We start from the raw sequence: 144,179 nt of genomic DNA on the forward strand, positions 1-144,179 counted from the left end.
ATAGAAGAAACTGATACTACTATTGATTCCTTATCTAATGGAAAATCTCCTGAAATAGATGGCCTTTTGGCAAAATTTTATAAAAAGAACAAAAATTGGGTAAGTGCTGAGCTTTTAAGAGTATATGAAGAGCCATTTGCTAAAGGATCTCTGGAAAAGATATTAATAAAGGAGTCATTAAGCTTCTTCCAAAAATTGGAGATAAAACATTGGTTAAAAATTAGAGGCCGATTACTTTATTAAACCTTTCATATAAAATATTAGCCAAAGCCCTAGTCTGGAGAATTGTTCCATTGGTTAGTCGATTCATTTCACAAACTCAAACTGGGTTCATAAAAGGCAGATACATACTGGAAAATCTCTTTACAAGTTGGGAAGCAATGCACTGGGCAAAAAAGAATGGGCAAGAGGTGGCTATGATCTTGTTAGATTTTGAAGGCATATGATAGAATAGAATGGTGTTTTGTTATTGGTATGCTAAAAGCTTTTGGTTTTCCAAAGAAGTACCATGATTGGATCAGCATTCTATTTAAAGAGGCTTCTACTATTATAGATGTTAATGACAATCTTTTAGTCAGGTTGCAAAGGTCTATTAGACAGGGTTGCTTGATTGCTCCTTTACTATTTTTTATTGTTGTAGATGCTATGTTCTATGTTTTAAGAGCTTTAGAATTAGGACCTCCTGTAAAAGGGATCTCTCTTCCAAATATGAATGAGTTGATCAATGTTCAGTTGGTTGATGATACATCTCTATTCTTAGGTCTGACTAAGGAAAATTTTGACAATGCCATTAGGAGGTTGGATTTCTTTTGTAAGGCTTCTAGATTCAAAATAGATCCATCTAAATCCATAATTTTGGGATGGCAACCGCACTCACCAGACTGGTTAGTATGCAAGGGCTAGAACTGGGCAAGGCCTAATGAAGTAGTAAGGTATTTGGGGATTCCATTTTCAGTTGAGCCTGATTTAACTAGCATGTAGGAATGGATCTACAGTAAGATTAGTAGAAAACATGTTAAATGGAAAACACATTCACTTTCTATAGACGATAGATTCCAGGTGGTGCAAAAGGTTATGGCAGCTCATCACTTATATTATGCTTCAGCTTGGTTGTTTTTAAGTGCTCAAGTAAATATGATTGACAAGATCCTTAGAGATTTTTTATGGTCAGGTGGGAAAGGGAACAGGAAAATGCATTGTGTCAAATGGGGTTGGTGTTGCCAAGAGAAGAATCAAGGTGGATTGGGATTAAAAGACATTAAAACTCAGGGGTATGCTCTTGCATCTAAGTGGATGGTAAAAGCCTTATGGGGGAATGAGCCATGGAAGATTCTTATTAGGAATAACATTCTCAGGTCTGTCATTAGGAAAGGGAAACTATGGAAAGATATTCCACTTATGGACATTAAATTTGGTGTTTTTAATATGAAGATATTTGGATCCAAGATTTTTTTAGGTTTTTTGGAAGGCTTGGATTCAAGTGAGGCAGTATATTCCAATGAGGGGAGCAGCAGGAGGTCCCCCACACTATCTAGTCAAAGAGAGATCTATTCTGTGGGGGCTTTCCTATAATGGTAAACCTTTGGTTTTAACACAAAGTTGTTTGGCCAAGGCTTGGAACTTAAAGGGGATCTCTTTGATATAGGACATTATGGATGGTGGGCAGCTAAGGGAGTGGGAGGATATCAAATATAGATTTAACATTCTTGACTCGCAGAAAAAGACATATACCCTTATTAAGAAAGCAATGCTTAGTTGTAATCCAAAAGAATTGTTAGATGCTAATGGATTCTTAAAGAAGATTAAATGGATTGATGGTAATCTGTTGTCAGAAAGTAATACCAAAAATGTTTATCTCTATATGAAAAATGACTCCTCTCTCATAGCCAAGGTGTCTTAGTGTTGGGGGAAAATTAACCCTTTTTCTAATTGGTCTTTTTTCTTTGAATACATGTGGAAAAGTAAAGAAAAGCCAAAAAAAAAATTGTTTCAAGTGGTTTCTCTTATTTAAAAAGTTAGCTATTGGGAAAGTCCTTTCATCAATTGGTCTTGCTCCTGTGTGTTGTAATATTTGAAATGTTCATGAGTCTTTTAAGTATCTTCTTTTTGAATGTTTATATGCACATAAGATATGGTCTATTTTTTTGGGGTCTCCATGTCTGTGGAACTGTATTAATAGTTTTTCCTAGTTAGAGATCCTTACTGGATATGTGGATAGATGTGATTCTAAATTCAATAGTTTTTGGTTTGTTCTAACTATTGAGGTGTTATGGACTCTATGGAAGGATAGGAATAAAGAAATATTTCAAGACGAGAGGAGGAAGCTTACTGAGTTTAATATTAAACTCATCCATTTTAATATTATATCATAGGTATCATTGGTTCTTCAAATCACAAGATCAGACTTTATGAAGCTAGTCTGTGAAGGGTGCTTAATGATAAAGAAAGATCAAGTTCAAGCTATAAACTATGTTTCAAGATTCCAATCCTTCTTGGCTCCAATAGAAATGGATGAATTGAACAAATATATTAGTGAATGGCAGTTGCAAGATGTCCCTCAAACTGAGCTTCCTTAGATAGGTTAGGAAAATATGTATAATCAAGAGTGGGATCAGGTTGGTGTTGTTCAATCTGATTGGGGAGCTGATCACCAATCTAGTGGAGGTTCAATCCATAATCATGAAGAGCAAGGACTAGTGCAACATGATGGTTGGAATATAGTGCCTAGTCAAGATAATAGACAAAGTGAAGCTGATCAAGTGGCCCATGCGAAGGTGTTTAGACTCAAGGATGAATGAGGTTAATTTCAATAGTGAATTATCATATTATAAAATTTTTGATACTTGTAATGTAATTAGTAGTTGAAAATGGATTGTTAGTCTAATTATAGCTACTTAAAAAGAATCAATACCATCACCCCCCTAATTTTGTAATTGTATATATTCAAGGGGGTGTGAAAAGTCTTTTTTTTTGTTGTTTTTGGAAACTCTAAACTTGTGATGTAAATATTTATTAAACTATCTTAATAGAAAAAAAATTACTTTAACCTTCTTAGGATCCATTCTCAAACCATCAGCTAAAATTACAAAACCCAAGTACACAATTTCTTCTTACATAAAGGAACACTTTTTAAAATTAATCGACAACTTCTCATCTTTCAATCTCTGCAATACTTTCCTAAGATGCTAAAGATGTTCTTCCTTAGTCTTACTGAATATCATAATATCATCCAGATAAACAATCACAAACTTACCCAAAAATCTCTTCAAAAATTCATTCACCAACCTTATGAAAGTACTAGGTGCATTAGTCAAACCAAAAGGCTTAACCAACCATTCATACAAACCATCTTTTATCTTGAAAATAGTCTTCTATTCATATCCTTCTCTAATTTTGGTATGATGATAACCATTCTTTAAAAAAATCTTGGTAAAATAATTTTCTCCACTCAAATAATTTATTATGTCATCCATCCTTGACATAGGAAACCTATATTTCACTATTTTTTTGTTAATAGCTTTGGAATCAATACACGTTCTCTATTCTCTATTCTTCTTAGGTACCAATATAATAGGTACATTCCATGGACTCAAGCTTTCTCTAATCAAACCTCTATAAAATAATTCTTGCACTTGTCTATTAAACTATTCATTTTCTATAGATGTCAATCTATATGATACTTTATTCGGCAAAATAGCCCCAGGAATCAGATCCATATAATGGATTATGCTTCTTACTTGTGGTAAACCATCAGATATATCTTCAACAACAATCTATTTATACTCATCAACCAAAATTTCAATTTCCATTGGCACTCAGCTTACATTATCTTTCTATGTTGTCACTCAGCCTCTACCATCTTTTGTTACTTAGTCTCTATCTATCACTCAGTCATTACTATACTCATTTGCTCGACCATTACTACCACAACTCGACCCTTTAGGAATTATAGAAAAATAGACTTGGCTCCTTTTCATTTCCTTTTTGAATTTCTTTCCACTAACCATGCAAACTCTAATAGTAGTATAATTTACTTCATTAGGAGCTTCAATCAAAGACACAAATATTTTATTTTCTCCAGTCACCCAAAGTGTTTATTGATTTAATCTACCATCATGCACAACATGTCTATCATACTACCAAGGTCTACCCAATAGAATATGGCAATAATCCATAGGCATAACATCACACATAACTTCATCAAAATAGTTTGCAATCTTGAATTTCATAACACATTTCTCACTTACCAATAATTTATGCTCATCCTTGAACCATGAAACATCATAGGGTTTAAGGTTTCTCAACCTCTGCAACTGTAACTTTGCAACCAACTCCTTAGATGCCAAACTGGCTGAAATTCCACTGTCAATGATCACTTTACAATATTTTCTTACCATCCTGCATCTAGTATTGAAAAGACTTCTCCTCAGGATGGGTTCCTCATCAACTACTTTATTACACAAAGTTCTCCTTGCCATCAAGTTTTCTCCAACCTTAGGTCCACAAGGTGAACCCTCAAAATCTCCTTGAATCACACCATTTCTATTACCTTTTTCATTTTCACTAGAGCACCTACACTGAAATGATTTATGCCCTTATTTGACACATCTCAAATAATTACCACAAAATCTCCACTAGAATAAGAATTACCTCTTCCTTGATAAGAACTAGTACCTCCTTCGTAAGAACTACCACCTTTCCACTTGATCTTGCCTTTATCCTCATTTTTCCATTTAGATTTACCCTTATCCTATGTAGAATTGTCATATCTATTACTTTCTCCATAAGATCTACCTCTATCTCTCTAGAATCTACCACCTCTACCTTTCTATCATTATTCATGCTTCTCTATCAAGATCTCTTTAGCTTTCAAGGTATATTGGTATGCTTCTTCCACACTTTCCAATTTCACAAAACTTATTTAATCTTGAATTCCAAATCCCAATCCATTTAGATACCTTGCAAATTTCTCAACCTCATCATCCACATGTCCAAATTTGATGTCCAATCTATAGAATTTCTCAGTATAATCCTTCACAGTCATGTCTTTTTGTCTCAAATTTTGCATCTTTCTCAACAAGCTAACTAGCTAATCAGTAGGAAGGAACTTCTTCTTCACTTTGTTCACCATTTTCAATCAAGTCCTAATCTTCTCCTTTCCTCTTCTTTCTCTATCAGTTTGTGAATGCTCCCACCATAGTGAGGCATGACCTTTCAACCTAGTGACTACAATTTTCCCCTTGCTATTATCAGGAATGTCTTCAAATTAAAATAATTTTTCCATATTAGAGATCCAATCCAATACAACATTGATGTCAAATTTTCCATCATAAGGAACAACTTCCACAATAGGCTTTGAATATTCCCTAGAAAACACTCTCAATAATCTTTCCTCATCTTGATCTTCCTCAAGTTTCAGATTAGGCTTTGGTGTCATTGCTTCATCATCACTCACATCATCAAGATGTGCTCCTCTTCTTTGGATTGTCTCCATGACATCTAGTCTGTCGATTTTTTGTCTCAACATATCCATAATAGCAGTATTGATACTTCCTTTATCTTGAACTATCTTGACGAATATGTTCCAACAAGATCATAACCATCTTCAAGTTATAGGTCAAATTTGCAGATCTAGCACCCTACAACCAAATCCAACTTAGGGTTCTACATATCCAATCTCCTCAAGGATGAACCTCAAGCTCTAATACCACTTGACTTAAGGAGAGAATTGAAAAGCTAGGGCTAGAGGCATGCATAACTATCCAATCACCTTGTTGAGTAAACACAATGGAAGTAAACAACATAAAGAACAACACCAAGGATAGAAGGAACTTCTATACTTTATTGATTCATCAAATTATCCACATATATTCTTGACTATGAGGCCTTCTAGGTTATGAACAACAAAATTTAAAAAATTCTAGAATTAAAAATTTCACAGGTCCTTAATTCAGACTTCTAGTTTTTCTACTTTGTACTCTCCTTTAGACACATTACCTAACCTAACCTAAAATCTCTATTTATACTTGCAAAAATGGCTTATATAAGATTCTATATTATTACATAATAGAAGGTTGACCTTAAAATGGTTTGCACACATCCTAAGACAAGATCCTTGCATTAAATTCATGATCCAAATTAAATAGATAAGTTAGCTCGCACTAGGAACCAATCATAGAAAAACTTGGTCAAAAAAGAAATTGAACATTAGAAAATATTAGGTTCACTCAGCACATAAAGGAACACTTGGCCACTAAAGAACTTGGTCAATACTAAACAATGTGGTGAACACTGAACAACATGATCAACACTAAATAATTCAACAACAACTGAAGCTTGACAATAACCGCAACTCATCAATGACTGCAACTTGGTAATGACTACAACTCAAGAATTACTGCAACTCAAAAAAATAGGTAGAATGAACAAAATGAGAAGGATTACAAGGCAACCTAGGATGCTCCTGCATCAGATTGCTTTTGATGATCTATCTTATAAGGGTTGTGCCCTGCTAAGAGCTTACAAGGTTGTTAATTCTACCTTGATTAAAGGATTTTTTACATCACAATAAAGTAAGCACTATGTTAGGAGATTTACAATAGGCCTATTAGGACCACTCTATTAAGAGATTCACCTAATACCATGGTCAGAATGTAATCATTACCATGATCTTTTTGTTTGCACTTGATTGCTGGTGACATATCCTCTCTTTCCAATATTCAATCACCTATATGTGATATATATACTTGATCTCCTTTGTACACTACTCAATCACCTTAGTCCTTTAAGCTCTAATTCACCTTCAACTGTGTAATCCTCTCTCTACCAACTTTAACTTTATGAAATCTTGGCTTAAACCCTTCTTTTATAACCATATGATCAAGCTTCTAGATCTTGATCAACAATCTAGATTCATTATTTTTTCCACTTGACCTTTCCATTTATCTTATTGGTTGATCACACAACATAGGGATTAATGATTCATAATTATAAGTATACTTGTCTCAATCATGTTGATTCATCAATCATAAAAACACGCATCCAACTCAGCAAAATGGTTTATTTATGATTTTGTGTCATTCCAAACACAATAAAAAAATTGTGTTACTCGGCTCATATAGCTTCTAGCACTCAACTTTGCTTGTTCCGTCATGTTGTCCGTTAGCATGAACTTGACTAATCCATAACTAAATCTTCCTTCTGATTTTCTTAGTGCATGTTGCTGCATGAATCACTCGACAACCATGAAAATGATTTGTGATTCTTATGTGCATTCACCAACTATAACTTCCTTGGAACATTATAGACTTATTCACTTCATTACTTGATACCTCAATGTATGTGATGGTTTGGTCATACTGATGACTAACCAACATTTTGTAGTAAACGACTGGGTGTTTGCACTGATAGACAAGTGTCTTTAGGGTCAACAATGTCCCTGAATAAGGCTTGATGATAATAACAAGGAACTACTTAAAATGACCCTTGCAAACTACATTTTGCATTTTCATCCTAGCTTACATTTTGCATTAGGTTAGGAGAGATTCTTATTCATCATTATTAGACACATTTTGGTCATTTTGTAGTCAGCTAGGCTCGATCATCTCAGCATTATTATTCTTCTCTTGATCATGTCTTCATTATTCCTTTGCTCTTTCACTCAACCTCAGTCTTGTATATCATTTATGAAAATGCTAAGATTTCAAGTCATTTTCAAGTATTTTGGATTTCTAGAAAAAAAAATCACCCTAACCTAATTTCAACTTCCTGGATCTATTTTTGGGATCAAGATTGAAATATGGTTTCATCTTGATAGTTAGAATACTATTTAATTTTTTTCCTCTCTGTGAAGTTTACTAGCCTTTCAAGGAAAAAAATATTCACATTTTTTAGAAATCTTCATTTCATCATTCTTTATCATTTCAACCTCTTCATCTTATCTTATTCATCATTTGATCTTATTTCTTCTTTGTTTGACCTAATTCTCACACTATATATGTCTAGTCAAACTAGGCCACATTCGCATTGTATGGTGGTCAAATTATGATATGTGAATTAATTATATTTCATAATGGACATTATCTTATGTCGATTTAATCAAAGATATATTGTTTCTATATCTCCTCTATATCATTTTGATTTTGATCCCAGGAGAGCAGGAATGCCCTATCTTTCAAAGCTACAAATTAATTATGATATCATTGCTAGTGGCATCTCAACTTCATTGCTTCATATCAAATTGATATCTTACAAATCTTATCTAATTACTCTTTAGATATATTAGTTCTCATTGCATGACATCAGTTTTGGTAGTGTCCTCTCAACCTTTCCCTTCTAACCAATTTCATCACTTCACATCAAACTTTGCATTTAAAATGATCTATCTCACTATACTTTGTTCAATTAGGTTAAAAGTCGGATCTCTTATCAGCTTAACATCATCATTCTTTGACTCAATGTGCTTACTCAGATCACTCACACATTGAATCAAGAGGACCAAATGTAAACACCCAAAAATGGTCTAGTAAACTATAAGCTCCCTTTATGAGCATTTTAAATCTATATGCTAAACCATGTAATGTGCTTAATCAATTTTTCATAATTATTTAATATGTATTCCTTGATTAAATAAATTTTGCATAATTATTTAATATGTATTCCTTGATTAAATCATTACTTGAAAATTTATTCAATCTTATAATATGGTTTGACCACCTTATCCTAAGTTCCATTAAATTATGAGAACATGCTCCCTTTTAATTAAGTAAAAATCCCCTTTATTCTATGTGTGCACATGGAAAAGTATTTTATTAATTTAAAAATAAAATAAAAAAGCAAGTTGTCTACAACTTGAATGTACACTTTTCAAGGTAAGCAAAATCTATTTTGCCTCTTAATCTCCTCCACTCATCTTTTGCCTATGAATCTCATCCATCCCTTTTGCCTCTTCAAAATTTCTTGCACATGGACCAACTAAAGAACAAATTTCCATAATTGATTTTACCTCTTAATCTCTAACTGTCTACTTCTATTTAAAAAGGAGGCTCTCTCCTCACTCTTTCATATATTATGTCTTCATGCTAACGTTATGTTGTTTCTTTGATTCTTAATTTCTTGGGAAATTGAGCACTCACTTCCACTCTTGCACTTGAATTCTAGTTCATTATCTATTTTATTGCATGTAGCATAGCTCACATAGCTTAACTAGGAGGATTATAATCTTCACTTTGTTAGCCTAGTTTCATTTTCTTGTAATTGCATTGTCATATTAGCTTAATATTGCACTCTCATTCTAGTTAGCTTGTATTACATTCTCATTTGAAGTTATTAGATACTAGATTTCTTTCTCTTACTCCTTGAATCTTCCATTCTAATGTGCACCCGGCAAGGGTCTCCATCTTTGGGTTTATTTGAGAGCCACCATCATATCACTTTGATTCTTGTGCATCATAGATAGGAAATTATAAGTGACCACTTGAGTCTCTTAATCCATGGGATTACTTCAGAATAATGGTTTATAAAAGTGTTCTCACATTTTAGCATACACTACCCACATCATTTTTGTAAAATTATCAAAAAAAATAAAAAATTACATTTCACCACTAATTCCTCATTATTTTTTCCAAACATAGATAAAACATCTAATCATGTTCCTCAATATAGTTTAAGCCTGCATAACATGACTCTCTGATATCTAACATTGCTAATCAAATGTGTCTCTATGATGGTCTACAACATTGTCTAACATATACTAGAATTTATATATGTTGACTTCAATGAAAAACTAAGTCATGAATGCAACACATAAGTAATCAATCCTAGTTCCAACCACTTAATCATCTCCAAAAATATCCCCCTTTGTTACATACTTGATATTCATGCTAACAAGTTTTGCATGCCTTGCTGGAAAGCCAAAGGAAGAAATGATTATTAATGTTGAAATTGAAGTTGGGACTTCAACTAGTTTAAGTGCTAGATTAAGAAATTGAAGAAAAGGTAGCTTGACAAAGAAGAAGATGGAGATTTAGGAGAATTCTGAGGAAAAATTAGATCTCACAAATTCTTTTCAAAGACATGAGGAGCTAGACAAGGAAATTGAAATTATTCTAATGCAATTGATTTAAGTTGATCTTGTTCAATCCTATTTTGAGTTTGTGTGTTGGTTTGTATCAATTTTTGTTGTGGTTTTAGGTGCTACTTGTTAGTTGTTTTCTTTAGTTATTTTTTGGTGTGTTACCTTTCCTTTAGGTAACTAATGTATTTGTAGTAATATTTAAATAATCTACCTTTCCAAAGATTATAAAGGGTTTTGGAGCCCCTTCAAAACCATTTTTTACCATTAATAAAAAATATTTGAACATCATAAGTCATCTAAACTGAACAAACATAGTACAATATCTACAACAATAATAGTATGTTCGACATCAATGATAAAACACTAATGTCAACACACCTCAACAATCTTTGACACATTCAACCAAATATCAAACAAGGAGGTTCTAATTAGTTAAAGGGTGGTTATGGCTGATCCCAAGGTTTTGTATCAATATTTAAATGAGTCAATATCAATCCAAGCTAGAATGAATAAAAAATAGTACAATTTGATTGAGTTTGGTGGTTCAAAAACCATTATTCTATAGTTCTAAATAGATTTTCCTATGCTTCCAGGCCTTGTAGGATCTTGTATAGAATGGTAATAATGTATTATTGATCCCAAAAGTTATATTAGTGAATAAGATTTCATTTGGTGTATCTGTATGTAATATTAAAGATATATGAGCATTTCAATGATTGCAGGCTTAGATTTTTCCTATGATAGTCCTATTGCAACACTTGGTACAAATTTGTACAAGAAGATTAACGTGGAATTTTTGTTGTTCTAGATAGCTCTATGAGTCTACTTTAATTAACATTTTTCAGTAATTTTTATAAAGATACGAAGAAGTTATGTTAAATTTGGTGAAAATTACCTGAATGTTGTCTTAGGGCAGACAAGTGACTTTGAAATCATGTCCCTCAATCTTGACAAAACAATTTTTTTATAAATTGGAAAAATGATGTTTCTCAATAATGTGTTGCAACATATTACAAAGTTTCAAATCCTTTGACCATGTTTTAATAAACTAATAGCAATTGCCTAGTTGTATCACAATGACATTTTACTAGTAAATAATGTAATCAAAAAATGTGAATATTATAGTCCTTTTTGGAGCTATCAAATTGAGGTTCTTCAAATCATTTGTGGAATGATTTAGAACATGTTATTTTTTAAAGGCCTTGATATTGTGAAACAATAGAAGATGATTAAATGACCTAATAATTGTCTCTTGAATTTGTGATTGAAGTTCGTTCTATTGTGACTAATAGTTAAGATTTGTAGACAACACATTTCCTACCTTAGAAAAAGCCTAATTTTTTTTTTTAAAGATATGATGAAGTGATTCTAATATGTAATAAATTACCCTTTTAATTTGGAAGGCTGTGATCAACTAGTGATAAAGGTGGTCTAATTGTTTTCATTCCAACTTGTGTTATCATTGAGAGTGAAGGAATCTTTGATTCATGAAGAAGTAATGATTAAAATTGGTGTTGATACCAAGCTAAGATACTTTTGGGATTAACATGTACTTGTGAGAATATTTTCTTGATTTTAAATAATGATAAGTTGTACTTGAAATATCATTATCTAAAAACCAAGTTGTGAGTCTCTGTGGATTTAATCTTGTTAGATTCCTCATTCAGGAGTTTAAAGAGTTGAATTGAGTTTGTATAAGAAGTATCCTTAATGTTTTTTTTTTCTTATTGTATGCTCCACATTAAGAAAACATAGCTACCTAGTTAACATGAATGCTAATGATATTCCTATGGGGAGTATCCTAGCATTGTTGAAGCATTTGGGAGGTTATTACTATGATTATATGTTGCATTCATGAAAGTGTTTATCATTGATGTCAACATATTGGTTATTCTTTTTAGACTAATAGAGAAGCAAACAGAGATTGAGATTGTGAGGTTTAAGGATTGAAGATGAGAATGAGCATAGTTAAGGAAGTGTTCTACATAGTTTTATGATGACATGGTTAAATGCACATGCAAAAAGTCAAAGACTGGTGACAATTATTTTAGATTTATTGAATATAGCATACAAACATGGTTCCTAAGAAGCAATTTTTGGTACTTGGATTATATCTCTTAACAAAGATAGAATCTGGTGAAGTGCAGTTAGATAGTGGTAGAAGACATGATGATGATGGCATGGTTGATTGCACTACGTCTGAGATTATATGTGTGAAGATTTGTGAAGATTGTGAACTGACATTATTATGTAATTATGAAAAGATGTATTGTAACATGTATTATATTATCTTAATGAGGTACTAGTTAATTGTTAATTGAGAAAGCCTTAAGGCTGATTCAATAATTAGTTTGAGGACTTCGTTATAAAGGAAATTTATTTTCCTTGTGGTTAAGTGTGAATGTATGACAAGTAATTGTAGATTATAAGTGTGGATTGCGAATTCTAAGTGATTAAGAAATATAAGGGATTTAATCTAATGCAAGTATGCATATTTGGTATTGAGATCAAAGAAGTATTTTGTGTAGCAAAGGCATAGTGAGAGAGCCAAGTCATTATATTTGACAAAGTGTTAGTGGATAATGATCATTTGGTATTGTTCTTAAAGGAATACTACTAAGGCCAATTGAACAGTGTGTTAGGTGGTCTTGCCCATAAAGTTGTTCGGATAGTGGGTCCTACTGCCTTCTATAAATCCTAACAAGGTTGGAGTCTCCTCACAAGAATTCAAAGTTTTCTAACATGGACTAATATGTATTGAATGTATTTCATTGACTCCTAAATAACATGGTCCATAATGTTGCAAGGAACTTATATATACAAGTACATCAGTTTGTGGGTACCATCCCCACTAGGGTTTTCCCTCTAATCAAGGGTTTCCCTAATTAAAAAAATTCATATTATTGTGTATGGTTATCTTCTTATGGTTATTACACTTACTAATTACATGTCTTGGATTTAATAAGGTTGATAAGATTTGTTTTAATTGGATAACTCATTCACCCCCCCGTCTCAATTATCTTGGTGGAATTTAATTTCTAACAATTTGTATCAGAGCATCAGGTCCTTGAAGAAAAAGTTTAATAGATCAAGGAGATCTATGGTGAGTCATTTTAGAAAGGATAGTATAAAGTTTTATGGAACCAACTATGATAACTGGAAAGAAAAGATGAAGACACGTTTTTTATGTATGTGTCCATGATATTGGTTGATTACAAAGAACTCAAAACCAATAATTGAAGAAGATAAAATTGAAGGATGTTATGAATCACAAAGAGATCTACTCATGTGTAATATGCTTGCAAGGAAAACACTTTTGACAACTCTTCTTGAAAATGAGTACAGTCAAGTAAAAGCTTTAGTTTTGGCAACAAAAACTTAGAAAGCTTTGGAATCTACTTATGAAGGTGATAAGCATGCCAATAAGGTTAGATTGTAGAATTGGATATGTTTATTTGAATAGATAAAATAATGGAAGATGAATTTTCAAGAAGTTGTTTTGGTAGAATATCAGATATTGTTGTAGGAATTAAGGCTTGTGATGGGAAGAAAGATGAAGATGAAATTGTATGAAAGACGTTGAAAACTTTGACACCTGTGTATAAGAAGATGACACATAAAATTGGATAAGTTATACCTTGCATAGAGAAGTTCACCAGAGAGACACTTCTTGGAAGATTGTAATCAACTGAGATAAGTTTGAGACAAAGTGGAGATTTACCTAGAGTTGAAACTACATTCAACACATCGAGTGTTCCACCTACATTGTCAAGGAGTGTGAGTACTATTAAAGATTATGCTAGCAACAACATAGGAAGACATAAATATTGAAGAAGGAATTTCCCTACTTGTGAGAAGAGAACTTGAAGGTAAGAAAATCTTTAAATGTTGGACTTCTAATGAATATGGTCATTATGCTTCTAAGTGTCCTAAGAGAGTAAATAAGTATAAGAGAAATGTCAAGCCTAGGAAGCCTAACGAATGTCTTTATGAAAATGATGAAGATTTAGAGGTTAGTGTGGAAATATTCTTGAGTGAAAGATACAATGAGAGTGATGAAATAAGAGTTGTTGCAATTAAGGAAGAAAGTCATGAACAAGAAGAAAGTAGAGAAGAAAAGGCATTAGTGTCTCAAGTTGAAAAGAAGAAATATGATTGGATAATTGAAAATGGTTGTCCACATCATATGACTGGTGATATGAATAAATTTTTTGAGTTCAACAATTATGACAGAGGAATTTTCAGAGTTGGAAATAATGCAACTTGTCATATAAAGGGAATAGGATGTATTACTCTTGATGGTAAAACTAACATTGATGATGTTTATTTTGTTGATGGTATAAAACATAATCTTTTGAGTGTTATTTAGTTAGTTGCCAAGGGATATCATCTATAGTTCAAGGAGAGGACATGTATTATCAAGGATACAGATAGTAAGATGATTGGTATTGGTATAAGATCAAGAGTCAATGTTTTTTAGTTGAATCCTACTGACATGACATGCTTGATTGCTAAAGTTGACAATAGTTGGTTATGGTTCAAGAGTTTTCTCATATAAATTTTGATAACATTGTAAAAGTGAGCGCTACACTTGTTGTTAGGGATTTTACTAAAATTATAAATCCTACTAACATGGTATGCAAGGAATGAGTTATGGAAAAGTAGAAGAAAATTTCTTTGTAAGAACACGAAACACAATCAATCCTATAAACTACATTGATCTAGAAAAGTTATTTCTAAGCAAGAATTTTACTACATCAATGAAGTTGGAGATAGTGCACACAAATTTGGGTGGTCCTACAAAGACAAGAGTTTTCTACAGTGAAAGGTACTTCATAATTCTTGTTGATGATTTTACTAGGATGATGTGGGCAACATTTCTTAAAGAGAAATCTGAAGCATTTGAAAAATTTAAGGTGTTTAAGAACAGAGTTGAAAATGAATCTGGATTAAAGAATAAGTGTTTAAGATTTGATAGAGGTGGAGAATTTACTTCAAATGAGTTCAACAATTTTTGTGAAGTGAATGGATTAAAAGATAGATTTCAGCCCCTAAGACACTTGAGCAGAATGGTATAGTAAAAAGGAGAAACAAATCAGTAGCAGAGGTGGCAAGAGCTATAATGTTTGAGAATAATATCTCAAAGACATTTTGGAGAGAAGCAGTTAACACAATAGTATATACAATGAACTCAGTAAAAATTATACAAGGTAGTGGTAAAAACCCCTATGAGCTTTGGTTTGGGCATGCACCCTTTCCCCCTCCTCTAATTTCTTCTATGTCCTTCCATGTGGCTTCCTCTAATAAGATGACTACTTAACTGCTCTTACTTTCAATCTTCTCCCAAATTACATATGACCCTAATTTTTTATCACACTTTTTGTCTCTTAATTTTCCTGTGACACCCCTATCCACCCACCCTCACTATCAACCTTCCTAGTCACCTATGCCACTCCCCTAATCTGTTGACTTCTTCACCCTTCCCATTTTTTTCATTTCTGTCTCACCCATCGTCACATAATCCTTTTTTCCCTTCTTATGGAAAACATCTCCCTCCCCTTCCTCCCCTCCATTCTCATCCATGTGCTTCCCCATCAATTCTTAATGTGAAATAAAGTTAGTTTCTAGCCTCTCCAAATTGTATTTAGACAAAAATATGTTTAACATACTTGTAAGAATTTTCCTTAGGGAAAATTAACACCAAGATCAAGAAGCTCAAGCACTAGCACAACATGGACCAATAATGCATGATCAGAATAACAATAATGAGAATATCATATGTGCATATACACTAGAAGTACCTATATATAAAGGCCTCCAGAATGACTAGGATTTATCAAAATGATAAGCCTCACAACTAAGCATAAGTCCATCAAGAGTGGATTATCCTCCATTGAGTACATAAGTTAGTGCAATGATGAGAAGATAAGAATACCGAGGTGTATCTCATAAAGAGATGTTGTAGACACCATGTTGTCTACATGACAACTCAAATGAATATGCAAACTCCTATGTTGTCAACAAGACAACTCATCTGACTACGCATACTTCTAGGTCTCTATATGATAAATAATAAAATAATGCATTTAACCTAAGTAAATTTAAGTAAAGTGTGGGTAAGTGCACCAAGCTGTGGTTCCAAAAGGGGGGTATAAGTGGACACCATTTTTTTAAAATCAGCAATTTCTAAACTTCAACAAGAATTTGAAGATAGTTACACTCAAAATTTTAAGATATGACAAAAACAAAAGTCATAGTCCCTTGAATCTAGCTTCTAAACTACTATTTTTTTTCAAAATGGTTTAGCTTTAGGTCCTCAAAAAAGGGGGCCACAAAAAGTGGTACTATTTATTCCAAAAAAACATAACACAGTACAAAGTGTGGCCCCCCTAAAATTTTAACTTTTTTTTTGAAATTCTTTAATTGCTATGGTCAAAAGTTACTTAACACTATGTAGTTTATCCCAGATTTTTTGAGTAATTTTATAATGTGTTTTTTTTTTAATGAATTTTTTAACTAGACACATCCCAAAAATGTAGAATATCTATGTACCCCCCCTAGAAATAATTGAAAACTAATCTAAAATCTTTTTTTTTTTTTTTTTAAAGTGTGTAGAATGGAGTCTAGTTTCTAAAAAACTAAATTGTTGCAAAATTTGATGAACGAGCTAAAATATATAGCCCAATTAGTACATGGTGGTTTTTGACAAAAAAATGAACATACATTTAAAAGAAATTATAGATGAAAGGCCTAGAATAGTTCAAATTAAAAATGAATTATATGGTTAGATAGCTAACACAGAGACCTATAATTCCATGTAACTTGATCTTATTGATACCCAACCACAAGGAATCTTGAAGGAGAGCACACAAGAAAAATCAATCATTTTTTATATGTTTGCTAGAAAACACATCTCAGACCTATTTATAAACTCCAAACCTTTGGGTTGGATCTCCAAGGCAAAACCAAGCCTTAGGATTGGTTTTAATGCAAAGCTTTCAATAGCGCATGTGCCCTATAGCATGCATGCGCTATTAGAACCTTTTGAATTCTTAATAGCATGTGCGCACTATAGGGTCATGCACTATTGAGGCCTCAATTGCAATGCAAGTGCAAGAGAGAGCTAGGGGGGTGGGGGAATGGATATGTGTGTGTGTGAGAGAGAGAAAGAGATAGAGAGAAAGTAGGGGATGCAAGAGGGGAGAGAGTATGAGATAGGAGAGAGGGAGTGAGAAAGAGTAGGGATGGCAAAGAGAGTACAAAATGGGAGAGAGAGGAAGTGTCAGAGAGTAGGGATGGTAGAGAGAGTACAGGATGGGAGAGAGAGGACGTGTGAGAGAGTTTAGAGGTGGCAAAGAGAGATTACGAGATGGGGGAGAGAGATTGAAAGTAGGGGATGGGAGAGAGAGGAAGTGTGTGCGAGAGTACAGGTTGGGAGAGAGAGATTGAGAGTAGGGGATGGGAGAGATAGAGTAGGTGGTGGGAGACAGAGTGGGAGAGGGAGAGTGAGAGAGAGGAGTATGGGAGTGCATGTGTGTGAAAGAGAGAGAGTAGGGAATGGGAGAGGGGGGAGACAGAGTAGCTCGAGAGAGAGTAGGGGATGGGAGAGAGACTAGGTGATGGGAGAGGGAGTGGGAGAGGGGGAAAGAGGGGGGATAGAAATGTGTGTAAGAGAGAAAGAGAGAGAGAGTAGGGGGTAGTAGAGAGAGAGTAGAGAGGGAGAGAGTGAGAGTGAGAGTGAGAGTGAGAGTGAGAGAGAGTGTGAGAGTGAGAGTGAGAGTGAGAGAGAGTGAGAGTGAGTGAGAGAGAGAGAGAGAGTAGGTGGTGGAGAGAGAGTGGGAGAGGGAGAGGAAGTGAGAGACAAAGTAAGGGATGGGAGAGGAGAGAGGGGGGATGGGTGTGTGTGTGTGAAGAGAGAGTAAGGAATGAGAGAGGGGAGAGAGAGATAGAGAGAGTAGGGGATGGAAGAGAAAGAGAGTAGGCAATGGCAGAGGGAGTGGGAGAGGGAGAGAGGGGGGGATGGGATGTGTGTAAGAGAGAAAGTAAGGGATGGGAGAGAGTGTGAGAGAGAGTAGGGGTGGCAAAGAGAGAGTGAGAGTAGGGGATGGGAGAGAAAGGGAGAGAGTGTGAGAGAGAGAGAGAGAGATAGTAGGTGGTGGGAGAGGGAGTGGGAGGGAGAGAGAGGGGGAATGTAAGTGTGTAAGAGAGATAGAGTAGGGGATGGGAGAGAGTAGGCAATGGGAGAGGGAGTGCAAGAGAGAGAGAGGGGGGAATGCAAATGTGTATAAGAGAGATAGAGTAGGGGATGGGAGAGAGTGTGAGAGTTTGAGAGAGAGTAGGGGGTGGAAAAGAGAGTTGATACAGGATGGGGGCGAGAGAGAGAGAGAGAGAGAGAGAGAGAGAGAGAGAGAGAGAGTAGGGCATGGGAGAGAGTGTGAGAGAGAGTAGGGGATAGAAGAGAGAGAGTGAGAGAGAGAAAATAGAGAGGGAGAGAGAGTACTTGAGAGAGAGATAGTAGCGGTGCAAGGGAGAGTGGGAGAGGGAGAGAGAGGGGGGATGGGAGTGTGTGACAAATCTAAAGAGTAGGGGATGGGAGAGGAGAGAGAGAGGGGGGATGGGAGTGTGTGTTTTTGTGAAAGAGAAAGAGTAGGGGATGGGAGAGGGGAGAGAGAGTAGGGGATGGGGGAGAGAGAGTAGGCAATGGGAGAGGGAGCAGGATAGGGAGAGGGAGAGGGGGAATGGGAATGTGTGTAAGAGAGATAAAGTAGGGGATGGGAGAGAGTGTGAGAGTGAGAGAGAGAGTAGGTGGTGGCAAAGAGAGCTCGTACAGGATGGGAGAGTGTGAGAGAGAGTAGGGGATGGGAGAGCAAGAGAGTGAGAGTAAGGGATGGGAGAAAGAGAGAGTAGAGAGGGAGAGAGAGAACTTGAGAGAGAGAGATAGTAGGCTGTCAGAGAGGGAGTGGGAGAGGGAGAGGGAGAGAGATAGGGGGATGGGAGTGTGTGTGATAGATCTAGAGAGTAGGGGATGGGAGAGAAGAGAGTGGGGGGATAAGAGTGTGTGTCTGTGAAAGAGAGAGAGTAGGTCATGGGAGAGGGGAGAGAGAGAGTAGGGGATAGAGGATAGAGAGTAGGTAGTGGGAGAGGGAGAGAGTGAGAGTAAAGGATGGGAGAGAGTGTGAGAGAGTAGGGGATGGGAGAGAGTGAGAGAGAGTAGGGAGAGGGAGATAGAGAGAGGGGGATGGGAGTGTGTGTGATAGATCTAGAGAGTAGGGGATGGGAGAGGAGAGAGAGAGGGGGATGGGAGTGTGTATCTATAAAAGAGAGAGTTTAGGGGATGGGAGAGGGAAGAGAGAGAGAGTAGCAGATGTAAGAGAGTGTGAGAGAGAGTAGGGGATGGGAGAGAGTAGGGGGATGGGGGAGAGAGAGAGAGAGAGAGAGAGAGAGATAGTAGGAAGTGGGAGAGTGAGGATGGGAGTGTGTGTGAGATATCTAAAGAGTAGGGGATGGGAGAGGAGAGAGGGTGAGAGAGGGAGAGAGGAGGCGGTGCGAGAGGGAGAGAAAGAGAGAGAGTAGGGAATGGGAGAGGGGAGAGAGAGTAGGGGAGAGAGAGAGTAGGGAGGATAGAGACTGATATGTTTTCACATAGTGCATATGCACTATAGTGCGTATGTGCTTTATAGTGTGTACGCACTGTAGTGCATACGCACTATGTGAAATCACCTAAAAATGGTCAAAAAGAAACTTTTGGGCCCATTTCATCCATTCTATGCTTTTGGTCTATTGTGCACTCTGTTATTCCTATAGAAATCACAGGTTTCAACATAGTAAACACTATTTCAACACTTTTTGAAGCTAGCAAATACCAAATTCAATCATTGGATACGTGATTTGAAGACTTTTTGAAAATTCCTTGTATAGAAAAGGTTAGTGCAATCCATTTTAAATATTGTTTTTTGATATATAGATACAAATTTGATTATAATTTGACATGTTGTTTAATATATAGTGAATTCATTGAAAATTGTATGTTTGAATGAAATGTTATTTCGAAATGGTTAGAAATTTGACAAGTCGTTTGATATTGTGTATTCATTCAAATAATTATAAATTTTATATGTATTTAAATAATTTGTAATTTACACATTTTAAGTAATTCAAATTTTTGAATAATTTGACATGTAGAAATCATCATCATGCCAAGGAAGAAACCAAAAACTCAAACAAATGAAGATAGGGAGAGAGATTTGGCAATTAAGAGAGATAAAATGAAATTACTACGTGAACAAAGAAAATTACAAAGCAATAATGAAGAATTGGCTTTCGAAGAGGATCAAGAACCACTGGTACAAAGAAACAAAGAGGAAGAATTGGAAAGACAAAGAGAACAAATGAGACTGTTATGCTTAAGAAGATAATTGAATTGCGAAGCTACACCATCTTCCAATGTTGGAGTCATATCATCTGCTACACCATCTTCCAATGTTGAAGTCATATCATCCTCTCATGTTGAAGAGACACTGATTTGTAGATCTGACGATACACACACTCCATCATGTCATGTTGAAGGCACAACATCAACACATCAAGTAGGTGATATTCTATCTTTTGCATCTTATTGCCAAGGCACATCATCTTCGGTTCAAAGTATGCAATACACTTAACCTTATGTTGATGTTTAAAATGTTGAGGGAATTGAAGATATTATAACACCTTCTATAATTCATTTTAGAAGACCAAAATATTTGATTGATATTGATACTAACATTTTGAAATCAATGCCTGACAAGATTAGCAAGCGTACTTATCAAAGAAAAGTTAATCATATGTGGAGATTATTTTTTGAAGAATTAAATATTAAATATTACAGGTCAATGCCAATTATTTTTTGAAATGATGAGGAATTTGAAATTTAGGCCTATCATGAAGATTCTTGGGCTAAGAACGATGGACGATTCAAATGAAAAAACACTGTAAAGAATCTAGTGAGTGCTTATGAAAAAGTGGGTTCTAAATCACACACCAAAGATAGTAATATCACAAGACGAGTACTTACATCGAAAATAGTAAGTAGCCAAATGAAAAAAGCTTGACTCATAAGAAAGACAAGCAAAACATTAAAAATTGGTAGAGGTACTCTAAGGAAAGCCATGCTAAGGCGTGAGAGATTGGAAGATCCAATAAAAAATGAGTTACGGACATTTAGCGGTAGACTACCACGAAAAGATAAAGAAATTAGTGAAGTTTTGAAATCATTGATCGAAGATTTTTAGAAAAATAGTACATGTGTTTCCCCTAATCAAAGAGATGTTGTAAGAAGGAGGATTGATAGCCAAAATCGCGACCCACATGCAAAACATTTTTTGGACTCAACTTAGACACAGTTTTTTGCAAAATTTATTGATATGTATCCTCAAATTTGAATAAGTCAAAGATCTTTTGAGATGGGTGAACCTTTTTATGTCAAGATAAATCACACACGCACAACTTCTTGTTGTAGGATACATATTGAATTTTCTAACCATTTTGATGTTTTTAGGCATATATGTGTGTTTTTGCATTCTAAGTTTGTTTTGCAGGATTGTGACATGAATGAGCCACCAAGATCTTCAAAGGAATTCATATCCAACATTTTATGTGAAATAGGGGATGGCCAACAATTTTACAAGACTTCATGCTTGGATGGTACATGCCTATTTTGTGGTTCTTTACAACTTTTATCAACTTGTCAACATATAGATAGTACACATGCAATTGGAAATGAAATAGTAGATTATGAAAAATTTAAGACAGTAACATATGCTCTAAAAGATGGGAAACATGGCAGAAGATGTGATTTAGTCATTGAAAATATTCCAGTGTATGAGTTCATGAACATTTTTTTTGAAAAGATTATTTACGAGTATGCAAGGCATACAGATAGAGCTCGATGGTTGGATTTTCCATTCAAGTTGTGCAAGGATATGTTTCCACTGGATACCATTGTTTCGGTTGTAGACTTCGCAGAGAACTACACACTACAACCATAAAATGAGGTGCAATAAAAGTATTATACTTCTCAATAGGTTTCCATATTTGTTCATATAACATTCATTCATTCACCTACGAGTACAGAGAGGATGATAGGAAGATTTTGAGGGAGTACCATTTTTACATCAGCAATGATTGATCACATTCTACGGAGCTTGTATAGGGTTGTTTTCAACTATTTTATAGAGATTTGGCTAATAGGGGCATCACATATCGTCAACACATTATTTGGTCAGACAATTGTGCATCTCAATTCAAGAATGCACGGATGTTCTATTGGTTAAGCAGGATGCACAAGTTGTGTAGAATTCAATATATGTGGAATTTCACAAAGGCTGGTCATGGAAAGGGAGAGCACAATGGTGTAGGTGCATGCATCAAAAGAGCCTTAGCTTGTGAAGAACTAAAGTAAAAAGATGGAACAATACTTATAGATGCAAAATCCATCATCCAGTGGTGTAATGCTACAACGGGTCCAGGTAAGGAAGGTGAGTCTATAGTTCATAGATTTTTTTGGTTGATAGATAATACTAACATTGCACCATATTAGGATTGTTGCACACTAACAGGATCCAATGAGTTGCATTCTTTTAAAAGCTTTGATGCAAGTTCATGGAGTATCCACAAACAAAAAATGGCATGCTATTGTCCATCATGTGCAGAGAAAAATTGGGATGACTGTGAGTCAACTGAATGGGTGGACAAATGGGATATACAGGTTTTGGACCCAATTGACACCTATCATCCCCCACAAGCACTAGAAATGGTAGAGATGGATTCATCTATTGACTTTGACCATTTGTCAGATCTAGTGTAACCTAGTAATATATATATTTTTTATATATCTTTGTAATTTCAATTTGTAACTTTATAACTTTTACCTAAGTATTTTTTGAATTAATGATCGTATTTTTTAATTTGTCATTGCAAGCCATGTTTTTGTTGTTATTGCACCCGAAGACAATGAAGAAGGGACAAATTATTATTTGTGTCATTATGTCCAAGCCAAACAAAAATTGGATCACTCGATTATAGATGGTGAAGGTTTAGAGTACCATGTCAATGTGGTGGTTGTAACTGACACATGGCTTAGACAATATTCTATGAACAACCCTAACTTGTGGTTATTCAAGGATTGGCAAATAAAGATGAAGATTCTTCATTATTTAAACCTTGTTGTCCCATCAAATGTCCACTTGATAAAATATGGTGGAAAACAAAATAATAAGATTCTTTGGAAAGTTCACGAGTTGAACCATGAGGCAATACTTGAGACATTAAAATGTCGAGCAGATCCAATTAGCTCATTAGATTGAATAGGGAGAGAGGGAGAGAGAGAAAGAGTGATCAATTGGATCTATGTACAATGTTGCAACCTCTTCCCCAAGACTGTCCACATGACTAAGGTGGACCATATTTTTATGATGTGTAAGTGATGAGATTTAGTTTAAATCATAGATTTTATGTTTTGATTTGTTTAGAATATAGATACATTATTTGAATTTATATTAGATTCTTTAATAGGACCCATTTTTAGATTAGTCGTTTGAATAAGTGAAAGTTTAGAATATGTTCTTTAGATCAAAATGTAATGAAAGAACATGAAAATTGTTAGAATGTGAATGCTTTGTGATGTAAAGTCATGATTGTGTGCATGTAACCAATAACTTCAAAATAGTGAAAGCAAGGATACAATGGGAGAAGTTTTCAGTACTGATCAAGCAAGGGTTATCATACAAATTAAAAAGCAAGGATTTGTACAAATGGATAATTCTTAATCACAAGCCAAATTCAAATTTTTTCATCCTCTAATTTTAGTGGATTAATCTTATCATAGATTTTTTACAGTGCTAATTCTTCATTTGCAGGTCACCAAAGAAGAGGGCTAATAAAGTCAAAGCACCAGTGATAAAGGGTGAGACACCAAAATCATTTGCAAAATGGTATTATCAATTCACCTCCTCAATATTTATTGGTGCTTTTTGTTCAAGTACCATTGTGTATCAATCATCTTATGCTTGCAATTGTAGAGGATTTAGGTATAAAAAGAAGATGTGTTGAATTGGCTATTGTTATATATTCTTAGGCTCAACTTTGTTCACCTATTCATCATTTCCTATAGGAGCTCCCCCATTTACTTGTATAAACTATGTGCTTGAAGAATCACATGTTTAAGATTTTATTTTTTGAAGAGATGATCTTAGAAAAATGACTAATAAAGTCATGTGCTCTTGTTTTGAATGGCCCTCCATAAGATTTACATTCATGATGGTTGCATAACTATCTCCCATCATACAAACCACACCCTTCTAATACCTTAATTTTTTTGGTATGAATAAAATATCTAATGAATAGCCAACACGGTGAAATAGAGGTTAGTTACATATTCTAGAGATACAAATATGATGATTTTGACACTGAAGAATATATGTCACAATATAGATCTAATTGCTTTTATGTATACTTGTCTTAAGAATCTGTTACTATCATGGAAAAAATTGTCATAAGAGAAGAAAATGGATAGTGTAGGTAGAGGAATGAACAAGTGAAGGGAACATTTTTAGAATATTTAGACATAAATCCAAAACTGTAGGAAGTAAATTAGGGCATACTTGAGCTATTAGATGGAGACTCCCCTAACTAAAGCTTGGAACTATAAGCAAATAAATTTGAGGGGAAAAGCCACTTGTTATATGCCAAAGCTACATCATTTGTTTTAAATATAGTTTGAATAAATAAAACATTGTAACTCCTCATTAAGTAGAAGACAAAAGATAAATTAAAAATGACCTAATATGGTCAATCTAGTCATGAACAAAATTTCTAAAACATTCTTTAAGAATGCTATTTACAATATTAAAACAATGATCAAGCTGAAGAAAAATTGACTAAAATTATATACAACTTGATCAAAAGATCTTGTGCCAAATCAATGATGGCAATAAACAATTCCACAAATTTTTTCTTCTACACAACCTAATGATGGGAGGGATACATTATGAAGTGAAAATATATTTTCTGAAACAAGTCATTCCAAGATTTTGTATAGTGAATATTAAATCTAGTTATTATGAAGATTTTAAACATGTCATTCCAAGGTTTGAGTAAAGCAAATTGTATCTCATCAGAAAAACCATAAACTTAACATTATGATTTGAAAATTGACTATGCTTTTTGCATATATCTAATAAACCATATTAGATATTGCTGGCATATGTTTTCTATGTAACCCATGTTATTTTATATCGAAGAACAATATAAGATTTCTATGGTTATTGTAATTATTATAGATCATTCTTTAGATTGATCTATTACTATTGCTACATTAAATATTTTCCACCACTGTTATTTGTCCTTGGACAATCTATCAAATAACACTTTCTTCAAATTTTCTTGCATTTTGCAATGTTTTTTTTTCTATATTTCAAACTGCATATATGAAGATACATGGAAAATTGATTAACAATTTCCAAAATGTGGTGCAGGTGAAGGGTCTAGATAAGTTCATCATTATTGGTGTTGGTTTGAAGAAAGAACCTTTAACATTGGATAGGTAGTCTTATAAATTTCATCAATAGAATCCTTTCTAAATTCATTTTTATATCTGAATCTTATGATAGGTTTGTTCAAGTGACATATGATGAGGTTTTCTATACAACATAATGATTGAGTTGAAGTGATTTATGAAGTAAAGGGCTATTTAATGTAGCTATTTAAATCATGCATATTTGATGGCCATTTCCCTCTATTTTGTAGTCCTTTTTCACAACACTATTTCTAACATGGTGTTAGTTGTTCGAGTATATGAATGATCACAATATATGTGACTATACCCAAGGAATCAAACTCTACTAGGGTTCAAGAGGAGTTCTCTGACTTGGTAACATCTTCCTACAACCATGTCTAAGAGGTTATAACCCAAATCTTCAGTTTGTCTTCTAAACACTCACATTGTTCACCATGCACCTAGTGTACCCTGGTGCCTCCAACATACCAAAACTTGTCCTTGGCTTCATACCATGACCCAAAAACCTTGGATAATCTAAAAAAATCCCATCTAACATGTTCCAACTCCTTGCACACTCTCAGCAACTCATCTCTTACACTTTCTCAATTTTGCCTCTTCTAGGCTTGTTCTAACTAGCCCTTGCCAATCACTAATTTGTTGTTTTCTCCAAAATTTCCCATAGAAATTCCTAAACTATTGGGTGATTAAAATACCATTTTTCTCACTAAAAAATATACTCCAAAACCAACTACACTTTTTTTGTAAAATATCTCTCAAAACTAGTTATTTCAGTCTACAAACTAGGCCTAGTTTGAGGCCATTTACAAAGCAAATCACAATACCTTGACTCTTGGAACTCCCATGACCCAAAAAAGTCTTAATAAATGACTCAAATGCAAGGATTCTTCTATTTTTTTGGTCTCATGATCAACTTTACAATGGTTTTTACAAAACCCTCCTTTCTAGCCCCTTTACCCTAGGGCTTTCTAGAAATCTTACTTCACAATATCTCTAGAACCCCAAAATGGTTCAAAAACCTTCAATTTGGTTATATTATATGACTTCCAACATAAAATGTAACTCTTTTTTGGAGAAAACACTAACTCCACCTTTCGAGCAGTCACATACCTCTTTTTATGCACTCTTTCTCACTCAACCCCATACCCTTGGGCATCAAAAACTCAAATCCAGGTTCTTCCCTACACATGAATGATTAAAGAACATATTTTAGAATATTATTGACCCATTCCATAAGCCCTATTAATCACATAAAGTAGAATGGGTCAGATTCACAAAATGACTCTCAAACCCCTCTTAAACTGTCACCTACAGCAAATTTTAGGACAGTCAATATGAAAAATAAAAAATGATTGATTAAATCTTCATACCAATACTAAATGAAAGTTAAAACATTTCCCTATCACCTCCAAAAAGAATCAGATCAAAAGGTACTATGAAAATGAAATTACAACATTTACAAGTTTAGATTTTTTATCAAAATTTCAGGGAAAACTATGCATTCATTACTCAAACTTCAAAACTCTTACATTAACAATCAATTTGGACCATCTGAACTTGTCTCCCACACATGGGAATGAGGTTTTAAACTCATTTAGACTCTCAAAACCAAATGAAACCTCTCTAACTACCCCTTTAACCACCTTTGTGCATTAATCACCTTATTTTGTTGTCAAATTGACACTTTTAGTTGTCAAATTGACACTTTTAGTTGTCAATTGACAAGTTTTTGATCTTCCTTGCCATATGACTATCCCATTACATTAATATGGTCATTTTAGACCTTATTAAACACAAAACATTAGACAAAACTCATAGCTACCCTTTGAACGCCTTACATGACTCCATTAAGCCCATTTTGGCTTATATTGTATTATTCAAGACCTTTATAGGTCTTTTCTATCCACCCCTAACCTAGGATCAATCCAAATCCATTCCTAGTGACCCCTAGGTACCTTGTAGGCTCAATAATGCCATTAAGGCTTACATTAAAGCTTTCATTACAATATGATCAAAACAAGATCACATGTCCATGATTAAACTCATTACAATTTTTAATGACCTTAGAAGGCCATTTGTCTTCCAATCCACCTAAGGATCCATCAATTTCCCAACTCCTCATCTTGCCTCCTGCTTGTGACCTTGGTGCTCCTGCACCAGTGTTGGCCAACAATTGGAAAATTTGTGTTATCGATTGAGCTACTAGATCTTGTCATTTTCATTTTTTGCCTTGAGAAAATTCTTACACTTAGCATAGCCACTATCTTTCAAAAGTTCTTCCTTATCCTTATAAATATTTGATTTGAGTGTAGTTTCAATATTTGGTAGCTTATTACCAAGAGTAGTCATCTCATAGAAAAAATGTCTTCCAGCCTAAGCTTCTCTTGAAACTTGTTTTATAGTTCTTAATTTCAAAATAGATATGACTTTTTCATTGTAACATGTAGGCAAAGATCTCATAATTTTACTCATGTTCATCATCATCGCTTAATGGTGTAGGGGCACCAAGTTCATTCTATGAAGATAGATTCATTGAAGACACCAAGGACTAAGGAGGAGATCTTGACAACAAAGCCAATAAATTGGAATATTTTGAACACTATTTCTTTGAATGATTTCACTATATCTTCATTGACTACAGCATTCAACTCTTGTAGGGATGAATTAAGACTTTCATATAGTCATTTCATGGTTGTTTAAGGTGATCTTGAAGCATTAAAAGTCTCATTGTCTTATTATTTACACTAACAGTGCTGTAACAATCCCAAAAAATTAACTGTTTCAAGGGGTTTTATGATGATTTGATTCATTCTTTGGGTATTTTATTGTTGTTTCCTAGGTTATGGATCTATTATAACATGTTTCAAATGCTACTAACCGATTTGAGTGCAGGGAGAAACATTTAAGGGGTGATCACCGTGACTAATAGTGGAAAAAAGAGAGGAAAATGTTGCTACAAGTACACTAGTAGAACATTTACCTTAATGAGGGTATGATTTTATGTTTGGATGAGTTAGGGAATGTACTAAATATGGTGTTTAGTCTTTGAACAAGTCTTAGAAGTGATTGGAAGTGGGAGAACCATAAAACCCTTGTTTTGTACCATTTAATGAGAGGGTTTGTTGGAAAGCATGTCTAGAAGATTCAATTTGGAAAAAGGAATGTGGAATCTTTAGTTTGGCATCAAAATACCATACTATAGAAAGTTTGGAAGTCTGGAGCTAAGTTTAAAGCACACTTGCTTTGTAAAAGTGGCCTAATTAGGCCTAATTCTAAGACAAACTACCCTATTCTGTACAATCTTTACAAAGGAGTGATATCTTGTTTTTAGATATGTTATATAAATTTGAAAAGGGTATCTGAAACAAGTGTTTATTTTCTTGGTGTTTTGGAAAGTTTGTGAGATAAGTCCAAAAAATAGTGTTTGTTGACCTAATAGAGAGAGCAGCCTAGTCAATGGGGGGTAACTTGGTTTGTGCATGAACTTGAGTTTTGGGGTTATAAAAACTATTGAAACATGTCCATTTAATTCTATATCTTCTTGATGCATTTCATGTTGCACTAGCTTGTCCATATTTTGTGAATCCTCACCACATGATCCTACTTTGTACTAGTAACTATACTTAAGATTTGATGCCTTTGACTTGGTCAATTTATCCTTGTAGCTTTTATCAGCTACTCACTTTGATCATCTAGTAGAAAATATTTATACCTTCTAAATGCCTTTTCCTCCATGAGCTTAACATCACATCTGAGTATAACTCTTCTAGTGTTTGGAAGAAAATTCCTATATTCCTTTGAGGTTTTACTATACCAAACAAAGTACCCCACATATATAGTTAGATCTTACTTAGTACATGTGTATCACTTAGAATATGAAAATATATCAAACTTCTAAATATATTTAAGCAACTAACATCTAGCTTCTTCCCTATGAAAGCTTCCTCTGGTGTCATCTTCCCTAGCATCTTGTGTGGATATTTTTTGTATGTGTATACTATTGTTCCGCATGTCTCTTCCCATAGGTAACAAGGCATGTCTTGGTGATGTAGCATATAACACTTTCTACCTTATATATAGAATGATTCTTTCTCTCAACAACTCCATTCTACTATATATTATAAGGAATATTTCAATTTCTTTTGATTCCTTTCCTGGTATTCCCTTTGTATTAGATCAAGAACAACCTCAAATCTAGTGTCACTCATTTGAAAATATGCTTTTGTAAACTTCCACAAAAAAATCATTTACATGCATCATAATGATCTGTGCTTATCTCTAGAATACATGTCATTATGTCTTGAAGAAATTTAAGTTATCCATGACAAATAAGGCCCATGCTCCTATTCCATATGTCTCTAAGACAATGCTAATGGATCAGCATTAATTCATACAACTAGACACTTAGCAAAGGACCACACTATCTTTTCACCTCTTTAGACACCCTTTAACCACTTCTTAGAGATTCCAAAAGATAAAACTCTGACTTTGTTCTAGCACCAACTAACACCCACTTTGAGTCACAGACTTAATTGGCCAGATTAGGTTGGGTTACAAAGGAAGTATGAGTACTACCAATCCACACATACCGACCATACCAAAATTTCACTACTACCAATCTGTACAAGCTGTACAAAATTGAAACAACAGAGAAAAAGGCAAAAATTCTAAGTTTTATTCAATGTTTGCTACTCATTGGTCAAGTTGATCATATATAAGTATGGATATCTTGTATGGTCGGATAGCTTTGTGAATCTTCTTTCTATTGAACTTGGAATGAGGTTCTAATTCACTCTACAACTCAAGATATTCCCATTTTACTAACTATTGTCCCCATTTTGTGCCATTACCTAGGGTTTCATCTATTTTCCCTCATATCTTGAGATCCCACCATGGGAAATTAATGACCCTTGGTGGAATATGATTTAGGAAAAAAAAAAGTATGTTCCTTTTGGTTTTAGGTCAAAAGAATGAGGTTGGAGAGAAAAACTTGATGCCCTAGGCATGCAAGATACATGTGCATGCTAGAAATTCATAGCAACATCTTCCATAACACACTATAGAGAAGGTTTTGAGGCTTGAAAATTAGTATGTGATCATCTTACATGATCCCCCTCATGTTCCAATTTCTTGTTTGAATTTTTTCTCAAGGGGTAGGGTGTTTCCTTTGTTAATGGATATTTAATTACCTGCATTCCTAAGTGAGCCTTAAAAAACTTAGTTGCTACATACTTCTCTTGAGATCCCAAGGCTTTAGTATGTTGTATAAAACCTAAAAGGGTATCCAAATCTATGATTCTTTTCTTTGGGTTGTGAGGAGATGTTTGCGATTTTCCATGTTCAAGGCTAGAAGCCCAATCTTGAGTTTGTGAAGCAACTAGCCAATGAAAGTTGCATAGTTTGAATCTAATGTTGGATTCATCTTAGTTTTGACCTAAATAGACCCTTTCCATGCTTGGAAGTTACCCCTGGTCATTATTTGTATTTGTGGGGTTTTGTGTCAAATATGCCTATGGGCCACTTTTTAGGCTTAAAAATGAGTAACATAGGTGATCTTTCAAGGAAAAAAAGAATTTTATGTTTCTTAGAAGGTTATATATTTCCTTAGGGTCATTAGGTTAAGTTTTAGGCATCTAGGAGTTAACATGTAAAAAATTGCAAAAGTTGTCAAAGTAAAATTGCAAAAATGCTAACAACTTTGCAGGATTTTGGGAATTAGTAAAGGGATGACCATTTGGAAATAAGTTATTTTACTATTTCCAAACCTTTTCTAAGTCATAGAATTTTAATCAAGTGAAAAATGTAAAAATTGCACTTTTTGTGCAAAGTTGCATTGTTGAAAGTTGTAAAAGTTGCTCAAATTTGCAACTTAGTGGAAAAAGGGTCGTGGGATCGAACTGTCTATTCCATTAGCTCCGAGTGGCTAGGTAAACCATATCCCCAACCTTCTCCTATCCCCTTCAATGCTTGAATGTTCTCGGGCACGCCAAATCGAAATGTCCCTAAGGGTCACTAAATGCCATAGGGTTGCGATCTTTGACAGGGCATATCTCGGAGCTCATGCGAGGTATGGATACGATTCTAGTTCCTATAGGACCATGTTGCAGAGACCTACAATAAAATCTCTCAATTTTTGGAGATCACACTCCATTTTCATTTAACAACGCCATCTTGAGTGATGTTGAAACTTGTAGTATTGGCCAGTACAAAGTTGCTAACTGCCAAATCTCTCTCACCTTTTGTCGTGGGATCAAACTGTCTACTTTTTTAACTTCGGGTGGCCAAGTAAACTGTATCCCCAACCTCGTCCTGTCCCCTTTAGTGCTCAAAAATTCTTGGGCACTCCAAACCAGAACGTCTCTAAGGGTCACTAAATACCATAGGGCTGCATTCTTTCATGGGGCATATGTCAGAGCTCGTGCGAGGTATGGATACGATTCTAGTTCCTAGAAGACCATGTTGCAAAGATCTACAATAACCTCTCTCACTTTTTGGAGATCACACTCCATTTTCATTTTACGATGCCATCTCCGGTGATGCTAAAACTTGTAGTGTTGGCCAGTACAATGTTGCCAACTATCAAATCTCTCTCACCTTTCATCGTGGGATTGAATTGTCTGCTATATTAGCTCCAGGTGGTGGGTAAACCTTACCCCCAACCTTTTCCTATCCTCTTCAGCACTCAAACATTCTCGGGCATGTTGAACTGGAACGTCCCTAAGGGTCACTAAATGCCATAGGGTTGTAACCTTTGATGGGGCATATCTTAGAGCTCATGCAAGGTATGGATGTGATTCTAGTTCCTACAGGACCATCTTGTGGAGACCTACAATAACCTCTCTCAATTTTTAGAGATCACACTCCATTTTCATTTTACGATGCCATCTCAGGTGATGCTAAAACTTGTAGTGTTGGCCAGTACAAAGTTGCCAACTACCAAATCTTTCTCACCTTTCATCGTGGGATTGAATTGTCTGCAATGTTAGCTCTGGGTGGTTGAGTAAACCCTATCCCCAACCTCATCCTATCTCCTTTAGCGCTCAAACGATCTTGGGCATGCCGAACCAGAACGTCCCTAAGGGTCACTAAATGCCATAGGGCTGCGATCTTTGATGGGGCATATCTTGAAGCTCGTGCAAAGTATGGATACCATTCTAATTCCTACATGACCATGTTGTGGAGACCTACAATAACCTCTCTCACTTTTTGGAGATCACACTCCATTTTCATTTTATGATGCTATCTCAGGTGATGCTGAAACTTGCAATGTTGGCCAGTACAAAGTTGTCAACTACCAAATCTCTCTCACCTTTTGTTGTGGGATCAAACTGTCTACTCTATTAGCTCTAGGTGGCTAAGTAAACCCTATCCCCAACCTCATCCTATCCCTTTCAGTGCTTGAATGATGTTAGGCATGCTGAACCGAAACGTCCCTAAGGGTCACTAAATGCCATAGGGTTGCAATCATTGATGGGGCATATCTCAGAGCTCGTGCGAGGTATGTATGCGATTCTAGTTCCTACAAGACTGTGTTGTAGAGACCTACAATAACCTCTCTCACATTTTGGAGATCACTCTCTATTTTTATTTTACGATGCCATCTCGGGTGATGCTGAAATTTGTAGTGTTGGCTAGTACAAAGTTGCCAATTGCAAAATCTCTCTCATCTTTCGTTGTGGGATTGAACTATTTGCTCATTAGCTCCAAGTGATTGGGTAAACCCTATCCCCACCCTCATCCTATCCCCTTCAGTCCTTGAACATTCTCAGGCATGCTGAACTGGAATGTCCTTAAGGGTCACTAAATGCCATAGGGCTGCAATCTTTGACAGGGCATATCTCAGAGCTTGTGCGAGGTATGGATATGATTCTAGTTCCTACATGACCGTGTTGTAAAGACCTACAATAACCTCTCTCTCTATTTGGAGATCGCACTCTATTTTCATTTTATGACGCTATCTCAGTTGATGCTGAAACTTGTAGTGTTTGCCAGTACAAAGATGCCAACTACCAAATCTCTCTCACCTTTTGTCGTGGGATTGAACAGTTTGCACTATTAACTCTGGGTGGTCAGGTAAACCCTATCCCCAACCTTGTCTTTTCCCCTTTAGTACTTGAATGATCTTGGGCATGTCGAACTGGAACGTCCCTAAGGGTCACTAAATGCCATAGGGTTGTGATCTTTGATGGGGCATATCTCAGAGCTCGTGCAAGGTATGGATGTGATTCTAGTTCCTACAAGACCATGTTACAAAGACTTACAATAACCTCTCTCACTTTTTGGAGATCACACTTCATTTTCATTTTAAAATGCCATCTCGGGTGATGCTGAAACTTGCAGTGTTGGCCAGTACAAAGTTGCCAACTACCAAATCTCTCTCACCTTTCATTGTGGGCTCAAACTGTCTACTCTGTTAGCTCTAGGTGGCCAGGTAAACCCTATCCCCAATCTCATCTTGTCTCCTTTAGTGCTTGAATGTTTTCAGGCATGTCGAACCAGAACATCTGTAAGGGTCACTAAATGCCATAGGGCTGTGATCTTTGACAAGGCATATCTAGGAGCTCATGTGAGGTATGGATGTGATTCTAGTTCCTACAAGACCATATTGCAAAGACCTACAATAACCTCTCTCACTTTTTGGAAATCACACTCTATTTTCATTTTATGACACCATCTCAGGTGATGTTGAAACTTGTAGTGTTGGCCAGTACAAAGTTGACATCTGTCAAATCTCTCTGACCTTTCGTCATGGGATCGAATTGTCTACACTGTTAGCTCTAGGTGGCTAGGTAAACCCTATCCCCAACCTTTTCCTATCCCCTTCAGTGCTCAAACAATATTGAGCATGTTGAATCGAAATGTCCCTATGGGTTACTAAATGCCATAGGGCTGCAATCTTTGACGGGGCATATCTCAGAGCTCATGAAAGGTATGGATGAGATTCTAGTTCCTGCAGGACCAAGTTACAAAGACCTACAATAACCTATCTCATTTTTTTGAGATCACACTCTGTTTTCATTTTACGATGCCATCTCGAGTGATGTTGAAACTTGCAGTGTTGGCCAATACAAAGTTGCCAACTGCCAAATCTCTCTCACCTTTCATTGTGGGATTGAACTGTCTACTCTATTAGCTCTAGGTGACTGGGTAAACCCTATCCCCAACCTTTTCCTATCTCCTTTGGTGCTCGAACATTCTCGAGCATGTCGAACCGAAATGTCTCTATGGGTCACTAAATGCCATAGGGCTGTGATCTTTGACAGGGCATATCTCAGAGCTCATGTGAGGTATGGATGCAATTCTAGTTCCTACAGGACCGTGTTGTGGAGACCTACAATAACCTCTCTCACTTTTTGGAGATCACACTCTATTTTCATTTTACGAAACCATCTCGGGTGATGCTAAAACTTGTAGTGTTGGCTAGTACAAAGTTGCCAACTGCCAAATCTCCCTCACCTTTCATTGTGGGATCAAACTATTTGCTCCATTAGCTCTGAGTGACCGGGTAAATCTGGCTAAATAAATTTGGTCAGGAAAACGTGCCAAATCTCTCTCACCTTTCGTATGTCTTTCTTGATGTGTTCCTAGATTCTAAATATTAATTTGAACTCAGTTGATGTGGTTGTAATGATATGTAGGCAATACTTTGCAAAGTGTTTAATGGTTATCTAATTTCAACTTATTATATGATATAGCTGACCTATGTGCATATAAAGGTCCTATTACTGGTATCGCCATTGTAGGTAATGAAGATCTACCATAAGACAAGGAGCTACAAGACCACCCTCAATCACCGGTACAAGAAATTGAATGCATTCTAGAAAAGAGGATAGCCAAACAAACCAAGAGGTCTAGTTACTATGAATACCTAGTAAAATAGAAACACCATTTATTTGAGGATGCTACTTGGTTGACACTTTAAAACATTAAGAAGACAACTTTCAATTTAGAAGAACTCCTAACTAAAGGGACTTAAGTTATTTGGTCTTAGGGAGTATGGTTTTAGTTGTGTGATTGTATCTATGGTGATTCTTACAAACTAAGTTGATTTTTTGAAGATCCTTTGTGTTATTGTGATATTTTAAATTGGTTTGAGATAGTTTAGTTTTGATTTAAAGTGTTTGAGGAAAGTTTTCTAAAAACAATCTAGGAAAAGGCTTATTAAGAGCTCATTCCACAAATGAAGCCCTAACTTGTATTTGAACCAATGGAATTCTCTAAGATTCTAGAAAATTCAAGTAAGGAGGGTATAATTATAGATTCCTAGAGCTCAAGAAGTGTCTCGATCGAAAAACCATGTTTGCATTAGTCCCTAAGTTGAATAGCTTAGTGTATTCAGGTAGGATTGAGACCAAAAAAATATAAAAATGTTGAATTGAATTGATGGGTGTAGTTTAGTGGTGGATTTGAGTTATTTTTGGTTAGTAGAAAAGTTCTGAGGCCATGCACCAATTATCTAGTAATTACTTTGAAAACCAAACCTAGTGTGACCTTATTAAGTCTATGTACTTTGCATGGGTTAGGTGCTACAGGAATGTAATTGGGAATCTGGGCTTTCGAGTCTTAAATGAATTCCAAAAGGGTGTCTAAATCTACCCCATAGAATAGTTAGAATTTAAGTCCATAAAATTAGAGTAGGAGACCTACAAATAATTCTATGATAGTCAAGATTTTGTACCGTATGACAATTGGAGGGTTAAACCAAGAGTTGATTCTCAACCAATTCAACATAAGGAAGGTGTCCCAATAGAAACTTGTGGTTGGTGAAGCCATTGGTAAAGAGTTAAAGTTATTGGCTTGCAATAGGGCTAGTGTCCCTAAAACAAAAAGGTGCAAGATCTTGATTAGAGAAGTACTCACCTTGGAGGAGTTCACAGATGACCCTATCACTTTGCATAGGCCACAAAAATGATATCCTAAAGGAGTAAGATATTAGGAAGGCCACAAGTTTAGTTTGGTAGATTACGAAGAAGAAAGTGTAGGGAAATATAATTATAAAGGAAGAAGGAGAGAGGGAGAGAAGGAAAGATGCATGGAGATAGAGGGGAACAAAAGAAGGTGTAGGTAGACATGAAGATTAAAGGAAATAAAAAGATAGTGATAAATGAATACAGATATAAGAAGAGGATGAATGTGAGATAAAATAGAGAGTTAGGGAGACGCAAAGAGACATCTAGATGGTGATGTAGATTCATAGAGATCATCATATTAATACTTAGTTTTCTCTAATTCAAAAAATATTGAAGATATCATGTTAGAACTCTCTTATTGATTTTGTATCGACTTCATACTTAATTTGTCTTCTTTAGGTCATCCTTTTTAAGTGTATGTGCATACATTAATGATTATTAGCAATTGTAAAACTTGATCTTCTTCTTATGTAACAATATTTAAGATTAACCTGAATAATTAAATTTACAAATATTTTACATAGAAAGAATGATTTATAACCATTGCATTGTACTAAAATGAATCTAATCTACACAATAATCTAGGACACCTGCATGGTTAATTATTGTTTGTATGAATACAACGTTGGCGTAGTTGAAGAATTTGACCTTGGATAACACAAGATAACACAACTCTTGTGATCTAGTGATCCCTCCCAAGGTATTTTCCATACAACTAATCTTGACAAAAAACTTAAGACATAAAATATATGGGTGAAATAGAGTGTAGGAGCATAGTTATAGTATCACTTTGTGCAATTGGTTAATACTATAAAGGGTAGGATTGGTGCAATGTTGATTTGTAGGTAATACCATTATAGATCTTGCATTGTTACTATGTTTATTGGGGCTTGTATTATATTATCAGTTGTTTTATCGAATGCTTAGTGTATTTTGAATTTGATTGCTTTGATTTGGAATAAATTGGTACCAGATATTATTTTTGTTAAGGGAAGTGTCAGGTATATTATAGTAATGGATTTCTTTCCAGGGCATTTGATCCTTTTGTGACTACCTCGAAAACAAGTCAAGCTATCAAGCAACGCCTCTTAAAATTTGTGAGATCGATCTTGACTGATAAAGTTTATTGCCAATCAATATTGTATCAAAAATTTAAACTAATTAGGTATTGAATTAAACTTGATAAAAAAATGACAAAGAAGGAAAAATTTAAACATGAACAAGATCATAAATCATATGATGATGACATATTGGAAATGATTAACTTATGCTTAAATAGTGATAAAGTTTATTGTTAATAAATATTCTATCAAAGTTTTGAATAGATTAGGTAATGAATTTAATGTCATACATGAACATATCTAATTTAATGTCATACATGCACATATCTAATTTAATGTCATACACGAACATATCTAATTTAATGTCATACATGAACAAACATATAATATAAAATGACAACCAATAATGTCATATACATTAACAAACACATAATTTTTAATGATAACCAATAATGTTGTATATGAACAAACATATCATATATAAACCAATAATGTCATAAGTTGAATAATGTCATACATCAAATATAGAATGTCATATACATCAAATGTGTATCGAATATGTCCATTGATGCCTATATATATACATGTCTAGATCAACTATATATTTTCCTTCCCATGAGGGGAAGGAAACAAGTCTCTTGAGGTCTTCTGTCATTGTGTGGAGGGAGATGGTGGAGATGATGGGATCCTCCTAACACGCTCACTCATCCTCTTGTTGAGGCTCTTCTCTAACTCGAGCTGATACAAACAAAGTAGATATGAATCAATATTTATTATATGTTGAAATCAAATATATGTACACACAAAATTAATTATTTTCTTACTGCCATCAAATAGTCGCTCTGTAAGTCTACCTCGAAGGCTCGTGGATGATCAAGCGTAACAAAACCCTACAACAATTTAATCAATATAATCAATTATAAATAACATTAGAAATTTTGATACTAACTATTATAAACAGCAACTAAAACCAAGAAAATTCTTTCATACCTCAATCAATGGTTATGAGCTAGCCATAGCTACGGCCACTCCATGATCGACGGACTATCAGGGATAAGGAGGAGTGTCTAACGTCATAAGCTGCATGTCATACAATACACGTTACATGTAACATGAAACAAATATAATCAAATGAATTAAATTAACATGAAACAAATCTACTTGTACATAGCTCGTATGATGTCTATGCTCCAAGTTTGCAGTAAAGGTTGACGATCCTGTAGAGAACTGATGCACATGCATAATTTTTTTTGTCAATCCTTAATATGATTACTTAATGAATATATGTATTAATTTAAATGATTACATTGATACATACCTTTAGACTTGTGGATAGGGCAAAAAATGGGGCCGGAGGATCGCTGCTAGGTTCGTCAACACTCTGACCCTGAATTTTGAACAATGTTAATAGATGCTAATTAATTATTCATTCACTATACATATGAAATGTGATCAAATTAGTAAATTATAATTGTAATTTACCTATGTGTCAATGCCAAATGTCTCATTTAGGAACGGATCAATGACGAGCCCATCATCTGCACCATCTCCAGCATGAGTGTCAAATGTGCATAAGGATTTGCATGAACTGCACATGTGACCGCAACGCGTGGAAGGCTCCCCCTCAACTAATGGGCTCATGCAATGGATGAGGGTCTATGTCAAAGCATTAATAGTCCCTAGAGTGTTGGCCTCTGCATGTTCCTTCACAACTAAAGGAATAGTCACATGCTCGCATTGTGGCTTGACCACAGGTGCCCTAACTACATTAGGGTCATGATGTGCTCTCAGCCTCTCAAATGATGACCCACCACCTTTACCCTGGGAGTCTAATATATCAAAATAATTGGGGATCTCCCCAAGGACAAACTCATAATACAATTTCTTCAAAAAATACATAGGGACCTCGTGATTGTTGCAAGGAGGGGCATCAAAAATCATCAACCACCTATCCCAAAAATTATTTCTAATAGCATCATGTATGCACCAATGGATGGGGAACCGTTTAGTACCCTCTCTAATAGTATCTTGCTCACCAGGTTTTCTAAATAATGCACATATTCTACCTTTTGGTATTTCTTTTTTTTAGCATCTTCATATGACAATTTATTTGCATAAAATATTTTTTGTTCATCCTTCTTAACCCACCAAATATCTAATTGACCACTAACTGAGGCTATTTGGGTCTTAATGGATTCGAGGGATGATGCCAATTGAGCCCTCATTGGATTGGTTTGTCTAGATTATTTCAACCAACCATTGAGTCCTTCTAATTCAGGTTTGCCTTTTTCTATATCATTTATTATATTTTCTTGTGTGCTAGGTGGAGGTTTTGCAATTGGTTTAGGTTGCAAAATTTGTTGTTCTTCTTGGGGAGGGTTTTGGTTTTGAGGTTCTTGAGGGTTTTGAGGTTCTTGTGGATTTACCGGTTGATTATTGACATTTCTTGATAAAAAATCAATTGAAATCTAAATAAAAATTGTAAAAACCCTACAAAACAGTATAAAAAACCTACAAAACAATATGAAAAATGTATCAAACAATGAAAAATGAAGTTTAGATCACATACGGTGTGGGCGTGGGCATGCTTGTGATCTTGAATATTGTCGACGAGGAGGCATATTGGCAAGGTGGGTGGTGAAAAGTTTTGTTTTATCCAACTCGGGTATGTGCTGTTGTTGGAAGAAGCTAAAAAACTGAGATAAAATAAATGGGTTGTGGGTATTCAGCCCATTTATATAATTTCACTTTTTAAAAAGTACATACGCACTATTCAAAAAATAAAATAAAAAGTTGTCACCTTTTTGGCACCACAACTCGGTGCATATACCCATGTAATAATAATTAATTATTTACACTAACATCCCCCCTTAAGTGAAACCTAGGGAAATGCACTTAAACTCACAAAAGATAGGATGAAAATGCATAATGGTTCCTAGTTACGAGGCCATGTTAGGTACCCATGTACAAATGCAATGCTCTATAATGTGATGCAATGCAATGCAATCTCTCTCAAAATGGAGAACAATGGAAAACCTCATGGGAAAAACCCTCCCCCAAAAAGAGAGATAAGTACAATAAAGAAGATGCGAGAGAAGAAGACCTTATGTAAGGAAAAGATCTGTCCCATAAGAAAGAAGAGAAGTCAAGGGACCCCCCTTTTTGAAATATCCCACATCCCCAAGAGATCTCACAAATGGATATACTTGACCTTAGTGAAGGATTTGGTGAAGATATCTACAACTTGTTCTACTATATGTCAATACTGCAATGCAATGACCTACTCATGTATCAACTCTCTGATACAGTGTATATGAACCTCAATGTGTTTAGTCCACTAATGCTAAACTGGATGTTTCAAGATCTCAATAGCACTCTGATTATCACAGTGAATGATTGTAGGTTTAGGTATGTCAAATCCAAACTCCTTCAAAATATGTTGTAACCAAATAGCTTATGTAGTTGTAGTGACAGCTCCTAGATACTCAACCTCAATCGAAGAAAGAGCAATAGTATTTTGCTTCTTACTTCTCTAGAAAATGGGGCCAGAACCAAGGTGAAACATGTAACTTAAAGTAGACTTATGAGAATCAAGATCCCCTACATAGTCTAAGTCTGTATAACCAACCAACTGAAGCCCAGTACCTGTTGCATAGTGTATCCCATGTGTATGTGTACCCTGTATGTAGTGCAAGATGTGTTTGACAGCCTTCCAATGAAGCTCATGTGACTCTTGCATGAAGTGAGAAACCATGCCAACTACAAAATCTATGTTAGGGCATGTATGTGTCAAGTAGATGAGACTCCCAACCAACTATCTATAAAATGTAGCATCAACAAGTGGAGTGGAACTCTTTGCCTCTAACTTAACACCTGAAAGAAAGGGAGAAGGTGCATGCTTGTATTCACTCATGCAAAATTGAGCAAGTAGACCAAGAGCATACTTGGGTTGTGAAAGTGTGATCCTAGCTGAAGACTGTGTGATCTCAATACCAAGGAAATAATGAAGTAACCCAAGTCTATCATAGCAAATTTTTCTTGCAAAGAAGTCTTGATACTGGCAATGATGAATGAAGTACTTCTTGTAATGATCAAGTCATCTACATAAAGCACGAGTATCAAGTGTGAGTCATCCCTCTGAAGAATGTAGACATTCAAATCTGAATGACATCTGGTGAATCCTGCTAAGAGTAGGAAGGAATCCATCTTGACATACTAAGCCCAAGGAGCCTGCTTGAGGCCATAGATAGACTTCTTCAATTTGAAAACCAAAGTAGAATCTTTAATGAAACCCTATGGCTACTCCATATAAATCTCTTCATGAAGATCACAATGTTGATAAAGATATTTGTTCTTTTTTTATTATGACTCTTGAATGCCCAAATTATGAACAATATTTGATTACAAGTAGTTGAAAAGCCACTTTTGGATAGATTGACCTTTCTCTAAATTAATAGGTACAGCTCCCTATGGTGGATTTGCAATGAATTATGTTTTATTCCTAAAACTAATATGGGGGTGTGTTCTTGACTCGAGAAAAAAAGAGGTAAAAATGAGCCAAACCTAAATAGGATCTAACTCAGGCAGAAAAAGATTTTTGAAGAATCGATTAAGTTCATGAACCCACACATCTTATGAACTCACAAAGCTTAATGACTTAAAATATAATAACAACTAATACTGAACTGAATTAATTAGGATCTAAACTATACAGAAGAAGAAGTTAACTGAAAGGAATTTTTTTTTAAGAGATTCATCTTTGAACATGCAATGAAACTACTTATCACATCCATTTGCTGCCTCGAAATAGGGGAATGAAACTCTATTATTTCCTTGCTTCAATCCAAATAAAAGAGAAAACATATAACTAACAACTAACAGAAATGGAACATAAAATAGTTGATACAAAATACCATTCAATTGACTCTACAACATTAAGTACTTCACACCAAAAATTTGTCGACGTTTTATTAATCTTTCAATTTCATACATATAGGATTCTGAGATGACCATTACAATAGAAATTCAATCATTTCATCTCCTTAAAGAATGAAAAATGGAAAGAAACTAGTCTGTCGTATTGCAATAATTACATAAGAAAGTGAAAAGGGGGCGAAATATGAATCACTTTGTCTTCTTCCCCTTTTCTACTTTTGTTCTATAGGCCTTAGCAGCAACTATGATTGGGATTAGTTCCTCATGCCTAGACACATGTATGTTTGTGTATCTCAAGAGCCACTTAGAATGCTCCCTGGCCAACTCCTTCACAACATTCAATTGATTTGGCAATTCCTCCATGGCTACATGTATGCATCCACTAAGTTTTTGGAGTTCTGCAACTTTGTTTTGATTATTTGAAGATACATTAGTTAGACTATCTCATAATTTGGAGAAATTCTCCTTCATGACATTTATCCCAATGAGTGCTTTCCCTTGGCCATTAGTCTGTGAATCTGTATGTAGTCCCCTCATGAGTTCAAATCATTTGTCTTGGGCCTTTTTTACTTTATCCTCTATTTCCTTAAGTCCCTTTTCTGCTAATAAGATCATTTCTAACTTGAACTACATGCTCTACAACCATTCGAATAGAGCTTTGTCTCCCTTTGGCAAGATTTTTACTTCAACAACTTCCTTTGCCTTCATTTGAATGATCATCTTCAGAAGAGAGATACAATTGTCACTCTTCACTCTTTCTCTTGCCAAAGTACTACTATTTGCTAAGATGATATCCTTCTCTATTTCTAATCTTAAGATAACATTGTTGATTTGTTCTATAATAGAGACTCCCTCTAATTTGAGCTTCCCAATCCAGTCTTTACCAATTTGGCTGAAGTGCCTATCTTCCTGAAGTCAAGAGATAAGGGCTTGAACTTTGGTAGCAATAGGATTCCTCATTACTAATAGTTTGGAGATAGTTGCTAATGGAGTGACCAATTTTCTGATGAATTTTTTCAACTCTTCTATCTCAGCCTTCATCCTAACTTTTGACAACTTCAAGTTTTCCAATTGTCCCTCAATTACTTCATTGGTTGACTTCCACAAGCCAACCTTGGTGTCATGTCTAGCCTCTCCAAGGTCCATCAAGTGTAGAGTAAAATCATCAGTAGTCATATCTTCAATTCTTCCTTCTTTGTTGGGCTTGGCTATCTCCATTGTTAGGTGCCCTGTTTCTAGATCTTGCCCAAGTATAGACAAGGTTTTATGGTTCTTCACCTTGGTTAATGTAGATTTAGAATGAATTGCAAGGGATATAGTATCCTTGGCGAGGGTGCTTTCATCTTTCATTTTTCTCTTTCTCTCCAAAGTATCCTCTAACCAAGAATTAGTGCCTATCACCTTGGAGGCTGTCCCAAGTAAGTCTATGCTTAACATCTTCTTCTTGACTGGAGTGATTGTCATCATAGTTGAAGAGAAGGGATTCTTCAAGGCATGAGAAATGAGCTTGGAAGAGCTCTGGCCTTTCTCCACCTCTAAGGTTCTCTTTTTTGTCTCATCAGATTTAGTAGACTCACTGCTATTTCTCTTTCCATCTGCCAAATCTACTATCTACACTAGGGAGCCACTTGGTTTCAGAAGTGTAGCACTTACTGGCAGAACTAGGCTATTATGAGGTGAGGGAAGTGGGGTGACATGATGAGAGGGGATTGGTGTAATAGCACTGTCCTTTGGCTCCTCTATCTTCTTCTCCTTAGCATTAGTTTGGGTTCTAATAACTAGGAGGGAGCCATCATCACAAGTCTTAGCTATGGGGATGCTCTTGTTTAGAGGTTGGTCACCTCCTCCTAAAGGTTGAGTTGGTCCTTGAGTGATAGCTAGTGTTACACCTAGTGTAGTACTCTGAGAGGAAGAGGGAGTTGTAGTTGCTAGAGAAGCTTGAGTGGTTGTGCCTTTACTCTGGCTTCTCTTGGATGTCCATTCAACCCATTTCCCAATTCTTTTGATGATTCAGGCCATCATAGTGTCTAAATCTTCCTCAACATCCTCATAAGGCTCTGAATTGATAGGAGTGTTCCTTAACTTAGTCAGATATGTATTACTATACATATACTACCCATCATCCTCAAATCCTTCAATATTAAGATTGATATTATATGTTTTTATTTGCTCCACTGTGAGCCTAGAAAAAGCATGATCTCGACTTTAAAATTCATCTTTACAATCCACCTAATAATCTTCAACCATGATAATGTGTTTCATCACACTCCCAATCTACAACACCTCCCTAACATATCGATTGGGATCAAACATAGGTCTCAAGACCTCATACATCTCCAATTTGTATTTCATCTCGAACACTTTGAGCATATTCTTTGCATCAGATTAGGACTTGCAACCGAAAGCTCCTACTTTCATAGGGAACTCATATCCCTTCTTCTTCAAGCTTTTGCTTAACACGTTCACTTGGACTCCCTGCCTCACAATCTCTACCAATATGATCATGTTGCTTGGATACCTAGGCAGCTTCAAGGGGAATCCATCGAATGCTGCAAGATGCAAATATGATAAAGATGACAACTAGATAAAATAGCTTCTGAGCTGACTAATAGTTGCCATTTCCTCTAGATTGAATCTCGTGTCTAGGCATCCTTGGAGTTCCCTACAAATTCTCATTGTGAATGCATCATTAACTTTGACATACTCTACATGACTATTTTGTAATTGCAAACATGGATAGAACTCATAACACTTCACATCATCAGGAAAGTTTTCTATTCTTGGAAGGCCTAGCCATAACTGTAGAGATGCTAGCATGTAAATAAAAAAGGAAGACATATAGAAAGTTTTGTAGAACTTTGCAGCACTAAGAGCATTGGAAAGATTTTCACTTACCTCATGAGCCCAATCAATATATTGTGTATCTAAACAAATAACTTGTACCAGAAAGAAATACTATTCAACAAAATTTAGAGCTTCTACCTCACCTTTCAATCTGTGCAAGAGAACTAGAATGTCTACAATCTCAAGTTTGAGATTAGTACCAAATAGAGTTTTGGGAACCTTACTCTTGACACTCTGTGGCTTTTGAAACCAGGACTACGCAATTTCCTTTCTCCACATGATCTTCTTTGTAGAGAACTCAGAGATTGCTCCTCCTACTGTCAAGTCCAAAAAATCCTCCCATTCTGGAACTCATAGAAAATTCACCACAATTTTCCTATCAATGGAGATTAGGTAACACAATCTGTCTAGTATCTGAATTGTACTGATTTATGCATTCATAAATCAATTCTAGAGCCTAGAGTACCATTGGGAAACTAGTTGCCTCTACTAGTCCACATCCTCAGAGCTTCTTAGTTATGGGATGAATTGGCTTTGACCTTAGCCTCCTTTGGAAATCTTGCATATAATAAAAATGGAGTGAAGTATCCATGAAGTTCTACAGTGTGGACTTGATTCCATTTAGTCCATCAAAACTTGCAAACTTGGTTGCCATTCTGTCTGAGAATGAAATAGATTGAAATTTTGAACCTAGATGAAGAACAAGATATTGAATTTGCAAATAGAGACTAATTGAAAGCATTGAACAATTTAACAGAATAACAGTTCAAGAAAAAGAGGTAGTTTGAATAACTGTTATGTTTCCATCTATATAGGGGTCTCAATTCATCTGTTGATCTTCAAAATTTGCACCACATGAATGAATTGACGGATAAATCCATTGAAATAGTAATGCAAGAGCTCTAACAAATATTTCAGTGTCTTTCCACTATTTCCATTGGCCCAATAGTAACTTTCCTTTCTTTCATACATACTTTTTTGTTTCCCATTAAGTATCAAAGAATTATGAATAGAGTACTCTGTAAGGAAATATTCACCTAATTGAATTCTGCTCAGTATACCTTTCCCACAATGGTTAGATTGTTTCCGTTATCATCTTAAGATGTTTTTTGTGTAATTTTTGGGCCCAATCTGCTTACAAAGTTGATTTTCTCTTGAATGCGAAAAATCATCCTCATGGGCTGAAAACCCACCGAGGAGAAGACGATTCTCATTTTTCTGCCCAGGCTTTCCTTTGAACTTTATCCTTTGAGTTAATATTTCCTTTAGGTTTGGAAAAGCTTAAAAGACTTCAAAAGTCAAAAAGGGGCCCACTTCCTTGTTTCTTTCCTTTACAATTTCCTTTGGATGAAAACAAACTTCATGGGTCAAAATCTCACCGAGGAGAAGTCAATTTTGAGTTTTTCGCCTAAGATGATTTTGAGCACTATGATGAATCTTGAATGTTTCCCAAGGTAGAATATTGTAGTGAAATAAGGATTTTCCATAAGATAGCTCATTGTCTTCTTACATCGATTCATGAGCCTGATTTGTTGCTCTTTGCAGGAAATCACCTTCATGGGTAGAAAACTCGCTGAGGAGAAGGTGATGCTCAATTTTCCACAAGCCTCCTTCTTTCATCAAAAACATGATAAGCTACAAACTAGCCCAACTTTACGAACAACTTTTGCATGTTGCAAGAATCCCCATCGAATTAGGTACTAAGCTACCCGTAAACTCACAACATCAAGGAAAACCACCCGACCTTGAAATGTGGGAGAAGGGAAAGATAAAAAATCTGATGGAGAATCTTTTCACCTAAGAGGAATTAAAACTAGACCCAAACATACTTAGGCTTAAGTGAGACACAAAATTTTCCACTTTTGCAAAATGGTTACATGGTGAAAAGTGGGGCAACACACCATTCAAGAATGCACTCTTCACATCCATTTGATGAACAACCCAACCATGAGCTACAACAATAGCTAGTGTCAAATGAATGATGTTCATCTTAGCTACTGGTGCAAAGGTCTCAGTATAGTCAATACCAGGAACCTATGAGAAACCTTTGGCAACAAGTCTAGCCTTATATTTATCTACACTTCCATCCATTGCAAACTTGGTCTAATAGATCCACTTACATCAGACCAACTTTCTTCCCTTAGGAAGAGAAACTAAGTCCCAAGTGTTATTTTTCATTAAAGAGTTATATTCTTCCTCCATGGCCTTGTCCCATTCAGGAATCATTGATGCTTCCTTAAATGATCATGGATTAGAAGCAATGGCAATATATGCATGTGGAAATAATTTGTGTTGTGACCTCGTCCTCCTAGTATCTAAAGGATTCCCCACCAATGAACTTGCTGAATCAAGTGTTTGTTGTGCCCAACGAGGTCTAGTGGAAGAAGAAGAAGGAATATCCTAACTGTTTGTGAACCTTGCCAAGATGGTGTCCTGCAAGTCAAATTTGAAGGAATATCATCTTCCAAGTCACTATCATCACTATCATCACTTTCCATGATGGAGGAAGGAGGATTTGAAGAAGCCAAACTTGGAGGAGTTTCTTCAAAGTGAACACTCCTCTCAAAAAATATTTCATGTGTCTCTGGAGCCATGAGCTTGTATACCTTAATGTGTTCAGGATATCCAGCAAATATACAAGGTTTTCTTTGAGGTTCCAATGCCTTTCATCTTTATGGAGGTACCCTTGCCCATGCTGGACAAACAAAAACTTTAAGGCATTTTACACTTGGTTTTCTTCCACACCAAGCCTTGAAAGGTGTAATTCTATCTAAGGCCTTATGGGGACTTTCATTTTGGATGTAATTGGCACAATTCATGGCTTCTGCCCAAAAAACTTGATCTAGAGACTTATGTTGAAGCATACAAGTGGTCATCTCCTTAAGGGTTCTATTCTTCCTTTCAGCAACACCATTTTGTTGTGGAGTGTATGCAACTGAATGTTGAAGATCAATACCCTCATGAGTACAAAAGTCTAGAAGCCTTGAGTTCACATATTCCCTTCCATTATCTGTTAGAAGAATTTTGATGGCTTTCCCTGATTGCTTCTCAACTTGAGCTTTGAAGGTGATAAAATTATCAAATACTTCACTCTTATGACCTAGAAATGAGACCCAAGTGTAGTGTGAAAAGTCATCAATGAAGTTGAGAACATAGCGAGCCTTTCTAAATGATGGAATTGGAAATGGGCTAACTACATCACTATGAACCAATTCAAGAACAACAATTGCTCTCCAAGACTTCCCCTTGTCAAACTTCTCTTTGGGATGCTTGCCTGCTTCACAACTTGTACATACACCCTCTGAATACTTGACTTGAGGTAGACCTATGACCATATCCTTGTTGCTAAGTTGTTGAAGGTAGTGGTAATTGAGATGTCCAAACCTCTCATGCCATATTTTACTTTGTGAATTTGAGTGGGTCAACGAGGCAAGGGAAGTAGACTTAGGCACAAAATGAGAAAAACAATAAAGTCTTGTCTCATGATTAGCCTTTCCAATTGCCACCATAAAATCATCCTTTAGATTTTTCACCAAAAACTGAATTAGGAAGGAACTCCACTTTGTTGCCACAACAATAGTGAGTTATTTGGTAGATTGAAAGAAGGTTGGTGCTAAGGTTGGGAACATGAAGAACATCCTTGAAAACTCCATTGTCCAACTCAACATTCCTTTTCCTTCAACTTCCACTTGTGTGTCATTTCCCACATAGATGTAAGGTACATTTGATGGTTTCAAAGAGGAAAAATGATCCCTTGAAGCACCCATATGTTGTGTAGCTTCTGAATCAAGAACCCATTCCTCAGAATTGGTTGTACTTGCTACCAAAGCTTGTCCCTTACCTTTTGAAGTGATTGAAGATCCATTATCCTTATAGGAATTTGGTACATCAATTTTATGTTTCCTCATTGAGTTTAGCAACTCATCAATTTGCTTATCCTTAGACTCATGTTCATCATGACCATTCTTCTTACAATAGGCACAAGTTTTCTTCTCCCTTTTGTTGAAGTCATTCCCCTTCTTATTATTTTTGGAAAAAGACTTACCTTGTTGTAAAGAAGATTTTTGTGTGGAGGAAGATTGATGCTTAGAGGAAGATTGTTGTGTGTCATCTTGTGGCTTAGCCTTCCACTGCTTTTTCTTCTTGTTGGATTTTTTACCACCTTAATTCCCTTGATTAGCTACCAAGGCTTTGGTCTTGGAAGACTAGAGAATTCCCATACTCACTAACTTTTCATGTTTTAAGACCAATATTCCTGAAAATGACTTGAATGAAGGGTTAGTGAAGGCACTACCATTGTTAACTTGTGAGTATTATAAATGGCAAGAAAAGCTACATATTCAGGAGGAAGATGAGTCATCAGATGTTTGATCAACTTTCCATCCTTGATGGGTTCACCACAATCCTTAAGTTGTGCCCTCCACATGTCTACTTGGGTAAGATAATCTTTGATGGTGTCGAAATTCCTAGGATCTAATTTGAGAAGATTTTCCTCAATGGTGTAGGCCATATCTTTATCTACTACCCCATTCAATGCCTCAAGTTTATCCCAAACTTCTATTGGATTGTTAATGTTCCTGATATGATATTTGACAAGATATGAGATATTCTTTAACAAGGTTCCTAGGGCCATTTCTTGTTTTGATGCCCAATCTTCTTTATGAGACTCATCAGCATCAAAATTAGGTTTCTTTTCTCCACCAGTTACGTAACATAATGCACTAAATCTTTTTTAACTAATGGTTTTTTATCTTTTCTTTCCAAGTAGCATAATTATGTGGTGTTAACATAGAGAAGGAACCCATAATGCAAAAGAAAGAGCACAATATCAAGGAGACAGAAGAACACAAGATACACCCCCCCTTTTTCACTCAATCAAAGACGAACCCCCCCCCCCCCCGCCCAATGAATGCTTTAGGCACTTTATATGTAGTGCATTTACAATAGGCCACTTGTCAAAATGGACAAAAGTGGACTTTTTATTTTGTTGTTTACAACCTCCTCTTGGAGTTCAAATATGGTACTTAGTAATGTAGCTCAAATATACAACACTTTTGAAGTTTAATCAAAGTAATACAATGCAAAAAAGGACCTATATTTGAAAGTGGTATTTCTGTCCACACAAGCTTATAATCTGATTGCAAATCTAGAAAGTAGACAAAAAATTAAGTACTTAAAAAAAAAATAGAACCTGGAAATGTATCCAGATGAGCCCTTACAGAGCATTTGAAGTTGCCAAATGCAAGATTGGACAAGTATAGTCACCAAAAATTGAAATTCATGTACCAAAACTAGAAAATAATAGCACCATTGAAAAATTCAAAAAATTCTAGCCTAAAAAAAATTTGTATCTAATTTGGAGTCCAAATGACTAAGATATGGCCTCGCAAAGTTGGACTGTCAAATCAAAATTGCATATGGAGAGGGGTCTACTCAGGAAACTGCAAGGTTAAATTTGACATCCAAATGGTCGATGTGGTAGTGCAATTTGGCCTGCTAGTGACAGTCAAATGACTGTCAAATTTAAGACAATGAAATGGTGATGTCAGTGAAAAAGACTAGCCAGGCTAACTATGCAGTCTATACTGTACAAATTGTTGACGTGTCTAGTGACTAGGATTTGTGTAGCAGTACACATGGGTGCTGATGTGGCCTGCTGACGTGTTTAGGAGTTTGCATGGCAGTGCCACATATCTGCTGATGAAGGCGCTAACTTGGTATCCAATGTGTCAGACTGTTCATGTGGTGTTGTGTGGAGCCGCAAGGACGTGCCACATTGCTGGCTCATGGTAGCTAGAGGTGTAGGTGTTGGAGGCCAGCAGCGGTGGGTGGCACCAAAGTTAGAGGAGAAGAGGTGGTAGGGACAATGGTATTTGAGCAGCACCATGAAGCAGCGGTGCTAGGCCGGTGGTGTGGGGTCTAATGCCTTTAAAAGCAAAGTGCCTCACAATGGAACTTGGTTTGAAAGCCGCCGGAGGTTGTTTCACCCGGTGTGATGTGTGTTCAGTCGGTTACCAATTTATGGAGGAATATGCCATGGATTTGTATGGAATATTCTACCACGGGCACCAGGATTTGACCACCCGATTTCCTGCAATAAAAATTGATCCTGTACAAACCTGATGGCCAAAAAATTTCGAAACAAAAATTGTAGATCCAAAAAAATACTTGCAGAGATGCAAATTAAAATATGTAGATCTAAAAATTAAATTCATAGATCTAAAAGATCATACTAAATTTTTCAAATCGGGCCTTTAGGTTTCAGTTTGCAAAAAAAATTTGCCTCAAATTTGACTATGGCCTAGGGTAGGCAAATTTATAGTCAAAATTCACCAAATCGACACTCCAAATGTAATGGTGAGGTTTGCTTTGGCTCTAGATGCTCCCAATAGCTGAAGATACTTCGGATCTAATACGAAGTCCTCCAAAAGGTGAAGCAAAAATGGTCTCCAATAGCTATGTGAAGAGAAGCTCCCTCAGCTTTAATACCATGTAAGAATTCGCCTTACAAAAAAATAACACCAAGATCAAGAAGCTCAAGCACTAGCACAATATGGACTAATAATGGATGATCAAAATAACAATAATGAGAATATCATGTGTATACACACTAGAAGTGTTTGTATATAAAGGCCTCTAGAATGACTAGGAGTTAGTGAAATGAGAAGCCTCACAACTAAGCACATGTTCACCAAGAGTGGATTATCCTCCATTGAGCACAAAAGTTAGTGAGATGATGAGAGGATAAGACTACTGAGGTGTATCTCATAAAGAGATTTTGTAGACACAATGTGCTCAATTGGAGTCTGAACAACTGTGTTGTCTACATGACAACTCAGATGAATATGCAAACTCCTATTTTGTCAACAAGACAACTCATCTAACTATGCATACTTCTAGGTGTCTACATGATCAATAATAAAATGGTGCATTTAACCTAAGTAAACTTAAGTAAAGTGTAATAATAATTAATTATTTACACTAACAATACTTAAAATAAGTCTTTCCTTTACCCTTCTTCCACATTGTATTCATCTCAAGAATTTATACATACATGTATATATTTATACATATATATACATGTATATGAATGCATAAATATATGTACACACACATACTTACATATATACAACCACACTCAAATATATACACATATGTTATAGTAGTTCATAGTCCTACAATAACAAACTTGTTGAATGTAAACATTTGAAATGTAAAACACCATGAAACATTCAACACAAGTTTGACACTAGGATTTAATGTGGAAACCCAATTTGGGAAAAACCACTAGCAACATGTCACCACTTTTTTCACTCTTTTGAAGTAAGCCCTGTTAGGAGCCAACCTTGTTAAAGGTTATAGTACACACTGTTAAATGTGACCTAGTTAGAGGATTTCATCACCCTATTAGGAGTGGCATTGTCAGAGGACTTTAGATCACCATCAAAATGTAATGTTGTTAAAGAAATCACAGAGACTGCTAAATCTTGAATGGTTGTTAGGTCAACCTTTGATTAGAAGGATTTCAATATAGTTATCCACAATGATTAGAAAGAAAACAATAGGGTTTTATCTGTATGATTACAACTCACTTTGCAATTTTAGATCTTTGTTCAGGTCATGTGTTGATTCTCTAATAAGCCTTCCTTGTCACCTTTGTCCTTGATTTGCTTGGCAACCCCTTCAAGCATTTACCCTTCTCTCCATAACAAACTTAAGCCTTCTGCTTAGATTCACTTATCAACCTCAACAACTTTGTTCCATCTCACTGGAAACACACATAACTCCTTTGTTATGTTCTTCTCTTTTTGTTTCACACTTCACACACTTCTATCCCCTTGTGCATACTTTAAAGTTTGTCTCTATACCTCCTTAAATAGGTAATTCTAGTCCTTTTCCATTTTTCACGATCAATGTAGATCTTAGGGTTCTTGATTCAATACATCAGGTTCATTTTATCTATTCATCTTTCCAGAACCTTGACAACAAATTAGTTCATTACGTATCTTACCTAATCCTTTTTTTGAATTAAATGATCTAACTCGCCAATGTTATCTTCAACACATTTTTCATATCCCAAGAAATCAATTGAGTCGGTTGGAAATCACAATTTCTCATATCATTCAAAATATTGTTATTCGACCATTACTAATTTTTGACACACGATTATCATTGATTTACTCGCTCGCTGTAGAACTTCTAGCTCGACATCAATACTATGGCTTGGTCAATATTGATGCTTGGTCAACACTGGATTTTCTTGACACTTACTATGGCTTGGTTGACACTAGCATCCGTCGACATGGTCTTCAAAATTCCTTGATCTTTTTCTTTGTTTCTCAGTCAAGTCTTACTTAAGTGATCTATCTCAGCTTGCACTGTCAAGACTTGAACATCATTGTTTGTCAACATGATTTAAACAATCACTTTGTCTTGTCAAAGTCTAACTAATCAAATGTCCATTATAGCTTCCTTTTCATAACTCAACCTTTCCTCTATGTGCTTTTATTATGAACAACTTCTCAAATCCTCTTCATCAATCAAATAGATATGACATTTAGATCAGATAGCAACATGTCTCATCAGTAGATTTGACATCAATGACAATACAATAATTGTTCCCATTGTAGTTTCCAACAACATACACATACACATACACATACACATACACATATATACATGTAGGTATGTATATGTATATGTAATTAATGCTGATAGGCATTCTACAATGGCAGAATGGGAGAGTGAGATGGTGTGATCGTGTTAATGTTAACTTTTATTCTTCTAAGTTAAATTTGACAACCATCTACATGTCAAAAGTTTAAATCTTATTATAAATATACTTTTATAAATAATTTAATAAATAGGACATAAAATATTCATTTAAATTATAATATTTGTAGATATAAATCATCCATTTTTTAAGAAATTAAAATAAAAAGCTTAAATTAGTTAAAACCTAAATAAATGAAGATAAAAGAAATATAAATAATTTTAGATGTGGTAAATTAAATTATAATTATTTTGTAGTGGATATCTATCGGAATTTCTTTAAGATATCTATACTAGTATGTATGCATGTATGTGTTTATGCATGCATGCATGCATGTATGTATATAAACACACACATGCATACATATATCCACACACACATGCCTAATGGTGAAACTATTTGAAATTGATGACTTGTATGTTGGATTAATGGTGTATGATGAGAGTTATGAAATATTTATTAGGAGGTCACCATAGGGATGACCATACTATTGGTCCCTAAGGCCAAGAGGTTTGTAATATAAATTTTCTCTTTGACTTGGATATAATAACCAAAAAACCCCTTTTACCATCTCCTCTCTAGGTCTATAATGATGACTCTTGTCTCTCGGGGGATGAGACATAGATAAGGAAAGCAGGTAGACCTACCCCGCGAAGTAGGGCACCTTAGTCAATGTCCATGTTGATTGCCTATAAAAGCCAAGAGGTACTGCTTCCACTTTTCTCTTGAGCTTAATATGGATATTGCTCTAGGAGGATCTCATATGTTTCTTCCTAGAAACCCTAACATGTTTGTATAATATTATAGATATTATATGAATGTGATATGTTCTTGTCGAATATTAATAATTGGAAGTGTAAATGGATATATAAATATATGTATATGTTTCTTGGGTTATAATTATAAGATTCAAATCCAAGATCATATTGTTTAAAGATATATTTTACTTGTCAATATGTAACCCTAACTCTAATTTATTACAATTATGATTCTAAGGTGAGTTCGAGAATAAGTTCTAGGAAAAACCGACATACAACATTACCCATTTTGTTACCCTCATAATCTCACATATACAAATATTTCTCATACTAAAACTAACCAAGAAAATTTTAATGTAGTTTTCCCAAATATTAATGATATTACACAAATAAATATTCATAAGAAAACTACAAATAAAATGCTGCTCTTATAATTTTTGATAATTTCTATTGAAAAAAAAAAATCTTCCAATATAATTAGTAATTTATAGAAATCCTATTTACATTCTATTTAAAAAAACCATATCTATATTAGAGTCAATGAATGCTTTCATCTATAAATCATTTAATCTTGATTTTGTAATTAAAACAATAAAATTTCAAAAATCTCATTTGATAGAAACTAAAACATGTTCAGATTTTTTTGGAGAGCAAAGTACAAGGATATACCGTAAGCTTGGCCCGAATATTCTAAGTTGAATAAGAACTTATTTGAAGGCGAGTCAGAGCTCAATTGATCAGAACAATCAAGGAACTTGACATAATAATCAAGGGAGTTAACTGAGCAATCAAATATGAGAAGCTTAATTAACAACGTTGTCACCTTTTCCATGGTTAACCCTAATTTGAGTTAGCTACTTTTCTGATTTTGAATTAATTGATCTATCTCCTTTTTTGATTGATTGATTTATTTATTTAAACTCATATTTATCCTCAAACTTAAAATTTTGTAGAACTTTTGAGAGGATAATTGAATATTTATCTCAAATAATTATATTTCCTCAATTTATGAAAATTTAATTCAATAATTGATATTTTTTAGAGATTCAATTTAGTTTAATCAATTTAATTCTTTTTTTCATGTTTACTTAGAAAATGGGTTCAATTTAATTAATATACTAGGACATTTAATCATATTAATCAATTTAAGATGATTTAACTGTCAATTAATGTCGATATTTAAGAATTAAATGATTTTTTTTGAGATTATTACAAGTTAAGAATTATATGCAATTTGATACTCTGATTAGATAAATGATAGAACTTGATTTCCTTTTTGGCTAGGACTTTCATGATTTCTGATCGATAATTAAGATTAGGAGCACCTAGTTTGGAGAACCAGTTTTAGGTGATTTAGTATGCGTGCCTAGATCTAAGTGTTGGGTATTAGGACATATATTATAGATAATTATACGATTCAAATCCAAGATCATATAGTTTAAAGAGATATTTTATTTGTTAATATGTAACCCTAACTTTAATTTGATGCAATTATGATTCCAAGGTGAATTTTATAACAAATTCTAGAACAAATCTAAATACAACATTACCCATTTTGTTAGCCTCATAATCTCACATACACAAATGTTTTTCATACTAAAATAAATCAAGAAAACTTTAATATAGCTTTTCCAAATATTAATGATATGACAAAAACAAATTTTCATAAGAAAACTACAAATAAAATATTCCTCTTATACTTTTTGATAATTTATTTTTAAATAAAATCGTTCAATATAATTAGTAATTTATATAAATCTTATTTATATTCTATTTAAAAAAAACATGTCTATATTAAGAGTCTATGAGAGCTTTTAACTATAAATCATTTAATCTCGATTTTCCAATTAAAACAATAAAATGTCAAAAATCTCACCTGATACAAATTAAACCAAATTTTTGTGGAGAGCAAATACGAGGATATATGGCGCGAATATTCTAAGTTCAAAACGGAATCGAAATGCGGAAAACAAAGCTAACAGAAAGGCATTCGAATATTTGAAAAAACATGCTCGGCTGGGCTCAACCCAACGGCTACCTCGCACGTGAGAATATCTTTCATCGTATCGTTGGTTATGAATGGAAAGAGGAGAGGAACGGAAGAGGTGGAGTAGAAATCAGATAGAAATATCTTTCATCGTACGGTTGGAGTTGAATCGCAAAGAGGAATGATAAAAGCAGAGAGGAATGTGAGAGGTAGATAGCGGAGGAATGAGGAAAGTGGAGAGGAGTGGGAGAGGTAGGGCTGAAGCAGAGCAATAATCTTGCTCAAATTCTATGGAATAAAATATATATAGTTGAATCAACAATGTCTGGAGACTGATTTTACGCTTTCTTGTGTTTTAGATTTGAATCGTTGCTCTGAATGGGAAAAGCAGAGAGTAATGGAGGAGGTGGAATTGAAGCAGAGCTGAGCTGAGGACCAGGAAAAGCTGCACAACTCTTGTTCTTCCCAGGCAATTATATCAGTTTTAAAACTTTTTTTCCATATCTATTCCAATAGCTAAAATGCGACGAGCGAATTCTGTTTATGTTATTTTCATTTTTCTGTTTGAACAAATTTTGATGTGAAAAATTGCTAATAATGCTTCTAAAATTAGGATTTCTAAGACGTCTTTTCCATTCGTGTTTATAATTTCAGAAGTCTCCCGTTATCCGTAATTGTTATCCTGAATTTCCCTCTTCAATGAAAACTGGCTATTAATTTCCGTATTTTCTTTATACTTTCTATTAATGCGCGCGTCTCTCTTTAATCCTGTTTACAATTCGATCTGGAATCCTATCCATCCAACAGTGGCCATTTCGACCAAAACAAAAAGAACCACCAGCAGATGCTCATTGTGGAACAAATCCCATTCGAACTGGATAACTCTTGTAGAAACTAAAATCCGACTGCATAGTGCATTCTGTGCATTTGGCAGGAAAAGATCCCCGGTTTCCTCATCCTTCATGGAAGGTGCCGATTGGGAACCCTGCAAAACTAAAACCCTAACTTCATCAAAACAGGACACATTGCATGGTGGGCATTGTAATTACTCACGCTTCCTACAACAGCCCTGCAATACATAAGCCATGTCTCAGATCACCTAAAAGACAACAATTTTCTTTCTTAAAAATCAGAGAGGTAAACTAATAATGAAAGATTCCCTCCTAATAGCTACATATCCCATGCTTCTAACGATCAGCAGATTAACATTCACTTTCTCTCCAGCTTCACAAATAGTGGATAAACCGGTCCAAGATAAAACTTGCAATCCCGACGAAATAACCTTTTGTGAAGATCTCGAGAGATCCCCCTGCCTGCCTAAACGACTGCTTACGCATCAACATTGAATGCATCTACGATTTCTTTCCCGATTCCCGAAAGTAATTTCAGGCATACGTCTTTTCCATTTATCTCTACCTGGTGTCGCAGTCTGCTTCAATTTATCTAGGTTTCCCTTTTCACTAAAAACTGGCGTAAACCATAACAATCTTGTAGAAGAAATTTAGGGCTTCAGTGGACAAGAAGGATACCCAGGTGCTCATTGACACCATTAGTTTGATTTTTATTACCATCCAGTAATACGGAACAGGGTATTTTTGTGCAACGTAGATAATTAACCCTAGCGAACCTTTAGCTAAAGTGGAGCTGTACATTTTTAAAGATTTTAAATACTTAATCAGCGGGCATCTAGTAGCCTCTCGTTAGGTTCCAATCTCTCTAATAAGCACTGGTGTAAACTTCAGAAATTTTGGAGGAGGAGAAAGTCAGGGTTTAATGGAACAAGGAGGATTTTAAGGTGCTCGTTGACAGGTCATCATCACTGTTATGGAACAGGGTATTACCATGGATTTAAGATGATTAACGTTAAGTGAAACTTACACTACTTTTTATAAAGACATTTCAAATATGTGTACAGCCTTCTTTCAGCTAACATAGAACAGGGCATTTTATTGAATTTTAAATAATTAACTTTGAACGAGCCCTTTGTTACTTTTTATTATGATATTTTAAATGGGCAGGCCATCTGTGTGTGGGGTTAGTTGATGCAGTTCCAGGGACACCCCTACTACAGATAGGCCAATGAGAGAGGATGGGTCTCACTATAAAGGTAGGGCTGTAATCAGTTGCCCTATAAGCGAAGAGTTTCATTTTGCTGAAATCAAACATGCAAGATTCATATCAACGAAGATAGACATTAATGAACATTTTGGTCTACATTCACTTTTTCGTACTTCAAAATAAATGTTCCCATGATGAACATTCTGACCTTTCTTCCTCGTTTGGCTGGTTGCTGCAGCTATGTAATTTAAATATTAGTTTAAAAAATAAAATTGTTTTTCTTTGATTCAATATGAAAATATGACTTTTTAAAACTGTTTTAGATGAGCTTGATATTCATAACAACTTTCTCCTATTCAAGAAACTCCTTTCACATGTTGTATCTCATGTATTATAAATCTGAAGTACATCAACAATGAATAGTTATAAGCAGTTGTTTTGGTCCTTTTGAAATCTTTCTTGGATATATGTAATGACATTTTTTTATTATCTAATGGCCCTACCGTTGATGTTTAGTAGGTTCATTCCGATAAACCTACGAATATATATAATTATATTTGGTATATAATTTATATATGTGTGAGATATAAGTTTATGAGACTAATTAATATAATAATAATTATCAAATTAACAAATACACATGGTCCTTAAAGGGACATGTCTCTTCATGGCTTAAGCTTACTATATAAGAGAGAGAGCTACCTTTGGAAAACACATATCCCAATAGGATAGTGCTTAGTACATCCATAACACTCCTCCAACATGGTATCAAAACATAAAGGAGGAAAATGCACCCATAAACAAATCAAATAGAAGAACAAACTTGTTGAGCAAAAATTAGTACATGCGATAAAACAAAATCTATAACAGGGTTGAATGAGAGGCTCATCGACATTTATAACATGGACTATTTGTAGAGAAGGTTAATCATACACAGTTGATAGTTAAACCCTAAATACTAATTGTGCACATGGCGAGTGTTCCAAGCAAACATTAAGAAAATGAATGGGGTTCATGAGATCAGTGATCAGAAGGAACTTACCATGTTGAGATGGATTCTCCAGTGATCAATAAATTGTAGCACTCAAGAGGACCGTGATTCAAGAATATACTTAATGACTATTTGGGTCTAACCTCTATGTACATCATGAGAAAGTGACAACTTCCAAATGATTATCACTTCTATCTAAAACAAATCATAATAGATTGTAAACTTGCATGGTGGATTAAGTTCCTTAAACAAACCATGGCCATTTATATGGTAAGCATTATGAGAATGCGTGTGCACGTACCTTATGAACATTTTTTAGTACATGGTGAATGTTATGCAAATTGATGTTTAGGAGGCCATTATAAAGAGTATATGGTGAATATTTGATGTTCAGGAGGCCATTACTCATAGTACTTGGTGAATATCTTCCAACTCGACATTCAGGAGGCCATAGCTCAAAGAGTGTTTCACGAATGTCATATGAGATGACATTCAGGAGGCCATTACTCTAAATATCATTACTAAGAGTATTTGGTGAATATCATATGTTGATATTCTATACTCATGATATTAAAATTTTGAATATTTTCTGATCAAAGATATTCTTATATTACATTGAGTTAATATGTGTTCATTTATTTATCCTCCATAGCTAAGAGAGAGTGTTAATGTTTGGTAATTTCAATCAGATAAACCTAAGAATATATATGATTATATTTGATATATAATTTATATATATGTGAGATATAAGTTTATGAGAACAATTAATATAATAATACTTATCAAATTGACAAATAGACATATCCCTTGAAGGGACATGCTTCTTCATGGCTTAAGCTTATCATATAAGAGAGAGCTGGCTTTGGAAAATACATATCCCAATAGGACAGTGCTTAGGACATCTGCAACACTCCTTTAACACCCACCAAAATTGTCGAGAAATTTGCATACTTTTCAACTTTCAGATATTGACATTTCATCAAACACTCGATAGTACATTGGACTAAACAATATTTTAAAGTTTTATAGTGTAGAACAATCACAAATTTCAACAATGATCATAAACAATCTCACAAATATTTTGTAATCAAGGTACAACTCATAAAAATTTAGTCAAACAATTGTCATATAAGTAGTTGAAACAAACATTCAGACATCAATGTTAAAATTAATATATTATGATTTCTTAGCTGAAATAAAAGATGTTAATCCAAGAAAATGGAGCAATAATCTTGCTATAATTTTGTACAATAATAGTTGAATCTGTTAACACTTATATAATCAATATCTAGAGATTGATTTTACTCTTTCTAATTTTCATATTTGAATCGTTGAGACCAGGATGCTTAAACTTTGAATTAATGTAGCTAGTAACCTTGTAGATACTTCACGATATTAGACGTTCATATTTGCACTTACCTTTCAATTTCCCCACCTCCCTCCTTGCATTGTTTTTAGCATGGACACCCTTAACATCAATAGCAAAGGATAGAACTGGAAATAAGGGTTTGAGATACTCCTAAGCCAAGGCAACTTCCTTCTTTAGATTTCCGCACCTCTCAAAAGTATTCCAAAAGTTGTGAGTGGAAGAAATGGCACCAAACTCTCATAAACATTATTCAATTCAACACTTCAACATTTATGGAATCCCCTTTCTAGCATAGGAAGGTAATACAAAATGAGGAACACAAAGTATTTAATCTTTCTTTACAAATTTGTTACTTTCTTGCGAAACTTCTACAAATTTATTAGTTGTGAAACCTGACAAACCATAATCCAATAGTGTAAAAACAAATGACATAAACGTTCAACACAACAGAGAACTCCATGCTAATCCACTCAATCAACTAGGTTGGTTCTCGTGTATGAAAGTGATGGCTAGATGAAAACTTTGGTTCAATTTCCTAACTAAACAAAGGTTTGATAGAATATCCTAAATGATATTTTTTTCCCTCAAAAGCCCCCTTTTATAGGCACTTTTTGCAATAATAAGCTATTAAATGTGTTCTATTATCTTCCCTCCAAAAGGAGACTTTAGACTATTTTAAAACAATTAAAAAACATAAGTTATCTTTTAATTTTTACCTTTTTAATAACTCAACTCATAACTATTTATTCACATAATTTTTTTTTGCATATACATGAAGGATTTGTCCATTCTATAGTTTTAAAATGCCTAAAACTTAATTTGTGGTAGGGGAACCCTATAACATGTTTTCTTGTATTGGGGTTTGTAGGAGGACTAGAAGTCCATTTATTGGTAAAAATAACATCAAATGTCTATTAGCCCACCTTGCCTCTATACTAAGAACATGTGACTGATCCCATTGGAAGAAGATGTAGAAGTCCTCGAGGGATGTCCCTGTGACCTCAAGTCTGTAGTGGGGATGGTCTAGGGGTAAATCCATAAGGATTGGGTTTGTTCTATACTTATTTGGCCATCCCTCTTCTATACATATTAGATGAGATTGAAATTGGTATTAGAAGGTTATGAACGTGTGAAGAAAACCTTATTACTTGTATTTACTAAATAGTGCGCTTTTGATTAGCGAGTTGGAAAAAGTAAATGGGCTTACTAAGTTGTAATTGGTATTTTCTTAAGGGTACATGTCGAGTTTAGGCTAACTCGTATTTGTTCCATGTGATTGTCAATGTTAATCCAAAATATGTAGGAATTTTTCCAGACTCCCAAATCATTCGAATTTGTTATACAAAACCATATTTTTAGTAATTGTTTATCTTGTTATGTATGCTCCTTGCAAGTGAGAACTACCAACATTTTTATGGGCTTTAAGGAAATAAATGGTCTTTCCCTATGATTGATGTGTGGCTGTTGCAAGGGACTAGTTTGTATTCACTTGGATCATGGAAGTGAAGTTGTCAATGTCTACCATGGATTTGACACAGTAAGAGTTAGTCGGTTGTCATTGGACCGTGCCAATAGTAAATGCCTAGAGCTATTGTCATTGGTTTTTGATAGACATCGCTAGCATCATTTAGAGAGGTGAAGGATAGGTAGGCGTATATAGGATTTGATTCTAGTTACCTTTCTTTATGAGTTGCAATAACAAGAGCTAAGAATTGCATCTGAATTGCTCCAGTATTAGTCGCTTATAGTATGTGGGTGACCAATGCCAAGTGTTTTGGGGTTTGTGAAGAGGATTGCTGACTATATCACTCAAGTCATTAGGTGTATATGTTAGAAAATACTACTACTAAGTGGACAGATTTGTGTCCAAAGGCCTCTTGGCAATAATCTAGTGGCCAGGGTTGATTCCTTACTTGCGAAAATCCTTGGAATTGAGGATGGACCCACAATGTAGTATAGGATGAATGAATCATCTTCCCAATTGTTTGATTGTATGCTTGAAATTGTTGGGTTGAGGATGGATTCTTGGACTTGTATACAAAATACCAAATCCTTTTTCTAATAATCAACCATTCAAAAGAGCTTAGGAAAGAATTAGATGCATGAAGTAGTGTGTAATCCACTAACATTCTTTTTCTATCTTGGTTGTACTATACATAGGAGATAGATGCCCGTTGGCTATATGCTAGTCACTATTGTGTATGTTGCTTATATGATCCCATTATTATTATCTATTTGATGCATGCATAAGCTAGCCACTCTTGTCTTTGTGAGGTCTCTCAATGTTGTGAAAATTGAGTTAGATAGGCACACACCATTGATATATAGCTAATTTTTCATTTCTAGCATGTTGTTGAGCTTCCATAGCAGTAACTGAGTGACTCGACAAGAGGATTTTAATGAGGCAAACGTAGGAGAAGATTCTCTTCCTAATGAATTTGTGAGAATTCTGAATGTGGACAAGTTCTATGACAAGAACAATGTAATTAGGTAAAGTTCAAAATGATTTTATCAAGTTTTGTTCATTTTGACACATAACGTTGTCACAAATAGGAAAGCAAGACTGTTTTGAAAATCAATGTAGTGCAATTGCTTCCCTATGTGAAGGTATAAGCGCTTCAACAAGGTGAAAAATGTTAATTTTATGTTTGGGTACTTAGTTTGGTGGCTTCTAGGTCTAATGTATATATATATATATATATATATATATATATATATATATATATATATATATATATATATATATATATATATATATATATATATATATATATATATATATTTTCAGAGTCAAACTAGGTCAAGGACTCACTTTGTGATACTGGAGGCCAAATTTTATAAATCTTGCATTCATGATGCTTATAGTTTTATCGTAAAGTGTGCAAAGTTTCATACTTGGTTGACATGCGCAGTTGTGTTTTTCATTAAATGCTTCGTTTGCAAATGGTTCTAAATGGCTCTATGATTGTATTTTTAAAATTTTCCTGTGTCTTGCAATTAAATTAATGCAAGGTGATTGTTTAAACATTTACAAATGCTCTTTTACAACTTTACCGTCAATCTTACTACTTGATTAATCAGTTTGATCTTTGCAGTTCTAAAATAGTCGTGGAAAAACGTAATATGATTCTAAGTATCAAGTTTTGGTCCATTGTGTGCGAAACAAGGCCACCTTATTCTCAAATATGTTTAATAAAGTCTGATTGGATATCCAAAATTGGTTTAAGATCTACATTATCAAGTGTATGAAGAAAGGTATGACGAAAAAAATATTTGAAAAGTTCTAAAAGGTCCTAGGTTACGAAGGTAAATGGGGTCTAGGAATGTGCTAGAAGTTTGTCAGTCATTTTGATAGCTCATGTTAGTGGTGGGTATGGTGTAAGTTTGTTTAGTTAGCTTTTGTGAACATCTATTTGTATGATAAATACATCATGTTTTGGGCCTTTTTGTTCTTAGACTAGCCTAGACAAGAAAGCGATCAAATATTATACTTAGGTATGACAAAAAAGTATTTGAGAAGTGCTACAAGGTCCTAGGTTCCTAAGGGAAATAGGGTCTAGGAATGGGCTAGAAGTTTGTCAATCATTTTGACAGCTCATGTTAGTGGTAGGTATAGTGCAAGTTTGTTTAGTAACCTTTTGCAAACATCTATTTGTATAATAAATACATCATGTTTTGAGCCTTTTTGTTCTTAGACTAGCCTAGAAAAGAAAGCAATCAAATGCTATGTATGGGTTACCTAATGAGGCTTGACATCAACTTTCATTATTATGCTCAATAAGCCTTTGAAATTAAAATATTGGTTTTTGAATAATCTATAAATTTGTATGAGATGTAGCTTTTCTTGAAACATGTTAAATTCCACCACTATAATTGATACTTGTTGTGTAGCTAGATCTTGAATTTAATATCTTTAGTAGATACTATTTTCTAGTGCTAAGTTATGGGTAATTAGTTGAGATAAACAATAAAACCTTATGAGGCTTTGTATCAAGATACAACTATTAGATATCCTGATTATGACTTCAATAATGTAACTTGATGTTTATGTACCCATCATGGCTATTTTCTAAATTGAATGACAAACATGGTTGGTGCAATAGAGAGAAAGTACTATTAGGTACTCGATCAAACCTCTATATCATGGGATATTTCTTGATGGGGACACAACTCAAGACAAAAATGAACGCAACATGAAAGGGGAATATTATTATCATAAATGATATGCTATTACATTCAATACAAAAAAAATAGACTTCATGACATGCCCTATGGACTTACAGTGATATCAGATTTTGAAGAAAACCCTTCTCATAGTACCTTCTCCCAAATTTCACCAAAAAAACTGTCTTTACAATGCCAGAAATGTCCTTAAGTAAACCAAATTAGGTTAGGGTAAGGAATACATTTTAGAATATGCCATTTGGCATCCACCACCAAAATAGAAGGTTCTAGAAAACTCGTTAGAAGTTGGTGTAAAATTAGAAGAATCTAGAAATGGTAGTCTAACTTCTGGGAGGCATAACTTTTGATCTGGGACTCCAATTGATAAAATTTTTACATTTTCGAAAAGCTCTCCAAGTGCTCTACAACCCTATGGACAATCTTTTCTTGTCGCCCTTTTTTCGGGCTCGTACGAGACCGTTTAGTGCCTCTAATCTGACTTTGAAGTGCTCTTAGGAGGTCTCTAGGCAACTTAAAACTGCAATAACTTTCAAACTGTAAAGCCTTTTGACCTGATTCTTTTTTGGAGTGCTTTAAATTACTAAGTATAATCATCCCTCCAACTTACACCCTCTAACTTATCATAATTATGGTTCTATTACAAAATAACCTATTTTCTGCATTGGCATGCATCCCAAGGTGCTCAAAAACTCTAACCCAAAAAACCAATAGTGGAACTATGAGAGTTGGAATCTTTATTTGACCCAAATGGGTATCCATAATTGAAAACAAATTAAATAGAAACTAACACTAAGAATATTTTTTGGGTGCTATAAGATTGCCCTTACACCACTAGATGCTCCTACATTAGAGACCTAGGGTAGATTGAAAAGTGACCTTGTCACTTTATAGTTGGTAGAAGAAAACCCAAATGGGCAACCTCCGTTGCGGATATCTTAGTTGAGTCTTCTATTAGTCGTCCTTTCCACTTCACTAGGTATTCTTCGTATTGCCTATTTCTGGTACTTCGGCCCACACGACTATCCAAAATTTCTTCAATCTCTTCCTTCGTAGAAGTAGAAATTGGATATGGCTCCAAAATCAACTCCTCATTTGCACCATCATCATGATATTCTGTTAAGTCTGCAATATTGAAAATAGGAAAAATGTTAATCCCATCTGGCAACTCCACCTCATATGCATTCCCTGAATCATGTTTCTTCAAAATTTTGCAGGGGCTAAATTTCTTCATCTTCAGCTTATTGTAGGTAGCCACTGGAAATCGTTCCTTCCTCAAATATACGATAACTTGATCTCCAACTTGGAACTCCTTGTCTCCTCTTTTGATCTGCCCTAACCTTATACTGTAGGTTCATCTTGGTAATATGTGCTTGCACCTCCTCATGTAGGTTCTTGACATGTTTAGCAAATTCTTTTGCCTTAGCACTTGTCCTCTCCCCTTTCTCCATCTTCCTCAGCTCTTGTGCAGTTCTTGGATTACTCCCATACACAATTTGGAATGGTGATCTACCAGTACTCCTATTTATAGAATTATTGGAAGCAAATTCTGCTTGTGGTAGAATCAAATCCCATCCGTTGGGTTTATCTCCTACTAAACACCTTAGCAAATTGCCCAGACTTCTATTTACTACTTTTGTTTGTCCATCAATCTGCTGATGATGTGCAAAATTAACCTTCAATTCTGTCTTCAACTTCTTTCACAAAGTCCTCTAGAAATACCCAACAAAATTAGTATCTCTGTCAGAAACAATACTTTTTGGGAGACCATGTAGCCTCACCACCTCTTTAAAAAACAAATTTGCAATATGCACTGCGTTGTGAGTCTTGTGGCATGGAATGAAATGTGCCATCTTAGAGAACCTATCAACCATCACAAATACTGAGTCATTACCCCTTTGTGTCCTTGGCAATCCAAGAACAAAATCCATACTTATGTCCTCCCAAGGCTTCAATGGAACAGGCAATGGCTGATAGAGTCCAGTATTTTGACTAAATCCTTTGGCTATTTGACATACTTGACAATTCTACACAAAGTTCACATCCTGTGACAATTGAGGCAAAAAATAATGCTCTCTAATAATGGCAATGGTCTTATCTCGACCAAAGTGTCATGCCTTCCCTCTGCTATGCTTGTGACAATTGAGGCCAAAAATAATGCTCTCCAATAATGGAAATGGTCTTATCTTGACCAAAGTGTCCTACCATCCCTCCACTGTGCTTCTCCTTGATCAAGTTTTCCCTCATGGAACTCCTTGGAATACACAATTGACTTCCCTTGAACAACACACCATCCTGAATCATGCAATCTAGCCACCTGGTCGTATCTAGAGTAATAGGTTCTTTACAAGCCTTCCAAGCCTCTGCAAAGTTAGGATCCTCAGGGTACAGATTCTTGAGCTCATCAAACCCAACCACTTCAACCTGCATTACTGTCAGCAACAACTGTCTCCTGCTTAATGCATCTGCAACCCTATTAGACCTTCCGCTTCTATGTTTCAATAAAAATGTATAGCTTTGCATGAACTCTACCCATTTCAAATGTCTTTGATTCAATTTACCTTGGCTATTTAGGTACTGCAATGCCTGGTGATCAGTATACAAAACAAATTCTTTTGGCAACAAATAATGTCTCCATTTTTTTAAGGCCTGAACCATTGCATAGAACTCCTGATCATAAACAAAATACTTCTTTGCATCATTCAATTTTTCATTGAAATAGGCAATAGGTTTACCTTCTTGGCACAATACAACCCCAATAGCATTGCCACTAGCATCGCAATCCACTTGGAACACTTTGTTAAGATCTAGAAGTGCGAACATAGGTTGCTTTGTCACCTTCTTCTTCAACAGTTCAAAACTCCTTGCAACTCCTGCAGTCCACTTGAACTCTTTTCTATCCCCCCTCATTGTTTCAGTTAGGGGTGCACATATACTACTGAAATTCCTAATGAACTTCCTGTAAAAACTAGCCAGACCATGGAATGACCTCACCTTAGTGGCAGACCTTGGAGTAGGCCATTCCAAGATGACCTTCACCTTCTATGGGTCCATTTTGAGACCCTCAACTGGTACAACAAACCCCAAATAGACTAACTCCCTTTTGACAAAGCTACACTTCTTCAAAGTAATCAACAATTTCTCTCCCCTCAACCTTTCAAGGACACTATGAATACGCAATAAATGTTCATCTAAAGGCTTATTGAAAATCAAAATATCATCCAGATAGACAATAACAAATTTTCCCAAAAATTTCTTTAGTACCTCATTCACAAACCGCATGAAGGTGCTTGGTGCATTGGTCAGTCCAAAAGGCACGACTAACCACTCATATAGATCCTCCTTGGTCTTGAATGTAGTCTTCCACTCATCTCCCTCTCATATCCGTATCTAGTGATAACCACTCTTGAGATCTATCTTTGTGAAGTACTTAGCTCCACTCAAACAGTCCATAAGATCATCTATTCTTAGCAAAGGAAACCGATACTTGATGTTTATTCTATTTATGGGCCAAGAGTCTATACACATGCTCCACTCTCCATCCTTCTTTGGTGCCAACACTGCAGGTACTGCACATGGATTTAGGCTCTCTCGAATCAAACCTTTCCTCAATAGCCCCTGAACTTGTCTATTTAGCTCCTCAGTCTCACTAGGAGTCATCCTATGAGCAACCTTGTTAGGCAAACTTGCTTCAGGGACTAAATCTATTTGATGACTAATTTGCCTTATTGGCGGGAACCCTTCTGGAACATAATTAGAGATGACATCTCCATACTCACTTAATAGACCTGAAACTTTAAGTGGAATTTCACTACTACCTTCCTTATCTTTTCGAGGAATTAAAGCATAACACATATGCTGATGTTTCATGCCATTCAGAAATTTTCTTCCATCAGCAAGACATACCCTAGCACTACTGCATACCTTTTCACCCTCCTTTATCAAGGGCTTCAATTTGTGGCAAACTCCATCCTTTGTCAGAGAGTATGTATTTTCGTGACCATCATCTATAGCATGTCTATCAAACTGCCATGACCTGCCCAACAATAAATGACAGACATCCATTGGAATGATGTCACAGAGAACCTCGTCATGGTAACTTCCAATCTTGAACTTTACCAAGCATTGCTCACTAACCAAGACCTTATGATCATCCTTTACCCAAGCAATCCTATAGGGATGGGAGTGTTTCTCCCTTTTGAGCTTTAGCTTTGAGACCATTTCCTCTGACACCAAGTTGTCAGTGCTTCCACCATCAACAATCACACCACAACATTTACCCTCGCACTTGCACCTGGTACGAAACAAACTCCTTTGTCCAGGTTTAGTCTCACCGCTCAGTAAGACCCTTTCATTAACTGGAACCTCTCCTCTTTTTGCATCCTCTGAATGTGATGATTGTGCATCATCATCCACATGAGCAACCCTTGCTTGACCATCAACTCTCCTATCTGTCCTTCCTTGGTGTTGAGGGCATTCAAAGGCATGATGACCTCATTGCAATAAAAACAAGTACCACGAAAGCGTCATCTTCTTGAACCTTGTCCATGTCCTCTACCTCTTCTTCTTTGATCCCCAAAGTTTTGATCACGGGAGCGGTTGAAATCCTCATTCCTCTGGTTTCAACTAGTACCCACATCTTCATTTTTCTTCTAGTTCTCATTTTTGCCTCCAAATGACCTACCATTGCCCCTTCCTCCTTGATTACGCTCTCTTTGCCTTGCATCAAAATTTTTGTTTAGCTTCTCCTTAACTCGCAAGGCAAACTGGTATGCCTCTTCAATGCTAGTCATTCTAACCAGACTTAACTCCTAAATGCTAGGTCTTAACCCACTAAGGTAATGCACAACCTTCTTCTTGTTTGCTTTTGCATGCCCCATGTTACAAATGTAAATGGCTGAGTACTTGATTGATTAAACAGAGATCAAAACGATCAATATATACAAAAGGAGATTAGAATAGAATAGAAACATACTATTCGAGACTACATCTAAATATTAGAAACATTCTAATATTTACAATAAGCTACAATAGTGAGCATTAAAGATTATTCTAATACCCCCCCATAATGCTCAATCTATTTACTACACCAATAGATCCCCTAAATTTAACAAACTTGTTAGGACCAACGGATTTTGTGAAACTATCTGCTGGTTGCTCTGAGGTAGGGACATAGAGTAACTGAATAGATCCATCTTCTACTAAGTGTCGGATATAATGGCAATGAAGCTCTATGTGCTTGGTTCGTTCATGAAACACTGGGTTTTTGGCAAGTTTGAGTACTGCCTGATGGTCTGAAAACAAAGAAGTTGGACCTGCTTGAGAAATATGCATATCTGCAAGCATCTGACAGAGCCAAACTGCTTCACAAGCTGCCTTGACAACTTCTCTATATTCTTCTTTTGTAGAGGAGAGTGCATGTGCTTGTTGCTTCTTAGTGGTCCAGGTAACTGCTGCAGGTCCGATACTGAACACATAACTAGAAGTAGATTTCCTATCATCAACTGAGCTGGCCCAATTGGAATCAATGAATCCATTGAGCTGAGGAGTAGTACTCCTTGTGTAAAGAAGACCATAATCTGAAGTACCATGTACATAGCGTAACACACGTTTCGCTGCAATGCAATGATCAGTCTTGGGGTTCGTCATGAACCGTGAGATGTAGCTGACTACAAAACTGAGATCAGGTCTAGTAGTAGTAAGGTAGATGAGACTACTTACTAGCTGCCTGAAGAGTGTTTCATCTACAGGAGGAGAATTAGATTGTGCGGACAATTTCAGACCAATCTCCATAGGAGTGGAGGCAGGTTTGTAATCCTGCATTCGAAACCTGTCAAGCAAATTTCTGGCATACTTGGACTGAGACAAAAAAATACTATTGTTAGTCTGCCAAACCTCAATACCTAAACAATAATGAAGCAATCCAAGATCGGTCATATCAAAAGTTCTGCATAGATCCTGTTTGATATCTGAAATCAAATGTTCTGAACTCCCAGTAATGATCAAATCATCCACATAGACAACAAGAAAAAGAATATCATTACCAGAGTGTTTAATATACAGATTACTATCTGATGAGCTACGCTGAAATCCCTGAGTAACTAAGTACTGATCAATCTTTATGTACCAAGCCCTAGGAGCCTGTTTAAGACCATAGATGGCCTTCTAGAGTCTACATACTTTTGATTCTGAACTGCAACCTTAAAACCTGGGGGTTGCATCATGTAGACTTCTTCCTGTAATTCACCATTGAGAAAAGCACTCTTCACATCCATCTGATGAACTTTCCAACCATACTGAGCTGCAATGGCAAGAAGAATGCAAATAGTGCTCATCTTGGCTGTTGGAGCAAATGTCTCCTCATAGTCAATGCCTTCGCGCTGGGTGAATCTTCGAGCAAAAAGTTTGGCTTTGTATTTGTCCAAGGTACCATCTGCATGATACTTGACCTTATAGACCCATTTACAGCTAATGGGTTTCTTCCCAAGAGGGAGATTTGAAAGAACCCAGGTGTGGTTCTTTTGAAGACTCTAAAGCTCAACATCCATTGCATGTTCCCATTCTGGAATTCCTTTGGCCTCTGCATATGTCTGGGGCTTAGGGATACTATGGATGTTGGCCATAAGAGCTATATTAATTGTGTTGTGCTGAATGCTCTTATTTCTAGAGGTTCTACCCTTAAATGAGTTCATCAGGACGAAGATCACTAATCATTTGAGCTCACCATTTTGGCCGAAGAGTCGAGGAGCCAATATCAAATGTTGTCGGAATAGCTAGATGAGGAGTAGGAGTAGGGGCCGTATTATCAGGAAGTGGCTGAGGTGGTGTATCAGTAGCATTAGATGACTCATGTAAAATAGAAGAACATAAGTCAGAGATTGCTGAAGACTGAATCTCGGAATGCGGTGGAGAGTCACAGAGTGGAAATGGTCCGAGTTCCTCATCAAACACAACATCACGAGTGAGGATTAAACAATCAGTATTTACATCAATCAGTCTGTAGGCCTTATGCGTGTGACTGTATCCTGTAAACATAAGGTTTTGGCTTTTGGAATCAAACTTAGTGTGTTTGGCATCAAGAATCCATACATATGCCAGAGAGCCAAAAAATTTCAAATGGTTGATCCGAGGTTTGCGACCAGACCAGGCTTCCTCAGGAGTCTTATGATTAACTACAAGGGTGGGTGACTGGTTAAGAAGGTAGATCGCTATGGATACTGCTTCTGCCCAATATTTTTTGGGAACATTTCTATGTTCTAGCATAGCCCTAGCCATTTCTGTGATGGTACGATTTTGACGCTCTAAAACACTGTTTTGCTGAGGGGTGTGAGGTGTGGTGAACTGATGTCTAATGCCATGAGTAGTATAGAAGGAAGAGAAAGCAGAAGAATAGAATTCCCCCCCATTATCGGTCCTAAGAGTACGGATGGAGGAACCAGACTCTTTTTCTACTAGAGCTTTAAACTACTGAAATACAAGAAAAGTATTTGATTTTTGCTTAAGAAAATATACCCACATTTTGTGATTGAAATCATCCACAAAGAGTAAGAAGTACCTATTCCCGGTAATAGGAGTATTCATAGGACCACATACATTAGCGTGGACCAGTTGTAGCACTCTAGATGCCCGCCATGATTTGACATTCTTAAATGGTGTCCTATGTTGCTTCCCTGCTTGGCAAGCTCCGCAGATGCGATGGTTCTAGGTTTGGATATTAGGTAGGCCATGTACTAAATTATCCCGAGCAAGTTGTGCTAGATATTGAATGTTCAGATGATCGTATTGCTAATGCCAGAGGCTGCTGAGAGTAGATGATTCGGCGATGAAGGCATGCTCAAGAGAATCTCCTGAATCTATAAGCCTATAAATACCATGATCCTCAAGACCGATAGAAAGGGTAGTGTGAGAAGCACGATCAATAATCGAACACTTATTTCCACTGAAAATGACATCCAACTGAGGAGAGTGCTTCATAATCTAACTAACAAACAGGAGATTATGTTTCATGCTAGGAACATAACATACATTGAGGAACATGAGTTTTCTTCCTCCTGACTGAATCTGAACATTGCCCTCGCCGACAATATTGTATTCTTCGTCGCCTCCAAAGATTACTGAATCAGAATAGGGAGTGAATTTAACAAACCAATCACGCTTATGAGTGAAATGTCAGGGGGCACCAGAATCGATGTACCAGGTAGAAGATTTCACATGATTTGTAGGTATGCTGGCCATAAAGGCATGGTAGATAGATTCTTTCTGCTCTGAGTGTTGGGCAACATTGGCTTGCTGTTAAATCGAGTCTGACTTCTGATGTTGCTGATACAGATGCTCATAATATGTGAATATCTCAAATGGCACAAACTTTGAGGTGAGAAAATGAAAGACCAAGAAAAATTGGAGAAGTACCCAGAAAAGAGCTCGAAAAACCCAAAAATAAAATGTTGTCAGAATTCGGATCCGTTGGCTCAAAAATTGAGGCACGAAAAACAAGACACCCATAAAAAATTGATGAAGACCCATTTGAGATCTCGAAAAACCCACCAAGAATATGTGATTAGAAAATTTTTCTGAGGTCAAAAAACTAGGGTTTCGAAGAAAACCCTAGTCGATAGTTATGGAGGTCGAATTAGCAGAGAAAATGGCCGATTTTGGACAAATATGGCCGGTTGTATTTGCAGAATGGGGGCATTTTTTTTACTGAAACAACAAAGGAAATGAGAGGGCAATGATTTCACCTTAAAATTGCGAGTTTTTTCCAACTGCAAATCACGAGCTTCTCAAACATGGTTTGCAAGTCGTATTTTGCACTCGATGGCGGATTTTGTATTTCAGACACTCATAACAGAGGATGAGGCGCGATTTGGAGCCGGAAACAGACGTATTTCAGACACTATTTGGTAGATTTGTGATTTTCAAAACAAAACTCCTAAGAAAATACACTGTTTTTCCACACGAATTCGCAGACCTTTTATTTTGAAACCCTAGCTAGGATTTTGCAGACCCTTGATTCGAAAAGATGATACAAGAAAGAGAAACCCTAGATGAGTTTTTGTGAAAGATCATAAATAATTCCAAAAACAAATAATTTCAAATAGAAATTATGAATTTTTTGAAAAAATTTGAAGCACTGGCTCTGATACCATGTTACAAATGTAAATGGCTGAGTACTTGATTGATTAAACATAGATGAAAACGATCAATATATACAAAAGGAGATTAGAATAGAATAGAAACATTCAATTCTAGACTACACCTAAATATTAGAAACATTCTAATATTTACAATAAGCTACAATAGTGAGCATTAAAGATTATTTTAATGCCCCACCCTTATAAGGACTCAATAAAATTCCTTTGTGTATTCCTGGACATAGTTTCCCGCTTGCTTTCACCCTTACATATTCTTGAACAAATTGAGCTCGTAATCAATAGGAATGAACTGCTTCTTTAGTTTGTCCACTATGTGATCCCATCTTGTGATTTTCTCCTTTCCTCTTCTATTTCTTCCCAATTGAATCTCTTGCCACTAGATTTTGGCATGGCCTTTCATTTTGGCCTTTGAAAACTTAACCCTATTAGGTTCCCTGATATGCTCATACTCAAAATATTCCTCCAGCTCATTGTTCTAGTTGATCAACTCATTCGGGTTTAGATTTTCCGAAAACATGCCGACGTCAATTTTAGATCTTTCTCCAAGCTTAGCAATGATCCTAAAAAGCGTCTCCTCTGCTTGGATTACGACTTCTTCATCTCCTTCCCATTCCTACCCAATATTTCCTTATTCTTCATTTTCTTCCTCACTTTCGTCACCTACGACAACATTTAGCCCTTTCATTTAGCCCTCTGCCTAGACTTGTCTCGAGAGAGCTCTAACATCAGGAGTATCAATTTCGGCTCTTCCACCATGGTCCCTTTGTGGAGGCATCTTCTTGTATCAAAACTCATAACTAGATGGTCCTAGTGCAAATTGCCTCATATTCGTTGCTTTGTCTACACACTCAGGAAAACTTGCTTTGAGACCACTTGATGGGGACACAACCCAAGACAAAAATGAACGCAATAGGAAAATGGAATATTATTATCAGAAATGATATGCTATTACATTTAGTAAAGCAAAAATAGACTCCACGACATGCCCTATGGGCTTACAATGATATTAGATTTTGAAGAAAACCCTTCTCATAGTACCTTCTCCCAAACTCCACCAAAAATCCTGTCTTTACAATGCTAGAAATGTCCTTAAGTAAACCAAATTAGGTTAGGGTTAGGAATACATTTAAGAATATGCCATTTGGCATCCACCGCCAACATAGAAGGTTCTACAAAACTCGTTAGAAGTTGGTGTAAAACTAGAAGAATCCAGAAATGGTAGTCCAACTTCCAGGAGGCATAACTTTTGATTTGGGACTTCGATTGACAAACTGTTTACATTTTCAAAAAGCTCTCCAAGTGCTCTACAGCCCTATGGAGAGGTTTTCTCATTCCCGATTTTTCGGGCCTGTATGAAGCCATTTAATGCCTCAAATCTGACTTTGAAGTGCTCTTAGGAGGTGTCCAAGCAACTTAAAACTATAATAACTATCAAACTGTAAAGCCTTTTGACCTGATTCTTTTTCTCGAGTGCTTTAAATTACAAGTATAATCATCCCTCCAACTTACACCCTTTAACTCATCATAATTATGGCTCTATTACAAAATAACCTATTTTCTACATTGGCACATATCCCAATGTGCTAAAAACTCTAACCCAGAAAACCAATAGTGGAACTATGAGAGTTGGAATCTTTATTTGACCCAAATGGGTATCTAGAAATGAAAACACATTAAACAAAAACTAACACTAAGCATATTTTTTGGGGGATATAGGATTGCCCTTACACCATTGGATGCTCCTGCATCATTCTGGTTGTTTATATTTCTTAGGAAGAAAATAGTGTGGAGATTTGCTTTGAGATCTCAAAATCCTTGTTTTGAAATACCATCATATGGGTTTGTTAAATTATAGGGTCAACTTTATTTGCATATTGTTCATGTTTACGAAGTGATGAATTTAGCAAAATGATTCATAGGGAATCGCCTATTGATTTTAGAAATTAGATACGCACATGCAAGTTTATTGATATCTTTTCAATAATGTACAATAGTGCATTGACAGAATAACAATTTTAACAAGTTCTAGATTAAAGATTTGTTGTGTGTAGCAAGTTGGAATAGTATCTAGTTAATGAGTTTGAGTAACAATATCAAGTTGCACCATTGTATGAAATGTAGTTTGAAAAATGTGTTTGTAGTGAGGTTTGAGGTTAACATAAATTGGTCTAGTATAGTTAGTATAAAAACCTCACAAGAATATTATTATCATATTTTTTCTTTTGCACATCTCATGATGTTGGATTTTGAAAGATGTGTCTTGAGTAATATGACAATGCTCGCAATGTATTTTGGTTTAGAGGGAGTTATTTTGGCTAGGTAGTCGACCTAGTCTATATGAGGATGAGGTGAAGCCGAAAGGGTTCAAGCATGTTTATATTGAATAATGAATATTAATAGGTGAAGATAAGTAATTATTGGAAATAGTTTATGAATTATAAAGTTGCTTGAATAAGCAATAAGACATTTTGCATAGGTGTGCCCTAGGAGACTTGGTAAGGAGAACTATGTATGACTTTAATCCCAATGAAACCAGGTATGGAGGCGGTCCTTGGGTGAAGGATGACCTTGTGACCTTGACAAGTCTTTAGTGGGGAGGTTCTAGGGGGAATAACTAAGGATTGGGTTTTTTTTGCACTTATTTGACCATTCCTATTTGATAGACATCGAATGTGGGCAAAGTTGGTGTTCTAAGGTTATGAATGCATGAAGAAAATCTTGTGTTTGCCCTACATGATTGTTATGAGCTTGTGAATCCAATTTCAAAATGTATAGGAATCTGTGTATAGACTCTTTGATCAGTTGATTTTATTATACTTATCCATTTACATAGTATCATGAATCTTTTTATGTATAAGCCTTGCAAATGTGAGCCAACGAGATATTTATGGGGTGTAGTTGGAATTCACACTGTGCATGGAAGTGAAGTTGCCAATAGTGCCCTAGACCATGCCAAGAGCAATTCCCTAATATCATTGTTGTATGTTTTAGATTCGACAACACTCACCTTGCTCACTAAGTTGAAGGGTATGTAATGTTCCCATTATAAAATAAATCATTAATCAAACTATTGTTAATGGGCCGATTGATTAAATATATCTCGGACCCATTTTTGTTTTGTTTTCGTAGTTTGTGTTGTTGTCGGCTATCTTTGTATACCCTCGAAAAGTTTTCCCTGACAGGTATTTAAGCACGACTTGTAGGTAGTCATTAGGTATGCAATTTTGGATTATTTCTCTGTATTGCGAATTCTAGTTGGGATTCTCTGTTGTTCGCCATTTCAGAAGTGAAAGATCTTTCCTACTTGGCTAATCTGGTTTCGGTGGGATTCAACTCTCACCCTATTTTGTTGCCTGTAATACTTCGCTTGGATCTAGCAAATTGAAGCACCATCATATTGCGAATTGGAGAAATCATTGTGTTTAATGTGAATATTTCATACTTGCTCCATACGTTTATGTGTCTTTTCTGTGAAACCCTTGGTTTGCAAACACTTCTACATGACACAATGATTGTATATTTTGAAATTTCTTGTGTTTTCTGAGTAGTCAATGCAAGGTGATTGTTAAAAAATACCAGAAAGGTCCATTTATATCTTCCCTATCAATCATTGGGCTTGACCAATTGATTTGATCATTGCTGTTTTAAAACAGTCATAAAAGAAAACCCAATTTGACCCTAATCAGGAAGATTTGGCCTGTTCCGTACAAAACAGACCTAATTAATTTTTAGATATGTTTAGAATTGGCCAAGTGTGTACCCAAATCCTATTTGAGATCTACAATACCATGTGTATGAAGAAAGTTATGACAAAGAAAGTCTCTAAGAAACATTGCAAGCTCCTATGTCATCTTCTAAGGGAAATGGTGCCTACGAATATGCTAGAAGATTGATGGTTATTTTGATAGCTTTCTTTAGATATATATATGGGCTAATTGTATTTAGTTAACTTTTGTGAATATTTAATTGTGTAATAAATATTAACATGTATTGAGCCTTTATATTCTTAGACTAGTCTTGATAGGAAAGTGATCAAATGTTGTGTATGGGTTCCCTAAGAAGACTTGACATCAGTTTTTAAGATTTTGTTTTATTGGCCTTTGAATTTAGATTATTAGTTATTGAAATAATCTGTAAATTTGCACCGGGCGTTTATTTATTTTTAAAATGTTACTCTCCACCACCATGATTGCTACATGTCGTGTGGATGAGTTGTTAATTTAGTGTCAATGGTAAATAAGATTTTATAGTGGGTGAAGATATGGTCAATTGATTGAGATAGTGAACAAAATGCATATGTAGTGGTTCTTGGTTAACATATTGATTTGGTGTATTGATTATGAAGACCTCACAACATTTTTTTCGTCATGTTTTGTGTTTTGTACGTTGAATGATGTCTAATATATAAAGATGTATTTTGAGTCATATGACAATGGTTGCAATGAAGGTGCGAGTAGTGGGACTTAATTTTGTTGAGTAATCGATCTATTCTGTGCCAATGAGGGGAAGCTTCAATGATTGAAATGATTCCATAGATAAACCATGGTAGTTTGTGCATAGGTGTTATTTAGGAGACATGGTAACATATCTGGTGGTGGGATAGGTAATGAGCCATTAGCCTTGAAAAAGGGAATTTTCATGCACCTTACTTTGTTTCATGCTAAATGGGCTCTTAAGGTCAATTTTCAAAACTTTTAAGGTCAATTTATGGAATAAGAAGTTATTTTGAGTCTACAAGACAAAGTTGTCAATAAGGTTCCAATCTTAGCACAGGAGAGCAAAAAATGTTTATATCCCTACCATTGCATCGTAATCATGAATGGAGGTACATTAGCCCTTGTTTAACCTATTTTGTAATAATTTGAAAAAATAAAGGTCTTAGATTGGGTCCATGATACTTTACTTATATGGTTTTCATCAACCATGAGGTCAATTTGATAGTATTTTATGTTTTTGAAAGAAATAAAAATGTGTTTTTTTGTTTTTCTGAAAAAACTGTAGAGAAATGTTTATAGGGCTTTAAATTGCATTCAACTCTACCAGAAAAGTATTTGAGTAGTTAGAATAGATTGTTAGCTTTCTTTTGGTTCAAGTTTGTTGTGATTTCATGCATTTTAGCAAAACTTGTGATGGTTTTTGTATGTACAGATCTTAGAACTCGTGAATAGGAGGGTTTGGCACAAAAATAAGAATTTCTTCCCTTTAAATTGATGAAATTCATTACAACTTGGCGGATGGGAGGTTTTTGAAAGTTCGTTTCATTATTTTGGAGGTCTCAAAGATGGGTGTTTCTATTTTTGTGTAAAAAATAATTGCCCTAGGGTGCTTAGTCATGATATTTGGCTTAGAAACTACAATAGTTTTATGGAATTTCCAAATTTGATAGAAACCAACTGCTTTGGGCACCTCTAATTGATGCTTTTGTGATGAAATACAACTATCTGGGTAGCAGGTTGATGATTTGATTGAAGTTTCAGAGGCGCTGCTTTTATTTTGGAGCTCCCAAAGATGAGTGTTTCTATTTTTGTGTAAAAAATAAATGCCCTAGGGTGCTTTGTCATGATATTTGTCTTAGAAACTACAATAGTTTTGTGGAATTTCCAAAATTGATAGAAACCAGTTGCTTTGGGCACCTCTAATCGATGCAATTGTGATGAAATACAACTATTTGGGTAACAGGTTGATGATTTGAGTGAAGTTTCAGAGCTGCTCTTTTGGATAATATTCCTAATTTGGCCTTTCAAAACCAAAATCAGTTATTTTATTTAAACTGTTCCAAAACATCGTAGGTTGAATTTACAATATGTTTTAAAACATGAGAATGGGTATTTGGATATATTCTTGGTTTTGAGAGATCCTTTTGACATCAAGAATTATATAAGGTTTCCTCTAGTGAATGCTAGTAGGAACCATGGCAGTTTGTTTAAGGAACATACTAATTTGAAGGATCAGTAACTTGGTGGATGTTGAGGTTTGTTGGTTTACTTCTTGAAGGGTTTTCCCAAATCTAGTGGGGCATTGTGGGTTTGTAAACTAAAACATGAAATTTGTAGTCCACAATTGTAAGGACCAACCTATCCTTAGAAAAGAATAACAAATTTACCAAGAGAATTATCATAACAAATTGACAAAGAATTCATATCATTTTTTTTTAATGTAATTATTGATTTCTAAGGAGATGAGTCCATATGGGACATAATTTCATTTAGCCATCTAGGCTCCTTTGTCTTGGGCAACAAATTGGTCAATTAGACCCTCTTCAATTTTTTGGCAATAGAAATAAACAGTTGTTCTAAATGGTCTTCTTCCATCCATTCGGGATAGTTCTTGTATAGACAGGAATATCAATGTACTCTAATAAGAGATTTTTCAACCTTCGGGACCATCTAGGTCCAGGGTCACTTGTTAGAGTTTCATAGTCGGCACTATGGATGTGCTAAAGTTCTAGGTAAGGTTAACATAAATCTACACCTTCCTTGGGTTTTAGGCATATAGCCAGGTGATAGACTACCGAGAGTTTCCTAAGTCCTATACCCTCTCTTAATTTTTGGGCATCCGGCCAAGTATAGGTAGCTTCCTAAGAATCCTTAATTTTGTATCCAAGTTTTATTAGTTTAGAAATTTATACTTAACGAGGAGTAAGAAACCACAAAATCTATGTCCAAGGTATTTCTGCTCTGGAGGTATCCTTCACCTTCCAATTTGCCTACATACTTGTATCCATGGGATCAAGACACCAATGGAGCACGCACTCACATATATGTAGTTTTGTTTGTACTTACATATATGTAGTTTTTTTTGTACTAAGTTTGTTGTTACTGGTATGCCAATGGAAATTTTGAGGTCTTTTACCCATTCTCATTAGTTCTTCGCCCTCATACACCCACTTAGGCGAATCAGGCGGTATTCTGGAATATCTGCTATAACCTTCAGATACTAAGTTTAAGGTTGCAGTTTAAGCATGTGTATTATTTACCTAAACGCATGTTCTTAAGCTCACTCAGAGTTTAACAACCAAATGTTGACATAGATGAAGATTCCTATTGGTGGAGATAAGTTTAAGAGCTCAATAGTCTTAATGGGAAGAGTTTATGAATTAGAGAATTGCTTGAAAAAACAATAGGATATCTTCCATAGTTTTCATTTGGGGGACTTGGTTAGGAGAACTACATGTGACTTTCATCGCAATAGAAGTAGGTTTAAAGGTGATCGTCAGGCGAAGGATGACTTTTTGACCTTGAGTCTTTATTGGGGAGGGTCTAGGGCGAATAACTAAAGGGATTGGGTTTGTTCTGCAATTCTTTGACCATCCTTGTTAGCTAGAAATCAAATGAGGCCAAATTTGGTATTAGAAAGTTATGAAAGCATGAAGAAAACCTTATAACTTATATTTCCAACATAATGTGCTTCTAATTGGCTAGTTCGAAAAAAAGTTAATGGGTTGACTCTCTTATAGGTTGTATTTTCTTAACGATGCATGCTAATTTGAGGCTCTTTGGTATTTATTCTATGTGATTGTTATGTGCTTTTGAATCTGAACCCAAAATATATAGGAGTCAGTGTATAGACTCCTTGATTTATTGATTTTGTTGTACTTATCCATAAATTTAGTACTATGAATCTTTTTGTGTATGAGGCTCACACATGTGAAACAATGAGATATTTATGGGGTGTTTGAAAACCACTACATCGTCTGTAGGATCAATATTTGGCTACTGCAAGAGAATTAACATGGAAGTGAAGTTGCCAATGAGTGCCCTAGATTGTACCAATAGAAATTGCCTAATGACATTGTTATACTTTATCTATATATTTAGTACTATGAATCTTTTAATGTATGAGGCTCATAGGTGTGAAACAATGAGATATTTATGGGGTGTTTGAAAGCCACTACATTGTCCATAGGATTGATATTGGCTGTTGCAAGAGAGTTAGCATGGAAATGAAGTTGCCAATGAATTCCCTAGACTGAACCAATAGAAATTGCCTAGTGACATTGTTGTATGTTTTGGATTTGAGAACATTCGCCTCACTTACGGATGTGAAGGATATCAAAGATTTGTTAGATTAAGGTTTTCTTGGGTGGTTAAATTTCTTTGTGGGTAGCGATAAGATTATGTAACAATTACATTAGGAGGGTTAAAGTTGAGGTCGTTTATAAAATGTAGGTGATTGATGCTGAATGTTATTGGGGATTGCGAAGAAGATAGATGGCAACATCACTAATGTCATCCTGTGATTCCTTTAGCAGTGTAGGTTCCTTCACTACTTGTGGAAATCCAAACGCCCAAGTTCCTTCACTATTTGTGGAAATCCTTGGGTTTGAGAACGAACCTCTAATTTGGTATGGTATGCACTTAATCCTTTTCTCAACTGATAAATGCTATCATTGAGCCTGCTAGGTTGAGGAAAAACACTTGTAGTTGAATGAGATACAAAAAATCCCTTTGACATGCATTTGTTAGTGTTGAAGAGCATGGAAAAGAATGGGACCCATGGTGTAGTGCGCAATACACCGACGTTCTTTTTCTATCTTGAATGCACTATGCATAAGAAATTTTAGTGGGTTGTCATTGGGTTCTGTCAGTAGCAAATGTCTAGAGTTACTCCCACATGATTCGGATTGGGCATCTTTCACTTAATTTTACATAGGTCAAAGATAGCTTGGGGTACCCAAGATATGAGATAGTAAGGATTGCATTGATTCACCTTTCTTTGTAAGTAGGACAATGTGAGCTAAGAATTTCATCGAGAGTGTTTTAGTTAAATTCGCTTATGGCATGTAAAGAGGAGAGGTGCCAATATCACCTAAGTTATCAGGTGCATATGTTGGAAACAATGACTACCTTAGTGGATATAATTATGCCCATAGGCCTCTTGCCGATTAAGTTTGATTCAAATGGGTCAAGTTGGTACCTTACTTTCAAAAATCCTTGGGTTTGAGGATAGAACCGATGTAGTATGAGGTGCCTGAATTGTCTTCCGAATTATTTGATGGTATGCTTGAAAATTTTGGGTTAAGGATGGATGCTTGGAGTTATACATGATACACCAAATCCTTTTTTTGATTATCTACTATGTGGAAGAGTGTAGGAAATAAACAAATGTACGATAGAGTGCTCAATGTACTAGCATTCTAATTCTATGTTGGTGGCACTATGCATAGGCCATGGTTAGCCATTGGATACTTAATAGTCATTGTTTTGTATGCAATGCTTATATGATCCATTTGTAATTTTCTTTTGATGCATGTTTAGGAAAACCAATGTCATCTTTGTGGTAGCTTTGATTATCATAGAAAGTGAGTTAGATAAGCACACCACCTTGATAGATAACCAATTCTCCATTACTAGCATGTTAATGAGCTTCCATAAAGATAGTTGAGTGACTCGACAGGAGGATTTTCATGAGATAAATGTAGGAGAAGAGCCTAGTGATTCCGTGAGAATTTTGTATGTACAAAAATTGTATGATAAGAATAATGAACTTAGGTGAAGTTTGAAGTGATTTTATCAAATTTTGTTTATATTCACATGTAACATTATTGTTGTTAAAATTATGAAAGAAAGATTTATTTTAGCATGAATCTAGTGCAATTCCTTCACCACAATGAAGATACCAACTCTTAAACAAGGACAAACTAAGGGAAAAAAAAGATAATTTTATTTTAGGATACCTAACTATCCTACTTCTAAGTCTAATTATATGTTTTTAAGAGTCAAACTAGGGCAAGATTAATCTGTTTGTTATTTGTTGTTCTAAATAACACCTTAAAAATAATATTTAATTGATTCTAAAGAATTAATTTTCACCTGTTTAGTATGAAACAAGCCTATCCAATTCTCATATATGTTTAATAATGGTTGAATAGTTATCCAAATCCTGTCCAATATCTACATTATTAGATGTATGGAATAAAAGAATTTGAGAGGTGCTACAAGTTTCTAGGTTACCTACTAAGGGAATTGGCACTAGAAATGTACTAGAAGTTTGCTTATCATTTTAATTACCATGGTTAGATGTTTGTGTGCTTTAAGTGTGACTAGTAAGCTTTTGTTAGTATCTATTTGTCTAATAAATATTATCAAGTTCTGGGTTTTTGTTTTGTTTTTTTGCCGAGAGTAGCCTAGAGAGGAAAATGATCAAATGTTCTGTATCTGTTTCCTAAGGATAATGAAATTGTTTGAATTTGCAAGTGATTTTTTGTTCATTTTTCAATAGCATGGTCATGTTGTCATTGAGAAAACAATAAGCTCAATTTTAATAGAACCAATCTAGTGATCTCCTTCTGGCTTAGTGAGTTTAAGGATGCTCCAACAAGGACAAGATAAAGAAAACTAAAATTAGTTTGAGGTTTAGACACCTACCTAGTTTATTGAATTTTATGCTTAGTATGTGTTTTGTGGTGTCAAACTAGGGGAAGGGCTTACTTTAGAATACCAACAAAATCTTACACCAATGGAGCCCATTACAACTTGGTGGATGAGAGGTTTTGAATGTTTGTTTCATGACATTGGAGGTCTCAAAGAGGGTTTCTGTTTTTTTTGTGAAAAATATAGATGCCCTAGGGTTCTTTGTCATAGTATAGTTTTAAAAAATTGCGATAGTTTTCTAAAATCTCCAAATCAGATACAAAAGAATTGCTTTGGGTACCTTTAATCAATGCATTCATTCATTTTGTGATTGAATATAACTGTTTGGGTGGATGTTCGATAATATGGGTAAAGTTTCAGAGGGGCTTCCATTGTAAATTTTCTTGATTTGGGCACCTTTAATTGATGCAAACAAGTTGCTTTGAGCACCTCTAATCGATGTATTCATTGATTTTGTGATGGAATGTAATTGTTTGGGTAGTTGTTTGATGATCTAAGTGAAGTTTCAGACGAGCTTCTATGGTATATATCTTAGTTACCTAGTTCTCTCCCCAACCCTTCAAACAAGTCCTTGGTTCTGGTCACGGTTCCCTTTTGGGTTTCACTTGCATTTGAACCTAGGCAAGCTAGTTCCTCCAGGCTGAACCTAGGCAGACCATGGTCAAACTAGGGCAGACCCAGGTAGACCGAGTGCAAATTAGGTCCAGTTCCATTGTAATACATTCTATAATTTAGTGTAGAAAATAATTATTACAGAATTTGAATAAAGATCTTTAACATTACAAAACAAAATTTGCTTTAGTTCAGATATTTAGTTCAACAAAATAAACTAGCACTCTATACTTCTTCTAGTGAATTTTTAAAATCCAATTGTTGATAATGACCCTTGTTCGATTAATTGGAAGCTTTGTATCATGATACATATTTTAAATATTAGACATCTTCAATAGTTGAAGGGAGTTGAAAGCTACTTATATAACATTTTTCAAGTAGGGTGTTAATTAGAAACCAACAAGCTCTCTGTACAATGAAAATGTAATAAGGATTCGACAACTTGGAAAGTAGAAAGTCATTAGTGTAGTTGGTTCCATTGACATTTGCAGTATTTGTGAATCAACTCTAATACCTTTGATGATGAGAAGAAGGTGAAGATTTAGATAATCCATTAAAACTATTATAAGGTTCTAATCGTTGTAAGTCAAAACAATGATAGTTGGACTTGATATTATTTTAATATTATGGTGTTGATAATAGATATGATTACAAGGTTATAGTGTTTTAATTATTTTTATGGTACTAGGTGGCTTTCTAATCTTAATCCATTCTTTTTGTTTGCATGCATATGTATATGTATGTATCTATGTATAATATTTACATGTTTTTGTACTAAAGAACGCAAGTGAATCCATACCATTTTTCAAAATTTTGTCATACCAGCGAACCGGTTCTTCGAACCCAAACTTGAACTCGTACTCAAACCGGTAACTGAGGTATATAATCCTAATTTGGCCTTTAAGAAACCAAAATCAGTTGATTTTTATTCAAACTATTCCAGGACTCCATAGGTTGAATATGATATATGTTATAAAACATTCAAATGGGTATTTTGATACATTCTTGGTTTTCAGATATCCTTTTGACATCAAGAACTATATTAGTTTTTCTCTAGTGAATGGTAGTAGGACTAGGAACCAAGGCAGTTTGTGTCAGGAACATAGTGATTTTAAGGATTAGTAACTTGGTGGCTTATTTAGATTTGTTGGTTTACTTGTTGGAGAGTCTTCCCAAAGTCAATGGGGCCTTGTGGGTTTATAAATTAAAATTGGAGACTCGTAGCACACAATGCCTAGAGATCATGTTAACAAAATATAGGGGAGAATGACAGATGGTAGGAAGTTTTTGATTAGGAGCCAATTTATGATTGATCTCTATCTATTCTAAATCCTTGAAATGCCTAAAACTTAATCTTTGGTCAGTTTTTGTATTTCGTGTTGTGGCAAGAGTATGAGTCTATCATTGTTGAAAATGACAAAAAGTGTCCTTTAGCCTACCTCGCATTTGTATTGAGAACTATGTGTGACTGGTCCCATTGGAACCAAATACGTTGGTGATCCTTGGGGAAAAGATGTCCTTGCAACCTCAAGTCTTTAGTGGTGAGAGTCTAGGGGTAAAATATCTAGGGTTTGGGTTTGTTTTAAACCTATTTGGCCTTCCCTCTTCGATACATATCAGATGACACTAAAATTTGTATTAGAGGTTAATGAAAGCCTGAAAAAATCCTTATAACTTGTATTTAGTAAATAGTGCACTTCTCATTAGTGAGTTGGAAAAAGCGAATGGTTTAACTACGATAGAGTTAGCATTTTCCTAAGGTACATTTTGAGTTGATGTTAATTTGTGTTCATTCTCTCTGATCGTCAATGTTAATCCAAAAATTATAGGAGTTTGTCTATTGACTCCCATATCAGCCATTATTTTTATGCATATCCATTATTTTAGTAATTCTTTATCTTGTTATGTACGATCCTTGCACGTGGGAACCACCAACATAATTATGGGGTTTAAGGAAGGCACTAGTTTGTCCCTATGACTAATGCAACTATTACAAGGGACTAGTTGGTATTCACTTGAAACATGGAAAATAAGTTGCCAATAGAAAATGCCTAGAGCTATTATCACATATTTTTGCTTAGGAACCTTTAGCATCATTCACACAGGTTTAAGATAGGTAGCGCTATCTAGGATTTGATACAATAAGAGTTGCATTAGTAGTTACATTTCTTTTTTGGTAGAGATTAAAAGAGCTAAGCATCACATCAAGATTGTTTCAGTTGTAGTCTTCTATTGAACATGGTGAGTGATGTCGATTGTTATGGGGTCTGTGAAGAGGATAACTAACTATGTCACTCAAGTAATCTAGTGTAATGTCAGAACCTACTACTATCTAAGTGGACAAATTTGTGACCAAAGGCCTCTTGACGATTATGTTCTAATCCAATGGACTTGGTTAGTTCCCTACTTTCAAAAATCCTTAGGATTGAAGATTGACACCCAATGTACTATGCAATGATGAATCATCCTCCCAATTATTTGATTGTATGCTTGATACTATCGGGTTGAGAAATTATGCTTGGAGTTGTATAGGATGCCCCAAATCCTTCTCCCAATTATTTACTATTTAGAAGAGAAAATGAAAGAATTAGACACATGGTGTAGTGGACAATGTACCAACATTCTTTTTCTATCTTGGTTGCACTTTGCATAATTGATAGTAAGCCATTAAGTAGGTGCTAGTTTCTAGTGTGTATGTGATGCTTACATAACCCATTTTTATTGTTTTTGTAATGCAGGTATAAGCGAGTCACTCCTGTCTTCGATGGCTATTAATGTCATGGAAAGTGGGTTGGATGGTCATGCAACATTGGTAGATAGATAATTTTTGCATTTCTAACATGTCAGTTAACTTCCATAGAAATAGTTGAGTGAGTTGACAAGAGGATTTTAATGAGGTAATGTAGGAGATGAACCTCTTCCTAATGAATCTATGATAATTTTCTATCTAAAAAGTTGTTTGACAAGAAAAATGCAGTTAGGTGAAGTTTGAAATGATATTATCAAGTTTTGTTCATTTTCTAATATAACTATCAATGGTGTGGAAAGTGATCGAATGATATGAGTATTTTTAAGATGAGCAACCATTGGCTTAAGAGGATTTCAGTTAGGTCAATTATAGAGAATTGCACATTGTTACCCATTATGATAGGATGTGTTTAGTGGAAGGACTCTAAATATCAAGCTTTTGTATGTTTTGTGTGAGACAAGCCTACCATATTCTCAAATATGTTTAATAAGAGCGGATTGGGTATCCAAATATTGTCTGACATCTAAATTATTAGGTGTATGAAGAAAGGTATGACAAAATTATCTAAAAAGTCCAAGGTCATAGGTTACTAAGGGAATAGGGTTTTAGGAATGTGCTAGAAGTTTGTAGGTCATTTTGATAGCTTAGGTTAGCAATGGGTATGGTGTGTGTTTAGTTAGCATTTCTGAACATCTACTTGTGTAATAAATACATCATGTTTGGGCATTTTATTTCTCGAACTATCCTAGATAGGAAAGTGATGAAATGTTGTGTAGACCTTACCTGATAGGACTTGACATCAAATTTCTTTATTGTACTCAAGTAGTTTTTAAACTTGAAGTATTGGTACATGTGTAGTTGGGTTGTTAATTTAGTGTTTCAGAAAATGATACTTTCTAGTGCATTAAGGTATGATTAAATTGTTGAGATAAACAATAAAACTTTATATGACTTTTTGTATCATGATAGAAATAGCATATGCGATAATTATGACTACAATAATCTAATTGGATGTTTATGCATCTGTAGAATGGTTATTGTATTGTACACCAGATCATGAATTCAATACTTCCAATATCTGCATAGGCAATTATTACGAATGTGAACCATATCAAGTATATGTGAACTATATTTAATTACATTATTGTTTTATTATGCTCTACATTAACACCAACCCCCCCCCCCCCCCCCCAAAAAAAAAGAAGAAGTCATCTTCTAGACTGTCATCAGTAAATATGGTATCAGGATGTATGCCATCAGTATCAAGATGTATGTCGTCAGTATCAAGATGTATGTTGTCAGTATCATGATGTATACCGTCGGTATCAAGATGTATGTCGTCAGTATCAGGATGTATGCCATCAGTATTAGGATGTATGTCGTCGATATCGACCGATACAATGTGTATCGGGATGTATGTCGATTGTATCGGGAAGGTTCTACATCGGTATCGGGAAGGTTCTTATTATGTAGTCGACATGTATGTAGCTGACAGACACCTTCGGGAAGGTTCCTCGAGATGTATATATACCCCCTTCGGGATCATTGTATTCATCATCATCTAGATGTAACGTCTTCTAGCATATGTGAATAATATAAGGAATTCTGCTATTTTGATCCATTGTCTGTATGCATTGATTTCTTTACCCAGTACGGTAAACATTTGGCGCCGTTGCCCCATAAACCTGGAGGGAGGAATGAAGATTAATGCGAAATCAGCTTAACAAAGATCGAAATAAGGTAAAGGGAAAAGATGGAATACGTACTGCGCAAGAAAATTTAATCTTGGCACAACAAGCCGAACGTAGAAGGAGGTTCCAGAAGATTGCCGACGGACACAAAAGCGCTGAAGAATTGTTGGAGGAAACTCGATAGCGGGTGGAGTTGGTGGAAGAAGCAAGGGAGGAGTTTTTGAATTTGTATTCGCCGACGAAAGAGAATCCAGACGGAAGAGAATCGACTCGCACGGCTCGGAGTGCCGAGGGACAAAAAGCGTGGAGTGAACTCTTCATCCACGATACACTTTCGAAATGGACAGATTCGCTTAACGGAGACCCTTCTTCACCAAAAAGTATAGCTACTGAGATACAAATCATTGGTATCAGGATACCAAGTGTCAACGTCGGGATACCAAGTGTCAGTGTCGAGATGGCAGGACCAAAGGAGAAGCTGCCTAAATTTGATGGTGATGGAGTAGGTGATCCCATCCGACATTGTAAAACTTGCGAAACGATTTGGAGGGCCAATGGCATAACGGATACAAATGAAAGGGTGAGGCAATTTCCTGCAACCCTACAGGGTGTGACAATTGATTGGTTTGCTGATACTGATCCACAAAAGTTAAACAGTTGGGATGACACTAAAAAGGAGTTTATCATAGAATTTCAACTCTTGTGTGACGATAATGAGATTGTAGCAGAGATATTCAATACTAAGCAAGGGAAGAATGAAACAATCCAAGTCGAGGAAGTTGAAGGACTTGATCAATAAAATTGAGAATAAGCCGGCTGATGGGCTACAGAAAAGATGGTTCATTGAAGGCCTTCACCCGAAGCTGCGAAAGAAGATGAAGATTGTGCCGCAATCCTCATACATTGATGCGTACAACCGGGCAATGAACTTGGAAAATGAGTAGAAGACGAAGAAGAAGAGTACTTCATTTGATTCAGAGGACGACGCATCTTCACACGAAGAGAGCAGTGATGACGAAAAGGACAGCAAGAAGGTCTGCGCCCTCCAAAAGGACATGATTCGGATGATGGAGTTCAAGAACATGCAAAGGGAGACCAAGGGAAACGAGCTATGGTGCACCGAGTGCAAGAAAGAAGGCCATATAAAGGGATCTGTCCGAAAGATCAATTTTGTGAGATTTGTCAGATCATGGGATATTCGACAAAGGAATGCCCTTTCAACTTGAAAATAAGAGCTATGTAGCAAGTGTTCCTGACATAGGAGGCATCCACATCAGGAGGGAGCGGGAACACCGGTACGCAGGGTACTACGTCGGGAGGATACAAAAATAACCGACGAGGTCAAAACAACAACGACAACAATAATAATGGCGGGAGGAGTTGAATTTAGTATGATGAGAACAGTTGACCAATAGTTTAATGTCGTGCATGCAATTTGTGGGGCCACTTTGCTCGAGACTGTACAATGGCGAACACACCGATATTGTTATGTAGATGGTGCGGACCTAACGATCATGAAGATGCTAAGTGCTCGAAATTGGGAGTAAATTTGGTCATCGTCGGGACGGACGAAGAAGAGGTTCTGGCCATCACACGGAAGCAAGCGAAAGTATACCCTGATCCAATGGAGGAAAAGAAGAGACTGGAGCATGCACGGGCAAAGATCCAGAAAGTAATGCAGGCAGAGAAAGCACACCTTAAAGGACACTACTGGTACCTCCGCATAGAACTGCTCAGAACAGAACATCGTACGACAAATATTACAAATCGAGGTACTCGTCAAAATACATGATTTGTTGCTCACTATGCCTCAACTCTGTACGACACTCACAAACATAGCTCCAATTGCTATGTTACCAACAAAGCAAGGAAAGGAGAAAGAAGGTGGCTCAAGTGCAGAAGATCCGATGCTGTTAGCTCTTTCATCCGAATGCCATATGGCAATTGCCGAAATGGGCATTCTTGGAACTGTGCTGATGGACACGATTGTGGATGGAGGGTCTGGTGTCAATGTGCTACCAGAGGATACCTGGAAAAGGTTGGGACAACCGAAAAAATTTCCACCTACATTCCAGCTGCTAACGACTGATCAACATGGAATCAAGTCATTGGAGTCCTGACGGCACAACTAGTGACGATTGGAACACAGCCGTTTTTGTTGGACTTTGTCGTGATCCTGCTAAAGCGGAAAGGATATGATGCCATTCTATGCTGGGGGTGGCTGATACAAGCCAAGGTTAAACACAATTGGAAGAAAAATACTCTATCACTTGAAAGCAAAGGGCAGAAATACGTCATTGATTTACACACCCAAATGGTGGGGGAAGAAGCCTTGTCACCAAATTCTGAAGAAAAAGAGGATGAAGGGAGGCAGTGTATGGAACTAGATCAAGAGGGAGTCCTGCGGTTGGAAGGAGGATCAATAGATGATGATTTGGATTCTGTCAATGGTCTTTACCACTGCTAGATTGAGGACTACGAACTCTTTCTGAGTTGTAGTATGTTAAGGGTGGACGAAGGTGAGAAAGAAGAGGAAAATGAATGTCCGAAGGAACACAGAGAAGCCGAAGAAAGAAAGGCGGTTACGAAAAAAGATGAAGGGAAGAACATACAATACAAACCCATAAAAAGGAAAGATTCCATTATACGATCGTGTGGAAAGGAAATGTTACGTCGAACCACGGATATAGTAGAAAGGTGCCAGCAACAAGGAAGACACATCATACGGTCTGCACAGGAAACAAATAGGAAGGGTTTAATAAAAGTTGCAGCAGTATGGAGTGGAGGTGTTATTGACGGCCAGAAGGGGTAGCTGATGGAGTCCATGATACCGAGCTTCAGGAACAAATTGGGCGATATGGAAAACCGGATGGAGAGATCGTGTAACTTAAATAAACTTGATGAGCGATGATTGCACGCACAAGGGACCATAGAGGTGACATAGAATAGACGCAAAGCATGACATGATAGACACTTGAACAAGTTCCAACCGAGATAGTTGGTGTTGAAGTATGATGGACGGAATGAGATCAAACCAGGCAATTTTCAAGTGAAATAGGTCGGGCTGTACCAGATTCGAAAAGTGGGTGATAACGGAGTAATAAAACTATGGATGCTAGACGGAAAGGAAGTGGCCAACACAGTGAGTAGGTCGAAATTGAATGTCTACCATGGAAGAAGTAACGTACCTTCGTGGACAAACAATTGAGAAAAGAACGATTGTAAATACTGTATACATGTAAATATTGTAAGGACAGAGTTAATTAAAAAAGAAAAAAGAAAAAAAGAGAGAGGTACCGTATGACATTATGAACAAGCAATGATCACCCGACGGCATAATGTTTGCATCACTGTACGACATGTTGTTTAGTATCACCATATGGCATGGACTTGAACACCATACGCCATGAAGTGAACACCGTACGACATCCTGAGGCAAGTAGCACTACGGGGATATAAGGTAATGTACGGCAAGCAGGATTGCGAAAAGGAATGTTATGTGCGATGAACAAGTCATTTCTGGAGGCACTCATCTTGGACACCATACAGATGCAGGAGGAAGGACGAAGTTACTAATGAATACCGTATGGCAGGAAGTTGGGTCATCGTACAACATTTTATAGTAAGTGAATGCATTCATTTGACTCTGTATGGTTACAACTTCTATGATAAAGGTAAATATGTATCAATGAAGGTATCATGTACGACACTTCTATTCTAGAGCATTTCACCATATGTAGGGGTTCATTCCACCGTATGAGCAAGAAAGGAGTCGAGAGGCCATATGGATCGACAGCACAGAAGACAGGTGACAGGAGGTTTTCAAAAAAAAAAAAAAAACTTTGAAAAAAAAAATGTTTAGAATGAGTAACGGATGATATGCCAAAGGGAGGGGAAAACATCAGCAGTTGCCAAAAAGAGTGTGGGATTAGAAGAAATTGCAAAAATAGTGTGTTCCATGCATTTTTGTGTGTGGGGGCACTGCCCCTCGACCCCGCTAGGGTGTTGCCCCCTAGACTCCCAATCATTGTGGTTATCAGTCGTGGGAAGTCTAACTAGTTGATGAGACCTAGGCCTGCTATAGGCATGCAATATCTGTGTACCAGGGGTGGAGGATCAGAGTGCAGCAGCAGCAGAGAATGTAGATGGAGGGGTGCAGGTGACAGACCCTCTACCAGCTAGTGGAAGACAAGGATAAGGATGTTTGTTCATGCCTTGTTGACATCACAGAGTGAAGCAAGTCCGTGGCAGAGTTGGTGCTTACAAAGAGAAGAAGGGTAGAGGCTGCGCAAGAAGCTCGAGAGATGGCAAAGAAGGCTCGGGAGGAGATGGCTGACTGACTTGCCACCTAGCAGATTGCATGGGAGGTAGAGCGGACAGTCCCATTAGCATAGCTCGAGGAAAGTGCACGAGGGAAGCAGTAGGCAGAACAATAGGTAGCAGCAGCGAAGTAGCGTTTGGTAGAAGCTCTTTAGAAGAACTCAGCGAAGAGGGCTTATGATTAGAAAGAAGCCTAGTGTCAGAAGGTTGCAATGATGCTGAAAGGAATTGTGGAAGAGAACTCTCAGATTAGAGTTGATTTGAAAGTCTGAACAGAACAAGTGTATCAACTTTGACGCAATCAATCTTCACAGTTTGAGACACAACCTTTTGGTTCATGATGTCTATGTCTATGTTGTTTTTATGAATAAATGTAGTTAGTTGTTTGTTTGAGTTTTGTTGTGTGGTCGTCCGGAGACAACTTTTCTTTTTGGGCGGGATGATGTCATCAGTAAATATAGTATCAGGATGTATGTTGTCGGTATCAAGATGTATGTCGTCAGTATTAGGATGTATGTTGTCGATATCGGCTGACAGGGTGTGTATCGGGATGTATGTCATTGGTATTGTGAAGGTTGTATCGAAAAGGTTCTCATTGGTATCGAGAAGGGTGTATCAGAATGTATCTCATCGGTAGGGAAGGTTCTCGTCGGTATCGGGAAGGTTCTTGTCAGTATCGGGAAGGTTCTTATTATGTAGCCGACGGACACCTTCGGGAAGGTTCCTCGAGATGTATATATACCCCCTTTGGGATCATTGTATCATCATCAAAACCATTATTTACTATATTGGCATTTGCGAATAATATAAGAAGTTCTGCTATTCTAACCCATTGTCTGTATGCATTGATTTCTTCACTCAGTACGGTAAACAACATACATCCTGATACCGATGGGATACATCTTGATACTGACAACATACATCATGATACTGACGACATACATCCTGATACTGACAACATCATCCCCTCCAAAAAGAAAAGTCGTCTCCGGATGACCACACAATAAAACTCAACAAGTAACTACATTTATTCATAAAACATCATAGACTTAGACACCGTACTGGGTAAAGAAATCAATGCATACAAACAATGGATCAAAATAGTAGAATTCCTTATATTATTTGCATACGCTAGAAGACGTTACATTCAGATGATGATGAATACAATGATCCCGAAGGGGGTATATATACATCTCGAAGAACCTTCCTGAAGGTGTCCGTTGGCTACATACAACATGTTAGCTACATGATAAGAACCTTTTCGATACTGATGTAGAACCTTCCCGATACCGACGTAGAACTTTCTCGATACTGTCGACATACATCTCGATATACACCCTGTCGGCCGATACCAACGACATACATCCTGATACTGACGACATACATCCTGATACCATATTTACTGACGACATGTCATTGGTATTAGGATGTATGCCATCAATATTAGGATGTATGTTGTTGATATCGGCCGACAAGGTGTGTATCAGGATGTATGTCGACAGTATTGGGAAGGTTTTACGTTGGTATCGGGAAGGTTCTACATCAGTATCAAGAAGGTTCTTATTATGTAGTTGACATGTATGTAGCCGACGGACACCTTCAGAAAGGTTCTTCGAGATGTATATATACCCCCTTCGGGATCATTGTATTCATCATCATCTGGATGCAATGTCTTCTGGCATATGTGAATAATATAAGGAATTTTGCTATTTTGATCCAATCTGTATGCATTGATTTCTTTACCCAGTACGGTAAACACAGATGACTACCCAACAATCAACTCCAAAGAAATGATACTTTTGTTACTCAATTTTAGCACATGTTAAAAAATAGTTCTAAACAATGATCATTACACATTGTTATTACATTCAGCTCATGTTTCTACTACTAAATCATATTTCATTCACAATGAAATAATAGAGAAGAATAACTATCTGCTGATAACTATCTCTATTCTATGTAAGTAAATAACATGAAAAAGAAAAAACATAGAATAAGAGAGGGTCATAGGGCACCAGTGATTGCCTGTAATGACTGGTCATATTCTCCTACTTCAATGTCATTGGTCCGTGGCTTTGAACTGCATCTCCTCCAAGTGTCTGAGCCCTCTTTGCATGGAAAAGATGTGTTAGATCCAATGGATTTAAGCAATGAAGGAAAACCTTAGCTCATGTATAAAGATTCTATGCTACGTCCATGACATGTACTTGCATAAAGCAATAAAATATAACAGCAGCCAAGGCAAACACTAGCATGTTTGTTCCTGTGTCGTGTCCCATATCTGATAAGTATGTGGATATAACTGTAGGCTCCCATGAGGGGTATTGAGCCCGATGTACCCATTAGTGACATGACCTATGGAGTTGATTAGAACAAGTACAGTGAAGTATAAAAGGGACATTCATTTATGAAACCTTTTTCTTTCGTAACATATATGCTATGTCAAGTTCAATATCAGTAAAATAAGCATTAAAGGGACAGGTTATTACTACTTAAGCCTTTTGTTTCAAAATATACCAGAAAAGATGTGAATGTTTCAGCTAAAGCAATGATATGCAACATAAGTTGTAGAATGAAAGGTAATGGATACTACAATCGCAGATGTATTTTAAGAAATGCTACAAGAAGAATGCTGCAAGCATAATGTTCACATATTGCAGTATACCTTTGATAGGAATATTGGAAACTATCTATTTTAGCTTGTCTCTGTAGGAGAGTGGAAAACACTTCAATATCAAGTAATATAGAGAGCATGACATTAAGTGCATAAGTACTTTTCTCCAAAAGGCATAACAACAGTAAGAAAATAGTGAAGTAGCTACAGACAAGGTATTTAGATGAACAATACAACACGTGATCAATGGAAAACAAAGATGTGCTCTTTAAACAAATGAGTAAATTCAATATTGGAAATTTCTCAAACAACACATAGTTTCAAATAGAATGTTTTCAGATGAAAGAGTGGTTTTAGAAATAATCCATGAATGAAGAAGTTTATCAAAGACAAGAAGATCCTCCTGGTCCAAAACAAAAGCCTAAAGGCCAAAAGCTTGAAAGGATAATAAAGAGTTCCATATGCTAATGACATACATGGGTGAGCAAATGATTAAGTAAAAGAGAGAAGCAAACAGATGTATCAGAGCAAGATGAACAATACACCACAAAAAATTTTGAAATATCTTTCCAGTTGACACAGAACCGAAATGGAGTTTATAACATTTAGACCAGTGGACTTAAGAAAGTGATTTAATACAACTTGCAATATTCCAATCGACAGATTCATATGCAGTTTTTAGCAACAATACAATGGTTTTTATAAGTGGTTGAACTTATATTTTTTCCAAAAATCTTAAACAGATAATAGTTTTCTTTATCCACAAAAGGAATATTGCAAGTTCTTTGTTAAATGGAATTTGACTCGGGTATGTTCAATGTTTCAATGTTTCCTTATAATGGTGATAAAAGTAGATTCATGTTTCTTAAACAACTAAGGGAAAGCACAAAATGCCAAAAAGCCTAGCTGTTATTTTAAGGAAATTATCCATGAATGAAGAATAATCCTGTGAAATAATCACCTTCAGAATGGCTGGAAAGGGGAGACCATGCTGTTATAATATAAAATTGGGATACCCATAAGGGCTTTTTGTGAAAAGAAAGCAATATAACAACCCAAAATACTTAGGAGTGGAGTCGAGTTAACAAAACAGATCCTCACATTTTCCAACAAACATAATAGCCAACTAAAGCAAATACAAAAAGGATTAGCATGTTTTCAACATATTTCCATGAGGATGGCTAACAGAGAAGGAATCTTCAGGTTTTTTGAAAAATGGAAGCTAGATGCATCATGTTTAAAAAAAAATCCAGATGAAGAAATTGTACAACTCAATTTATTTTTTGTAGATTTTATATCAAATCTGCAACAAAAGCATGCACCCCAATCATGGCTAGACGTATATATTTTGAAAACCCAGAAAGGAAAAATGAAATAACTCACATCTCTTCTTTTATCATTTCAAATCTGCAAGAAGTTTGAATAAATTTGGAAAAATCTTTAGTTTTCCTATTAAACAACAGCTGCCATAATCAAAAGAACCCATAAAGCAAATGGACAGCTGCTACTAGTGATTCATATATCAGAAGAAGAAAGAAGCATGAATGTCAAAAGCAAGATCTTGAAAGCTACAACCTAGAGGCTTACGTCGATCTATCAAGAATTCTAAAGTCCATAAATAAAACAAATTACAACAACAACAAGAACACCTGCAGGTGCCTCCTATAGTATCTTTGAGATGCCAAAAATGAAGCCACAATTGCAAAGGAAACAAATCCAGTTGTAGCAAACGCATAAATCCCCAGATCTGGCGTTACAAATGGAAAAAGACATTCAAGCTTTACGATGATCAAGTATGGACCCATCAACATCATGGAAACAACTCTAAGATGGCATCTAAAACAGAAGAAATGTCATCATATAAGACTCAAGGATCTAGTCCTCAAAAATGCAAAGATCTCTACCATGGCGGCTGGGGGTTTCATCAAACCCTATTCTCCTTCCACATGTTTAATACATTGAGTAATGAGGAGAATAATGTTTATTGACCTTGTTTTCGCTTTAGCATTTTTATGTTGTATTTCATAATGCTTTCGGTCCATCATGATCATTTCACAAAGTCTTCCTTTTATCACATGATTTTTCCATTCGTTTCTTATAAGTTTATCTTATGAAAAGTAAGTACTGTTTTTTTGTTGAGGATGAATAAAATTGTAATTGTTATTATTTTAATTGGGGTTTTTATAAACCAATTATTTAATAATGATTTCTTTATTCAACAAAATAAGTGATTAGGAAGGGACTTGTGTTGTTATAGAAGGGTGTCTAATCTTCTTGCCATGTGTGAGAACATGTAGTTAGGTAGTGGTGGTGCTTTGTAATTGTTACTAAAATTTTGTACACATGTAAAATTTAAGTATGAAGACAAAAGGTGCATAAATACTATTCATTGTATGCCAAAAGAATAGATCTAATGTCCTTGTATTATTCATCATAATAATACAATTGATATTTACAATCATTGAACAATGAAATGATTTAAGTGCTGAATCTCTCACACAAATGACTGTGAGAGTAGCTCCTAGACTGCTGCTATGAGTTCGTACTTTCTGAAAATTAATAACATGCTAGAACTAAAAGAGAAAAGAAAGGTTCATGGGCACTAGTCATTGTTTGTAATGATTGGTCACGCTGTGTCTTCTTGTTCCTGCTTGATTGCTATTCTGCATCACGTTCCCTTCAAGCTTCCAAATCCTACATAATCAGAGGAAAAATGTTAGATCCAATGGATCTAAGCGCAATGCTAGTATCTCACCTTTCCATCACTTTCATATTCCTACGATGCTACGCATTTTCATGAATTAAGAATGCATACCAATAGTAAAGCAAGCAAACAAACATATGAAAAATCTTTATTGCTAATGTGTTTGTTCACTATGCAGCATCCTGTTTCTAACAAATACGTGAATATAACAGTAGGCTCACACAAGGTTTTTTGACCCCGGTGTACTCTTGAGGAGCAGTACAAACATGAAGCTGCTCAATTTCAAGCCTTAAAATATATACAGTAGACAAAGAAAGCCTTCAGAAGTAAAAGAAAGTGATGTTACAAAAATGCAGCTACAAGATCATGAGGGATACATGAAAAATATCATAGATCAAGCAACATTTTGAAGCATAATGCATTTACTATTGTCAATCACCATTTGAATCTAGAATGTAGCAAGGCTTTCAGATTTTTTTAAAGCATTTTCATGAAAGCAACATGTCAAGTACAGATAGACAGGTGACATCCATGCTGGGAATTAATCATTAAGCATACATATGATTATTGCGGCTTCAACATTAAATGAAAAGGTAACAATTAGATTACACATGGTAACAATAATAATCACATGAGATGCATTCAATATCATGGGAGCATCATTTTCACAACTTTCCATTAGGATAAAGCCAGAAATATTGAGTGCTAAAAGGAGCTTCTTTCGGAATGATATGCAGCAGTACTATGTTTTATAAATGATAAGTTTGCTCATGATAGACCATGGTCTCTTCAAAAGAAAATGAGGAAATGACATATCAAAGTAAGCTACAGACATTTATGGAGCAGCAATAATCTGTACATGAGCTTCTACATGTCAAAACTTTCGATAGAGAAATGCCATTTCTTTTTCTAGAAAAGATTACTGCTTAAAAAAGCTTTCAGATTTGAGAAAAATGATAGTAGATAAGCAATATATCTACAAGAAATGTCTCATAGTTTGTCAAAAGAAAAAGATCAGAAAAACGTGCCATAACGACAAAGCCGTAGATGAAGAATGCCCGACAAAACTATTTTTATTTCCTCTTCTCATGGTGGCCTAGCAAGGAGGACAGGTAGAAAATGCATGCTACAATTCTAAAAAGTGCCCAGATTTCTTCTTTGTGAGCCACAAATGTCTACTACAGTAGTAAAAAATGTGCACAGAAAGTACCCAAAAAAGACCAAGAAATGATCTGCAGTTTTGAGCAAAGAATGTGCCCAGAAAATTGCAGATTTTGATCTGTCATTCAAGCCCAAGAAATAGCAGAAAATCTGCTATGAAATGACTTCAAAAAGTGTCAACAAAGCATTTCCATATCCCTCATGGCGGCCAATAAAGAGTAAAGCAAAAACTCAGAAGAAATATGCTACTTTTCAGCCACAAAGCACACAACAAAATGCCCAGATATGTGCCCAGAATCTGCTATTTATCTCAGCAAAATGCTCAAGAAATCAGAACAGCAAGAGGGACAAAGCCAATAGGAGCCTAGAGGTCTTCATATATGCCCAACCATTACAAAAACGCTCAGCAAATGATGTAATAGGCAGCCGTAGAGAAGAGAATAACCTAGATTTTGAGCCAAGAAGAAGAGGAAAACATGCCTAGAAAATAGAAAGAAAAATCCAACAGAGATCTCCATTCTGTCTCCTCCAAACCCTTAGTTTCTCCAGCCGGCTAGAGCTCAAGCCAAGAACAAGTGAAATGAAAATCAAAGGATGAAATGGTTTTAGTTTTATTTTTCCTGATATCTCTTCACTCTCCACGTGAATGAGGGAGAAACTTTTAAAAATTAAAACATTTTACTTGATAAATATCTCCTAAATATCTCATGGTTGGGGATTTTCTCTTTTTCATAAAACTTGCTAAGTTTGAAAAATGTGAAAAATAAAACTTTTGCTTTATTTGTTTTAAGAGAGCACAAATACATTTTTGTGTATCATCCACTTTTTTAACGTTGTTCAACATTAATATGAAATGATATTTATAACTCAATTTTATTAATGATTGATGTGGGATAAAATTTATTTATTAGTTAATATAAAATAAAAATATTTCTTTTTTTCATTATGTTTTAAATTCTATTTGATAAATCATTGATATTGATAATAAATATATTGCTATCTTAATAGTATTAAATTAATTTTATAATCAATTAAATAATATTAATATAGTTCATATTTATTATTAATAAATCTATTAACAATAAAACTAAATGTTAATGTTATTAAGTGATTTTATAATCATTTAAATAACATCAATGTACTTAATATTTATTGTTATTATGTTTTTTCAAATAGATATTAAAATATATGAAGAATAAATATCTATTTTTATTTTATATTTAATCGGTAGATATTTTTGAATAACAAAGAGCTGGGATAATGTGTAAAAGACAAGGGGACAGTTTTAGAGAAGTTTTTTGAGGGCCATTATGAGTCTTTAATGATATATTTGACTTCAGTAGGTGGCCATTATGACAGAGATAAGAAGACATACTTGTTGGAGCATTAATTTTGAGGACTTTTTGAGACATTTTGAGGGTTAAGATTGCATTTATAAGGAGTAGTTATGATGATATTATCAGGCCATGACTTTTGGGCCATTTTTACACCTTTTGAAGTCCTTTTATGGGCTCAAAAGGTGCCTTTTTGACTGAGCTCACCCAAGAAGTGGGTGTTTTGCATTTATGATGCAAGTTGGCTGTAAAAGATATAAGTATTGAGCTTTGGGCTCATTTGTAAGGGAGTTCCAGATTTTGGTTATGCAAGTAAATTTTTGTGACATATCTTTGTCCCTAGTATACTTTGCAAAATTTTGTAACTGAAATTGGAAATTAACTACACAGTGACTGAACATTTTGGAGTAAGTCTTTTGCAGTTTTAACCTTCTTTTCTTTCTGTATCTTTTTGTTCAATGCATGATTCATAAAAATAATCTGTAAATTTGTCATTCCTCATTGTTTTGTCTCAGCTAATACCTTTTTATAGAAGTGTAGGTTGCTTGCAGGTCATAGTTTGTGTCCACAATATTGTTAAGTAAAAAGTCTATTTTCTTAACTGTTATTTTCAGGACCTAATTGTGAAATACTTATGCAAACCTATATAGAAGAGAAGTTTTTACCTACAAAATGCAACCTTGCAAGATTGAAACCAATTACCTGTTATGTTATCATTTTTGGTGTATCACCTTTCCAGTTTTTAAGTTCTTTTCATTTTCCTTCTCTCTCTTTTTCTTACAAGTTTTATTTTTTTTCTAAAAGAGCAAATAGGTGATTACCCAATAGGAACCGGCCTAGAACCTAGAGATTCACTCCTATTTCTAGTATACCCACTACCCAGGAGTGTTTCCATGTTTCTTAGAGTGACTGAGTTTTAGGATTCAGTCAGGGTGCAACTTATAGAGATAACAGTAATTTCCACATGTCCTACTGACTGCTTTAGACCATGACTCTTGACTATTCACTCTGGAGTCACTTTAGGAGTGATCTTAGGAAATTTTGGAGTCTTATTGGACTTGTTATCATGAACATATGATATAGGCACAATTTGGAGGACATGGGGCATCATTTCCAAGTTCCTAGAGTCCTTTTTTGAACAAATTTCTTTGATAACCGACTTAGACTTCCTATTTTGTGGGAAGATTGTTGAGTTTTGAATTTATTACATACTTCTCATTTTTTATGAGGGTTCATTTTTTGGAAAGAGAGCTTTTATCATTTTCAGGAATTGTGTTTATTTTCCTACTGTATCAGATTTGTAACAGGTATTTTTAGAGACTAGCAGTTTATACAACATTTTTGGGATCTATTTTTGTAGTTATACTTGAATGTTTTGATAGTGATTGATGTTATTTTCTTGTGTTTCTTGTTAGAAACCTTAAAATCATTTCATTATACATCTTTTATGATTTGAAGTACTATGCATAGGTCAAGGGTTATATCAAGTGTTTGAAGATATTGATTGTGGTTAATTCCTTTCAATATTTAGGATTCTAAATTTTCCTCCAAAATACTTATGTGCAAGGTATATAATTAGGAATTGTATCTATTTAGAATGTTGCAAGTTGTCAGATCGAGCCTGGAAAGATGTTTGTTGTAGTCAAATTAATTGGCACATCACCTTATATTTCTGCATTTCAAGGTTTTTCCATTATAAAATCTTTCTTCATCCCTTGTCCATCTAAGTTTTACGGTTTTCATTAGGATAGGTGAAAATCATCAAGTCAATCATATAGGAGCCGACCTAGAACCCAGAGCTTCAACCATGTCGTAGGATACCCATAATCTTTGATTGATCCCAGGTTTCTCCAAATTGTTGAAGTTTTAGGAGCTTGGGTGCAAAATTCTGGAGTTAACAACTCTAAGAGGTAGGATGAGAAGACATTTTTTAACTCAATGTGCATTGTCGCAAAAGGAATAGATCATGTTCTACTTCCAAATGTTTAGCATAGAATCCTTGTAATAGTTGTTGGGATTCCATCTTGTCCTATTCTGTTGACGCCAACTTCTTTGCATGGATTTCTTTCTCCAATTCCCACTCTTCTTTCATATTTCTTGACATTTCATTTGCTTGTTGAAGCTCCTGAAATGACCCCCTAAACACCTCCTCCACTTGAGTGAGTGACTACATGAGAGATGGTTGCTTCATGAATGTGGTTATGACACTTCGTACCTTCCATATCTTTGTTGCTTGTTCTTGTCCTATCCTACTTTGCATGAGTATGGTCCATTATTCATGACATTCTTCCTTCATGAATTTCACAAGGGACTGTGTTCCCTTGCCTTGAAAATTGTATGCATATCCTACCTCTTGGCTTGCTTATTATTTCCCTTGTGGTTTGTTCCATCTCCTGTAATCCTTTGAGGGGGTTTTCAAGTTTTTCCTCTAATTAAGGTATCTTTGTACCCGTCACAACTAGTTCCATGTGTTCTGTTTGGACTTCCATCTTGTTTTCTTCTATCTCCATTTAGGGTCGGTGAAGGTGGGGGTACATCTTTTGCCTTCATCTCAAACTTTTCCAACAATCTATTAGCCTCATCTATTACTTTATCCTCGGCATGTACTATCTCTTTCTCTATTCCAAGCCCTTCCATTTTCTACCCACCATTGTTGGGCTTTCTTTGTACCCCTTCCTTACAGATGTTACGACCAGTGTAATAGGCTAAGCTACCTCTGTTTTCATCGAGCGTGGCGATCTTGATAGTATGTTGGGTCTTCGTATGAGCTCAAAGATACAATCCCTTAGCCAGGGGTATTTGTTCTACGGGAATCATTTCTATCACAAAAGATAAATGTGTTGGTTTAAATGTTATCCATCTAGCTCTCTAGTGGGGAAATACCTTCCCTGTCTATGTTGTATGATTGCCTTCTTTTGCAGACTCTTCCAGATCCTACTAGCAATGTACAATTGGCTTCTCTAGCTTCCTTATAGACTGTACAAACTCCCTTGTTGCAGTCTATTGTACGATCCTCTAGCGTAGGACATATCTCCTGTCCATCTATATGAACATTGTCTTGGTGTATGAGCATGATATCTTCTTCTTGTACGAGCATCTTAGTCATACAAATGTCTTCCTCTTGCACTACGAACATGCTCCCCCTTTGCCACCGTATAAACTTCCAATACTCTCATATCCGTAGGTATGGTACCATGTACTTTTTGCTGAATGTGTTGCTTCTTTTGAATTTCAGCTTGTTGTGGTATGGTGCCTCGCAATGGTCCTTTTTCAAGTGGAAGGAATGCAACCTCCGTTGATGTTCCTTTGAAAGTGCTATCTGCTATATGAAACTCGTTTTTTTAGGGGGCTAAAGAGGATTCCTTTGTATCCGCTTCATTATCATTTGAACATTCTTTCACTTCTATGCTTTTTGCCTGGATAGAAACTTTCTGTCTGGCTCTCTTCCTGCTCCAAATGTATCAATGTGCAAACAATTAATCACTACTGGCTTGTAGGGTTCTACTTTATTGGTAGGAACAAACTTCCTCTAATGTTCTAGAGGTACTTGTGTCTGGAGAGCTTCCAAGAATGAGGCAATGGCGTGATGACACATATAAAAAGTTTTGTGCCTTAGCTCCAAGAATTCAAATGTACCCATGTGCAATCAATATATCATTGTTGGCTTGTAGGGTTCTACTCTACCAGTAGGAACAAACTTCCTTCAATATTCTAGAGATACTTTCATGCGGAGAGCTTCAAAGAATAAGATAATTGTTTGATGAGGCATATAAAAATTTTGTGACTTAGCTCCAAGGATTCCTTCATTCTATTTGAGAGAAGTTGTGGGTAGTTGTATATTCTCCACATGTTTACTCCATTTACCAATGGTAGCATCTAGATGGCTATGTCGAACGTTCGACTCCCCCCTGTGAGCTTAGTCTTTACCAAGTGTGCAATGCACATCCATTCTCTAGTGGCTATGAAAGTATTTTTCAACCCTCAACTATTGTTTTTTCTTAGGATGCTTTCCCACTCCTATGCAAGATCATCCCTGTACATTAATCCCAACCATTTATTCTTTTCTTCCATTGTCATTTTTGTTGGGGTTTTTGCTTGGTCATGTCCTCAATGACCCACAATGAATTAAAACCCTTCTACATCCCACGATTAACTCCCGCGATAAACATTCTACCTACCACGACCAACATTGCCAATGTGTGTTTGCATTTTGTATTGCATTCCTCGCATGGCTCCTCCTCTGATCTCTCTCCCTCCACGCTCAGGTGCTCTTTGTCCTTTGTTTTCTGTCTTCTCTCTCTCGCGTTGGAGCTCAGATTATTACTCTGAGCCCTTGAAGAGTGGTGTATTCTTCAAAGGCTTAGATTGGTGTGCTTTTTGTCGGGTTGTTGGTGTTTTTTACATGTGTTAGAGCTTGATGTCGTTTGTACTCGGTCTGTCTTCCATTTGTGCTCAAGCCGGTGGTATCTCACGTATCTGTTCTTCTAGAGATCTCTGTGTTATTTTCACGAGTTTCATCACCTTCTATTCTATCTCCCCGTTGATGATCCTTGGTGTGCTTTCTTAGGTTGTAGGGTTCTGATATCCCCTAAGTCTCTCTCGCATGATTATCTCTTATTCTGCATTGCTTCATTGTCGTGCCTGTAAGTTGTTATCGCCTCACATCAACTGCTCATTTTTGTTTTGGTTTGCTGGTGTGTGAGCTCTTCATTACATCTAGGGCATACAGACATCTGTATGTGCTTGGTCTGATACGTACACACAGGTGCAAGTTGTGGGTCAATCGATTGTTGCAATGACCATAAGTGATAGCTGTCCGCCACAGAATCAACCTCTTACCTACCAGAGGTTACGTGATCGCGTGAATAAGCTGGAGACTAACAACACTTTGCTTAGAGAATAGGTTGCTGCATTGACAGAAGAAATTTCAGAGCTCAAACAGTCTACAGAACTAAACACCTCGCATATCAAACACTTTTTCGATACAGTCATCTCTGAAACAATAGGCTTCAAATCCAATTTAGAATCTGTTATTGAATAATTGGATGGGTTGGAAAAAATCAAGGAATAACAAACTGAAATGGCTACAATGCACTCTTCTCTGATTGTTGAAACTAAACAAAAGGTGAAATCATGGGCCTCTGTCGGCACCAACACGGATACTACTGCACCCTAGCTAAGCTTAGACAAGATTGTCTCGAGAAAGATTGATGATGAGCGCGTGTTGTTGGACACACTTTTCTCTCTGACTAGCTCGATATCTTTGATATCACTTTAGATAAGTGTTGGTTTGGTATGGGAGATACCTTTTTCAATAGGTTTTTCTCTTTTTTTGATAGGTTTTGTGCCCTTCGAGTGAAGAGAAAGTTGTTCTCTCTCCCCTCTAAAATTTATCTTGATGAAGATCTCACGAAGGCATAGGTTAGAGAGCTGAAACATGCTTGGGGAATTGTGGCAGATGCTAGGTGGGCTGAATAATGGGCTATCATTAGGAATCTTAGAGCAGTTGTTCATGATTCTCCTCCTAGTCGATGGGAAGCGAGGCTGACCTCTAAAATGACATCACGGTTTTGACAGCAGGTTGACAAGAGGAAGTCCCCTTCTCTTCTTGTTAACTGCTAGAATGGTAATGGCTCTTTATGGTCATTACCTGGTCTCTTTCACAATGCTGTGTGGTCCACTGATATTTTGGCTATCATAGAGACTCATGAGAGTCCCATGCGCCCTCTTCCAGGATACCTTGGATACTAGTGGCTGTCAGTTTGTAGAGAGGAGGTCCCTACTTCTGGTGGGATCTGTGGGTCCAAGGGTACTGCTTGTTTGATTAGAGATGATATTTTCAGGTCCACATCAGTGGTTCACTCTGACGCCTTTTCCAGATTAATGTGGATCCGTATTGGTCGTCGGAATCGTCGATAGAGGGACATCTTTCTTACAGTATGTTATTTTCCATTGACCTCTTCTCCATATGCCATTCATGACATCTAGGATGGGGATCCTTTTGATGACCTTCAGGAGAGCATCTCACAGTTTGTAGCTTTGGGTGATATCATTATTCTTGAAGACTTCAACACACAAATGAGGAATCTTCGAACTCCTATACGTGACTGTGGCTCTGATTCGATCTACACTTTTGAGATAGATCCAACCGGTATGGGACTTCAACGTGCCTTAGATTATGCTCTTGGACCGCTCTCTTGTTACGGCTGCCACCTCCTCTAGCTCTGTGAGTCTTCTGGTTTGTTGATTCTGAATGGTCTATCTTTCTTCCCTAGCTTTGACCTCTTTATCTACTGGCCATATTATGGTGGTGTGAGTGTTGTGGACTATGTCATCACCTTTTCTGCTTTCATTCCCTCCACTCATAATTTTACCATTTCGCATCTCCCCTTTGCTAATCAGGCTCTTTCTAGCATTGATATCCATGTTTCATCCTATTTGTCGCCTTCTCCCTAGCCCTCCTGCATCGTGTTTGACACCACCTGAACCCCTACTTGCTTCCGCTACCTTGAGGGGGATGGTGAGCTATTTTCCTACCATCTTAGAAGACTTCTAACACCAGCTAGTTTTAGTGATTCTAATGCAACCTTTGCCATATTTGATATACTTGCCTTTGCGATTTGGGTGTTTGCTCTCCTTTCTATCCCTCACCGCTTCCCTCCCTCTCTTAGGTCTAAACATCGGAATACATGTCCTATGAATCAATAGTTTGATGCTGATTTTAAAGCTTTCCATCGCTCTGTTCGCTCGCTTTCGAAACTCATTCTCCTGCCTTCACCCACCCGCATTTATCTTATCTCCATTTTCTTCACCACAAGAAACATTCTTTTGCCTCTTCTTAGTGTAGATCCCTTTGCTCTATGCTTATTCAGAATCCTCAGATCTTCTAGCACACCCTTTTCCCTTGGTGTCCCCCTGCCTTCCATCCTTGACTTCCACTTTATGACCTCCCACAACATTACGCTTTATGACATTCCAAGGCAGCCACCTCTTCATTTCACTCCACCTCCTTACTACCATCTATTCACCCCCTCCAATATTTATGAGGCCATTATATCCATGAGATGCAGTAGAGTGGCATATGAGGAAGGTTTCCAGGCAAAACTTTTCAAACTTGGTGCTTTGGTCCTTGGATCCTACCTTTGTACACTCTTTAATAGAGTGGTTTGTATTAGGTTTCCTGAGTCTTGGTCGTGATATGTGATTTACCCTATTCATAAGTCTGGGCATGCTTTCGACCCAAGCAACTACAGGACTATCATGATCTGACATACATTTGCCATACTTTATGCCACTGCTCTGAACACCATGCTATCTAGAGAGCTTGACAGGAGAAGATGTACAGCTAAAGGTTAGGCAGGTTTCCAGGTGAACTATCAGACTATGGATCATATTTTCACGCTGCAAGCTATTATTGAGGAGGCTAGGAACCGCTCTGAGAAAGTCTATTGTTGTTTTGTGGACTTTCGCAAAACTTTTGATTCTATTACTAGGATGGCCTTATTTCAGAGACTTAGCAAGATTGGGATCTCAGACACGCTATTGACTGCTATTATGAGACTATATAAGAAGGTGATTGGTAGATTTAGGACTCTGGAGGGCTTTTCTATTCCGATTCAGAGCACCATTGGGGTGAAGCAGGGTTGCCCTCTTTCTCCCACCCTGTTCGGGTTGTATATCGACGAGCTCAAGGGTTTCCTTGTAAACTCCTTGCAACTTGGTGATGGGTGCTATTTGCATCGGGTTTTGATCTCTATTGTCCTTTTTGTAGATGATGTTGTTCTCTTGGCCTCTTCTCATGACAGTTACAGAGACTCCTTGATGGTCTGGCTTCTTTTTGTGATTAGCGTTAGCTCATGGTCAATCTGACTAAGACTTGCGTTATGAGCTTTAATTGTTTAAATATCTCTCATCTTCATTTCTTCTTTCAGGGGTAGGATGTTGAGATTACTTCTTGTTACATGTATCTCGGTGTGCAGTTTTTGGGACCCCACTTCAGCTTGAGATTGACTATTCAGTCCAAAGTTAGTAAGGGTGTGGGTTCCCTGGCCATGTTCAAAAGACAGTACTTCAGACATCATTTTCTAGACATTTCATCCAAGCTGTCCCCCTTGACTCCTTGGTTTGATCGACCGTTCTCTATGGCTCGGTGATTTGGGGACCTTCTCTTCTTGTTTTAGATTGGGCCTCTATAGAGTGTGTTCAGACGTTGCTTTTATAGGGTATCATTAGATGTCACAGACTCATCCACCACATCATTGTCTTGGTCGAGTTTGGAGCTCATCCTTTCAAACTTGCAGCCATTTTTGACTTGATCTAGTTTCTTCATTGGCTTTGAGGCTTTATGGATTCGGATGTCAATAGACACAGATACTCTTGTCTGGCATACTGGTCTTTTGTTGTGGTTATGAGATTGACACTAGCACTAGATCTTGTTGTTGGTATGCCCAGGCCAACTCTCTGTTAGGTTCGATCGGGATTTAGATTGATCGTCTTCCTCCTTACCAGTTCTTGTTGGATGCTCCTGCTCACCTCCTTCCCTCACATTAGGAGTTGAATGAGTATGTTAGATAGGATATGTATGGACAGTACATTATCACTACCTGGCATAATCATCTTGGTGGATTATGTCCTCAGATGGCCTTTTATGATGAGCATTTTCTTGAGATTCAAAATGGTATTATTGTTAGCCCTACTTATCTTATTGACGCTAGAGTCACGCCCTACGATACTCTTTGGGCTCCTTCAGAGTTGGCTTCCACTGTCTTAAGGTTAAGATTGATCATAATATGGTTAGAGAGGATCAAATTTATCGCCTGTGTACTTTGGCGGAGGATGAGACTAAGACCAACTTTATATTTCACTGTCCTATCTACTATGAGATCAGAGGGAGATTTTACTGCCTATTTAGAGATTATTTTTCTTTTTCAGCGTTCTTCAGCGATATCGGCCAGCGGTGTCTTGCACTTTACCTATAGGAGGCCACCTAACTTTGTGAGTATACCTTGTAGTCACTCATACCTCTGGGCCATATCTTAGACCAGCTCATCACTGCCTTTTTCTCCCCCTTGTCTCCACCATGGGGCGCGAAAAGGCCATCCAACATCACTCTTTCCAGATCTGTCAGACACTGCACTAGTCTTTCCAAGCAGTGAAACTCCTTTAGTGGTTCTTGATGATGATCTAAGACTCTGGATCGTCCATGGTTATACCATTCTGTGACTAATTTCTTTGTACCAAAGGACCCTTAGTCCTTACCTTGGCTTTTCTGGCTTAGTATCTTGTTTTGTTTCTTCTCAGACACCATTTGGTGCTCTTGCTTTGGCCGGCTCTTTTGTTTGTATGCTCAGTCCCATAAACCCTTGTGGTTTTTTGTCGGACATTAATATTATTATCTTATCTTATCTTATGTATTGGGAACTCCAAATACCTTGTTTACCTTTTTTACTTAGTAGGAAATTGTAATGCTGTGTTGGAAATATTGTATTATTGATTTGTGCCCCTTCTTATCATATTTAGCAATCATTGTTTATCTATGTTGGCCTTGCATAGTGCCTCCTTCAGTACATGATTTTCCTCAGTCTTTCCTGACCAAATTTGACATTCGCTCCCACACATGCTTTTGAATCTAATACTGGTCGCTATAGTCTTTTCACTGCTTTTCCCTTTTTCTTTCTTTTTGGAAGACACCATATTCTTGACTTGTAACCTCTTGTCTTTTCTTGATTCTAGAATTGCTCCTATGTTTGGACTCCCTATATTTGTTTTCATCATAGTGAATGGGCTAACTACTTATTTTTTTGTATTGAGTTTCACTCTTCCAATGGCTTCCTTCTACATGCTTTTTTATTACCCTGGCATGTCCTCTTTATGCATAGGTTTTACTCCAATCCTCTATTACTTGGCATCATACAATCACCTTCCGGCTAACCCACTATAGCCCTTCCCACCCTGCAGGGCAAGATGGATTCACTCTTCTTCTTATGGCCCTGTTGTCCTTTCTCTTTCCTTCTTTTCTTTGAACTTTGCCTCTCCTTTCTATTCATACACAAAATGTTGTACAAAACCCTTATGCTAGTCATGCGTGGTGGATTCTGTATGGTGCTATCATTCTACTATATATTTCATATGTTGTACAATATTTGTTCTTTCCTTATTTGTACGTTGTACTCAACCTTGTTCTTCTACGATAACTTTTCCTCCCTCCTTCGTACATCGCTCCTTTAGTCGTATGAAAATCTAGTGTCTCCTGCTTATCGTATGATCAATGTCTGTACACCGTATGGAAGTCTTAGGCTTCTTTCGTACTACTATGTCATATGGTGAGGTGTATGTTTCCTCCTTCCTTTTGCAAGATTTTGTACACTTGTATACTCTATGAATTTTTCCTCCTTTCCTTGTTGTATGAACGTTATATGCTGTATGAAATCAACATCTTTCATAATTGCTTCTTCTTTTGCTTCATTATTGCAAAAGGTTTCCTCCCCTCGCAAATTCCTCCTGTGGCCTTCCTTGATGCTTCCTCTCTTTTTGTACTCCTCTATAATGAATTTATAGACTTCATTTTTCTTTCTCATGTTTTTAATTGCTTTTTGTTTGCCTCTTTTTCCTCTTTTTCCTTTTTATTTTCGAAGTAATTTTTCCTTCTTCTATACAAGTGCCTTTTATGCCCTTTTATTTCTGATGAATTAATATAAAAAGTCTATCTTCTTTCTTTATAAGGCTTTAACTTTGATGCATTTATGGGGTCTTTCAAGTGGTTATTGTTCAATGTTGACAACTCTTTCTAAGATTTTGTCTCTTGAATCTATAGCATATTACATGCTAGCATATTGTACTCGGGTTGCAAAACCTCATAATCCCCCACTTGCTAGTGGAATAATCCATTGAGGGAGTTTGTTTCATTTCCAGAGCAATATCTCAAGCGTAATATTCTTTCATCAAACTCTACTCCTTCACCTTTGTCCCATCCTTCTCGTTTTGCTTTCGAGTCCGAGGCTAGCTCTTGACTTACCATTTTCTTTCAGAGGTCAATTGTCTAGTTTTGTCCATCTACCTCAATGGAGAGAGTATTTTTTTTTTTCCATTTGTGATTTGTCTTCACTATTACCAACCATCCTCTCCCCAACAGTGCATCATATCCTTTCATTTGCAGAGTAATCACTACAAAATTCATGAACTATTGTTTTGTTGATGACTACTTTCTATCTCATCGCTTTCTCAATAGGCTTGATTTCATTTTGGTTGGCTCCTACCAACTGAAATGTGGGCAGCCACAGAGTTGGCTTCCCAAAGGCCTTCCAAGTTTCTTTACGAAAAACATTAGCACGTGATCCACAATCCGCAATAGTACTTGTGAACTTACATCTCATTATTTCCATTTTTATCACAACAGGCATCCTTACTCCTATGGTAAATAGAGTGTTGGTGTCCTTCCCTACCTTTCCTTCCTCCTTCGGTTTTTCTTCCTTAGTGCTTTTTTCTTCCTCAAGCTTCTCTTTCTTTGTGCCTGCATCAGAGTATGTGAGTGTTCTGGCTTGCACACTTGTACTGGCTAGCACTTCCTTCCGTGGTTCCAAAATCTCCAACAGGTTCACACTTCTTTTGTTTGGGATAGTTAGCATTCCTCCATTTTGCTCTCCACTTTGATATTTATGATAAAAATGTCCCCATTTATTGCATCTTTTGCATTGTATCATGGGATGTCCCCTAGCGTAGTACTTAATTTTGCTCTGTTGTATATTGTTATTTCTATTTTTATTGCTTCTCCCATTATTTCGATATCCAGCTATGATGCCTCCATGTTTATGTTTTGTGGGGGTATGTAGGGTTCACCTTCCATACAATATACCTAAGTGCTCCTTGTCTTGTAATCTGTACACCATTGTTCCTTCCTCTCTTTTTCAGTCTTCCTTGGTCGTTGCCATTTCTTTCATCATCTTTTCCTATTGCTTAGTAGTGCCTAGATTGTTTTGGATTTGTCTGTGCTTCCTTGTGAACTCTTGCTTTCGCTTTCAATGGTGATCCTCCTTAGGGTAGTTGGGAATGCCTTTAACCATTCCCCCTCGTCATTCTCCCCATTAACTTGCCATATGGTTATGGACATTTTACAATGTTGTGCTGGATCATCCAATCCTTCTACTGTGAACCTAGGAAGTTTTTGTTTGTTTGTGGTTTTGGTCATCTTGGTTATCCCACTCTTTCCTTGAGTGTTTATTCTTGATGGAATTACTTCTTGAGTATTGGTCCTTGGCCCAATCACTTTTCCTTCTTGTAATTCTCCCTTTGTGTGACTAGGGATTTGGTCTATTCACCCTTCCTTCCCTCCCGATCCTTTTGAGATTGCCAAATTGGCTATTCCTCTTATGGTGTTTTCAATAATATTCTTGTATATTTAGTTTGGCACTTAGGATTGATAAATAAACCCTTTCAAATGACAACACCTTTCTTCCTGATCCCTTTTACGTTGAGTCAGTCATAGAGTAATTTGCCCAAGGTTTCTTCTTCAAGTACTCACCTTTGTCCTTATTTTGAACTAGGGGCATGAATTATTTTTTTGTCTGGGTGTCCTTGAATTTTTTGTCTCCTGGAGTTCACCTTTGCTTCTCTCTATAAAGTGCTCGAATACATGTTTCCTTCTTGCTGCCCTCGCACTTTGGCTTATTCTTTCTCCACTTGTACAAAATTCCTTGCCAATAACCAAGGTACCTATCCAAGGAGGTCATACATTGCTAGTGGAACTGAAAGTTCCTCTCGTACCGTGCTCTCAAAAATTGCTTTGTCAGGCTTCCTTTTGCACATACTGGTTGATAGAAACTTCCCACGCTTCAATTAGATTTTTTTTCACTTGATATTCCCTTGTTAATTCTTCTTGCTCCTTGTGACTATTTATGACTCATACTTGTGGTAGGAATGGTCTTCCCATTGCTCCATCTCGGCTATGATAAAACCTCCATGTTCAAACTTAGGAAATGGTGGGTTCTTTCTCCACTTGTACAAAGTTCCTTGCTAGTAACCAAGGTATCTATCCAAGGAGGTCATACACTGCTGGTGAAACTGAAAGTTCCTCCCGTACCGTGCTCTTAAAAACTTCTCTCGGGCTTCCTTTTGCACATACTAGTTGACAGAAACTTCCCAAGCTTGAACTAGATCTTGTGTCACTTGATACTCCTTTGATAATTCTTCTTGCTCCTTGTGACTATTTATGATTTGTACTTGTGGTAGGAATGGTCTTCCCATTACTCCATCCTGGCTATGATAAAACCTCCATGTTCAAACTCAGGCAATGGTGCCAACAATGTAGAATGGTTATAGTAACACATCCAAAACATGAATTTAATACTACCAATAGTAAGATATGCAATAATTAACAATGACAACCATAAAAAATATATGTAAGAGAAAATATTTTTCTTTTATTTATTACCAAAAACAAGTACATCATTCATGTTCAAATGTTCTTAAATAAGTATCTGGTTAGTTAGGGAGACCAACCGACGCATCCCCTCTTTACATAACTACCCAAACCCACTACTAACTATTTGTAATTATATTATTGGTTTATTATTCTCTATAACATCCGTTATAGCATATGTTTAAATTGGATGAGGAAAATGTTTGGTGCAATAGAGAGACATTACTATTGGGTGCTTGATCCAACCTCTGTGTTATGGCATATTTTTGGTCATTTTTGTTCATAGGAAGGAAAGGGTGGGGAGGCTGATTCAAGATCTCAAAATCCTTATATGGAAATTCTATCATATACATTTTTAAAACTAGGAATATACCTAGCTTTCTTTGCATATTCTTCACGGTTATGAAGGGATGAATTTAGTAATATAATTCATGGGGAATCACCTAATGACTTTTAGAAATAAGATATGCATATGAGTTATGAATCTTTTCAATAATGTACAGTGGTGCAGGGATGTAGTAGCAACTTTAATGAGTTTGTGATTAAAGATTTGGTATGATAGAAAGTTTGAATAATATTTAGTCAATGAATAGGAGTAATAATATCAATTTGCACCATTATATGTAAAGGTACGTGGTACATGAGAGAAAGCACTATGTGCTAATATAAGGTTGCACCATTGTATGAAAAGGTAGTTTAAAAAATTTGTTGGTAGTGAGGTTTGAGGTTAACATAAATCGAATTATAGTGTCTTCATGTTTTATCTTTTGCGCAATCCATGATGTTAGATTTTGCAAGATGCGTTATGAGTTATATGACAATGGCTGTAATGTATGTGGGAGTAGTATGAGTTAGTTTGGCTAGGTAATCGGCTTAGTCTATATGGATGAGGTGAAGCCGAAAGGATTCTTTTATGTATATGTTGAATGATGAATATTAATGGTTGGAGACAAGTTCAAGAGCGCAATATCCCTAATGGGAAGAATTTATGAATTAGAGAATTGCTTGAATAAACAATAGGACATTTTTCTTTGGTTTCCTTTGAGATACTTGGTAAGGAGAACCACGTGTGACTTTGATCCCGATGGAAGAAGGTATGAACATTTTATGCGAGCAAAGGATGACCTTGTGGCATTGAGTCTTTAGTGGGGAGGGTCTAGGAGGAATAAATCTAGGGATTTGGTTTTTTCTGCACTTACTTGAGCATCCCTATCCGATAGACATCAAGAAAAATGTAAAGTGTCTTTTATAGTCCACAATACCAACCATAGTTTTTGGGTTGAGATTTGGTGACAGTATATGAGACTACCTTGTACTTCTTTTCGGGATGTACCTAACTGCACTACCAATGAGGCATACATACCTTGCCCCCTAGTGGGATTTGAACTTGTGACCTATCTTTCAAGAGTACAAGTTCTCCACCACTAGGCCAAAATTGGTATTAGAAAGTTATGAAAACATGAACAAGACCTTATAACTTTGATTTCTAACATAATGTGCTTCTAATTGGCTAGTAGGAGAAAAGTTAATGAGTTGACTCTCTTATAGGTTGTAATTTCTTAATGGTACATGCCGATTTGAGGCTCTTGTGTTTTTTTAGGTATTATTATGTGCTTGTGAATCAGAACCCAAAATGTATAGCAATCTGTGTATAGACTCATTGTTTAGTTTATTTAGTTATACTTAACCATTTATTTAGTACTATGAATCTTCTTGTGTATGAGAATTGCATGTGTGACACGCTTGTGTATTAGAACCCAAAGTATATAGGAATCTGCATATGGACTCGTTAAATAGTTTATTTAGTTATACTTATCTATTTATTTAGTACTATGAATCTTCTTATGTATGAGACTTGCATGTGTGATGCGCTTGTGAATCGGAACCCAAAACATATAGAAACCCAACTCTCAGTGGATCTACAATATTCTCAAGCTTAAAATAATCATTAGGCTCAATAATACAATATATCAATTCCTTATGATCTAAAGAACTAGAATAGTTTGATACCTCAATTTTATGACTCTTATCAACTTTTTTCATAGCCCTCATCAATCTATCTTCTTCTGTAGGGATATCTAATTTAGGTACTTAAAGATCTTCAGCAGCTTCCACATATTCTTCCTTTGTCTCAAGATCTCTTCTCAAGCCATTCAAGACATGGCGAATTTCATTCCTAATCGTTGCCTTAAATTCTTCAAACATATGTTCCAACCTCCTAGGATTGATCGTTCTATGCAATATACTGACTCAATAAGGTGCAAATGCCTCAATCTTTAGCGATTTTTCCACCAACAAAAAGCCAATAGGTTTGCAATAGGTTCCTACCAGCGCAACTTGTGCAAGTCATTTGCAATTGTGAGCCATAACCATGATTTGCCACCTCACAACCAAGAAGCTCAATTCTTTACAAGTCCACCAAGATCAAACACCTTGACAAGTCATCAATTAGATCAAAGCTTCCTCTGATACCATGAGATGCAATACAAGGTTGGTGTATGCTCAAGGGAGATGACCAAAACTACCACCTAAGATAACAAAGGAAATACCACGAGATACAATTGAAAACAACCTCTTTTATTAACAAAAAATCTTGAATTACATCGAATGAGAAACATACATGTTGGGTTATAAGGCCCTCTCGATTACAGCTAATACATTCAAGATTATAGACAAACTCCAATACTTTAAGCCTTAGATACCACTTCCTCTCTATATCATCCGTACATCCCTACAAGACTCATGCATTGCACATATAGCCATCTAGATGCACAGGTTGGCTTGAGTTAACATTCCCCAATAATAGGAAATATGTTATATAATATAGGACTGGCCCACAATAAATTAATGATCGAATACATAATACATGATACTAAAGTGACTTTAGACATGTCGAAACGCCATCCAATGATCTAGATCCTAGAGCACATAAACTAAGTCCCAAAATATAGAACCTCGTTGAAACAAATGCCATGCAAAATGTGAAGAACCACATAAGAAATGAACACCTGACAAGATTAAGCATAACTCTAGAGACTTGTAACTTTAAATTCTACGAACAAAGGATAGTGATCCAAGATAGGTCCACAATAAGAAACCAAGCCAACGGAATATGGAAGGCGAAATCAAGTGATCGCCAAAATAAACTATCGTATAGATAATTGAAAAATAGAAAACCAAGCAAATATGTTTTGGGAGATGCAAGATTACCAACAGCCCAAGGATGCTCCTACATCAACCATTTACATGTAATACAGATCAATTTGAAGGTAGCAAACTTTTATAAGCCCCTTTCTAAAACATGGTCAAAGGGTTATTCAAATTTTTAAGGTCTTTTCAGGTCATTTGTGACCCTTAGGTGGATTAGATCTATGCAAAGACAAAAGTTGCATAAAAATGCAAAAATGCAAAAAATGTTGTAGAAGCAACTTTGCAACAAAAGTTGCTTTTGGCCAACCAAATCCCGAAAAAGCTAGTTCTTTTCTAAATTTAATTTAAGAAGTTGTTTGAGGCCCATTACATCAATGTTAGTGAAATCAAACAAAAGTTTCCTTTACCTGTACAGTTTGGTGTTGGACAACAAAATGGATGTCTATTTTTTCTAAAAAATGGGCATTTCTATGTGTTTTGAAGGTTCAATCTGATTGTAATCAATGCAAGTATTATATGGTTGAAAAGCTCTATGAGTACGATTTCTAACAAATTAGGTTTGAAATCCCATTAAATTCATAGAAGGAAGAAAAACCAAACCCTTTACAAGGAGCCTAGAATTTGGGGTAATAACAAGGGTGGCACAAAATAATGACCCTAACTTGAGATTCCACCATAGGATCATCACAACCTTTTGGGAAATGCAAGTTAGGGAAATGTACTCTCAAATTCCAAAGGTAGAGGTCTGGATGAGAAGGGAAACTATTTTTATAGTCAAACTCTAGGCTAAAAATGCCCGTGTTTAGCCTCTATTTTGTGGAATTAGGTGTATGGAGGAACTTTGGGAGTGGATGAACCCCATCCAGCTGTGGATTGTGCATATACTGACACTCCTTGAACTGCTCCAAGTCTTTCTTTGTTCTTGCGGATTCACTTTCTGAGGAGTTCCTTCATTAAAGTGACCTAATGAGCCCAGTTAAGCCTCTAGCTAGGTGTTTGTTGTTGTAGTTAGGTCCTATAACTTTGGGATCTCAAATAACTCTGAAGAGGGTATCCCAATTGTTAGTTTGTTCATACTATACTTTGGAATTTTTAAATGTTATGCCAAATAACCTAAAAAGAAGTTTATGAAACTAGGAGATATAAGGGCTTATGGAGTCATTTTTTAAGGTCGAAATAAGGTGTAATACGATTTTTTCAACCCTTGACGTCAAGGGTTCCATCCTTATAAGGAGTTGAAGAAACTAAAATGTTCCAAGAAACCAAATTGGTGAAGAATAGAAATCCTCAATGTCGGCAAAATGGTGGAGTTACCCTTGAAGAATAGCCCTATTGTGTGGGTTCATTATGCTTCCGTTGCCACCTCTACATCAAGTGGTACCAGAGGTCGAGGAGAATCTTAGGGAAAATATTGTGGAAATGTTAGCATTAGATGGAGATGAGGCCCAAAGAATGGCTCGAATGATAAACCTAGAAATTGCTAAGTTAGTTCAAGGATTGAGAGGAGAACTAAGAAGTTTGAAAAATAAAATTGAAAAGGGTGAAGAAAGGATCTTAGAAGAAAGGGGAAAAGAAGAGGAGGCCCTTAGGAAGGAAGAAGAAGAATTCCTTGCTAACAATAGGTACCTTGTGAATGCCCTTAAGTTTTTGGTAAGTATATAAATCCCTTAGATATTGAAATTTATATACATAGAAATTAAGTCGTCAATTAATAAATTATGAGAATAATCAGCGGCAATGTAACTAGATTTAATTCCCAATCTCTTCTTGGAAATCTAATGGGAAATTCAGATACTGAGAGGGGGGGTGGAGAGTAAGGATCTATAAAACTTTTCACCTTAAACATTAACCATGTTTGATATATTTATTATTTACCTCAATATTATATCAAATCAATCATGCACTTCAATATAATGTTAGATCTATAATCTATTTTATATGAATGAAAACATATAAGGGACAGATCAACACATGACACAAACATTTGGTCTCACATAAACCCTCCAAGGTGAAGGTAAAACTGCAGTAGTTATGCCACCCACTAAATCTTCACTACTGCAGCAATAAAGTATGGATGTTAGGGCTATTAAATTTGATCACTTTTGATGATCTATCATGTGAGGGGTCTGTCTTGCTAAAGAATTTACAAGACTATTAGGTCCACCTTGTTTAAAAGATTTAACATCACAGTAAAGTCAGAACTTTCTTAAGAAATTTACAAAGGCCTATTAGGATCACTCTACTAAGAGATTTACCTTGAAACACATGTTAAAATGTTACAGTACCTTGATCCTTCAGTATGCTTTTAATTGCTGATAACAGATCTCCTCTTTCAAATGTATTATCACCTCTTTGTTATTGATCTTCAATAACTGTTCACTGCACAATTGGGTCGCCTTATTGCTCTTTAATACTTAACCTCACTCAATTCAACCTTAACTTCTAGCTCGCAAACAACTTCTCGCTAACATGAAATCAGGTCTTAAACCCTCCTTAAATAGCTAGCTATCCAGTGAACCTTCTACATCATGATACACAATCAAAATTCATCCCTTTTGTCGCTTGACCTTTCCCTATTTCTGATTAGCTAGTCACATAACTTAAATATTGATGATCAATAATTATAGGCGTAATTACCTCTATCATTGAGCTCAATTATGTAATCCTGTTTCCATCTCCACAAAAATGATTTACATACGAGTTTGTATAATTTCAAACATTGATACAAAGCTGTGTTACTTGACACTAATAGCTTTCTAATGCTGGATTATAATTGTTGTTCATATTGTCACTCAACTTGTATTGAGCTTGGCCTCAATTGAATAACTCAGTTTCCATAACATCCGACATATGTTGTATGCTGAACAACTCGACAACTAAAGAATATTGGGCAACAACTGACATGCTCGACAGTAACTATTGTCTAACATCTATACATTTTTTTCGACCTTCATAGTAACTCGGTCATAGTGTTGATTGACTAACTTTGCTTAGTAAATGACTAAGTGTTTTACACTAACTAACAATACTATGATTGCCTTTAGGTCGACAATCTCCCCCTTTGGCATTAGTGGCAAAAACACTTGTCTTGATTAACATTTACATGCAAAAACTTCAAAAATCCTCCTTTGAGTGTACTCAGATATTTCACTTACATTAGAACATTAAACTCCCTATTACTCCAAAATATACATTTTACACATATACATACATGATCATACATTACCCTTTTTGCATTCTCGTTGTCATACATACTTACTCGATTGTGCATCATTCCCCCTATCTTTGGCATTATACAATAATGATTTTTGTGTCCTTGCTAATCGAATGTTACTTTTTTTGTGGATTTCAACTAATCTTTTGATTTGATTCTTTTCTTTTGAGGATATTCTAGTGATTGCTTTTGTTAGAGTTTCATTTTGTAGGGATTTGATTAGACATGATGTTGGAAATTTAATCTATAAAATCTGCCCATTTGTACAATTGCAAAGCCCAAGAAAGATAGGCTTTCATTTTGACAAAAACAAAATTTGCACGTGATAAGATTGAAATAGTGCACAAATTGTTTGTAGGGAAGAGATGTAATTTTTAAAGTTGTATGCTTTAATTTAAAGTTCAATATTTATGTCATTAAAACATAAGCTCTATTTTTATCAATATCCACTATAGATTACACAGTAACATATTGATATGATAAAAATAATATATTTAAATTCAAATATTATAATACATTTCTAACTTATTTTTTTCACTAGTTTATATAATATTTTTTATTAATATTTAATATTCATGGTAAAAATAAAAAATATTTCATTTATTTTAAATTTCATCGATATTTATCTATCAAAAAAATCACCAGTATTTTCTCCTGAGGTAACTTCACCTTCCATTTGTAATGTCATTCACCGTATCAAAATGTATTTACATCATATGTTGCAATTTGTGTGTTTATATAGACATTGCCAACATATACATATTATATAAATTAAACATTTTGAAACAAAAAGTGTGCGACGGACGGGGGTGAATTAGTCCATTCCTATGAACATGAAGTATTTTTTGTTGTTGACAAGCATGGAAAAGAATGTGACCTATGGTGTAGTGCACAATGCATCGAGATTGTTTTTCTATCTCAAATGAACTATGCATAGGAAATGCTAGTGGGCTGTCATTGTGCTATGCCAATAGATAATATCTACAACTACTATTATATGATTCAAATTGGGCATCTTTCACTTTATTTACCTAGGTGCATTATAGCTAGGGTTATTCAACATTTGATACAGTAAGGGTTGCATTGATAGCCACCCTTCTCTAGAGGTAGAGAGAATATTTTCTAATCACCTCGTTGAGAGCGTTTAAGTTAAATTTTCTAATGGAACATGTGTCATTGATGCGAAATGTTTTTGGGATTGTGAAGAGGATAGTTGCCAATATCACTAAAGTCATCAGTTGAAAAAATCAGAAACTACAACTACCTAAGTCGATAGAGTTTTGGCCAAATGCCTCTTCGTGATTAAGTTCAATTCAAACGGGCTAGGCTGGTGCCCTAAGTGCAAAATTCCTTGGGATTGATGGTAGGACCGAGATGTAGTATGGGATGCATGAACCATCTTCCCAATTATTTGATCATACGATTGACACTATTAGGTTAGGGATGGATGCTTGGAGTTGTACATGATACACCAAATCCTTTTTCCAATTACTTACTATATAGAAGAGCATAAGAAAGTATCAAACATACGATAGAGTGCGCAATGCACCAACATTCTTTTTCTATGTTGGTTGCACTGTGCATTGGCTATATTTAGCCGTTGGATACTTAATTCTCTTTATTGTATATGTAATTCTTATATGAGTCATTTACAATTGTCTTTTGATGCATGTGTAGGACAACCACTATAATCTTTGTGGTGGTTGTGAATGTTATAGAAAGTGAGATAAGTACACCATATTGATAGATAGCTAATTCTCCATTCCTAGCATGTTTTTTACCATCCATAGGAATAGTTGAGTGACTCGACTCGAGGATTTTAATAAGGTAAATGTAGGAGAAGAGTCTTCTAGTGAATCCATGAGGTTTTTTTTGTGTACAAAAGTTGAATGAAAAGTCTAATTCATTTAGGTGAAGTTTGAAGTAATTTTATCAATTTTTATTTATTTTCACATATAACTTTACTGTTGTCAAAAATAGGAAAGAAAGATTGATTTTAATATGATTCTAGTGCAATTCCTTTCCTATCGTGAATGCATTAATGCTTCAACAAGGATGAACCAAGGCAAGAAAAGTTAATTTTATGTCTGGATACCTAATTTTGTCACTTCTTGGTCTAAGTATATGTTTTTAAGCATCAAGCTAGGGCTTGATTAATTTGGTTTTTATCTATTATTCTAAATAAAACCTTAAAAACAATATTTAACTTATTCTAAACAACAAGTTTTTGTTTGTTCCGTAGGAAACAAGCTTACCTAATTCTGATATATGTTTATTAAGGGCTGAATAGGTATCCAAATCTTGTTTGATATGCACATTATCTGGCGTATGTAGAAAGGTTTGAATAAAAGTATATGAGAAGTGCTACAAGTTTCTAGGTTACCTACTATGGGAATTGGGGCTAGAAATGCTCTAGAAGTTCGCTTATCATTTTAATTGCTTTGGTTAGATGGTTATATGTTTTAAGTGTGTTTAGTTAGCTTTTGTGAGTATGGATTTGTATAATAAATATTATCATGTTTTAGTCCATTTTGTTTTTGAGAGTAGCCTAAAGAGGATAAAAATCAAATATTGTGTATGTGTTTCCTAAGATTAGTGCAATTGTGTGAAGTTGCAAGTGACTTTGTTGACTTTTGTTCGCTTCTTTATAGTATTATCATTTGACTTCTAAGAATTGGAGTACTCATTGAAGAGGAATCTATGAAGCCTAAAGTGTAGGGGAATTCAGATTATTCTCTTTCGTTGGCCATAAATGATTTAGGAATCCCATTGGAGAATCGGCAAAGCTGTCAAATTTCCAATCTACACTTTTGGGACCCAACACGTACCAAAAATTAAGTTTTAGACATTTCAAGAATTTAGAATGGATATAGATCTTTCATAGATTGGCTCTTAATCAACAAATTCCTACCATCTTCCATACTGATTCAACAATATGACAATGGTTGCAATTAATGTGGGAGTATAGGGAGTCACTTTTGCTAGGTAATCAACCTAGTCTATATGTGGAAGAGGTGAAGCCGAAAGGCTTCTATAATATTTATGCTGAATGATGAATTCTAATAGGTGGAGATAAGTTCAAGAGCTCAATATCCTTAATGGGTAGAGTTTATGAATTAGAGAATTGTTTGAAGAAGCAATAGAACATTTTGCATAGGTTTCTTTCAGGATACTTGGTAAGAAAAGAACTATATATGACTTTGATCCCGACGGAGGAAGGTCTAACAACTGTGTGTAGGCGAAGGATGACCTTGTGACCTTGATTATTTTAAGGGGAGGGTCTAGGGGGATTAACTCTAGGGATTGGGTTTTCTTTGCACTTATTTAACCATCCCTATTTGATAGACATCAAATGAGGCCATAATTGGTATTAGAAAGTTATGAAAGCATGAAGAAAACCTTAAGATTTTTATTTCCAACGTAATGTGCTTCTAATTGGCTAGTTGGAAAAACATTAATGGGTTGACTGTCTTATAGGTTGCATTTTGTTAATAGTACATCCTGACAAGAGGCTTTTTCGTGTTTACTCTACATAGTTATTATGCCTTTGTGAATCTGAACACAAAACTTATATACTTGATTAGTTGATTTTATTATACTTATCCGTTTATATAATACTTTGAATCTTGTTATGTATGAGCCTTGCATGTGTTAGCCAATGCGATATATATAGGTCGCTAGAAAGCACCTCCATCGACCACAAGATTGATGTTTGGCTACTGCAAGAGAGTGAGCATGGAAGTGGAGTTGCTTATGAGTGCCCTAGATTGTGTCAATAGAAATTAGATGATGCCATTGTTGTATGTTTTGGATTGGATAACATTCACCGCACTTACAAAGATACATCTTTTGTGATCAACTTCTTCAATTTGGAATTAGGAACCAAGTAGATCTCATTGCTATGGTAAATTATATTATCAATCATCATGTATGTAGCCATCCATCAATTGACATGAAAAAGTGTTTTTGGAGTACTCGACCAACAAATGAGCTCGCCAATCATTCAAGGAATGGGGTACAATGTTGATTGTCATGTTTTAATTGCCTCTATATTTTTGAAGTTAGATTTTATGATCATATTTTGTTTAAAAATCGCCTCCATCCTCTTCATTGTGACTTCCCTTGGTCCTTTATTCGACCTTCCTCTTAGCAACACCTTCTTGCTATTTGTCTGAAATGAAAAGTCCATCTTGAAGCTTTGGGTATATTGATCAAGGGTCTCTATTTACTGGATGCCAAGTATGATATCAGTGTCAACCAGATCTATGACAAAGAAATCATTTGTCAAGGTATAGTTTCTCGTTGTAATACTAAGTTGTGGAATCATGTGAGTGTAGTGTAGCAAGGCCTTTTTGGCAACCTTAACCTCAAATCCTCCATGCTCTACTATTTGCAAACCTTAATAGCGACCAATGATGAGTTGATGAAATTGAGTGTGGCACTACTATCAATCATGAATGTGACTCATTTTTCCATGAAGTGCACCGCTGACCCTGAATATACTACTAGCCAATGTGGCCAATGTAACAATGGAACCCCTTTTTGTAAGAGTGCATTAATTCTCTCTACATAGTTAGTTTCTTTACGTATTATTTTAGATACTTGACCTTCTTCTTTATCAGGAAACACCTCAATTTAATGTATACCTTTATCCGAAAAAGCAGTTTGAAAAAGCGGATCCGAAAAAGCAAATTCAAAAAGAGCAAGTGAAAAAGCAGATGTGGAAAAAAAGCAAAGCAGAAGGGGCAGCATAGAAGAAAATTATTACAGCCATCCACAACCAGGTTCCTTTGTTTGCATTTCTTTGTAGGTGTTATAAGTTTTAGTTGTAGGTGTGCATTATACCAGCATTATCATTTTTGTAATCCATATAAATGCCAAAAAGTCTTGGCCATATTTCATGAGCATTGTATTAGAAATTTCATTGCAATTAAGAAGATAATAGTTGCTGGTGTCATTTGAGCAATTCAATATTATTATTTATCAGCTAGTTAGTTTGCATACCAACGGTTTGTAAAAATGCCAGTTGGCTGTAGGTGTATTCATGATCAGCTTATTAGTTTGCATGCCAATTGTTTGACAAAATGTCAATTGGCTATAAGTTCTCTTTTTGGCATAAATAGTGTTATAATTTTGCATCCCAAGTGTTTGTCAAAATTACTAGTTGCTGTAGCTGCATATTGCAAGTAGTTTCAGTCACATATATGCATTGAATATTGTCAGAATAAGTTGCACATTCATGTTAGGTCATTGTTTAGTCAATTCAGAATCTTCTTGCAAGCATTCTTCTTGATGCTAATTGAAGGAAAGAGCCATAAAAGAATACTGAATTTTATATCAGTCAAATGACCCTTGTATGCAAAGTGTTTTCTTGAACCTTTATCAGCATTTTGGGATCAGATTTGAGTAGGGTCATTACAGTGGTATCAGAGCATAATTTACATTTTGATGTGTTGATTCTCAAGCATTAGAAGCCACCTATAGTTACTTTTAAGTACATATCAGACTGATAACATTAGACCAGCAAGTGGGAAGGTTGTACATGTAGCATTTGACAATATTCCTTACGTCACTCAAAGAACATTTTAGACCTATAAGACCAAGGGATATTACAGTGGTATCAGAGCTGGCTTGCAAAGTGTTTAACGAAATGCCAAACAACTAAAGTATAAAGAACTTTGGTGTTTGAAGAAGTTATAACCTGTTGGGTTATTACAGTGGTATCAGAGCGGTTTCCTGCCATCCTGTGGGGGTCTTATTGAGAATTTGGAATAGCCAGATAGAGAGAAAAATGTTTGACAAATGAATGCTAGTCTAGATCAGGGAAAGGAAAGATTCTTACAGTTATTAGACACCTTAGCACAGGGACAGCGATCAGCAGAGCAAAGAGCATAGGAATAGAGTCAGAGATTGGAGCTTATGATGCAGATGATGGCTTGTCAAATGGGGTTGAATGCTAATGTGGGTGGAGAAAATAATCAGAATGGTAATAACCAGAGTGGTAATAATCAGGATGAGACACATAATGGAGGTGAACAAGTTGGGAACAATTCCGGTCATGCACCCCAGCAAAGTAGGACAGTGAGTTTGAGGCCCATTATCCCACATTTCCTCCTAGAGCTCCAGAGCAGCCTGTACCAGAGCCCTAGATCATTGATATACAGGACCAGCTGAGGAGAGATTGGGAAGCCGGAGGTCCAGGTTTTATTGTTGCAATTACCTTTAGGGAGTAAATAGATGTGTGGATGAAGCATATGCTACGTGGATATGACAGGAACTAGAGCTATGAGCTGTGGAAGAAAGTAGGGAAACTTCAGTTTTCATATTGTGATGGCTCGGGGAAATCTACAACAAGAGCTTGGGTTTAAAGGCTTGACACATACTTTCAAATGAACCCTATGCCTGAGGAAGAAGCTATTAAGTAAGCAGCAATTCACCTGGATGGGTTAGCACACGAGTGGTGGCATCATGGTATGGTCACTATGGGTCATGCACACATTACCTCATATGTGGAGTTTAAGGAGAGACTGATTGAACATTTTGATAGGCCTAAGGATTGTACCTTCCCTATGACAGGCAGAAACTTGTATGAGGAGTTTAACAGACATGCTGATTCGATACAGGGAGACATTAGCACATCTTCAGGTAATGGTTTATCTGCATCATCTTCATAGGTAGAAGGGGTTACAGACGTTGTACAGGTTGAGCCAGAAGGTGATATCACAGGCACACCAGATTGTGCGATTGACACAGATAGTGATTCCAGTACAGTTGGGCTGGATGAAGTTATAGCAGTTGAGGATACTGTCATGTTTGAGGATAGTACAATTGATCAGAAAGTGAACATTTAGGACTTTGCAGAAAATGAGTATCAGGCACAGTTGGATGCTTCTTCACATGAGATAGAGGCTAGTAGCTCTTTACTTGGTTTGGCAAGCCAGCTGAAGACAAGGGACAAGAATATTGTCACGACTTTATCTCATCATGGCAGGATACATGGATTGATTGAGAATCACATTTGGATGATTCAATTGCAGGAGAGACAGAAAGGAGTCACAACAGGTTCTTCTTGTGACAACTTACAACAGATTAAGGAAGGCATGAAGGCAATGAAGGTAAGTTACATACACTTACTTTCAGATTGTGATCATCTCCTTAATCTTGCAGGGATCTATTTAGATGCATTGAAGAAGGAGGAGGAGGTTGATCGGTTTTTTCATGAGCTGGAGGATACTCGGAATTCCTTGGTGTGTACTCAGTTGGCTCTCCAGGATTCTGAGAGACACATGGACGAGCTTTGTCTTGAGGTGAGTTCAGTTCGGGAGTTAGCGCGTATAGCAGGGACTCAGTTTTCTTTTACAATTGGGTCACATGTTGATGATGATATGAGTATGTCTAGCATTCACACTCCGGATTCAGAGATTGTAGACAGGTGCGTGAAGTCAGTTGGTATTGTTCACATTACTCAGGTGAGAAGTTTACTTGAATTGCCAGCTGGTTTCCGTTCATGGATTAGATATTGGGATCCTTATCTTAGTACTTGGGATCGTTTTGACTGGAGATATCTATCATTCTTTGGTAGTAGTATCTGTTGCACCATCATGGACTTGATTAGTAGTTTGCCAGGTGTAGTTCTCATCCATGCCAGCAGCTTGTTTGATGTTGGAATTAGTTTTTACACACCTGTGTTGGGTATTGTTCATATATCCAGTTGACCATTCTTGTTGGAATGGGTTGATGATCTCTCAGATATGACAGAGTTTACAGAAGAGTCCCAGGATCTGATTATAGCTATTTTGAGGTTACTCCTTTGGACAGTGTATCAAGGATAGAGTATAGGAGTTCACCAATTAGCACAATCATTTGTCTAGTCAGCTGAGAGTTGGCGAGCAAGACATTTCTATTGCTTGTGAGCATTTTGATGCTGTTCATCAGTTGTTAGCAGTTTATGGATGGGGTTCTCCTACTAGTGATGAGCAAGGAGGCAGTTATCTTTCCTTGACAGAGATCCACTCTTTATGGGAGGCTATCCGGATTCTGAGACAGGATTATATGCAGTTGGTAGCTTACAGAGATTATCTTATGGAGTGGGGCAGTACATCATATGACGCATTATTAGTCAAGGAGGATGAGGTGAGTGAGCTTACTTAGCAGCTCGAGGTGACTTTTGAGTTTCTTGAGAGTACGTAGTTAGCTTTCGAGGAGTCACAGTTTCATTTAGCTGAGGTGACCATAGAGTTAGAACGACTTCAGTCTTTACCAAATTTTGTACAGTCACAGACCGTGGTGTCTGGTGATCCAAGGATGTCCATGGTCGAGGTTGATAGAGGTAGTGGAGATGAGGATATATTTGTCCACGACACTAGTATTGGCATATTTGGTCCATTTCCACTGGAGACAGGTTCAGCTGAGTTGGGCGCTGTAGTTGAGCATTGTGGTATGTTTGACTTGGAGGGCACAGAGACTAGTGATGTTGCTGTTGATTTTGCACCCTTGGTTATTTCATCCTTTGACTTAGCTGATGATCAGTCACAGTTGGTTGTATCACGTCTGCAGGATGAGTCTTTGACTGGGATTGGTTCTTTTTACCGGCATTATACTGCAGTATATGTTCATCGGTTTGCTTTTGATCCATGTGTTGAGGAATTGATGGCAGACAGGTTTAGTTTGGGCTCTTGTTTTTGGTATCTACCGTGTAATGACTATTCACCATCAACAGTGCATGGGTGTTATGGTTATGAGATAGTGGCCGGTGATCTGCAGAGTTGTGTTAATTACAGTAGCTGTGCAATGTGTGGATTCTCTGTATTTGGTGTAGTTTCATGCGGGAGTATTCACCGTTGTTGCAGAGTTGTCTTGTACATTCCGCATAGGACAGTGGGATGCGTTGATGGTATTTACTATGTTGGTAGTTTGGATTATCTACTCTACTTGGGTTCTGATATTTCAAGAGCTTGCTTCTAATGGGTTCCTGATTTTGGAGTTTGGGTGAGTTGTATTCGCCAGTTTGATTATGGATTCCTCTTGGTTAATTTTCAGAGGTCGTTGCAGGAGCCTATGTTGACTGACAGCAGTATAGTTCATGACTACATTTGGGATCCAGGTGGATTGATTGGGTTGTTGTTCGGCCATTGCTTGGGGACAAGCAATTTCAGGAAGGGCGGACTGTAATGTCCCCATTTTGGCTGACATCATTTTGCGTGCCGAATTAGTCTACCATAGACTCTCGTAGACTGGTGGGTGTGATGAGAGAGTCATTCTGACGTTTATTTGAGGATTGGATGGTTTATTATGCTCTTGGAGATATTATTTTATCATTACTTTTTATACACGGCCTACATGTTATAATTTTAAGTTGAGATTGCACTTTTTATTTTATAAAGTTATTTAATTATAAAAGTGCATTATAATGAGATTTTATAATGGATGCTTCTAGAAGTTCTTAGTAACTTTTTAGAAAAGTGAATAAATAGAGGGCTTGGCCTCTCATTTCGACAGACGGGGATTTGATAATTCAACTACATTCTCTTTGAGCATTTGTGGCATCATCCAGGTCTGCAAATATTCAGCATAATCCTTGAGAACGATACCTCTCAAGAGATTGCATAACTGAGGAAGTGAAAGACCTTCTGAAGGGTTGCACATTGGAAGTGGTACTCAGCCATTTCATGTTGTTCTTCATTGGTATATTCAATTTGGACAGAGATTTGATTGAGGGTTTGATTTTTTTATAAAAAAAAAGGCAAACCCAAAAAAGCAGGCCGAAAAAGCAGAACTGAAAAAGCAGTCCGAAAAAGCAACTCCGAAAAAAAAATTCGAAAAACTAGTTCGAAAAAGCAGATCCAAAAAAGTAGTTTGAAAAAGCGGATCCGAAAAAGCAAATCCAGAAAGAGCAAGTGAAAAAGCAGATCGGAAAAAAAAGCAAAGCAGAAGGGGCAGCATTGAAGAAAATTATTACAGCCCTCTACAACCAGGTTCCTTTGTTTGCATTGCATTTTAGGTGTTATAAGTTTCAGCTGTAGGTGTGCATTATACCAGCATTATCATTTTTGTAATCCATGTAAATGCCAAAAAGTCTTGGCCATATTTCATGAGCATTGTATTAGAAATTTCATTGCAATTAAGAAGATAATAGTTGTTGGTGTCATTTGAGCAATTCAATATTATTATTTATCAGCTAGTTAGTTTACATACCAACTGTTTGTAAAAATGTCAGTTGGCTGTAGGTGTTCATTTTATTCATGATTAGCTTATTAGTTTGCATGCCAATTGTTTGACAAAATGTCAATTGGCTGTAGGTTCTCTTTTTGGCATAAATAATGTTATAATTTTGCATCCCAAGTGTTTGTCAAAATTACTAGTTGCTGTAGCTGCATATTGCAAGTAGTTTCAGTCACATATATGCATTGAATATTGTCAGAATAAGTTGCACATTCATGTTAGGTCATTGTTTAGTCAATTCAGAATCTTTTTGCAAGCATTCTTCTTGATGCTAAGTGAAGGAAAGAGCCATAAAAGAATACTCAATTTTATATCAGTCATATGACCCTTGTATGCAAAGTGTTTTCATGAACCTTTATCAGCATTTTGGGATCAGATTTGAGTAGGGTCATTGCAGTGGTATCAGAGCATAATTTACATTTTGATGTGTTGATTCTCAAGCATTAGAAGCCACCTATAGTTACTTTTAAGTACATATCAGACTGATAACATTAGACCAGCAAGTGGGAAGGTTGCACATGTAGCATTTGACAATATTCCTTGTGTCACTCAAAGCACATTTTAGACCTATAAGACCAAGGGATATTACAGTGGTATCAGAGCTTGCTTGCAAAATGTTTAACGAAATTCCAAACAACTAAAGTATAAAGAACTTTGGTGTTTGAAAAAGTTATAACCTATTGGGGTTATAACAAGCTATGTGTAGACTAATTCCTCTTTGCAGCAGAGGAACTCACAACTTGTGAAAGAAGAAGAATGTCGAGCTTTTAGGTTAGGTGCATCTTTACCATGCCATGTACACCATCGGATTGGAGCCCTTCGAGTTAATGCAACTCCATTTGTCCTTGCCTTTGGTCTACCAAAAATTGGACTGCGAAGATTGGCAAAGTCAAGTCATAGCCCTCAAATTTTTACAACATCCTCTACATTATACATTTTTGAAAGGGCCTTGAAGAAGCCCTTCTTCAGCTATATTGAACAAACTAAAAATTAGAAGTTAGAATTTAGAAAATTGAAAAATAAATTTTAAGAACACCTTAAAAAATTAGAAATTCAAATCTTAAACTATTTAAACTTAAACCTTAAACATAAATTAAACTGACATCCTCATCTACAGATTGAGACACTCTCCTAGGCCTTGTTGCATAGCATTTATGATTGAATGGATAGGCTTCCATATGAAGTGGGTGTTCATAGTGGTCAAACTTTTCATCACAACAGTCTGAAGATGCTTGTCATAGAGCTCCATAGTAGGTTCCTTTTTTTAATAGCTTGCTTGACCTGTGCAAGCATGCTATCAAAGGGTCTCATAAATATCTCTGAGGCTAGGAGAGCTAGTATCAATGTATCTATTGACTTGCATAATAGGGTCAATGAAGAAGCAAAGGTATCTGCAAGTGAAAGAATATTACAAGTGAGAAAGATCATTGTTTTTAAAAAGTGAGAAAATGCTAAAATCAGAAATATTTTAATTAAATCAGCAATAACAATAATTTAAGTTTCTTACCTCATTGTGGTTCACCAGTTATCATCCAAGATTCTTTACTTCACACTCCTTCCATCGGGGTTCTTGATTCATGCCATCTATTCCACTCTGCATTGACCACCATCGATTGTAAGGCTTCTTGGACCTCAAGCATCCTCTCCAACAAAATGAAGTGGCTAGCATATCTAGTGTCTATGGGCTTGAGGAATTGTTTCTTGGAGAATGTCCTAAATAATGCAAGAGATGTGTGATGATCGCAAATAAAGATTTGCCCATCTCTAGCCTCAGACACCATAGTGTTTATCCAATAAATTTTCCCAATGTCGTTCAAGGTGTTATTCAATGCATGTACACAAGTTCCAAAAAATGTGTCTCTATTATCCTTGAAAATCTGAAATTGGATTGATGCATCCTTCTTTACTCCTGAGCAATCAATGGCTCTAAGAAAATAGGACACTTTTGTACTAGTGACAATAAGATTGATGAGTTGCTGATGTTTGATATTGGTCCACCCATCCATGATGATAGAGCATACATCACTCATCGATGTTTGTCTCATATCCTCTATCAAAATGCTTATTTTGTAGTACTATTTATCAAGGATAGTGGTGCGTAATTTAATCTCTCTTGGTGGTGAGAAAAAAATTGCCTTTTTTTTTGAATTGTCACTGTTATGGAAAATAGGGGAAAGGATTCCATATTTGGTACAATTGAGGGATGGGTTTTTCGTTCTTGGTATGGAATTTCATCTCTATTTTTCTTGCACAATCTATAACCTCATTTCAGGGATGGTACCGTGTTTTTTTCAAAAGGAACAACAAGGGTGATGGGAAAAAAATGGTACCTACATCCCTGTTTTGTACCCATTACTGGAATGACACAAAAAGGAATGGGATATGTCTCCATGGAAAATAGGTGATAAGTTTAATTTTCTAATCTTTCTCTAGAAATCATAATCAAAATAACCACAATTTCCCCTGCCTAAATATCTCATTCTTAGATCAACATAGTCTTTGTAGGATATATTGCCATCCATATTCGTGTTCCTACAATCTTCTTGAAGTTGTTCTTGTGTTTCCTTGCGTAGTGCTTCTATCCTTGGAAGGAAGATTGGTATTGAAGGTTGAGATTGAGAGGGTTGAGGATTTGTCCTTCCCGTAACAGAGTTGTTGCAATGCCCATTTTGTTCTCCCGTTGCGTTTCCCTCAAACGTTTTTTGTAAGTTTTCCTGCATGAGCCTTTAGGTTTCATTAATTTGAGTTTGGTTTTTGTTGAACTCTTTGAAAACATTGATGAGTTCTTTCATAAGATCTTGTGGATCCCCCATTATACCAATGAAGTAATATCGCCTTATCCTTAAGGTATAAACTTGCATTCACTTTCACAAGCTAGCAGAATGACTGGCTTTGATACCACTGTAATGTCTGGAATGTTATCTTGACCCAAAGATGATCTTTGTCCAAAGGTAATATCGGTCTAAATTCGATCTTGGCCCAAAATTAATCTCTGTCCAAAGGCTATCTTGGCTCGAATGTGATTTTGGCCTGAAGGTTACCTCGGCTTGAATGCAATATTGGCCTAGAGGCAAATCTTGTTTCGAAGGGGATCTCAGTCCAAAGGGATGCTCGAGTAACTATCAGTCGTACGGTAATGCTAAGTCAGTCATATAGGTGGTGTGAATTGGGTGTACGGTGGCTCTGTGAAAGTGGTACAGTGGGAATGAGGGAGGGGTTGTGTCGTATGGTGTTGGAGTTGAAAGCAAAGTATTTTGTTGAGGGAAAATATGGATTCAAAAGTACTTGTCGAGGCCAAAAATGGGAGTTAGTATGAGGCCTACGATACAAGAAAGATATGATTCAACTTAATGCCAAACACTTAGGAAACTTGCGTGATAGTGATTTGTAAACCAAGGAGAGATGTATGCAATTTGTCACCGAACATAGAAATATATTATCAGACAGAGATGGTGCTCTAGATGTGCTAGATCAGAAGCAATGTAATACAGAGAATCAAAATAGGGTGAGTGTTGAATCTTGCTGAACCGAACTTGCCAAGTAGGGAAGATCTTCTACTTCCAAAATGGCGAACAATATTGAACTCAAACAAGAATTCACAATACAATATAATAATCTATAATCACATATCTACAATAACTAACCCGATGGACATATATACCTCGTTGGAGAAAACTCCCAAGGGAGAAACAACGCGTCAACACATGACACAACAAATACATGTGCCCAAGGAAAACTAAAATCGGCCCCGAGATATACATAAATTGATTGGGGCCCCAAACAAAAGTTATTATTTTATTTTTTATTTAATGACGAAGATATTACACTGGTATACTTCAGTCAAAAAGTCATAGTTATTTTAGTAGATAAAGGTTGGAAGATCCATCAAATTGATGTGAAAATTGCCTTTTTCAATGAGACTATTGAAGATGTCTATTTTGAGCAACCTAATGGCTTTGTGATACATAATGTGGAATCACATGTATGCAAATGAAAGAAAGCCTTAGATGGACTTAAACAAGCCTCCAAACTCAAAAAATGCTCAACCCTCACCATATAAAATTAACAATTGTTCCAGGGGTAAACATAGAACATATGGAGTATTATAAAAATGAAAGCCCTTGAAAATCTCATGAAGTATAATGTAGATTATGGAAAAGCTTTAAATTTCAAAGGAAAAAACAATGATTGCAGTTATGAATAGATCTTTGATGTAAAAATCTCCAGATTCCTTCAAAATTTCATAACTAAATGAGAGTATATGCTCACCATATGATAGAACCAGAGAAGATGAATGAAGCTCTATAGAAAAAACAAAAATCCTAGTATGGCAGCATGAAGCAGAAAAAGAGGAGAAAATTGCAAAATGAAATGACAAAGTGATATGCTTTTGACCAAATTTTAGTAAAAGGAATGCCCTAGAATTTCCCTAGAACTGATTGTTTTCTTTTCTGATGAGTTTTCCAATTAAAATGTAAAGTGTGACTATTTACATATTATGGGTGTCACCTTGAGAGTGTCAAGATAAATGAATGTCCCTAGGTCGAGTTTTTAAACCTTTATATTGTCTTTGTCTACTTGTTTAAAATAACCGTGCATAGTGTGATTGAAATGGTATGTAATAGAGTGTAGGCGGGATGGTTAATAATTATAGTTTTCGGTAAAATTATATATTGAACTAATATTTATTAAAACTAATTCATTAGTTGGTTTTTATGTCCCCTTTTTAGGATGACTTATTATTTGCCTTAATTTCTTCGGTTTACAAATGGCTTCTTTGTATTCACTCCTTGATTATTTATGCATTCGTTGTGAAATGTGAATAGCTATAATATCTTTATGTAGACGTTGTCCTTAAGATTGTACAAGAACATTCTAGCAAAGAATATATATATATGTGTGTGTGTGTGTATAATTTTGTTTAGCAATTCCAATGAATCCTTGAAATCCCCAATGCAGTCCTCAATCATATCCAACTGTAATCAAATTTAAATCAGCTTGATAATAGTTAGCATCATTGGGATGCAGAGTAGCATTTATGAGTTGTAGTTTTTCTCATGAAAGCTCCCAATAAATGAGTTTTCTGCTTAACAATAAACTTTACTGTAATATTGTTCTAACCCGAATATACACACAGTTGACGTCATAAGAAGCTAGTGTTTGACAATCTCAAACATTAATTTGTCACCAAGTACCCTTCTTCAAGGTCTCGACAAATTTAGTATATTTGTAATGAAATAGTAATTTCATATGGGCTTTGAATTATGTCCCCCTATAGATCCATGGTGGCCCTTGCGTGATTATATTCATCGCCTTTTATTTTTCAATGAATTCCTTTTGGTCGCTAATCTTATTATTCTGTTGACTGACATAAGTCAGGTTTTCTATATATTTTAGTCCCTACATTACTCCAACGTGGGTTGGGTATCTCTGAAGATCTCTCCTATATTAATTTTGCTTCTTAAATGTCTCCATATCCCCTAACGTCACATCTCTTCTTTGTCTATATGCTTGTGCAACTAACTATGCCAAAATGGATAAATCTGTGATGACTAGATTCAAATTGCATAAAGATGGAATAAAAGGTTTTTAATGTGATGATGTGAACTTGAGTATTAATCTAGTAACATATTGTTATTCCCCAAAAATGTTTTTTTTCCCATCTCTGATTCAATGTGTCGGAACATTCTCTTATACCTTCGAATAGGAACAGTTTGCATGCCTTCATTAATGATAAGATGCAACTCTTCAATGTGGCCTTTTTCATAACAATCCAAATAGTATTTCTTTATGATCGTTTTCAATACATCTAACATAACATTATGCCTAATGCTTAATATTCGTATCTAGAAGATGATTGATAGTATAAGTGCTGACAAATCTTATTATTTATAAATAGTTTACAATTGGTCCTATATTGACATGTATATTGTATGTGTGATAATAAGGACCTCTTGTTTTAAATTGATAACACACCACTAATTGAGGTATCCATGGCTTCAATGTTTATGTTTGTTAAAGCTTATCAAGGTTTGGCTTTTTTTAATAACACTATTACTACTATCCTCGACACCCTCTAATCCTTGTCATTGTCTTCCCTAGAGGCCTTTTTGAATCAATGTTCCCTTTGATGTAGGAGATTGTAATATCCCTTTCCAATTCTAATTCCAATTTTATGATTTTTGACCTTGTCAAACACTTTACACAAAGGGATATTTTGCAGATTGCTTCTAATGTGCTTAACTTCAATTGGTAACCATACAAATTCTTGTAAAAGTCTTCAAAGATATCTAAACATTGTATTAGAATAAAACGTAAATGATTGATTACATGAGTGATGGCCAAGACTCTTGGCTTACAAAGGAATGTTCTTTAGAAGCTCTCTCATACCAAGTTGACCTCCATGAAATCTGAACATATTTATACCAATGTAAAAGCTTGAATATTTCTCACCCAAAAAGTTGCAACCCTTTGGAGTATCTTTCACCACCTCAGTTATGCTTATAAATGAGAGTGATCGTTCCCAATGACTACTGATGTAACTTTGTAGAAACCCTTGGCTCCACAGTGACCATATCAAAGCAATTGTCAAGAACTCAATAATCTAAATATTAATTGTTCCCCTATTTATACTTTTTTCTCCAAGTGGAGGCAGATCCTTCAAGATGCTTCTAGGAACATGAGGAGGCGGATCCTCCAAGATGCTTCTAGGAACATGAGGAGGTGGATATTTCAAAAAGCTTCCAGAGACATGAGGAGGTGGAAAAGCTCCCTTATTATTGTGATACGCTGAGGAAAGCTAATTTTAATTAGATTATTCAGTTTGTAATGATGTTATGGCAATTATTTGACGAAATGCTACAACAATAGTTTTGAATACAATGACTAAAAAACTTATTGAGATTATTACAGTAGTATTAGAGCCACAAGACCTACCATCTTGTGGGAAATAACAAATTTTTGTAGACCATTTTTATCCAAAATGACAGCCAGGAATGAGTAGAAGACAACATAAATTCAGTCACCTACAGTCAGAACAAGAAGACTCTTCAGTACATATCGACATTCAAGACAATTATTCTGTTGATGAGGAAATAACTTTTGGAACAGGTGAGAAAACTGATATTACTCAACAGGTTGATCATTTGGGACAGGCTGAACCAAGAAACAATGTTCAAATGGCACGTAATGAAGATGAATAGGACAGGGAAGTTTGGGAAACATTATAGGCTATCAGAGATGGCAAAACAACATTGCAAATGCTCTTCAGCAATTAGCAGGCACTATGCAATAATTGCTTCCGATCCCTAGAAGGGCTCCTAGCCATCACAGTGGAGGCGGTAGTATAGTTGGATCTCCCTGAGCAACTAGAGCTCCCACACATAACACGGATAGGCCCTTGATGCGGATTTTCAATGTAGAAGAAGTTGTACCACCTACAATTTCAAATTTATTACCAGATAATGTTATGGCAACATTTGATGAGTGGGATTTGTTTCTGGATCCAGTTAAATAAAATTTGACCTTCGTTTAGTATTTAAATCAGGATAGAGAGCCTGATAGGTAGCAGCAGGATCAGAGACTGAGAGCACCTAACAGGGATTTAAAACATGTTATGAATAAACTTGCTCTCCCCACCTTTAATGGTAGTTGTCAGACATTCGCTAGAGCTTGGATTCACAAGCTAGATACTTATTTGACACTTAAGCCCATGGCTGAAGTGGAAGCCATTAGATTTGCGACCATGCACCAAGAGGGAGCCGCGTACGATTGGTGGCATCATGGATTAGTCACACAGAATCATGGCCTCATAACATCATACGAGACATTCAACTCTAAGCTGATTACCTACTTTGACAGGAAGGATGTTGAAGTCTATTACAGGGATTTGGCTCAGTTACCTTAGAGTGGATCTTTAGATTATTTCATTGATAAGTTTCAGCGTATATTAGTTATGGTGCCAGATATGTCAGACCAGCGGAAGGTGATGCTATTCACAGAGGGGTTACAGGACAAATTTAGGGGTTTGGTTAACGTCCTTAAACCAAACACCCTGGATGATGCGATCAAGATAGCTCATGATTTGGATTCGCCTTCATCGATATTACAGCCTCCAAATAAACCTTACACAGGATCTACATCGAGCTAAGGATACAAAAGCCAGCAGAAACCAAATCCTCCCAGATTGGATTTTGAAATTCGGAATGAACTCAAAAGGAAGAAATTGTGCTTTACTTGCAGGGAGCCTTGGACCCCCAATCACAGATGCCTTGGGAAAGACAAGATACATTATGTTGAGATTCACTCCGAGGATGAAGGGGAGCAATAGGAAGGTGAAGATGTTGAGGACAGCGAAAGAAGAAGTTGAAGAGCAGCCCCTTAAAGATAAGAAGAAAAACATCACGAAACAACCTCCAGTTATAGCCACTCTTTCTAGTGATCCAACATGTCATCCTTTTAGAGTGAGGGGCGTGGTTAAGGGGCAACGCATTGTGTGCCTTTTGGATACAAGAGCCTCACATAATTTCATTAGTACACGAATGGTATCTAGGAGAGATTTGGAGATAGTTGACATTCCCGAGTTTGAGGTGAAGGTTGCAGGTGGTGAAGTGTTGAGGTGTATGGAGAAGGTAGCAGGTCTTCAGATGCAGTTTGATGATCATCTTTTGGAGACTGATTTCTACGTTGTTGACTTGGATGGTTTGGATGCCATTTTGGGTAGACAGTAGTTAAGGACTCTTAGTAGGTACACTTTTGATCACGAGACCATGCAGTTGGAATTCTCACAAGAGGATTGGTTAGTAGTCCTAAAAGCCATACCAGATAGTGGACCCAGATTGATTACAACTCAGAGGATGGAGGCCATTTTGAGACCTGATGATATAGTGTGGGCGACATAGTGTTTCATCTCCTTAAAGGAGACACAGGATAGAGGGCAGCAGTATTATTATGACATTCAGACACTTATAGATAAGCACAAGAGAGTGTTTGAGGATACCTCTGGGAATCCCACTAGATAGAGGGTTTGAGCATATTATTGAGCTAGAGGAGGGAGCCAAACCTGTCATTACTACCCCTTATTGTCACCCTAGAAACTACAAGGAAGAGATAGAGAAAACGATCAAGGAGCTTTTATATATGGGGCATATTAGACCCAACTCTAGCCCCTTTGCCTCTTTGGTGGTGTTGGTTAAGAAGAAGGATGGCGCCCTTCAGATGTGCATAGACTACCGTGCTATGAACAAGAGAACCATTAAAAATAGGTATCCGTTTCCTAGCATTGATGAGTTATTGTATGAGCTTCACGAGGCAGTTTATTTCTTGGAGATAGAGCTTCGATCAAGATACCACTAGATTGGAGTCTGTGAGGAGGATGTGCATAAGACAACTTTCAAATGCGACTACAGACACTGAGTTCTTGGTGATACCATTTGTGCTCACGAATGCACCTGCCACTTTTCAGTCGTGCATGAGCCATATTTTCAAAAAATAGTTAAGGAAGAGTGTATTGGTTTTCTTTGATGATATTTTAATCTTTAGCAGAACTTTGGAAGAACATTTGTATCATTTGGATGAGGTCCTTAGTCTCATGGAGGACCATTTCTTATTCGCAAAAGAGTCTAAGTGCGAATTTGGGCTAATCGAGATTTTCTATTTGGGGCATGTGATTGGTGCCGAGGGGGTTAAGGTGCATCGGGAGAAAATATAGGCAATTCTGGATTGGCCACCATTGAGAGATGTATCTGAGTTGTGGGGTTTTCTTGGTCTTTGTTCCTATTATTGGCAGTTCGCTAAGGGTTTTTCCTAGGTAGCAGCACCCCTTACTAATTTGACATGAAAAGGGTCATTTAATTGGACAAAGGATTTTGAGGCAGCGTTTGATAAACTGAAATAGGTGATGAGCACATGTCTAGTGCTAGCACATCCTGATTTTTCTAGGCCCTTCGTTTTAGAGTGTGATGCTTCGGGAAGTGCAATAGGGGCAGTATTGATGCAGGATCGACATCCCATTGCTTTTGAGAGCAAAAAACTTAGGGGCAGTGAATTGCTATATTCCACTTATGATAAGGAGATGCTGGCTATAATGCACGCCTTAGCCAAATTTAGGCAGTACTTGGGAAGTAAATTCATAGTAAAGACAGATCATAACAGCTTATGCTACATCTTGGAATAGAAGGAGTTGAATGAAAGGCAACAAAAATGGGTTAGCAAGATACAAGTTTACGATTTTGATATTGAGTATGTCAAGGGCAAAAATAATGTAGTTGCTGATGGTCTTTCTAGAAGACCCCCAGTGCTAGGATGTTACGCCATTTCTAAGATTTCATCAGATTGGAGGTCCTAGTTATTAGTGGAGTATTCCAAAAATGCTCATGCTTGTCAGTTTATGGATGGTATACTTGAGGACGAGTGGTACAAGGTAATGAATGATGTTATATATTACAAAAACATAATCTACCTAGTACCTGTATCTAAACTAAAGGGGGATATTATGCACACCGTACACAATGCACCATCAACAGGGCAGCCGGGGTTTTTTAAAACCTACAGGCAGATCAGGGAGAGATTTTCTTGGAAGGGGCCAAAGGACGATGTATTGCAACATGTTAGAGAGTGCGAGACTTGTCAGCAAAACAAGTTCTGAATAGGGCTTTCCTGTAGGTTTACTACAGCCTCTCCCTATTCTAGCCCAGAGGTGGGAGAGTATCTCCATGGATTTTATTACCGAGTTGTCGATCGTCCAGGGCAGGGATTGCATCTTTGTAGTGGTAGATAGATTGACCAAGTATGCACACTTCTTCACAATCGTCGCAGATTGGTCAGGCTCTCAAGTAGCTGAGTTGTTCTTTCGAGAGGTTTTTCGGCTCCATGGATTACCTAGGACTATTGTGAGTGACAGAGACAGTAGGTTTCTCAGTACCTTTTGGCAGGAGATTTTTAGATTATCACCAAAGACAGATGGTCAGACCGAAATAGTGAATAAGTGGGTGGAAGGGTACTTGAGGAACTACATTGTAGGGCAGTAGAGAGCTTGGGTTAAGTGGTTGTATTTGGGGGAGTACTGTTATAACACCACCTACCATATGTCCGTTCAAATGACTCCTTTCCATGCCCTTTATAGTTATGAACCCCTTTCTTTTATTGATTTGGCATTACAAGACAGCAGGGCACCATTGGCCAAAGATTGGATTATGGACCAGTAGGATATCCTCCGAGCTCTCAGGGATAATATTCAATAGGTACAAAACCAGTAGAAGTTCTATGCTTATCGACATCGTACTGAATGGAGTTTTGAGGTGGGTGATAGAGTTTTTCTTCGTCTACAACCATATAGATAGAGTTCCTTGAAGAAAAGTGGGTCAAAGAAACTTAAGCCTAGATTTTACGGACCTTATTGTATCACCAGTAGGGTAGGAGAGGTCGCTTATGAGCTGGACTTGCCAGGTGACAGCTAGATCTGCAACGTTTTTCATGTTTCATGCCTTAAGGAGGCCGTGGGGCAGCAGATTGTATTCTCAGAGAGATTTCCTCTTCTTGATGAAGTGGGTAAGCTTATTTTGGTGCCGAAGGAAGTGATTGAAACCCGAGAGAAGCTGCATAACAGAACTGTCACGGAATATTTAGTCCGATGGAAAGAATTACCATATGAGGATGCCATTTGGGAAGGTGAGTCTATACTGCAGCATCCAGCGTTGAGATTGCTTGAAGGCAAGCAATCTCGAGAAGGGAGGACTGTCATGTCCCCTTTTCAGTGCTAGTATTTTGGGCGCCAGTTTAATCTATCTCCACATCTGGATAGATTAACGACATTCTATAATAGGATGCCTACCAGTCACAATGGAAGTTTAATTTTATTTACTTCAGAACTTTATTAAAGTGTGTGGAATTAAGTCATTTCATGTTATAAAGTTATTTACTTTATAAAGTGGCTTTAAGTGACTACAAGACAAAGATTGATGCTTTTATCCCACAT

The 144,179-nt window shown here is 36.2% G+C and overlaps 3 long non-coding RNA genes across 6 annotated transcripts; 1 reads left to right on the forward strand and 2 right to left on the reverse strand.

Annotated features, from left to right (window-relative positions):
- Positions 1–38,054: 38,054 nt before the first annotated feature.
- On the reverse strand, positions 38,055–99,110 carry LOC149536288 (uncharacterized). Of its 4 annotated transcripts, XR_016357744.1 has the most exons (7): positions 98,657–99,099; positions 96,419–96,501; positions 38,918–38,986; positions 38,761–38,826; positions 38,590–38,679; positions 38,424–38,489; positions 38,055–38,337 (listed from the first exon to the last, which is right to left on the reverse strand). It is a non-coding gene; the product is annotated as an uncharacterized LOC149536288 (long non-coding RNA). The 4 variants fall into 4 exon arrangements; XR_016357745.1 differs by having other exon boundaries at positions 38,590–38,826; positions 98,912–99,110; XR_016357743.1 differs by having other exon boundaries at positions 38,590–38,826; positions 96,419–96,492.
- Positions 56,926–88,716, forward strand: LOC149536289 (uncharacterized). The gene is made up of 3 exons (XR_016357746.1): positions 56,926–57,148; positions 57,256–57,365; positions 88,372–88,716. It is a non-coding gene; the product is annotated as an uncharacterized LOC149536289 (long non-coding RNA).
- Positions 99,111–99,379: 269 nt separating the features above from the next.
- LOC149536290 (uncharacterized) lies at positions 99,380–101,519 on the reverse strand. Its single transcript, XR_016356804.1, has 2 exons — positions 101,353–101,519; positions 99,380–99,701 (listed from the first exon to the last, which is right to left on the reverse strand). It is a non-coding gene; the product is annotated as an uncharacterized LOC149536290 (long non-coding RNA).
- Positions 101,520–144,179: the final 42,660 nt, after the last annotated feature.

The sequence above is a fragment of the Cupressus sempervirens genome, chromosome 10 (assembly GCF_028749045.1).
Source record: "Cupressus sempervirens isolate cs-2001-9-10 chromosome 10, ASM2874904v1, whole genome shotgun sequence".
NCBI lineage: Eukaryota > Viridiplantae > Streptophyta > Pinopsida > Cupressales > Cupressaceae > Cupressus > Cupressus sempervirens.